This window comes from Aulonocara stuartgranti (genome assembly GCF_965226115.1).
Source record: "Aulonocara stuartgranti genome assembly, chromosome: 12".
Taxonomy (NCBI): Eukaryota; Metazoa; Chordata; class Actinopteri; order Cichliformes; family Cichlidae; genus Aulonocara; species Aulonocara stuartgranti.
The window spans coordinates 11,671,462-11,805,528 of NC_138948.1; the positions used below are offsets into that span (position 1 = coordinate 11,671,462).

At 39.7% G+C, this 134,067-nt stretch overlaps 8 protein-coding genes across 16 annotated transcripts in view; 2 read left to right on the forward strand and 6 right to left on the reverse strand.

Moving 5' to 3' along the window:
- Positions 1-2,724: 2,724 nt before the first annotated feature.
- Positions 2,725-32,479, reverse strand: pi4kab (phosphatidylinositol 4-kinase, catalytic, alpha b). 2 transcript variants are annotated; one of them, XM_082553423.1, is made up of 55 exons: positions 32,178-32,479; positions 30,498-30,614; positions 29,845-29,938; positions 29,448-29,536; positions 29,274-29,346; positions 28,927-29,189; positions 28,695-28,761; positions 27,828-27,976; positions 27,644-27,709; positions 27,432-27,528; positions 27,105-27,296; positions 26,899-26,999; positions 26,651-26,780; positions 25,852-25,981; positions 25,650-25,745; positions 25,342-25,525; positions 23,279-23,382; positions 22,895-23,063; positions 22,752-22,802; positions 19,055-19,163; positions 18,129-18,265; positions 17,903-18,036; positions 17,713-17,795; positions 17,555-17,625; positions 17,338-17,462; positions 17,168-17,249; positions 16,868-16,951; positions 16,102-16,191; positions 15,812-15,931; positions 14,923-14,937; positions 14,683-14,775; positions 14,434-14,590; positions 14,194-14,321; positions 13,948-14,106; positions 13,457-13,608; positions 12,924-13,031; positions 12,711-12,838; positions 12,369-12,527; positions 12,216-12,295; positions 11,417-11,616; positions 10,594-10,684; positions 9,783-9,950; positions 8,466-8,519; positions 8,253-8,373; positions 7,507-7,636; positions 6,560-6,703; positions 6,383-6,453; positions 5,478-5,584; positions 5,267-5,371; positions 5,048-5,173; positions 4,823-4,943; positions 4,256-4,415; positions 4,089-4,178; positions 3,903-3,986; positions 2,725-3,811 (listed from the first exon to the last, which is right to left on the reverse strand). In XM_082553423.1, the coding sequence occupies exons 1-55, from the start codon at positions 32,373-32,375 to the stop codon at positions 3,760-3,762; spliced, it is 6,408 nt and encodes a 2,135-aa protein (XP_082409549.1). In that variant the 5' UTR covers positions 32,376-32,479; the 3' UTR covers positions 2,725-3,759. The 2 variants fall into 2 exon arrangements, with proteins under 2 accessions (XP_082409549.1, XP_082409550.1); XM_082553424.1 differs by lacking the exon at positions 14,923-14,937.
- serpind1 (serpin peptidase inhibitor, clade D (heparin cofactor), member 1) lies at positions 19,548-22,262 on the forward strand. The gene is made up of 7 exons (XM_082553917.1): positions 19,548-19,603; positions 19,769-20,036; positions 20,292-20,935; positions 21,019-21,167; positions 21,254-21,378; positions 21,523-21,667; positions 21,794-22,262. The coding sequence occupies exons 2-7, from the start codon at positions 19,777-19,779 to the stop codon at positions 21,983-21,985; spliced, it is 1,515 nt and encodes a 504-aa protein (XP_082410043.1). The 5' UTR covers positions 19,548-19,603; positions 19,769-19,776; the 3' UTR covers positions 21,986-22,262.
- Positions 32,480-32,554: 75 nt separating the features above from the next.
- On the forward strand, positions 32,555-36,473 carry snap29 (synaptosome associated protein 29). The gene is made up of 6 exons (XM_082553428.1): positions 32,555-32,651; positions 34,113-34,349; positions 34,489-34,682; positions 35,012-35,097; positions 35,182-35,286; positions 35,382-36,473. Exons 2-6 carry the CDS (start codon positions 34,113-34,115, stop codon positions 35,537-35,539), a joined length of 780 nt encoding a protein of 259 aa, XP_082409554.1. The 5' UTR covers positions 32,555-32,651; the 3' UTR covers positions 35,540-36,473.
- Positions 36,474-38,738: 2,265 nt separating this feature from the next.
- On the reverse strand, positions 38,739-51,205 carry LOC309718570 (somatomedin-B and thrombospondin type-1 domain-containing protein). 2 transcript variants are annotated; one of them, XM_082553943.1, is made up of 5 exons: positions 50,673-51,205; positions 43,570-43,752; positions 43,036-43,126; positions 40,186-40,344; positions 38,739-40,072 (listed from the first exon to the last, which is right to left on the reverse strand). In XM_082553943.1, the coding sequence occupies exons 1-5, from the start codon at positions 50,920-50,922 to the stop codon at positions 39,967-39,969; spliced, it is 789 nt and encodes a 262-aa protein (XP_082410069.1). In that variant the 5' UTR covers positions 50,923-51,205; the 3' UTR covers positions 38,739-39,966. The 2 variants fall into 2 exon arrangements, with proteins under 2 accessions (XP_082410069.1, XP_082410068.1); XM_082553942.1 differs by having other exon boundaries at positions 43,570-43,755.
- A 2,969-nt stretch (positions 51,206-54,174) lies between these two features.
- Positions 54,175-78,717, reverse strand: LOC309718663 (tricarboxylate transport protein B, mitochondrial). 2 transcript variants are annotated; one of them, XR_014280052.1, is made up of 10 exons: positions 78,150-78,717; positions 65,890-65,997; positions 64,077-64,176; positions 59,428-59,566; positions 58,454-58,538; positions 57,994-58,098; positions 57,556-57,671; positions 57,370-57,443; positions 56,694-57,019; positions 54,175-55,576 (listed from the first exon to the last, which is right to left on the reverse strand). XR_014280052.1 is itself a non-coding variant. In XM_082554128.1 (9 exons), exons 1-9 carry the CDS (start codon positions 78,259-78,261, stop codon positions 56,905-56,907), a joined length of 954 nt encoding a protein of 317 aa, XP_082410254.1. In that variant the 5' UTR covers positions 78,262-78,717; the 3' UTR covers positions 54,175-56,904. The 2 variants fall into 2 exon arrangements, 1 of the variants encoding a protein (XP_082410254.1); XM_082554128.1 differs by having other exon boundaries at positions 54,175-57,019.
- Positions 78,718-79,485: 768 nt separating this feature from the next.
- Positions 79,486-106,856, reverse strand: cltcl1 (clathrin, heavy chain-like 1). 2 transcript variants are annotated; one of them, XM_082555089.1, is made up of 32 exons: positions 106,566-106,856; positions 99,046-99,253; positions 97,183-97,451; positions 95,599-95,760; positions 95,232-95,345; positions 94,969-95,142; positions 94,570-94,767; positions 94,042-94,242; positions 93,779-93,931; positions 93,530-93,652; positions 92,889-93,026; positions 92,632-92,796; positions 92,291-92,471; positions 92,030-92,193; positions 91,818-91,943; positions 91,566-91,708; positions 90,234-90,468; positions 90,028-90,150; positions 89,782-89,927; positions 89,515-89,698; positions 88,772-88,964; positions 88,527-88,684; positions 88,229-88,393; positions 87,251-87,526; positions 86,414-86,563; positions 86,190-86,321; positions 85,960-86,070; positions 85,269-85,439; positions 84,849-85,070; positions 84,172-84,198; positions 81,564-81,639; positions 79,486-81,164 (listed from the first exon to the last, which is right to left on the reverse strand). In XM_082555089.1, the coding sequence occupies exons 1-32, from the start codon at positions 106,605-106,607 to the stop codon at positions 81,037-81,039; spliced, it is 5,058 nt and encodes a 1,685-aa protein (XP_082411215.1). In that variant the 5' UTR covers positions 106,608-106,856; the 3' UTR covers positions 79,486-81,036. The 2 variants fall into 2 exon arrangements, with proteins under 2 accessions (XP_082411215.1, XP_082411216.1); XM_082555090.1 differs by lacking the exon at positions 84,172-84,198.
- A 3,291-nt stretch (positions 106,857-110,147) lies between these two features.
- Positions 110,148-121,678, reverse strand: LOC309718984 (SH2 domain-containing protein 6). Its single transcript, XM_082554689.1, has 19 exons — positions 121,512-121,678; positions 118,091-118,116; positions 117,954-117,979; positions 117,830-117,867; positions 117,397-117,487; positions 117,240-117,307; positions 117,126-117,141; positions 116,931-117,002; positions 115,665-115,693; positions 114,942-114,981; positions 114,758-114,833; positions 114,527-114,557; positions 114,305-114,341; positions 114,115-114,217; positions 113,056-113,093; positions 112,769-112,812; positions 111,989-112,057; positions 111,493-111,651; positions 110,148-111,385 (listed from the first exon to the last, which is right to left on the reverse strand). Exons 1-19 carry the CDS (start codon positions 121,512-121,514, stop codon positions 111,269-111,271), a joined length of 1,083 nt encoding a protein of 360 aa, XP_082410815.1. The 5' UTR covers positions 121,515-121,678; the 3' UTR covers positions 110,148-111,268.
- A 1,904-nt stretch (positions 121,679-123,582) lies between these two features.
- The window catches only part of plat (plasminogen activator, tissue), a 12,300-nt gene continuing 1,815 nt past the window's right edge, over positions 123,583-134,067 (reverse strand). The window contains exons 1-15 of one of the 5 annotated variants that reach the window (XM_082554552.1): positions 132,593-132,886; positions 130,870-130,957; positions 130,423-130,546; positions 130,082-130,216; positions 129,148-129,258; positions 127,472-127,646; positions 127,184-127,275; positions 126,917-127,091; positions 126,733-126,818; positions 126,573-126,635; positions 126,250-126,454; positions 126,010-126,146; positions 125,199-125,339; positions 124,902-125,050; positions 123,583-124,795 (exon numbers count right to left, since the gene is read on the reverse strand). In XM_082554552.1, coding sequence (XP_082410678.1) covers positions 124,628-124,795; positions 124,902-125,050; positions 125,199-125,339; positions 126,010-126,146; positions 126,250-126,454; positions 126,573-126,635; positions 126,733-126,818; positions 126,917-127,091; positions 127,184-127,275; positions 127,472-127,646; positions 129,148-129,258; positions 130,082-130,216; positions 130,423-130,546; positions 130,870-130,932 — 1,824 coding nt within the window. In that variant the 5' untranslated portion in view covers positions 130,933-130,957; positions 132,593-132,886 and the 3' untranslated portion in view covers positions 123,583-124,627. Of the gene's footprint in view, positions 124,796-124,901; positions 125,051-125,198; positions 125,340-126,009; positions 126,147-126,249; positions 126,455-126,572; positions 126,636-126,732; positions 126,819-126,916; positions 127,092-127,183; positions 127,276-127,471; positions 127,647-129,147; positions 129,259-130,081; positions 130,217-130,422; positions 130,547-130,869; positions 130,958-132,592; positions 132,887-134,067 lie in introns of those variants that run through there. The other 4 variants (XM_082554553.1, XM_082554551.1, XM_082554554.1 and 1 more) reach the window with 4 other exon arrangements.

The window sequence follows — 134,067 nt, forward strand, 5'->3', positions numbered from 1 at the left end:
TGGCAGGCATGCAGGGCTGCTGACGTTCAGGAGGCACGAATATGTCACAAGGAAGCCTTCAGAGCGATACAGAGCCACATCATCTGTCTGTTTAGAGACAGACAAAGGAAAACACATCACAGGGTTTTCACCAGTTAGAGGCTCATCCAGAAAACCACAATGTGTGGTCAATTTCTAACACGTGCTGACATTTTTATACCAATCACTCCATCACAAGTAGCAACCTAATGGCATTTAGCATCCACAGACTAAGACATTAACTCAACTGCACTTCATACTGTCAGCATCAAAATACATCCAGTGTGAAATCCGTATCTAATGCTCAAAGCATCGTTCTCTTTTTGTGATTTTCCCCATTTGCACACATAAAACAAACAAAACATTATTTGAATGAAAGACAGGTTGTGGGAAACAGATATGTGCCAGTCTGGTGTCATTTAGACACTTGCACTGAGTAATAGATGGACATTATGATGGCTCTTAGGTGCAAAATGCAACAATATAACACCAAATAAAACACAAAACAAAAAGCTAAAGACAACTTTTCACTAGCTTTTCTAAAGGGTCATTGAACATTTTGAAATCTTGTCTTTTCTGTTTTGCATTTTGCGTTTGTTGTTTTTTCTGTCTTATTGTGTTTTCTATAATAATGTGTTAGGGCCACAATAAATGTGAAAAAAATAAATGAAAATAAACGAATGAATATAGATAGATAGATAGATAGATAGATAGATAGATAGATAGATAGATATACATACATACATATACATATATACATATATATACGTACAAAGATCCTAACTTTGAATCTCTTGTATGGTCAAGGTGTGTTGCAGTGATGCAGCAACATCAAAATTACATCAGTGTGTTCCTCTCCTGTGAATCAGTACACAATAAAATTTTAAACAAACAGAGTGTGACGAGTACACCAACATGTAACCATCAGCATCTTTTTTCCCACATTGAAATATGTAGACGTTTGATGAAAATCACTGCAAAAAAGTAGAAGAAAAAACTAAGCAAGTGTGTTGTCATGGTATCTTTGCCACAATCACTCACTGCATCTGACTGGTTGGCTCCAGCGTGTGCTGACCCTGAGCTGGTTCGGCTCGATCACTCCCATCTGGTAATGCAACCAGCAGCCCACTCCAAATGTACTCTAAGCTGCAGTCTATAAAGGCTGCCCGTTTAAAAGTTACATAAATAAGTCACATAAGCAGACTTGGCTGAAACTTCATTTCTAAACAGAAAATTTAGATTATTTTTCCAACTTCATCTTTTATTAGCTGTCGGACTATTGTTTTTGACGCATGTGTCCGATTATTCACCTAGAGCTGCTGTATGAATCTGAAGTAAAACCTTGGTGTATTAGAGTATTTCATACGCTCCATACAGCAGAAACAGGAGTGTACAAGTTCACCTCCATTTAAAGTCAAGCTGCTGTCAGAGGGCACCATGTTCTCCAAAAGCAGAATCTGTCAGTGCATCTCTAAATGCTTGAAGCACACTTGAGGTCACTTTTATTAGAGGGAAAAGGTTTGGTAGCATTCTTGTTAGTGTGTTATGACAGAAATCAGCAGTATCTTTTTGAGCAGCTCGAGAACTTGGACACAGATTAAATGATGCCAGTATGTGCTGCCCTCTGGTGGATATACAACCAACTGTTAAATCAGGGCTTTTTAACAGAAACGAATCACAGATCGTCCCGTGATCACAGTACTATTTGTTGGCCACAAAAGTGATGGTTTCATGATAAAGTGATTATCCAATACTGGGTATATAGCACGCCTGTCATCTATGATACATTCACTACATGGTGGTTAGTGTGTATCTGTGATCAGTAATACAAGGTCGTGGTCTGGACTTTGGACATTGCAAAACCTTGATTATTTTCTTTTTCAGCCGTTGTGTTGCTGGATATTTGATATGAGGTGTTTGTGCTGATATGCTGTTTGGCTTTCACCAGTTGATGTGCTGTGCAAATGGCCAAATGTCTTAACTTTGTTCTCATCTGTCCTACAAGAGGAGAATTTCTCAGATGTAACTTTGCAAATCTACGCTGTTTGTTTTTAGAGATACAGCTTATTTGGTTCCCAGGAGAAAATGTATTTGCTCGATCTTTTCGTAATTGTACTTTAATGAACAAATAACAGCTGCAGCTCTTGGGGTTTATGCAGTTTCTTTACTGGCCTTGGGACAAATCTGCTGGGACATCCACTCCTGGGAAGACTGTGGCATTGTGTAAGTACACCTCAATGTTCCAGACCAGCAAAATGCCAAAACATCTGGTTTAATAGAGGTGCTCACACTTACTTGTGATCAGTTAATTAAGTGCATTTTACCAGGAGCACCTAGCTGCTACTTACTCTCTTAATTCCCATGGAAGCAGTCAGTTTTTAACAGGACTGAATAGAGTTGTTTTCACACGACTGTATCACTCTGACTCACTTCCCCTGCTGTTGGCTTTGTCTGAATTATTTCTTCAGTGCAAGTTAATTAACTTCTGTTCACTTGATCCTCTCTTGCTTGATAAGTTCTACCTAAAGAAGTCATACTGTAGCAAATCTGAGCAGTCAAATTGCATGATAAATCAATTTAAATATAAATATTGGCATTTTGCACCAATATAATCATATACTGCTTAATATTTTGTTTCAACTTTACAGTACCACCAAGTGTAACGCCTTCTGTTCTGGTCAGTTTGTTTCACAAGGCATCAAGAAATACTGTGATAATTCTTTATTTGATTTCATATCTTATGCATTCTCATTCAAAAGGCATGAAGATAGAAAAGGAGACAGAAAATGGGTCATGGCTATAAATATATAAAGAGGCAAAATCTTTACAACCAGTAACAATACATGAAGGCTTACGCTGACCGTACAGAAATGGGGCACGGCACTGTGGATTGCTAAAATATCTTTGAACAAAAGCCACATTGGACACAGGCTACATGGTAGTTAACATTTAACTTCATGCAACTGCCCAACAATGAAGCTGTGCCTTACCTTCACAGACAAACAATAGAAAAGACTGACTTATAACCATTTATTACCCCTCCCCATTTGGCAATGCTAAATATACAAATCTCAGCCCCAGTGTTTCCCAGAACATGTGAGCATCATTTCTTCTGTTGAAAGTGGAAATATGAAAAATACATACAGTGTAACTCACGTCTATACAGTCAAGTCTCACTGTAAATACAAGTACCATGCCACAGATCAAAGTACTCTGACTGGTCCATTAAAAAGAGAAGCACAGTAGTACAGTCAAGTACGAGATGACAGAATAGGCCACAATGGTCAGAACTGAAACTGGTCTACTTTAGCTACTTTAAGTATCCAATTACATTTCAAACCCCACCTTAAAATCAACAGAAAGCACATTCACGGACATTATAAATTATTTAAATTTGGCACAAATGCTAATAAAGTATTTTACTTAACGTGCAGATTAACAAGCATTTTTTTTTCTAAGTACACAGAGGTCAAGATGCCAGTGCAATAGAATAATAATTAATAATATAATTGATTTTCATATGACATAATAAATAAGAGAAAATGCAATGTAAATGTAAAGCAAAGACATTTTTATAATTAAACAAGACGCTGAAACAAACACAAGGGACAGCAGCCAACAATCAGCAAAAACAGTGAGCCACAATCTTCATTGGTGAACATCATCAAAGGCACACACGCAAACTCACGCACGCACACACTATGTACCAGCCAATATATGCACATGCTTAGGCACAAATGTTTAATATGGGATCTGGTTTTGGTAATACTGGAGCATGTCGTAGGTCCTACTCCTGTTTAACACAAAGGGAAAAAAAGAAGGATGCAATCAGAACTCTATATATACATATTTTTTTCTTAAACATAGAAATAAAATCTACCAACCTGTTGCTGAGGAAGCAATTCTGGATGACTTTGATGATGAAAGATGCTGCATCTTTTTCACTCAACCCTGGGTTGAATCGCTGCCTAGATGAGGAAACAAGATTTTTAACAACAACAGCAACTAGCATTGAAGGTTCTAATCAGCTTATTCATATCAGCACGAAATGCAAAAACATTCTCACTCACTTGAGCAATTTGATGGTCTGTCCTCTGAAGCAGGGAAGACCCGTGTCCAGCATGAGCGTGACCAAGGAGACGACTGCATCCATGTAGGGCCTGATTCACCACAGAAACTCGTCTTAATGTTACATGTTACTATTCAAAGATCAGTTATTATTTTCTACAGCACTCACCTGACCGCCAGGTATCCCCTAACGCACATCTCCATGAACCACTTGAAGGGTGTCGCCTCCATTTTTCCACCCATGATCATCACCATTTCATCGGTTATCTTGATATCTGGCTCCCAGCCGAGGTTTCCACCGGGAGAACTTTCAAACATGAACCCAAAGTCTGGAAACAAATAAGCACACAGATGTAATTTCAATAAATTAATAGTTTTTTAAAAAAAATAGGAGTTTGGTTGGGAAAAGATAATTTTATGTAAAATTTATACAACTATGAATATTCAGAAGAGTTTTCACAAACTGCAGTCAGAACTTTGGATGAAAGCCATCTTTTACATTTTTCTAAAGCATTTTTCTCTATGCCACACAGTAATTGCTTTTTATTGATGTATAAATGTTTGTAGAGCCTTAAAATTCTTTTAAGAATGATACTAAACAGCTGGACTTTCATCATAGATTAGTGAGACACAGTTCATGGGAAAAAACTGGCAATTTTACTTGAAAATCAAAAAAAGCAACCGAAATGACAGTTTCAATAAGAGAACCACACAGAGAAACACACTGAATACACACCAATGTGAATGAGGTGGCCCTGGCTGTCCAGCATGATGTTGCCATTGTGTCTGTCTTTTATTTGCAGCAGGAAGAGCAGCAAGCTGTAAGCTGCCATACTGCGAATGAAGTTGTACCGTGCCTGAAAGGACAAGAGTTGGAGGGAATATGAAAAAAATCTGTCAATAGGAAAATGGTCTTTTAACTGACAGATTACTAGAAAAAAAACTAAGATTCAGTATTTACCTTCTGGAAGGCTAGAGTGGATTCATCTCCGTACTGGTTCCTGAAATAGTCGTACATGCCAAAGTCTGTCTGTCGGCCCAGTTGGTCACGAGACTTGCAGTCAGGGATGCACTCAATCACTCCACACTGTGGCACAACATCGGAAAGAGGAGGAATAAGAGGAAGTATAGATTTGCACATTCAGTAGTTCATGTAAGGAAGGAGTTGGTGTGAACTTACTCCTGGAGCAGTGGCCACCACCCTGTACGGAAACACATAGAGGTCAAGGCCCACCATCTGGAAGATGTTCTTAAAGAGGCTGATGATCTGAAGGGCCAGCATGTCCTGTGAACACAAATCAGCAAATAGTAGAGAAAATTAAATCGGGCTAAAATAGAGATAGCAATGATAATTAGGGAGAGGTTAATTATCAGGAGTATGAAAGTGAGACCTGTCTGCAATCATCTCCAACTTTGAAGATGGCTGCCTGCCAACAGATCCTCTTTGCCTCCTCTTCACTCTTCCCCTCATCCACCGAATCGGAGCGACACAGTAGACCTGAGGGAGAAACGTTATGGCACACTTTTAATCTCAGCGCAACTTTAATAAATATTTGTACAGCAGTTTTAATGCACCTTAAAGATAAGCGTACATATCTAACAAACAAACACACAGTCAGACACATGATCGTACACTCATCCTTCAAACAGATTCACACACACACACAAGAGGCAAAAGAATAATGGGCGAAAGATTAAGGAAGAGCTAATTCTTAGAAATTAGTTTTCAGCAGTCATTTAAAACAAAGCACAAATGTATCTGAATCTATTAGATTTAACAAATATTACAATTATGTATAAAGAAAAGAGATATGAACCAAGGATTAAGCCCTGGGTGATTCCACATACGGGTGGTGCTGATGACGACATACAGTTGTTAATATGAATTCTGATGTGTCTGTCAGATAAGTGTGACGAGAACCACATGACCAGTTTCAGAAGCATTAAAACTACTCCCTATCCCCTGTTCACTCAGAAATTGTGTTTTGGTCCTTACTGCGCTCGAGCTTCATCATACAGAATAATGCCTGTTTAGAGTTTGAGTCTAAGATTTGCATCAATAACACAAATTATCTGAAAGCCAATCCCAGTCCAATAGATCTAACTAAAGGAAAATTAAAACCCTGCATTACACACTGAAGAGAGACTTTAAGTGATGCAGGACTAATCTTGTAACCAGTAAACACTTTATGATTGGAGGAACTTCAGTTAATTTGTAACAAGTTAACTGAAACACACATTGTTGTGCACAGCAGAGCAGCACATGTTTGAAAGAGCCCTTTAACATAACCAGTACCTTCTTTTTCCAGCTCAATGACTCCACACCTCTTAACTTTGAATTTGGCCAGGTAGGGAGCCTTGGCAGCACTAAACAAAAACACAAAGAGTAGAAGAGCATATTTTTACACTTTAACATTTCACTGTTTTATTTTAATTCTAAAAAAAAAATGTAAAAGTTGGTTAGTATGCCCACCTCTGCATAGGAGTACCAGATTTGTAATCTATATCCAAAACTATGGCCTCTGGGTTACTGGGCAGATAACAGCCAGGCTGGACTTTGATCTGTGACATGGCTTCCAGACAGGCCCTCTTCCTCTCCTCTCCTTTGGGAAAGGGTCTGACAAGGACAAACAAAACAATTTAAACTCACAGAGTTACAACACTTGTAGGTCTATTACCTCTGTTACTTAGAAAAGCATGCATGGGTATCTCCATGAATGACTCCAGATCATATGTGACAGCCAGGCTCTGCTGTTAACCACAGAGGGGAGCTGCCAGGATAGAGTTTTGAAGTCAGGGGACAGACCCTTCTCCCCTGGCTTGTTGCAATTAGTGCTGTAATAAGGGCAGAGGGGAATTTCCCAACCTCTAGTGGCCTGACAAAACACTCTCTGTATCAAGGTTGTCAGAAAACAGCTCATCAGCTGCAGAGTGTACACACTAGTGGACAGGCGGTCGGGGGCTGGGGAAACACAGCATAGCCTGTTTTCCAAAATTAAGTATGATGGGAGTGACAGCGAAGCAACAAATAGACAAATAAATGAACAACAAAGGGATTTAAAGAGCAGAACACTGGAGCCAGGGGAAGGAACAAAGCTTCTTGGCTCATGGGAATAAGTGTTATCACTTCATGAACACTTTGCAGATTACCAAGAGGGCTTGGATCTTTTTAAACAGAAAGGCTCAACTCCAGCAGTTACTTTGAAATCTCTGAAAAAAGTCAGAACATTAACTTGATATTTTTCATCTTTTGTCTCAGGTGTTCATGAGTTTTGAGATTGAGGAACATAGTTAAGGACAAAAGAAGAAAAAATAACTTAAGGAAGCAACACTGTAGCAAAAGTTCACTTTGGAAACTCCCTAAAACGTAAACAACTTAAAATTCATAAAAGCACAGTGAAATAAATAGTGTTTTCATACTTTATAATGGCTGACACATTGGTTATTTCATTGAAGAAGTCAAACTCCCTCTGGTAGAAGTCTTTGGCCGGGCCAGACAGTGAATTGATGATCTCCTCCACCATCTGTTCCAACAGTTCTCCTATGTCAGCTGCAGGACAGAAGATCTTGAGTTTTTGCAACTGTAACAACATATTGCAATATTTACACTGAACATTTCACATCTGGTAGTTGCAGCAACCAAATGGTCACCCAGAGGTTGAACATGCAATACTTTCAATGGCAGATTGCCTGGTGAAGGTTGCCCAACCTCCAGACAAACCGGTGAAGGTTTGCAAATAACTTCCATGCCAACTGGTTGTATTCTGGTTATAATCCTATATAAAAGAAAGGCTATGCATTTATGTCATTTTGCAGTTAAATCATAATCCTGCAGCAATCTGCGAGGTTCTGTAGTTAATACGATAGCAAAAGATTTGTGGTTTCTGAAGATGTAACATGGGTAACCACTGTATTCTCATAAAGAGATTGCATGTGATTTCCAAGTTGACCCAAACTGACAGAAGACCGTCTTTATTAATGTTTTATCGCCATCTTGAGGCACCAAGATGCTTTGGAGAAAACATCAGACTGTGAGTGGTCACAGATGTGGTCTGGTCCATTTCAAAAGGCAACAAGATTATTGGTCATTGCACATGTTCTAGACCCACTGCTTTTTTTAGTGTGAGTGTGGCATAGTGAAGAAATAATGAAGGTGAGCATCTCACGATCTTTTTGGTTTCCTTCCTCATCCAGGTATATGTTCGTCTTCATGTTCCAGATGAACTGGTGAGCCAGCAGCTGAGACTTCTGAGCAGCCCACAGGATGTACTCTCTCACATAACCCATCTGCACCAGGATGCAAACAGGGAAATTCGATCATTTATTCATGTTACGAGGGCTCTGAATGTATTTGCTGACTCAGAAAATATGATAATTACCTTGTCATAACGAAGAGCTTGTACAATTTGAGGAATGTAAAACAAAATGGCATCCTAAAAAGAGAATAAAAACAAAAAGTAATTAACACTACACCAACAATTTAGCTTATTACAGTAAACTTCACTCAAACGTCATTTCTAATCATGTTTAAAGGAAAGGAAATTTGTAAGGGGAAATGAAGGTACTTTCCCAACCCTTTTTCATCAGATAACCTAAAAACCGTCTATCATGCATATAAATCTTCTTTAATATCAACATTAGAAATAAAATAAAACTATAAATTTTCTGTAAACTGCATCTGGACAACCATTAGCCCACCACTACTCAATTGTAACTGTAGCTACTGTATTTAAACTGTTATTCTTGAGGTTTTTTTCAAACTGATAACATCATTTGTCGATCTATAGCAGCCATTACCAAAGTCGAGCCGTGGCCCACTTAAATCCAGAAAACCCCATGGGGCCCACCCAATCTTAATCTTCACTCTAATCAAAATACAACAGAAAGTGATGTGTTTCCTTAAAAAGGAACACAGGCGGTTGGCTATAAATTGCTAATGCAACCGAGTTATCTGCAAAGTGTTATGGCTAATGTGTGACCCACCTGCCACAGGGAGGTGGGTCACACATTTCACGAACCTCAATGAAAGAGCAGTAAATTTAGGTGAGAGTAATATCACAAACTACCTCCGATTACCCAAAAAACAATTTTTATTCACTTTTTATATAAATAAATGAATAAATGTTTATAAATCTACATACTTGTAATTTCTTCCTGAATTTCTCTTATTAATTTGTCCCACCAGGAGACCTCACCCCACGGTTTGGGAATCATTGATCCATACAATTAACTTACATGATCAACTAGCTATACATTTGTTCATCCTCCATTTAAATGTACTGTTTTCCACTGGAAGTTCAACTTCTACCACCATGTTTGCAGATGTGGAATTGTTATTTGAAGGCCCTGTCTCTCTCCTATAAATTCTATGGTTAACCTACACTGTTATCCCACACTTTAATAACTTATTTTAACTGTTTATCCGACCGTATTAACTGTTTTCAAGTTTAATTGTTTGCCGACAGTATCAGATGTTATTTTCAACTGTTAAACCAGTCCCATGAGATTTATGGCTAACTATCCACTCACTTTTTAACCATCTAGTTAACAGTTATGAATTTCCTGTCGCTGCTCATTTCAACACTTTATCCATTTCTGGTAGTCAAATCTTAACTTTTCTTGAATTAACTGTAACAGCTGGGTTCATCTTTACACCCATGTGAAAAAAATGAAAATAATTGTATATCTCTACACACGGGAGGAAAGGAGCGGAGCACTTTGACCCCATACTGGGCTGTGAGGGGATGAGGAGGGTACATGGACGAGAAGTAGGATAGTCCAGTTGGTGGATCTGCTGGAGCCCAGCACAGGATATGACTCAGCTCTGGAGAATCAGCATCAATTGTGTGCCATGTCACCAGAAACTGCAGAAAAACATCAAAAAGTATTAAAATTGAATCCACCCAAAGGTGGATTACTATGATAGGTCCCATATAATGTATCACAGAATCAGCCCTGATTGTGTGCTAACTAGCCACCAGAGGAAACTGTGTTTATTAGTTACTAAATTAACTGGAATAAACAAGTATGATCTGCCAAAGAGCATTATCTGCAAAATCACAGTGGTCATTGGGGAAAGCTGTGTTTTTCCTCCACTGCTCCTTCTTTAAACAGGTACAAGACTCATTAAGAGTTCAATCACGCAAAACTAAACACAAAGGACTGAAGAGGGCTGGAGGGAAAACGATTACTCAATAACACAATTTCTCATGTGACACTATAGCCACTTAAAAAAAAACACTAAGTGAGAAACAAAAACTTTTTAGTTTGTTCATAAAATGTGTTAGTTTCATGATGACAGTTACTGTGTCAGTGGTACTTTGTTCTGGAGGTTTAAGCCTTTACTGAAAACCAGCTGAGTTACAGTACTTTAAACCATTCACTCTAAGTTTGTTCTTGCACACATGATGTTTGCTCGACACTAAAATAAAAGCATCATGAATTAAACCAAACAGACAATTGTCACAATCCACCTGGTGGTTTGTGAAGACAGGTGGTAGATCTCACCTTGACTGCCTCAGGAACGTCACACACAGCAGCTGGATCCATTCGCACTAAACGAGTCACCTCAGAGACAATAGCCTCTGTGTTTTTGAACCTGAAACAAAATAAATAAATAAAAATCAATAAATGGCTTATGTCTATCCATAAATGACACATGACACTTACCTTATTTCAACAACAAAATTATTTAAGTTGCTAAACAAGCCAAAGTCAGCCATCTGTTGCTGTCTCATGTTATTTTAAAGCAGTTTCATGGCCAATGAGTTTTTTTCCCTTGATGTTTTATTCATATTTTGATATTTAATTACCAATAACTAGATTTTTAATTTAGCAATGGTGAAGATGAGTGTCAGAGGTGACTTGCGACAGCAAGAAGTGCAAGAATGAAAGGGAAGAATTTACAAAAAAAAAAAAAAAAAAACTGTTAGTGAAAACTGCCATCATGTACGGTTTGGAAACGATGGCACTGACAAAAATACAGAAAGCCAAGGTGAACATGTGATGTTAACATTTTCAGTGGGAGACCAAGATGGACAAGACTAAAAATGAGTCTCTCAGAGAGACGGCTCAGTTTAAGCATTTTAGAGACAAAGTCAGAAAGGCGATGCTGAGATGGTTTGGACATGTGCAGAGGAAGGATGGTGGATACACCAGACATTATTTTATTATTTCAGAATTTAAAACAAGATTTTTTTTTTTAATTTATGCTTTTTACTTTAACTGTTTTCTGTTGAACACAAGCATTCAAGTTTTTCAAATTTTCAAATTAGACAGAATGTATTACATTTATGAAACAGGATGCAAAGCACTTTGATGTTCTGTGTACCTGGCAGGCAGCTGGAGGGCAAGGTAGGGTGCTATGCTCCACGCTAGATTGACGTTGTCCTTCCACTGTTTCTCCGTCAGACTGATGTATCTGGATCTCCAGTTAGCAATACTTGTCTCCACTGACTGTTCTGTAGTAATGGCAAGCTCTTGAGTGGATAAGGGATTGTACCATATTGTCAGCCGCTCAATCTCACTGGCCTGGAAAGAAACATACAAGTTTAGATCAGTTGGATTTCATGTAATTTGCATTATGAAGATTGTGAAACATAAAGTAGCTAAAGTAGAAGCCCAAATTAAAAAGATGACCTATTATGCTTATTTACATTTGTTATTATTGAACTCCACTTGAATGATTTCCAGTTCAATTTAACCCTTATTTATGTCATTCAAGTTTATTGTCTCCCTGAAACAAGTTCCTCAATGTTCAAGCCACTCTCCCTGCAAGTCAACTACTTCTTACTGGCTGCCCAGTCAGAGAGTTTGAAGAGCAGACAAGTGGAACTGCTGTGCCTGAACTGACCATATTAAGGCTACCCGCTGTCAGTGACATCATGCAGAACCAAGAGTAGAAAAAAAAGTCTAAAACCTGAGCTTATGGCTCATAGAGAATACTTGTATATACTCTGACTTCAGGATTTTTACATTTTATTCATGTTTAATATAATCATGCAGCACTGTAACAGAAAAAGCATAATAGGTCAACTTGCAACTATCTATTCATAAAAAGAAAAATATACTAAAGCATGCGCTTCACTTTATTGCCACATATTTGTGAATAATAATACTTGTTGAAATACCAGTAAAGCCAGAAGAAGAGTCCTGCGTTTCATGTAATACTTGTGCAGCTGGGTGCCTCTATTGCTTTTTTTAGACAGTCCTGAAATGTATAAAGAAAGAGTGGTGAAAAAGAAGTCACTGCATATATAATTTTAACACACTGCGTGTTTTACCTGATTTCTTGGATATGGTGGACATCCCTGAGGACAGAGGGTATGTGTTGATCCATCCCTGAGCGACCTGCTGCCTCTGACCCACTGCTACGTCGAGACTGCTTCGGCTGTCTGTCACTGCCACTACAGACAGGCTGTTCACAGACATGTCTTGGGGATCTGTGTAACAATAAATACCATCAGGCCCAGATCTAAACATCAAAACATAAACTTTAAGAAAATAATACTGATGACTGAAATCCTGTGACTGTTTTTTTCTGTTCAAAGCATCAGTATAACATCACAGAGTGATGACAATGGCTGTACAAAATAGTTATTCATTAATAATTACTGAAGATATACCTGGAGGAACCAGCTGGTTGGCAGTCAGATATTTCTTGTCAGACTGCAGGCTGGCATAAAACTTGATCATTATACTGATGTCTTCTCTCAGCCTTTTATCTGTTTGAGTGGGAAATCTGGGAGCAACGCTACACAGAAACAAACATAAAAATAAGTCATTAAACAGCTTTAAAGACACTTTTTCTTTATCGCAAATAAAACTAGTTTAATTACCTGAAGTAATCAAAAGCTGTGGAATAGATTTTTTCTCGCAGTACGTTCCTGATGGTAGCATTTGTCACCACATCAGCATGCAGAAGATTAAGACCAAGAGTCAACAGTCTGAAATAAAGCAACAGTTTAGGATTATGCATTTGGCGATGCTGCTGATAGAATAGAATAGAATTCAACTTCATTGTTATTGCACATGTTACAAGTACAAGCCAACGAAATGCAGTTTGCATCCATCCAGAAAGTGCTTTAGCGATAATATAGATTTAATACAGAATATAGATCTATTATAGGTATGTTACAACGTACACGGTATGAAGGTGTGTTCTGAGTATACTATAACTATAAGTATGTACAGGCTATAGCTGTAGTGAGTGTACAAGCTATGTACAGGCTATGAATAGGTTATACATGTGGTTAAAAATATGAAAACTATACAGATTGTAGATATACAATTGCGAGTATAAATAGACAATTGTAAACAGTTGTATTTGTAAACAAATACTATGATTGCCACAGTATTTCAAAGTAAACACCTGAATCTTGGTCCAATGGCAGCAATATGTTTGTTTATGCTGCTTTTGGATCCTCCTACATTCAAAGACAGAGATCGCTGTAAAATGGCGGTGAAAATCTCCACTTGGTCAGCACTGGAGTACTTGGCTATCTCGAACCTCTGCACCAGAAACTTGAAGAAAGAAAGAAAAAGAAAATGTTTATGTCTCCAACCTTTACCAGTTTGTAGAAACAAATAAGCTTTGTAGGTGATGAGATCCAAAATTCTTGGGCTGATCGACTCTTCCAGATGTAGCATATTAAAATAGATTTAAAAACTGATCAGTATTAACCTACAATATGCTGGACTCACTCAGCACCGTCTTTAATTAGATATCTATCCATTAAAAGTCAGGACAAGTGATGAAAAACATTCAGCAAAGAAACAGTTCAAAAGCAGCTAGATGGCCACATTACTTTTAAAAATGAACATTAAACAGCAAACAACACAATATTATTCTGTATAACTGACCTCTATCCAGAGGAAGTGAGGCACGACATCAGGAGCACAGGGTGTAGGTTGACTCTCCTCTGAGACAGCCAGAGGGCCAGCCTCGACCTTAGCCTCCAAGAATAAACCCATTTTCAGCTCTACTGTCATCTGCCAAGCTCCTGCCATTTCACGCATGAACTAAGAAGAAACATTAAAGATAATCAACTTAAACTAAACATGCATTCATGTAATTATTTAAACAATTTTAAGAGAAGTGACACATACTGGCACTTCCACCCCATTGTGCGCAGCCAGTAGCCATTCCCAGCAGGCAATGGCAGTTTCCATGCCATGTTCTGTAAACATCTTCAGAGGAGACCAACAAAGATGGTGCAAGAGCAGTGGATCGCAGTCTGAAAGCCAGACATAAAAACAAGAAAATTACTAATGAAAAGTGAACTTTATATAATAATTAAATGAATAAATAAATAACAGGCGTGATTTAAGAGAAGCAGAGCTGCTCACTTTTGGTAGTTATAAGGAGGGCAGCCATCTTGAACATGGCCTGGGTGAAGGCCTCGGGGTCTTTTTTATCTAGAGCACTGGTCATCTGATGGATCATCAACTTGTTGAGATCCGACTGGCTGTGAGTCGCCTCTGAGAACTGGATCATACCAGCCACCTAGACAGTACATAAAAAAGACAGGAGATAGCATCAGAGAGCAGAAGAGAATAGGAGTAGCTGTGCTTTTAAATATTCCCAGTATAGTTTACCTCTCCTGTGTACCGGTTTCGCAGATTGAGTGACGCCATGAAGTTGGAGTAGTCTTTTTTCACACATGCTGGTCTCTCTGTCAGCTGGGTGGTCTGAAGGGGGGAAAAAAACACAATGTAACTGCCAAATACCTGCATGGAAACTATGGAAGCATGAGCGACAGCTTTAATGTCACACTTGGATATACTGAGGGTGTCATGCCTGAGGCCTTTTTCTCTGTATTTAGTGATCAGACCAACCTGAGGGAAAGCAGCCTATGGTTGGGCACATGGTGGAGGACAGTACCGGCATAACCAGTAAGCCAAATGGGCAACCAGCCAGCCAGCCAACCAACCCACCAGTCCATTGCAGGTAAGTAACCAGGTAACCAGCAAATCCGTACACAGGCCAAGCAACCAGGTAGGTAGTTCGGTGCAGTTTAATAAAGACAAAATACAACAAATGAAGCAAATGAAAAGACAGATATAGCAGAATGCAGGCCCAAAGAAAATATAAGAAATGCCTAGCAAGCAAAATAATGTCACACAGACTAGTAAGCATGCACACATGAACATAGACATCTACAAATTGTTTAAAAAGCAACTAAATAAAACACACAAGCTATATGTGCACAACAAAAAAAATCAACAAGGACCTTTTTCTGAATACAAACAAAAAGCCGACGTCTTTGGCAAAGCTGCTAAATTGCACATGGCATGTTAAAAAGCACTTTATGTTGGACAGCTGTTAATGAGCATTCAATCAACAAACCTGGGAGGCCATTTAGAATTAAACATTCTTAGTTTGCAGTTTGCTCCAAGTACAGTGTGTTACTAAAATGCTCTTTCTCCTGTCATCTACTGTGCTCTAAGAATTCTGACTACACATATCTTTGGTAGAACTGTGTCTTTGCACTAATTTGCATCTAAACTATATATTAAAAAAAATACCGTATTGGTTTAGTGAATGTTATCTTTCTGCAGAATTGCTAAAATGCAGTAGATTCTATCTCACCATCAGTTTGGTTCATTTTGTCTACATTTATCTTGACATTTAGTTGGGGGTTAAATCCAATATTTACAGTATGATAACTGCGGTGATCAGAAGGATTTGTGTGAAGCCGTGGCTGTAAGTGTATCTGTGACTCACGCCTAGTGTAGTACTCTGTCTGTTGTAGCCTGCAAAGTGAAGTATGCTCTCTGTGGCCATTGCAAGGCCAGTGTGCTGTGACAGTCCTGACACCCAGATCTGATGCTTGTTCAGATACTCCTGCAAGAAAAATCGAAATAGCAGATATGACAAGAATCATTTACAGTCACTTATGCCTTGTTTACTCAAAGTAAACACTCCTTTTCAAAATGCAGAGGTAAAAGTTAATTGCTTGCTTAAAATAAATTAATAGTGGCCATCTATTAAATAAAAACTTAAAAGAAACTAACCTGTAGGTGGGACTTTGTGACCGAAGGAGCCCATTTCATTGCTTCTTTCAGGATCTCACCACAGCGAGCAGCAAAGTCTTTTACTATGCTCTAAAAGGAGTTGGGAAATAAAGGCATAGTGCTACTTTATTAAGAACAAGAGTGGCAATAATATTCAATATTTAGTATTTACTGTTATATTCACATAGATCATTGCAATGATGTTGTTTATTATATTGCTCTCTTTTTCTTTGCTTGTTTTCTCTTTTTTCTTTCTCAACAGGTGATCCAGGTGATTGATATGTGTATTTTTTGTCTGTTTGTTTTGTTGGTTTTTGTTTTTTTGCCCTTCATCACCGTTCCTCTTCCCCGCTGTTTTTCTTTCCCTACCTCTCTTTCTTTCTCCCTTTTCTTTCCCCCAGTCTGTCTGTCCCGTGTGTAGCAAGTGAAAATAAAATAAAATAAACAAAAATAAACAAAAGGTGAATCAAATAGACCGATACGGCAAGGCCGGGATGGTTCATTTGGTAAAGTAAATTCATTGGGCATCTTTCTTCTGATGGCAAAAAGAGTGGCGGACATTCACTGAGTAAAATAAATTCTAGCACAAACCAAATGCCACTTGTTTATTTAACTTCTACATTTTTTTAAGAGCCCAAACCTCAGTCCACCATTAAAATACAGTTTACACTTGATATGATAAAAAAGAACTCTCTCCCTACTATTGTTGAAGCCCATACTGTGCTGTCCTCTAGTGGTCAGAAGTGTAATAACAGCCCAAACTCACCTCTCTGGCTTCGTATGTGTCAGGAACAGTGATCCTGTATGGGGTGTCGGGAATGTCATAGTATGGCTGGTCCTTATGAATGTCCTAAAGTAAAGGAGAATACATTTTGTTCACATGAAGTCTATATTTGCATCTATTTAAACACTTCCATGAGATCTAACTTAAAACCTCTTTTATTCGACCACAGCACACCGACTTGCTGACTCTGCATTATGTTATCGGTACAGGGACCGAGAACCAGGCACTCAAACAGAGAACCTGGCACTCTGTCTATCACATCAACCCTCTCCTCATACTCACAGCACTTAGTGACAGAGAGAGTGTCTGCAGAATGTCCAACATGGTCTTTAACACACGACCGCTCCAGAGTAGATGAGGGAATCTGGTTCAGAAAGAAGGATGTAAAAATACTTAGAAAAAATGATAAGCGAGAAAAAAGCAGACAAGGTAACTAAATGATTTCTACTCACGTCTCAGCCAAACCAGAGAGGTATTTGTCTGCTACTCTGCGGATCCTCTTGTGGGTATGATTAAAGTTCACCAACAAGAATTGGGCATGACGCTCTAATTCTTCTTCGTGTTCTTTGGTCTTTGCCTGAAAACATTAGAAACAAAATGATTTTTTAAAATCTGAACTTAATTAAATGTTGCAAGCTCCACATATTTTACTATTTAAATACCCCCTACCTTCTCAGCCATCATCTGAAGGAAAACATCAAATACCTTGTCGCCAACACAAATGATGCACTGCATCATGCCTGCAAAAAAGGAAAACTGAGAAAATGGGTTCCATATATTAAAAAGACAACAGGATGATTAAATTGATTCGGGCACAAAGCTCTCACCAGATTTGTCTTTCTGGATGGCTTTGTCTTCAAAGTATCGAAACATGACCTGGAACCTATCAGGATCATTGGATCGCAGCATCCTGAGAGAGATAACAGGAGGAAATTATATTTTTGCACATTTTGACCTCGCTTAAGCAATCAAAGTGAGAAAAGATAAGGAAATTAAGCTCATGCCAATAGAGCTGACCTCATGTATTCTAATCGGTAGACGGAGAGCAGGTATGTGGACATGGCAAAGTCTAGCTTGTTAATGAGGGCAGACCCTTCAGGAGGTGGGTCAAGGAGATTGCTGATGGTTGCCCGCAGTTCACTCAACTCCGCCTGGAGGAAAAAAAGATTTGAACACCTAAAGATTCATTCTGGTATTCCTTTAATTAAAAAAAAAATAATCAAAACTATTTTGAACACTGTACCGGGGTGACTGTGTCGTTTTTCAGAGCCGAGTTGTACTGTAGCTCAGACCGCAGAGGTTCTCCACTGGGGAAGGTGAGAAGAGGAGACTTGGTAGCAATCTCACACACACCTTCATACCACTCCTCTGGCCAAAGCCCTAAAAAGACAAAGTATATTTCAAGAAATACAGAAACATGTTGGTTTGCTGCTGTGAGCCTTTTTCATTCCACATATCAACACAGCTGTGGCAGATGTACCGGGACAAAAAAAAAAATAAGCTGAATCCATTTTGAACAGAATTTGGAACGTTTCTTTTATTTTTAGAATTTTACTTAATTTAACATCTATTACTGATCAGTTTCACTGATTTATCCTCAAAGTTTGTGCAACAACTTTGTTTTCAGAATCAGAATACTTTATTAATCTCTAAGGAAATTATACACAATCATGTTTAATAATTTTACTGTAAGCCAGCAATTTCATTCTAATTTATAACTGTTAATGTATTTCTTTTAATAACTTCTGACTACAATGTACTACTGACTATGCATCTATTACCTTTCCCTTCTAGATCTTGTTAAATTCTACTCAGTTCTTCACTCCACATACCCCTGGCTACTGCAGAAGCACCTCCTAGTACTTCTGGTTAGACACTGACACAGACCTATGAATCTTATGTTTATGGTGAATCTTAAAATTAAATTAAGTTTGTGACAATTGATCTATCTTTATATTTTTGGTATAAAATCTTCATGATTATTATATTTCTTGTAATTGTGCTTGTTTAAGTCTAAACCAACAACTACATGATCTATGTTTTATAAATGAAAGCTACAGATGCCTTGAGATTCCAAAACATCAGTGCTGAACAAGGCAAGGAGCCTCATCATGGGAGGAGCTTAACATATGAGCTTAGCATATGAAAATTACTTAATTCTTTGCTTACCTGATCCTTCCACAGCAAAACCCATGACCACTGAGTACAACCAGAAGTCCCTAAACAGCTTCTGGAGGCGGGGCTTAGCCTCTTTGATTGGTGGAAGCCTCCTGGTCAACTATGAGTCAAAAAAGCCAGACAAGACAGATAACAATGATTGATTTAGAGCAATTATCGCTTAAATCAATAATTTTATGCAAAAAGTGAATATAAAAAAAATCCCCCAAAATACTGGTACTTCCTTTGAGTACAAAAGGTTATTACACACTGGATATTATGCATACTAAAAAAGTGTAAGGCTTACAAATAAATTAACAGCTGCAAACAATGTGTTACTGAACTACAGGAGATTTAACTGTTAGTAAAATATATTCTTAACAAGTGAGCAGAATGGTGAAGAGTTAAAGGTTTGAGTCAGTCACAGGACGTTTTGGTCTGTTTGATCTGGTTTATTTGTTCAAGAGAAGCCCACATCAAAGTTCAGTGGTGTATTCAATTCTTTGCTCTTAGTCCTACAAACAGAAGCAACAGAAGACTTTACACAGCGACTCGGTAAAGGTAAGACATTACCGTTATTATAGACAAACTGCTGTTATCATTAAAAAACTAGGTTAAATTTTTCAACAGCAAGCAAATTATTTCACATCTACAGATTTTTCAGCATCTAATTGAATCAAATCTATTTAAAGTGGTCGTGCTAAATATGCATTTCCTCTGCCTCAGCCATTAGGATGTGGGTCATCACTCTCATCTCAGCAGTCTGTCTGCTGGCTAGTCCATCTCGGGCTGGAATCAAAGATCTCAGCTCTCACTTCAGTGACCCCAAACCCGACCCCAGAGGCTTCGAAGCAGATGGCACAGTGGACATAGAGTCCCTACCCTTGGAGTACCACAAGGAAAACACTGTCACTAATGACCTATTTGATGGCTTTGAGGATGAAGATTATATTGATTTCGATAAGATCCTAGCAGCAGGCAGTGATGACTACATGTAAGTATTAGTGATTTTTTTTTTTACTAGGGTGGATTGTTTAAATATGTTTTTGTAAAAATACTTAAAGTGTATATTAACTGAAGTTAGTTTACAACATAAACACTTGTACACTTGTGATATTTTTCTTGGTAGTGTTGATGATGTAACTGTGTATACACATCACCTATGGGACACATGAACAAACCACAATAAACAGTTACTTATTATTCTACTTTTAAATGTTTAGATGATGACTCTAAGCATGTCTTTCAGTGAAGGGGATGAGGTCGATGAGATCGCCACACCAGCCCCCGACATTGACATCTTTGCCGAACCCTCTGACCCAAAGATTCGGCGTGCCAGACTTCTGCGACTGTTCCACGGTCGTTCTCGCCTTCAGCGCCTCAACATGGTGAATGGCCGCTTTGGCTTTAACCTCTATCGAAGTCTTCGAAACAACGTCAACCAAACTGACAACATCCTGCTAGCACCCGCTGGGATCTCCATTGCCATGGGGATGATGTCTTTAGGAGCGAGATCTGAAACCCATGATCAGATCTACAAAGTTCTGGGATTCGCTGAGTTTGTCAACGCCAGTCATCACTATGACAACACAACGGTGCACAAGCTATTCAGGAAGCTGACACACAGGCTCTTCAGGAGGAACTTTGGCTACACAATGCGCTCTGTAAATGACGTCTACGTCAAGAACAGCATCTCTGTGAAAGATACTTTCCGTGCAGAGACAAAGAATTACTATTTTGCAGAGCCTCAGTCAGTGGACTTCAGAGACCCTGCATTTCTGGCTAAGGCAAACCAACGCATACAAAAGCTGACCAAAGGGCTGATTCGGGAACCACTGAAGAGTGTGGACCCAAATATGGTGCTGATGCTACTCAACTACCTGTACTTCAAAGGTGAGAAAAAAAATATGACATGCTTTCAAAAGACCCCTATGATTTCAACATGGCTATTTGACTTGATTTGTTTGACTAAACAGGAACTTGGGAGCAAAAATTCCCTCAAGAAATGACTCACTATCGCAACTTCAGAGTTAATGAAAAAACAAATGTACGTGTGCCAATGATGACAAACAAGGGGAACTATCTAGCTGCTGCCGATCACGATTTAGACTGTGATATCCTACAGGTGGGTGGCCAATCTTTAACAAAAATGTTCTCCCAAACAGGGACGCGTAAACAGCACCACAAAAAGATCAAATTTCCTTTTTTCAGCTCCCATACACAGGAAACATCAGCATGCTCATCGCCTTGCCAAGGAAGCTCACTGGCATGAGGTCTTTGGAGCAGGAAATCTCTCCCACGGTTGTCAATAAGTGGCTCAAAAACATGACAAACAGGTCAGCAGCTGAGACATTCAATAATGTTTTTCAGTAGAGGATCTTTTAAAGCTACTGGTTTATGTGGAAAAGTGGGAAAAAAAGTTCAGATATTGTTGCGATTTAAAACGATTCAACTATGACAAACTTCTATGTCCCCTTCAGGACACGTGAGATTGTGCTACCTCGGTTTAAACTGGAGCAAAACTATGACTTGATTGAAAACATGAAGAAGATGGGCCTCACTGGCATGTTTGAGGAGACTGCCGATTTCTCTGGCATGACCTCTGAAAGAGTTTCCATGAACTGGGTGAGCAACACTAAATCGCTGACAAATAATCTTGATCTGTGATCCATTCAGTCACTTGGACATCTTATTAACAGCACGCAATACTTCCTTTCAAAGTAATGTACAGATTCTGATTTCTCTCTGTAGCTGAAGCACCAAGGAATCATCACTGTGAACGAAGAGGGAACAGAAGCTGCTGCTCTGACTCAGGTGGGCTTCATGCCGCTCTCCTCTCAGATTCGCTTCGTCATCGATCACCCCTTCCTCTTCCTGATCTACGAGCACCGCACGAACTGCCTTGTGTTCATGGGCCGGGTGGCCAATCCCTCCCAGAGCTAAACAAAAAGTTGTGTTGCACAGCTAAACTATTCATGACAAGCCTGCTTAGAATGACCGACTAGATTTGGTTGATTCTAGAAGTTGACATCAAGTAAAGAATTTTTCATGCGAGTATAGCCTCTAGCTGAACATTTAAAGTTCTCCCTTATATAATTCAAAGCACAGAGTGTCTCTGAATAACTCAATAAATTCTTATCAGTCTGTTAATGTTTTATCTTCTGCAATGACACTAATGTAGAAGCGTGCTCAGAAAACAGAATTATGAAAATGTTCTTACTCTAAGGCTGAAGTGAAACAGTCAATTCTGTGAATAAAGCTTAATCTTGTAAAATTACTTTTTTTTTAACAAAAGGGGGGGTGCTCTAAAAAAGAAAATTTCAACTTTACTATTTAAATATTTAATATGTTAAGACCTAAAACTATTACTATTAATGGAAAGTACTAACTAGCACACAAGTGGAGGTCTATATATACACACTAAAAAAATACAAACTGAATAGATTGTATTATAATATTACAGTAGGCGCATAATGTTTGGGGGGGCTTAAAGCAGTAGCATTCAGCATTGAACTATAACACCGATGTCTGTACTGCAACTGACTTGGTAAATATTTGTTCATACAGTTAAAACCTAACTAACTAACACTTTGTATTCCCTTGCAAGAACTCAAACATTGATGTAGCTACCTCAGCTAACCTACGTACGGGTATTTTAACACTTACAAAAAGAGCCGTTAAAGGGAAACCCCCTATAACGGCTACTCACCACAGCAATGACTGGAATGAGGACTCCAAGATTTCCAGCACTACTTGATGCCTAGGGTGATAGAGAGAGCTATTAGCATGCCATCAATGTGGCTGTTACCAATTTCCTGTGGTGTTTGGATGTTTATGTCAGGAACCACGTACCTTTAGTGCGGGGCCCTTGTCAGAGGCCCTCTCGCTGGCTCTCTTTCCTTCAAGGCCCAGTTGAACAAACAGTTCTAAAAGGTTCACCAACAGTTCGTCCACAAGCTGCTCCCCCTGCAGGTTGGCTGCAATGTTGGCAAGTGCATTTATCACTGCCAGAGAGCAGTGCCTTGATGGGGAAACAACAGCACAGATGGAGGAAAAAGTTAAACACAGCTGCAGTACATATAGCCATAAATGTAACCAAGATAAACAAGCCTGTAATAACTAATCAGGCAGAAGTATAACATAGAAGTCTAGAACTGTAAGAACAAAGAAGAAGAATTTTTAAACACTGTTGCAGCCGCTGGTCACTCGTTGAAAAATGTGAGAGCAGATGCTGACCTGTAGCCATGATCTCTGTAGTCTTTGGTGGCTGAGTAGACCACTGAACTTGCTTTCACACTGATCTGCTGGAACAGATTCCACACCTCCTGGTAGATGTATTGCTACAAACAAAGAGACAAATAAAGACATGGTTAAAAGCTGGAATGTAAGAACCAGTTTTTAATAGTGGGAGAATGACAAGATAACACGGTGCTGCTTACAAAAGTTACAATTTCCTCAACAATAAACATTAGTGGTAATAAAATGCAAAAGATCTATATCAGTTGGGCATTTTTGGTGAGATCTATTTTCAGTACTTTTTTTTTAAAATGTTGTTTGTCAGAATGAGGGCGGGCTTTTTCCAGAGCACCTGGTTACACTCCAGTGGAGTGTCATTAGTAATCTTGGAATCCTTTCTTAAAGCTTAAGTGCACTGAAGAAATAAACACCAGCTGACAAGTTTACAATAATTACGATGTGTCAGCATCTTCAGCAAAAGGAGCTCGAATTAACGCCTCTGTATTCCTCTACCACCAAATCAAGCTGCAGTTTACATCAGGGTAACCTCAATCGCCACTTCATTAGGTATACTTGTTCAACTTCCTGATAACATAAATATCTAGTCAGCCAATCACATGCCAGGAATTCAGTTAACTTAAGCATGTAGACACTGTCAAGATGGCCTGTTGACTGAGCATCAGAAAGGTGATTTAAGTGATTCAAACATGAAAAGGTTGTTAGCGCCAGACAGACTGATCTTGTTTCAGAAACTTCTGATCTACTGGGATTTTCCCCACACAGCCACCTCTAGGGTTTATCGAGAATGGTTGGGGGGGGGGGGAGAATATATCCAGTGAGCAGCATTGCTCTGGGTGAAAATGTTTTATTCATGCCTGTGGTCAAAGGGGAATGGCCGGACTATTTTGAGCTGACAGGAAGGCAACAGTAATTCAAATAACCACTCTTCACCAACCAACGTATGCTGGAGACATTAAACCAGCACATTAAACCTTGAAGTAGGTGAGCTAAAACAGTAGAAGACCGCACAAGGTGCCATTTCTGTCAGTCACAAAGAGGACACTGAGGCTATAATTGGCACAGGCTAACTAAAGTTGGATACCAGAAGACTAGAAAAATGTTTCCTGATCTAAGGAGTCTCAGTTTCTGTTGTGATATTTGGATGATGTGATCAGAATATGGCACAAACAAAATGAAAGCTTCAGATCCTTCAGTCAGACTGGTGGTGGTGATGGCTTGTATCATAGATGTGCAGCCAACTAATCTTTTAATGGGTCAAAATCTCTGAGTAATGTTTTAAGCACCTTCTTGTATCTTTGCCACAAATAATTAAAGGCAGTTTTGAAGGTAAAAGGGGGACTAACCTGGTACTAGCATGGTGAACCTAATGAACGGGCTGATGAGTTTATATGTACTACACATTTTGTAGGCATTTAAGAGCGTGGGACCAAATATTATGTAAACAGCTCAGTAGCCCATCAAATAATAAGTATGGTCACAATCTCCTTTTCTGTCTGTGGTGTTGAATAAAGCCAAGTAAAGTGTCAAAAGTTGAATATTATAAAGCTGCAAAACAATCTTTGATCTTTTATGTAGAAATATTTACAGCTTAATCATTTTATCCTGACAGACATTGATTTGATATTTTGTGATAATTAGTATATGAATTCCTGAGTTGTCAGTCTTATGTTTAGTCCAAGTGTAAGGTTTGTGCCAATCTTAAAGGAATTCCCTCAAAGCGTTCCTGAGGTATAAATATGAAGGACAGGATGACATCAGGATAGACATACCAACCAAAAACATGTCCAACACCACCGCTGTCGTGGGTTGGCGTAGCAGCACAAAAAGGGTTACTTTTGTTAGTATTTATACTTTTGGTATATTTAAGCAATAGCAATTACCAGAAGCTAGCAGTATTGTTAGGGAACATAGATTTTGTTAGGGCAAGCAGTTCACCTATGGTTTAATTTGTTAGATAATTATTTACTCCTTTCCCTATATGCCCTGTCCACCATGAAGACATCTAAAAATTGGGAGCAAGTTTCTCTGCAATGTCTACATACATTTCCTGTAATGACCATACAGCCAAGCTGGTCTATGATGAGCACATCCAGCTGTGAAGGAGGCTGGCAGAACTTTTGCTGAAGGATCTGAAGAATGTGCTCCATGACTTTCGGAGTGTCTCTCAGAGCTACTGCAATGTGGCCAAGTGCTCGAATGGTGTGATCTGGAATTAGATGGGCATCCCTGGAAGAAATTAGATTATTTATTTTTAAAGCAGTTCATCAGGGTATCTGTGTCAAGGACTTGGATATCACTTGGGTGATTCTAAAGCCTAAAGTATTTTGTTTTTACTAGAAATGTTGCTCACTTGTCATTCTCCTGTGAAATGTATAGACGGTTTGAAAGACTAGCCAAGAAAGCCTCGACTATGACATTGTCCATTGTCAAACCAGCTTTCAGACATCTGAGAGAGAAAAGGACAAAAATGTAAAAACAGAAAGTTAAAAAAAAAACAGTTGAATTATTTTTTAAATCTCAGAGGAGCAGTGCTAGGTGTGTTTGTATCCAACCTGCAGATGTTGTCAATGGAAATATCTCTGAGCTGTTCGTACATGGAAGGCTGGTCTTTCCTGTTTGACAGTAAGTTGAAGGTGGACTGAGAGTGCTCATTGGTCACATTTATCCTAATTTCTCCTGTGCCTGAAAGAAGTGTATCAGCAGCACAAACACATAAATATTAGCGCAAACAGAATACAAGTTATAACACTATGCAAAACCAAGCCAAGTGTAAAATCTAAAGAGCGCATTTTGTAATTTATAAATTAAATGACTTGTCTATAAAAACACAGCACTCTGTGGTCAGGCAAAAATCTATACCCTGAATTACATTTACAACTGTTCTGAGTCTGTAGCCACTCATCAATGAACATGTCTAGGCACGACAGGCGCTGTTAACAATGACATTGTTATTGATGCATATTTGTCATTGTGCTCTTAGCAATATGACTCATTGATCTTTGCACCAACTGTGCTGTTCTTTGAATAAGATAGATGTGTGCTGGATGCTGTTTTCAAAGTGGCAATTGAAATATTAATTTCACTGTACTTTCACGCAGAAGTTGCAGGTTTACCGCAGCACAGTCATAGGAAACTTTGGTGCTATTAACCCGTGTTCAACTTAGAAAACGTCCTTTCTGTGTGAAGACTTGGAAGAGACTATGCTCTTTAAATTAAACTATATATATTTGCTGTGAAAAAAAATCCTAATTATGCTTCATGGTGTTTTTAGAGCAAAATTCTTATGAGGATAGGAGTTTTGAGTCTTAGCTCAGACGTGGATTTGAAGAAACCATTTTACACAGTAAGCACCTGTGTTGTACTGGCTGTGGTACTTGTAGAGTTTTATAAGAACAGGAGAAGGAACCACCAGGAAATCCTTGAGAGAGGTTGTGGCAGAGTGAGCAACTACTGGAAACCTTTCACACAGGCGACCCAGGCCCTGAAATGAAGTAGAAGACAGTCATAAAACCATTAAACCAATGCCCAGCACAGAAACAAAATGTCCAGAACCTTCTGTAACACTGTACTTTTCTACATTTGTATTAATATTATTATACCTGTAGGCAACAGATGAGCAGAGGCATATGAGCAATGATGACTTTACTGGAGGTTTTTGACTGCAGTTTCTCTGACAGTTTGGTACACAAATTCTCAGCTCCTGAAGAAAAAAAATATAACAGCATCAGCACCAGCAAACACATCCAGATCCCTCTGATTATGATGTCTGAATACACACTGTTCACTTTCTGCTGCAATCCATTACCTTGCTCATCTTTAACGGCCCACACCATAAGGTCCACGCATGCAGCGTTGGCTTGGCAACGAAGCTTGAGAGGGCTTTGTTCCCCTGGCAGCCCTCCAGTGTCATGAAGAACCCTCTGCAGCTCCGACTGACTGCTGCTAAACTGTTCCAGTACAAAATCGTGCACTTCCCGCACAAACGTTGGCTGCAGAGCTTTAAAAACATAAAGAGAGAATGAGTATTTGTAAAATAGTGTTCAGTACAAAATTGGCTGGCAAACAGAACAATAGCAACGGCAGGGCTGCCTGCTGTCAATGCATAATAAATACGCTCTCTTTGTTGTTTTACCTTTCATGTAATATAGTGTGTCCCGCAGCATTTTGAACACACACACATAGAGAGGGTCACTGAAGGTTTTGTAATAGAGGTTGATTCCAGGATTACACTTAACAACAAACAGAGGAGACATTGACAGAACAGATTACTTAACTGATAAGATCCTGTGTCTAACTTTGAATTTACCATTTACAATTCTGCACCGACAACGGTCATATGCTTACCTCTATGACTTCTGTCATTGTGGCATCCAGAGTTTTCAAAAAGGACTCGGACACAAACTTCTTCACCTGCAAGCCAACATTGCACACAACTACTGTAAAGGCTCAAGATACATATACTGGATAAGAAGCAAAAGTAAAAGATTTAAAGGGTTGTAAGCGGTGTACGGGTAGTAGGCTACTGCACCATGGCAAGGAGCTGTCGGAGCAGATCCACAGGCACCTCCACCTCATTTTCTCCTTCCCCCAGGAAGAGTGGAGATACCGAGAAACTGGAGCTGACTGTAGAGAAATAGTAGTCAGGGTCGACTGTGTTGCTGTCTGGAAAATAGGCACCTGAAATCAGTGGGAGCAGAAGAATTATTAACAAAAACAAGTAGGATGAAATATGACTGTTTCCATTAGATCTCAGTGGGTACTATTTCAATAATATAGAATTAGTTCACTTTGGAAAATAAGGGTTTTTTTGTTGCACATTATTCTACTGAATCTACATTCCATAGCAACAATTAAACCTTTCTGTGTAACAGATTATGGCTTGTAATACTGCAGATTATAAGTGTAGAATTACTGAAATAAAACACTTTTTGAGTCTGTCCCAGACAGTTTACAAAAAACACATTCCCTGAGTTTGGAATGCAACATAGTTAACAGGAAATCTGTGGAAATACAGCAAATGTTACAAAACTCTTAATCTGACCACAAACAACGAATGAATTGGCATTTCCAAAATTATAGAGTAATACAGGATTGGAAATACTACTTCAGGCATAAAGCAATTAAAGGCCAATCTGGCATAACGTAGCAGCTATAAAACTCGGCATGAACCCAAACAAAAAAAGGCTAACTACAGTTACAATGTTTTTATAGTCTGGCTTATTACAAAGTTACAATATGGGGGATATTGCAGTTCACCCTAACAAACCTAAAAAAAAGTGCCCAGTTGTTACATAATGTTGACAGCTGATAATAATAAGCTGAGCTGAATTGCCAGACTAAACTAAAAACTAAGACACAAATATTTTTAAAGTAACTTCTGTTTCTTCAGTTTTACCTTCCAAGTAATGTGGACTAGGAGTTGTAGGAGAGCAGGGTGAGTGGCCTCCTGGATCTGTACTGATCTGTTTGAAAGCACATTACACAACTTTAATGGGTAACGAAACATACCACCATTATCACTGAATAATATGAATTAACAAAGCAAATAAAACTATGATTGCTCTGGATTGTCCCCTAATTATCCTGAACAAGCAAAACACGTCTGGAATCCGGCAACATGTACCGACCTGTGCAGATGAATCTAGGTTGGTCCCGGTGCGTCTGCGCAGAGTATCACTCTGGCACACTGTAAGAAGTGAGGACGGCAGAATAGAACGAAAGTCATTGAAGGATCTGCGCCGTACACCCTCTGTTTCCTCTGTAACGCATCGTGCCTGCGGAGAATCTTTGGGGAACAACTTGGATAACAGAGCTTCATCTGTGTGGCTGTAGCGGCCAAATGCCCGAGTCATGCCAAGCAGGCTGGGAACAATATACTTGCACAGGAAGACTGCAGACAAAAAAGAGCAGCGTTAAGGTTCTTTTTTTGTTTTAAAAGCTAAAGTCAGAATGTTTGTTGCATTTCTATCTATACCTTTGTCATGATTATCCGGTGTTTGGCACATATCCTGTAACGCCTGCATGACCTCCATTATAGTGTTCAAGATCTATAGTGAAAACAGTGCAAAAACAGTGAGTTAGCACTTAAATGCAATGCACCCCAACCCTGTGAATAATATAACGATTTATCACCACTTTTTAAACAGACCTCTTGTCTTGAGTCTGGATCCTTCTGAGCCACATCTGACAGAAGAGTCACTAGACAGAAGCTGAAGTTGTCTGCTACGGGGAGAAATTCTGAGGAGCAGAAAGTTACACAGACACAGTTGAATTGAATGCCTCATAAGGTTGAACAAAAGAAAAGAAATAATGATAAGCAGATTTGCCAAAAATGTAAACATCAAAATTAGAGCAACAGAGCGTTATGCTGAACAGAAACAGCAGTTCACAATATGCAATTCAAGTATAAATTAACCCATCTGTCTAGTGTAATATATCTCAACACAGTACAATTAATTAATAAGAATTGCTAGAAATTCTACTGCCACAAGTAAAAGGAGTCTATTGTAAAACTAAAAGCTTCACTATAAGAGGATTCTTCTTACCCTTTCCTTTCTTTCCTGAGCTTTCCTCGATCCATTGGACCCGTGGCAGCCCTCTCAGTAGGCTCAGCAAGTAAGAAACAAGTATGTCTTTGTGCTGCAGGAGTAAAACAAATCATTACACACCACAAACAAGTGCACTCTGCAGCATAAAATCAGCACTTTTGCATGCCTGACAAGCACTGACGGATCAAAACAACGAGGTTATCTCACACAAGAAAATCTGGGTCAAAGAAAGTGTATCACAGCTTTAAAAATAAAAGTAAGGCATCCAGCACTATGCTGTCAAACAGAAGGGAAGCTTTCCCAACTGTGTCTAAGTGTGATGAGGTTAGAGGCTTACACGGCTAACTGCATGTCTAATCGCCAGATTAATCAGATTATGAGAATAAGCTTATCACAGGGATACATGTAGTCAGAGGAGAGCACAGGAGCAAACGTGGACTAATAGTTCTAATACAATATTACCATTGCTATACCTGTGAAACAGAGTTTGATAAGCAGTTAGGAAAATAGAAAATTAGTATTTTGTCAATATGCAATGCCAATACTTCACTATCTAATGAACTAAACTATGAAATCTTAAATCCACTGTATTACCAGAACAGCTTGAAGCGAAATGAAAACTGCTCAGCTTTTTACTGACATCCACCCACCTGTAAGCCAGATTCCACCAAAAACACAGCCAATGCAATAACAGCATCTCTGCGACGCACATCCAGAGTGAACACACCACGGACTTCCACTGGACACATACATTGCAGCTTCTGAACCTAAAAGGCCAAAAATAAATATTAAAGTAACAGTCCAGGCTGCTAATATTCACACATCAAGCTGATTTATCTCACTTGACAGCCCAGTGTGTTTGTGTCACACAGCATATGAAAACATAACACTACAGGATTAGACAATATGTCAAGTGTTAAAACCTGTTTGTATACTGAAAAACAAGCATGTGTTACCATCCATAAGTCAAAATTTTGGGGTTATTTTCTCAAGTATTAGCCTTAATGACTTGAAATTTCAAGTTATTTTCTAATACGTATAACTTACTAAGGAAAAGTTTTGAGATACCAAAAATTTAAAATTTTAGATAATTACCAAAGATTTGGACTTACAGATGGCAAAATACTTTTTTTCAGTGGCGGAAGCAAACTTCCAGATGTTTCAGAGTGAGTGTGTGGTTCAATGAGAGTAATATTTGTTAGTCTTACACTGTTCAATTAAGTTCTACTACACTAATAGAGAGAAATCCCCAACAATCAGACAACCCTCCTATGAGCAAGCAAAAGTAGCAAGGAAAAACTCCCTTTCAACAAAAATAAACCTCAAGAAGAACCAGACTCTGGGAAGGGCAGCCATCTGCCAAGACAGCTTGGGGTGGGGAGTGGGAAACAGGACAAAAGACACTGTGAAGGAGAGCCAGATATTAATAATAGCTAAGGGTTAAAAGTAAAGGGAGATATAAACACAGGGAAAGTGAAAAGAAGAAGAAGAAGAAGAAGAAACAGTGCATCACGAGAAGCCTCCATCACCTTACCCTATTGCAACTAAGGGATGGCTCAGGGTCACCTGATCATCTACCGGAAGACATCTGGAATCTGTACACTTCTATGCACACTGTATAACCCAGCAAGCAAGCAAGATACAAGCATTTATGATATCTGATAAAGTGCCAGGCAGTTTCCTCCCTACAGCTCAAACACACAGTGGAACTGGGCATTACATAACATAACCCATGATAAAGTTACAACTCTTGGTGACAGCTTTTTGATAATGGCTTCATTTGTTCCCTTCTAACCCTTTACTTTCATTTACAAAATTTACCCATTGTTTTTTTGTTTTTCAAAATTAAAAACCTTTCCTATATTGGTAAGACCCAACTATCAATCTGCAACAGGTTTCCAACTATATAACACATGTAGGCGGATTTTGGTAGCAGTAAAGACAAACAGAGCAGCCTGTGAATGAACTCCTGTCTCAAAGATTTCTCTGTAAACCTGTTTGACTGCAGTGCCGATCAAGCTTGACCGCTCTGTCCGTCCGATGCAGTAACAGGCACCACACAGCGACGCCACTTTCCTCTGCACTGCCCACTTTTCTGATTCAGTGTTTTGGAGACCACTGCTCGCGTTTTAGAGATTTCTAACCACGGAGACTCGCACACAAGCATACGAGCATAACTGTTAAATGTTAGCTTGGTTGTCATGTCGTTGATCAAAATAAGCCACCGCCTGTGCGGAAGCGCAGCTACACCCTGAACAACCCTGCCACTGCTTCTAATTACTAACATGGTTAATTATTGCGTGTTTTGGAGCTCACGCTTGTTTTCTCACCTTTTCGACCGGTGCGGGGCGGTGAGCGGCTAAAGAGCGGGCCAGCGACAGGACTGTGTTAAAATAAAACCCCCTCGTACCACCTCCCATTACGGACATGTTTACCCCTACATTAAACCAGCGCAATTCATCGCTGAGAGGAAACAAGCGAGCGGGGCTGCCTGGGAGAGCCGCAGTACGGCAACTCAGCAGGGACATTTCTAACAGGGGCTCTTCGTTACCGCAGCAACTCACTCACAAAGGGCTTGAAATAGATCAAATTAAGCAAATGTATGGATTGTAGTTTTATTATTTACATTACAACCTGCGTGGGTTTTTATCAGTGAGTAACCCCAATATCGCCCTGGTGTGCGTTTCCTTTACGCAAGATCAGCTGTCGCGAAAGTGTGTGTGCAACGTCATCAAACGTGATAGGAAGAGTTCAGTCAGCTGATAGAGCAACAACATCGTCTGCCGCGGCTCCTGTGGTCAAAGGTTTGTCTGTTAAGTTAATCGTTACTGTGTCTTTTTTTATTATTTTACACTTTTAGACAGCATTTGTTCAATAAGAGAAAACTGCCTGTGGTGACTCTTGCGGATGTGGTCGTTTAGTTGACTGGCAGTTAAGCTAACGGTTGACTAGCAGACCAACACCCCGGCGATACATCAAACATTTCTTGACTTGCAATACTGTTTTATTTTTCTCCTCTTAATATAACACAGCAGGTATTGTTGCAGATGATTAATGTGAAATACGTTGACAAACCTAACTCTTGCTCGAATTACTTGTTGGACAACGTTGAAGTTAGCCGAAGCTAACACGCTGGAGCTTTCGTAATCGCACGAGTTCAGACAAGTTTCGAAATGAACAATTAACCTTCTTTTATCAACAAAAACGTACTGTTTTAATAAAACTAATTATTATCTAAATAGCAGATGTATTATGTTACGCATCGTTTAATTATTCAGCTATCCGATCCCAAAATATAATAAATAACGTTTCTTCCCGACGAGGTGCGATCTATCTATCGATCTATCCATTTTCCTCCGCCTATTCAGTTCATGGAATTCAACATGTTGTGCCAAAGAGTCTCCTATGTGTTAGCTCTGCATTTCTCCCTATGACTCCTGAGATGGGTTCCAGTCCACCGTATGACCCTGAATTGGATAACCAGAAGAAAATAGATGGAATGGCTAGATGTGTGTGCAGCTGATCTGCAGATGCCTGTCCTTAACTGAGCCTGGTTCTGCCGGAGGTCTCTTCCAGTAAAAATTGAGGGCAGGGGAGGGGAGGGGATCTCCTTTGGGTTATCTCTCTACTATTATAGGCTTTACCTTGCAATCCAAAGCACCTTGAGACAACTGTTGCTTTTGCGAATTTAGTTGAAGTCAAGATAAATAACACTCAGACTGTTTGAAGGATTTAATCAGTGAATAAGTGAACTTAAAAGATTATCAAGTTTTGGGAGACAATGTTTAAGAGGTGTAGTTGAGATGGTTTTGATATATGTGCAGAGGAGGGATATTAGATTCATTGGACAAAGCATGTTAAAGATGAAGCTGCCAGGCAAGAGGAAAAACAAGAAGACCATAGAGAAGATTCATAGATACAGCGAAGGAGGACATGCAGAGGGTTGGTGTGGCAGAAGAGGATGCCAGGGAGAGGGTCAGATTGTGGCAGATAATCTGTTTAGGGAACCCCTAAAGGGAGCAGCTGAAAAAAGCCAAAGATCATCAAGACTGGAACCAAATATATTATCTTTTATTAACCTGTTTATAGTTTGATTGTGTTCCAAGAAGTTGTTCCAGTTTTAAGCAATGTAAAATCCATTATTTACAGGTAACAAAAACTCCTTGTTGTGAAGAAAAGCTCATTCTTAAACTGCATGTAACTTGATGCTTGATGCTTATAGTCCTTTAGCTAAAATTACCAAAACATTTGTTTCTGCTCCACAGATGGCCTACCCTAAATCCCACAACCCGTTTGCAGATGATGATGATGAGGAGGATTTCAAGCCTAAAAGTAGGGGGTTTGATGACGAGCCAAGTGACAGTGGGTTGAGTGAAGCAGAGAGGAGGCAGAGATGCCTCCAGCAGGAAGTGATGCGTACAGCGCAGTCTGCTGTGGATAGCAGTTACCGCTCACTTGGCCTCATCTATGAATCGGAGAAGATGGGTGTGGAAACTGCAGAGGTATCTTAAATGAATAAGGTTCACACTACTATACAAAGAATTGACACTGTCTGTGAAAAGGTCATAGTCAACAAAGAGTTATTTTTAAAGGCCCCGTCTTCCCATACCTCATCCTGAATTAGTCTCTTCTTGTCTGCAGGAGCTGATGCGACAGGGTGAGGCTATAAAGAGGGCAGACAAGATGCTGGATAACATGGATCAAGACCTGAAGACCAGTCAAAGGCACATTAACAGTATTAAGAGTGTGTGGGGCGGCCTTGTCAATTATTTTAAGGGAACGCCAGAGACAAAGCCACCACCTGAGCAGCCAAAGGCCTACAAGGCCAGTGAAGGGTAAGTTTGTTTTTATTCTCTGTGTCAGTGAGGTGTGGTAGCATCATCCAGTTTCATTTCTGCATGTTTGAACTCCTAAACAAATCAAGGAGTTCTGTGATTTAGAGGACTTTCAATATATTAAAGATTGATATGCTGTTATGTGTAGGGACAAGTTATCATATTTTACAACAAAGCATGAAAACAGTTACTCTGAATTTGTGTTAAAGTAATGTTCACTTCTTTTAGAAGTTCAGGTAATTCATTTTTATTTTTTACTTTCATGCGTACAACTTGTTATTGACCGTCTCTCCCAAAATGTTTGAACAATTCTTATCTGACTTTCTCAGATTACAGACTGCCTTGTCCAGCAGCAGAGAAAATGAAGATAAGTACCAAGCTAGCCACCCCAACCTAAGAAAACTGGATACAGGAGGTAAGTGCTGGAACAAGAACCTCAGCATTACGGTATCTTCCCACCACTTACTGGCTCTCACTATTTCTTACTTCATTGTTTTAGGATTTGGAGCTACTGCATCAATAGATGATGGCTCATCTCAACAGAATGGATACCCTAAGAACAGATACCTGAAGGAGGCTCACCACACTCTTGACAAAAATTTGGGTAGGGAAATTCTGCACTTATTTAGTTACATACCACGTTTTTTATATAAAGTTTGTCTGCTGTAATTGAACTGATGTCTTTTGTGAATGTCTTAGATGAGATGTGTGTAGGCTTGGGTAGACTGAAGAATCTTGGGCTTGGTCTGCAGTCTGAAATTGATGCTCAGGACGACTCCATTGATGCTCTGCTAAATAAAGTGGACAAAATGGATACAAAGATCCACAACACAAACCAACAGATGAAAAAACTGTAATAAACACTTGGATTCAACTCAAGGAAACCAAAACTGACTGCAGATCATCCTCTCACCTGGGCCTTCATCTTTTTTTCTCCACCTCCTTCTTTTAAAGGAAAGACTATTCACTGCTTGTTTTGGATGTCACTGTCTGTCTCTTTCTGCACTGGAGTTGTTTATTTTCTCTGTTAAGTTTCTCTCAAACTCTATCTGAATGTATGTAGTTGAACTTTCATTGATTCCATTCTGTTTTTATTGATCACCTTAGGTGTTTAATTGGCTGTTGGTTTGCTCATCATTCGTGCTGAACAAACAAATTCTGTTACAAATGAGGAAATTAATTTTAATGATTAAATATTCACTTAAAGGAGAGTAACTGGATCATTTTTTTGTGTGACATTCATATGTCAGTGTAACTGTGATTCCTAGGCCTGCCACGCCACAATTATATTAAAAAAAAAAAAAAAATACAAGCAAGCAGCTAGCCTAGCTCAAGTCACATTTGCCTTATGTGTAATTTGTATGTACAGTAGACTAGCTTTTGAAGCTGTGCCAAGTCCATGTCACCACTGGCACCGCTCACCATGTGAAGCTTCCCTCTGACATTTCTGAAATTTGTTTTTGAAGTTTATTCTTGTTTTTGAAGGATTTGATTAGCCTTATATAAATCCTGTGTATTTATGGTTATTCATTGAATGCTGCATTATTGGACAAATAATGTGAACAAGCTCATGTTAATATAAAAACTGTCACAGAAGGAATATAGCCCTTATACTACTTATTGTTGTATCTTCCATTTCTGACTAAAAGAACCACTTTTTTAAAGTAAAACACAACGCTATTCTACTAAGATGATTAAAAATATGGTTTTATGGTTATAATGTCTTATTTTTGCCATGTTTATCATTTGTTGTAATCAAGTCTGCATAGCCAATAAAGCGTATAGAACAAGTCTGAGATGTCCTGTACATTGTTTGTTACAAGTGAAGCAGGAAGCCCAAAGCACCACAGAGGGGCGCCACATTCCCAGGAATTAATTTCTCTAGATTTTTGGGTAGTATGTGTCTTACTTTTGCATGGGCTGATAGCAAGAGAGAGATTTGGTTTGTTTTTTTGTTTTTCAGATCAAAGAAAGGATTTTGTTAGGAATTTACATACAATTCACAAATATAGTTATTTGTTTCCATTTTCCTAATTTTGTCATTTGAGGATGTGTGAGAGTTTGTTGTATGGCTGTGTACCACTTGTGTCGTGCTCAGCCGTCTATTCATTATCATTCCTCTGTGTTAGACCAGCTGCTCCTACAGAGGCACCAAGCATTTATTAGGATAACTACTAATTACAGTACATGCATCCTGAAACCACATGCAGGCTATATACAAAGAAACAGAGGTACCAGCTACCCAAGGGCCCCAAGCTGACACTCTGCACACATGTAGTGCACACATACAAACCAGTAAACAAAGCAAATGGAAGTGCTGGGTAAATGTGGCATCATTAGCACAAGACATGGGGAAGAAATCAAGAAACAAGGCAAGGAAAACACTATGAAACTTTGCAATTAAATGGAATAAATATTTTTGCATGTGCAGGATGAAATGTTGAAACAAAGTTTTATTATCATCAGGGCAATGTCAAATGTGAAGTTAAGATGGTCGTGCAGTAGCAGAAGAAGGGGCCTCAGGCCAAGTCCAGCGATGCCACCAGTAAACGGAAGTCACCTTTGGGTTCTTTCCCTTTACGCCCTACGCTGGGGCCAGGAGGGCTTTGAACAGCTGTCTTGTCAAAAGTAAACAGTGGCCATGCTGTGACAAAAGCCACCAGTGCTGGAATGCCCCCCTTTTCAGTGGCTGTAATCCCAGAACACACTGCTGTCGGAGCCCATCAGGCACCGGGCCAGAGATGGGCCTTCCTGCCCTTTGCAAAGCAGGTTAGCAGCAGTGGCAGAGCAGCACAGGGGATGCACTGGTCAGGCAGACAGCACTGTTGTAGTACGAGAAAATAAAGAGTTGTGCTGACGAAGGGGAGTTTAGTAGTGAGCTAGGATGAGGAATCAGGGAGGAGAGCAGAGAAAGGGGGAGGAAGGCTGGAGAGATTGATGGAGGAGGTGAAGTTCAAGTACTTCTGACATGAAGTAGCCATGCACTAGTTTTTTTAAGGAATCGATGTGTTGGAGTCTGGTTGTTTCACATCATTGAGAGCCAAACCAGCCTGAGCTTTTGTACATAAAGATTTACCTGTACATATGATGGCACTCATAATATTGGTCATGTTATGAGCATTCACCCTTGTAACAGTGCTAATTCATGCTTAGGTGGAGGCTGGAGCCTATCTGAGCTTCTACAGCATAACAGGTCTATCACAGGACCTAACATGCATGTCTGGGGACTAGGAGGAAGTCAGAGTAACTGGACAAAATCCATGCAAGCAAAGGGAGACCAAGCAAACTCCACACAGAGGAAATGGTTACAAATAAAGTTAGAATTATGGGGAACAAAGAAGCCTCTGATAATGTGGTTTAATTGGTATTATTTATGTGACATATGGTTGGAAAAAAATTAAAAACTGCCAAGAGTGACAAAAAGCACAAGCTTTGTAAACATGAAGAGTTGCAGCCTTTCAGAGTGAATCTCAAGGTTCATCCATCCCAGCTGTCATAGGGCGAGTCTCAAGGTTCAAACATCCCTTTCTCCATATACACTTAACTAGTCTATATATCACCTAAATGAGGAGGCAAACTGGCTATCAGAATATGCAATCTGCAAAACCAAACCAAATACCAGTATGAAGATACTTTTACATATGACGTAAGCTGCCACATCTGTCATGTTTCGTCTACACATAATTACACATAGTATATATACATATACACAAAATTCCCAGAATTTACATGACAAGAACATACCCCAAATTTCAGTAGAGTGTAACAACAAAACATGATTATACACATTAGTTGTCATTTTGTTTGTCGTCATCCCGTTTACAGCCCACGCAAAAATGCCAAGAATGCCAGAAAATATGTTAATGGACATGTTTGCGTTGAAATGGTGTGAAATGCTGCTTGTAAACTCAGGAATATACTTATCAGCGTCATGCTGATGCTAGTAGTTACTGCACAGGGGAGAAGTCAGATATGTTGTAGGTGTGTAAAGGAAAACAGTGGCAAGGATTTGCAAACTGAATGCAATGATGCAGTGAAATCCACACATCAATAGAAATACAATAGAGGGAGATATGGCGGTATAGTTTTCTTTATTTCACTAATGGACAGTGTACAGAAAATGCTGTGCTGCACTTATAAAATTACCACATGGTTTATAATAAATAAACACACAAACACAGACATGGGGGATGTAAAGAGAAAGTAACAGGTTTCCATAACATGACTGCACCTGCCTTCTTCTTAACCCAACAGCAAAAGAGATGCAGGAATTTATGCTGTGTCGTTTAACTCAAGAAGGTAAAGCTGTAGTTAGTCTGTATTTTATTTGAGGGAAAACACAGAGTCAACAGAGACAACAAAAACAGAACTGAAAAAAGTAAAGGAACTGTAGGGAGCGCTGGGAGGAGATTCGGTTAATTAAAAATATAGGAGTTGGCTGTTCACGATATTTATCTTGGATCATACTCTTCTGATAAAACTCCCCCGTGAGCAGGGCGAGTAATCATGAAGCATTTTTTAAGTCTTGGACACAAGACAGACAGAACCACAGTGAATTCGCTTATATGGCTCTTTTTCCTCTCCAGCAATATTAAGTCTAAACAGATGTGATTGATCTCCGCTATGAGTCATGTTACTGAAAACATCTGTGACTGACCACCAGAAGAGGCAGACATGAAGGAGACTTGAAATCTAAGCACCTGAGAATCAGTACCTGATATTCAACTTTGCCCTTTGGGATAAAAAAAGATACAACATCAAAATACTGAGCGAAGGATCCTAGTTTGGATATGACTTTGATGATCAGTTTTAGTATCTCCAAAACCACTGATGACTTAGGACTGTTTGGGGATAAATGACAGATGTCTGATGTTTACACTGTTGGATACAAATTATTGAAGCTATATAGACACATATACATTACATAAACCAATCATAAGTAGAAAATGTATAAAGCAAAATAATATATTTCTATATTTATACATTATGCATTAGAAAATGCACTTGTATTGATGGAGGTAGATAGCAAAGACTCAGAGGTAAAAAGGCAAATAGATGCTGTGCTTTAGAGGAGAATTACGTGGCTGTAAAATCAGACGTTAAATGCAAGAATTTATGTGTGCTTTAAGAGTTTATACAGTACAGAATATGAGGTGAAAGAAAAAAAGTGGCAGGATGCTGCTAATATCCTTGAGTTACCCATCCAGTAATCTGGATTGGAGGGTCTGGCTTGGCTGGCAGGGCTGTCCTGCACTTGGCAGGATGCTGAGAGTAGCGTGCCGCCTCAAACAAAGAGGAAAGAGTTGTCAGAACACTGGCAGCGCTCAGAAGAAAACTGTTGAATCCAGGAACCGTGACAGCCCGCGACTGAAGCTGCTGACCAGAAGGTCCTAAAGAACAGAGGAGCCCATCAGGCATGTAACAAATTCCTTTTAACTTAAGCTTGAGTTAGGAATGTAATGGATGAACATATCTTCAGTTATCTTTCAGTTAGCTTGTTTACCTGGTGCCCCTTACACCATCGCCTCCACAGCGATCTGACTTTGCCATGGCATCACTTTGACACTCCACACAGACAGCAGTCTCTCTCATCAGTCGAGCGGTCCACAGTTTGAGTCTACATGCCGCGCTAGCCTGTTTCACTTGCAGATGCACACAGTAACTGCAAGCAAGGGTAAAGAAAGGGAAAGAAGGTGTCAAAGTAGAAGACTCTGTTTACCTGCATTCATTATCAAGTCAAAAATATAATGCTCAAAGGCAAATAATATATTTGAGACTCAGAAACACATCAATGATCCAGTCAATCACATCATTCATGCTCACATATGAAACCAGAGCATTTCAAACAGAAAACACAGATGGAAAATGTTCAGATGAAGAAACAGGGGCATGTGCCAGTTTTAAGCTTTCCAGTTTCTGAAAAATATCCTGCTTTGTTTAAAGTTACACTAATGGTACAAACAAAGTATCTCTTCTTTGAATTAAGAGGTTTTACATATCAAGGCATAATAATCATCTGGTCCTTAGCTGGTCTTAAAATTAATTAAATACAACCTCAGGTGAATAAAATGTGACATATTACACTCTGTCTTTGTTTATTTAACAAAAATAAAAGCCAACATGCAGACGCACTGTGTGATAAACTTATAGCTTAACCCTTCACCCCAAGATCAGACTGTGCAATGCTCAGAGAAACTGCATCTCAGACTTTAAAGTTCTCAGTGCTCTCAATGCTAAATGTTAAAACTCGTGACAATACAATCAGAAAAAGTCTGAAGAAATATGGATGGTTTGTAATGATTGACAGGGAAAAGCCTCTTCTCTCTAAAAGGAACGTGGCAGCATGGCTTAGTTTTGCAGAGTTGAGATGTTTTGCACATCTAAATGCAGCAAATCAGCACAAACGCCTCATACCAACTCTCAAGATATTGCTGCTAAATATGCTTTCACAAGCTATAAAATCGTTGGGTGTGCTTATTTTTCACATTTTGCTTCTTCTTCTTTGTCTTTTCACTTGGTGCTTTTTAAATAAATAATGACATGGAGTAATATCTCATGCATTGCTGTTTATCTGACACTGTTTTATTCCCTGATACTTAAAAAATTAAAATTCAAAAAGGTGTACTTTACTTTTATCGTGACTGTATCTGGTGACCCAAGTTTAATACTTTAATTACTTAACAAAGTAAAAATTTGCTGATAAGTAACACAAGTGATTCACTTGTGTCTTGATCGCCTGGATTATCCCATCGTAATCACAGCTCAGTCTGCACAGTAAAAGGGACAAATAAAGCCTTGTTTTTCTGATAAATGGGTTAATTCCGCTATTTATTTTGCAGCTGATTCAGACAGGTGTGACAAAATATTACCCAAATTTGGGTGACTTGTCAAAGAAAACATGAAGTTTCCCTTTATTTCTTCCTCAGATTATTTCAGAAATATTTCAGAAAGTTGTAAATATGTATGAAATCCTTACTCTGTTTGCCTGTAAGACATAAAGTATATGTCTGCATGTCTGTAGTGGGATGTCTCTGCTTTGTTTCCTTAACTTTTCCACAGTGAAACCTTCTGTTAAATACTTGTTTTTTTGACTAAAATTTCTGTCTTAAAAATTGCAGACAGATATTATTTTCTTTTGCTGAGCTTTTACAAGCTAAATCTGCATAACAGCCTTGTGTTATGGTCCATCCTCCCTTATTTTATAATGACCTTGTCTTAATGTCCAGTCTCTAATATCCACTAATATCCAGATTTAAATATACATCCAAAGACAACTGATCATCATTTCACTGTTATCGCTGTTAACCCTCACTTCTTCAATTAATTTCAAAGACACCACTATTAATATACCAGATGTCTGTGTGAAATTGCTCTTACTCTGTAAAATTCATGCTGAATCAATGCCATTTATGAGTAATGCACTCCCAGTCCCCTGATGTTTTGTTTCAGTCAAAACAAAAGTATCCAATGTCCATTTTAATTACTGAGAAAAGCTGTAAGCTGTCAGGAAGCCAGCTCAGATTTTTTCCCAGAGAACATAATGAGAAGATTTGTAATCAGCTTAGATCAAAGATCAAATTTATACAGCGAAGGCTTTTCTTTTTAAATTGATTACGTCTGACTTATCAGGAAAGGTCAGCTCCTGATGCAAATATTCAATGACAGAGTTCATGTTACACACCCAAAGTAATTTTGAGGACGTGCTTGCTATAGCAACCTCAGTCTTTGCCAGTATTCCCTAATCTTTTGGTGCTCAGAGTTGACCTTTAAATAAAGGAAAAACTGGGGGAAAATATGGTATGAACCTGTTGTGAAATCCACCAGCCTTGGAGTTAGCGGAAGCAAGGAAAATGTTGAATAAGTGCCTTTATTCTTGAGTGAGATGCATCTGAAAGTTTGCTGGCAAGAAAAGAAAGGCTACTGTTTGTATAATTACGGTGATGGTATGAACTCAAATATGCATATTAAATATTTAATCAAAGGTTCTACAGCAGTGCTGACTGACCTGCCAACTATTTTGCAATTCACAAAAAAAAATGTTTAAAGAAGTTCCAGCTATAATCAATGCTGAAAAAATATTTCAGACACAACCAAAGCACTTGCAACTAAAATGTAGTTCAAGCTACTGAAAGTACATAAAAGATTTTATTAAAATATAAAATCTTTTATGTTATTTCTATGTAATAATTTCGCCAGACAAAGCCGTTAACCATGACTCACAGGCTAAAATAACTCAAGTAAATTACCAAACATTTAAAAAAGGGCATCTGTAATCACCTGCCACTGCCCCGACAAATCCTACACTAGAGACATGAAACAAAGCTGGTATCTTGCGGTTTGATAAAGGACTTACCTGGCCTTCTCCTCCTTCATCAGCATGTGTGGTCTCCTCCAAGGGTCCTTGAAGTTCCTCTTGAAAGAATTAGGCAAGATTTTTGCGACTTCTGGAAGTCAGGTATAAGCACGGGCAGATGAGAATTAAAAAGAGGGCAAATAGGTCTAATAAGCTGTTGCATCCAGTAAAGATCATACTTATAAAGGCATCTACTGTTTAATCTGAGCAACTCAGCTCTAAGGTAAAGTGAGTTCAGCTTTCCTTGTAAGTTTTCAAAATGTTTTCCTGTCTTAAGGTTTTTTAATTACTTGGAAAAGTGCACAGCTGAAGACAGAATAGGAATATCCTTTATTATTCCTCAGTGGGGAAATTCAGTTGTTCCATCAGCAAAGTGACAGGCAGATGGAGCATGCAGACTCAAGATTTGTTTCTTACAGCAAAAGAAAGTTAACAGTTGTCCCAGATAATACCAAAGCGCTTGTTTAATTTGTAACAGTGCTAGTGAACTGAACTCTGTAACATACATAAATGCAGAAAAAGTCAGGCTGTCACCTTTCGCGGTGCTGCATATGGCGTTGTTTCCGAAGCATCCTCGACGTTGTTTGAGATCAGGACAGGGTGTACCTCCATTTCTAGGGGGAACAGATACTTGGCGACTCCTTTCCGTGCTACCAATTCCACATGAAGATGTGCATGATGACCAGGGACCCCATGATCCCACCACACAGTCAATGGCTGCTAGGGAATCAGAAAGCCATAGATTAGCTTAAGATTGCAGGAGTTAAATGGATTATAAAGTAATATTTCTTCATAGATTCTTCAGTGTTACTGGTTGTTTAATAAAGTTAGGGGATTCAAGGTGAGATTTACATTTATTTAAAAAGACTGAGGTGTTTAAGAAGAAAAATACCCTTCTTTCTGATATAGTAAAACAAGAGGTCTAATTATGAAAAAGAATTTATCTGTAGTCCAGAGGGAGCTGCAAACTTTCCCCTAATCTTTGCTGTCATGTACCATACAGCTTAAAGTGTAGCTGCAACAGATGCCCTGATATAGACTTTGATGCCAGTCCACTGAACATTTACTTGGGTAGGTAGGTGGCGAGTGACTGGGTCACTACCATGTACTTATTTCAGATCAGCCTAACCCCAGACTCAGGAAGTCTGCAACTGAGGTCAAATATGGGGGGACCATTTAAATAAGAGGCTAATTTTGCATCCTGTTCTCTCTGGTTTCCCTCTACCCCACACTTACACGCAAACACACACACGGACGCCCGTGAACTCAGCACGCCACATAAACACAGCAGTTTTAGTAATCATACTTCCTGTTCAGTAGGCTGATTTAGTTAATTACATCAAGCAAAGAGGAAGCTGTATCACTTAGATGACTGCCTTGATCAAAGCCCCAAAACTCCAGCAGTAATCAAGAGCTTTTCAGCACAGAGATTAAATAGGAGCAGACATTTTAATAGTCTTGTTTTTACAAGGAAGGGCATACTTCACAAACACATAAACAAATCAGGTAAGTTCAACACAACAGTGAACAGCTGTAAGCATGTATACACCATAATATTTTTAGAAAGCCTGACATTTGTGGTTTAGAGCTTTTTCTGTTTTCATCCTTTAAAATAAAAGTTTGCGACAATAAGAGCAGGTGCACCCAGCTTGAAGCTTGTAGACGTTGGTGGTGAAATTACAGGGAATGGGCGGATAAATATACCATAACTGAATCTAATCCTCCCTCTTCATTTAATCTCCCTTACACTGTCTTTATAATAGACACTCACCCCACTATACAATGTCGTGAGTGAATAATTATGTGTGTGAACATGAGACAGAGAGAGAGAGAGAGGGAGAGAGTGCTTTCAAGATGCCGCCTGTTTGGTTCATTCCCATGGTCCTGTTGGGGGTTCGGAGAGGAGGGGGGGGGGGGGGGGGGCAGCTGCCTCAGTGACACAGCCGATCCACAAAGCCACAGTGGAATCTCTGCATTCCTGCACATTAGTGCTGCCCACCTGACACTCGCCTTTCCCAGATCACCACACACAGCAAACAATTTCTGTCTGATAAATCATCCCACTTAAACCTCTTCTATCCTTTCCCTAAAATACACAGGCATGCTCATTTGCCTCTGTAAACGTGATGAGATACATGCACTTTCTTGAAAGATTACTCAGGGTGGGATGGCATTAGACACTACAACCCTATCAGCTTCCTACCCTTGCCTCCTCCACCTCTTCTTATCCTTGCTCCTGTCTTCTTGCCTTTCCTTCCCGCTGCTACATCCTCTGACGTTCACGGGCAGCTTTCATGCCGCTGTTTTCCTTTCTCATGGTGGGAAAAACACAAGCAAGGAGTCCAGTTGAGGTATTTGCTTCATAGCAGAGCGTGCAGTGAAATCAATAGGGTTGGCTAGTTCCCACACCCGGAGGAGAAACAGCTATTATCCCTGTGATCGACACCGACATACACATAAGCAGGACTAAGGCCCTGTCTGGGAGTCTCAGCCATTTGGGCTGATTTGCCAGAGGTCAGAAGGCAATTACCAAGCTGTGGTGGTCCCTCAGTCTGCTTCTGGCACAACCAGTGCAACAATTCCACCACCCACATGTCAACCCTGCTGACAGTCTGACAGCCTAACCCACATAGTCACTCTTGTCCCCTGTTTGCATTGTTAATGAGAAAGTCTTCAGTTCGAAAGCTTGCCACCACCTCTGACCTCTGACCCCAATACAGGAAACAAATGGCACTTGTTCCCAGCATGTTCAGCTTTTGTCTTTTGGAAAAGCTGATATTTTTAACAGAGTTTCTGAGATAGATTTTAGATGTGCGTTTTCTTATTTTTGGAGAGCAATTTAACTGCATTATTCTGTCCAGGTTAAATCTATTTTTGTAATTTAACTAATGATATTTCTCTATTTTCTGTTTTCATCAAGATTATTTTCACCAGTTTACCGTAAGTGTCATTAATATGGAAAACAGGGAAGTCGTCCGTTTCAGTGAACCAGCAGCACCACAGTACAAATCTGGTTGCTGTCAAAGTTTAAAGTGAAAGGACTTTGCTTGTCTATGACTAATTTTTCAGGCAGCAGGCAAAGCCTCAGACAGCATTAAACTAAACAGAACCAATGACCAATGATCCAACATAAGCACTTTTATCTCTCAACTTCTGCCAAACTCCAGTCACTCTTGTTTCAGTGGGATAATAGCCTTTTGGGATGGCATTCCTTTGCCTTTCCTTTTATTCTCCTTGAATTCTACCTCCATTTTAGGGTCTCAGACCTGCCTGCCCAATTTGCTTTATCTTCCACTCCTTTGATTACGTTGTCCCCCACTCTCCCTTGTTCTTCCCCCCCATCTGTCTCCTTTTTTTGGTTCTGAGCTTCACTCACTCACCCACCCCCTCCCTTTCCTTCCAGCCCCATCTCTTCTCTGATGAGACCCAGATGTCCAGCTGCTCTGGAGGACCACTGCACCTCAAAGCCTCCACGGTCACCCTCCCTTCCCTGTCTGGGCCTTGGTCCCATCAGACAAGCCTTATAATCTTCACCAAAACAGGAACCTCAAGCCTGTTAATAGGAGTTGAGAAGACTGGACTGAGCCCTAATAGCAGGTGAATGTTTCCTATATACAAGCAGGAAGGGCGGCCATCTGCTGCAAATGGCTGGGGTTGAGGGGAGAAAGACAGGACAAAGACATGCTGTGGAAAAGAGCCAGAGATTAATAATATCTAATGCTTAAATGCAGGAACTTGTATAAACACATAGTGTGTGAAAAAAAAGGTAAGTGAAGAAGAAAAACTATAACAAGAAAGAAAAAGAAGAATTACAGTTAGAGGCTTCACAGATAAGGCGATCTTTGTCTGTCTGTGAAACACGATTAAATTTTTCCTTTCAGGAATGGAAGCATTAACAAAGTTGAGTAGATTACTCGTGTAGTTGCTTCAACTGAGCTTCGGATTTGACATACACTAAAAAAAATGGAAGTGCTGACAAAAAATAAAGATTATCTTTGTATTTTTCGTCAAACAAAAAGGTTCTCTGTGTGAAAATGCTCACTATTTGCTCACCAACACCATTAGTCTGACAAAAACCTTGAAGCTGCAGAGGAAAGAAGTCTAGAAAAAGGGAATAATGTACTGAAATTACCTTGACCTTTACCTGATGATAGGTGGACAGAGTCAAACACAGCAATCAAACACTACAGACAGCCAAGGCAGGAGTTTCCCTTTGCAAGCCCCCTTCGATTTAGTGATATGCATATGCACCTTCATTTGTGCGTACAGTAAGTGAGTGAAAACTGTTAATGCCCTTCAAGCTCAGCAGTGTTTTCCTGTCAAGAAGAAACCAGATGCTGCACATCAGATTTGCAAAATGTAGCATGTGAGTGCCAAGAGGTGTTTAACATATTTGTCCCAAAAAAAAAAAAAATCCAACAGCTGGCCTGTTTAGTCTTCATTATGTAAAGACATTCCCTACTAGCAGAACAGAGAACATGTGGGATGCAAGGAAGAAAAAGAGGGAGTGAACTTAGGTGGAAAGAGGGAAACATTGTGGCATGACAACATACTGCACAGTGCCCTAGAGAAAATAAAGAGAAACAGAGAGGAGAGAGAGAGATGAATGATGAGCAAAAGTCTCATGTACCAAATGCAGAGGCTTTAATGTATTTTCCTGTTAGGGTGAGAACCACCAGAGGCTGCAGTAGAAGAGAGAAGCTGCCCCTTCTTGCTTCATACTGCCCCAAATGATCTCTAGAGTCAATGAAGAGGAATGGGAGCTTATCGTAATGGGAACCATAGAGTTAAGATTGAAACTGGTGTATGAAAATCACTTCTATAACAGGAGACAACATCAAAGTCCTTCTGGAAGCAAGTGTTACCACGCTTCAACCATCCTTTAATGCCTCTGAGACCTTATTTGGCAGTTGTTTGGGGGCATTATCCAGTTTAATTTCATACATGAATGGAATAAACAGAGAAATCTGACAAAACCAACTTAAAAGGTGTGCTGATTTTGACCAATACTTTATTTATTTATGTACTTTATTGTGCCCCGTGGGGAAATTGCTCTCTGCATTTAACCCATTCACTTAGTGAAGCAGTGGGCAGCCATTGGGCACCCGGGGAGCAGTGTGTGTAGGGACGGTACCTTGCTCAGGGGTACCTCAGGGTAGCTGTTAAGGGGAATCGAACCCCCGACCTTCCGATCATGGGGCAACCACTCTACCTACTGAGCTATCCCTGCCCCTACAAAGTATGTCTACATACAAAGTGTCTGCTCTGATGTCACCCACTCAAAGCACTGTGTTGAGCTCCAGCAAACAGGAGGTAATTACAGCCTCCAATAGTGTCACACACAAACTGCTTGATGTGTTGCAGAGCTTCAGGATCAACTCTGAGTGTTAAGTGGGTGAGGACATATCAGGGGGCTAGGATGGAGCAGAGCCAAGCCTGACGATAAATGCTGTGTTTTTACTGTAAAGATTTTCAGATTGCATACAAAATGTTTATTGATCCATGTGGGTTCGTTCTTATGTTCAGACTGTGAAATAAAAATTAAAAAAAACTGCACAGGGCAGCTGTGAGCTGTGATAAGAGCTGAGATAAGAGGCTGTTACAATGATGGCTCCACACTAACCTGAGCTCATTTCCTGTTAACATTCAGCTTGTCAGACACATGGATCTGGTTTGTGAATGGCAAAATGATGTTTCTGAATGGCAATCTAGCTGATTGTTAAATTAAAAAGAAATCTGGGTCTGTTCACAAAGTGTTGCTTCCTCCCTTGCTTTCAAAAAGTCACATCTCTGGTTTTACAAACACTGTAGAGTTTATTTATTTAGTTAAAAAAAATCCACTTTCTAATGTTTCCATAACAATAAAAACAGCTTGGCATTGAGAGCAAAGCCAAAAGAAAAACTCATGTGTATGTTAATCTTAACTCTTTCATGTGCAATTTAAAGTAATATACTGATGTTTATGAATACTTTAGCTTATCTACCCCCATTTCAATTTCAGTCCAACATTTCCACCACACTGCAGTAAAGGACCACATCACTACAACAGTACTGTAAACAAAATAAAAGCAGACATGGCACTTACTGAGATGAATTGCTTCACTTGAGCATATTTAAAGACAAACAAACTCAAGTCTAATTCAGCCTAAATTTACAGAAACTCAATTGTTTAATTTAAAGTAAAGAATCCTGAAAATGCAAAAATGGCTTAAACCTAATGATGCAAAAGGACTAAAGATGCAATAGGGTAAATCAAAAAAGGAGAATTTTTTTTAAAGTAGAAGAAAAAAACCTCCCAATGTTTGGAAATAAGCAGTCCTCTCTTTTCTAAGCCCCTCCCACGTAACTAGAACCAGCATACGCAGGTGGCTGAAAAGGGGAGTTAATACTGACCTTTGGTTTCGCAATGCATTCAAAATTCTTCTCTCTACTTGTTTACTAATATGTCTTCATTCCTGAATAATCCTCTTCATCCTTCATGCTACTTTATGCCACCAGCCTGATCTGTTTTAAAGACATTGAGTGAAGTCTCCTGTCATGGCCTAGCTCTTCTAAAGCCTGACAATACAGCAAAGATGAAATGCTGGATCCTTATTCCATTTTAGATCCCTTGTATTACCATATGCTCCTTAGCTGAGCTTTAACCTGTACAAAAACTAGTGTAGCTCTGATAACGGCAGTATTACAGCTAAAATTGATTAGCAGGTGTTTATGGGCTCTTTATAGTAAACAGTGAGGTCTAATGAAGTGTATTACAACTGTCCTTGTGTTAGTTGTGTACACAGTTTTAAGTTAGTGATTGAAGTCTGGATGGGGCAGCCTATTCACATCACAGAACAGATAAAATACTCAAACCAGCTTGTATATAATAGTGGGATTGCTCCACAGTTTAAAAGCTCTTTTCCCTTTAGGACTGACCCCTCAAGTGTGCTTAAGAGGGTCACATTCTCAGGGTATTTATGCCAGAGAAATCTCTTTGTGAACTTGAGTAGTGCCGAATACTTCACTATAAGAGTTGCTTTTGTTACAGGTCAGAGTGTTTCCTGTCTGTCACATCTAAGACATAGCTCCACTGTAATTCTGACCATCTTTGGCAGTCTGTTTCCATGGTGTCTGTTCCCTCATTTGTCCATATATAGCAAAAGCCTGGTTGATGATGGGGGGTTGCCCACAAATACGTTTTAAGGAATAAGCAAATGAGTGTTTCTAATTTAAGGTCATTTTTCTGGCTTTAAGACGAAACTAATGTTGTTATGGTCTCTCAGACCACTTAATGTCCAGGCTGTGCAATGTGAAGCTGTGATGTGAAGGTCATGAGTCGAAGCTACAAATGTAAAACCACACAAGGCAGACAGTAGTCACCTCTCGCTGGTCACTTAAAACAAAGAGCCATATTGGGCATATTAAAAACAGCTACGTGTAGTATGTCTCACTCCCTACGTGTCACCTCAGTGGCAGCCATCCCTCCCCAAAACTAAACAACAATGAACAGCAGCAGTCATTGGATAGGATTCAAAACATATATACACTACATACCTTATTTCTTCCTCGCTCTTTGAGCTTTCAAACTTCAAATAGACAAAACTGCTGTTATCTGATATCAAATGTCAGCGAGCTCAACAGAGCAAACAACTCACCAGATATTTGGCAAACGCTCTGATAGTCCTCGCAACAGTCTCTTGTTTTCTGACAGTAGGTATCGCAGTAACACACTGTTTTCCTCCTGGAGTACTCAAAACATTCGTTGTTCCGGCCGGTGCAGCAGTTTGGGCTCTCTCGCTCCCTGCAGCCTGCTTCAGCCTGTGGAACAAATTCTCCGCAGAAAAATGCCAAAAATCCCCAAACGACAAAGCCAAGACGCGCTGAGCTCCATCCATACGCTCCCATGACGGAAATCTTTCTGGGACCACTTGCTCCACACACGCTGTTGCTGCTCTGTGCTGTTGTTGCCTTTTAAAATAATAATAATAATAATCAAATAATGTTATTAAGGTGAAATTTGTATTTTCTATATAAAATCCAAGTGCAGCATGGTCCTGCTTGTGCAGAAAACGAGGTATCTTCTGTGTAAACGCCTGGACGAACAAGTGACGCGTAAAATTTAAGTGGAGTCGTGCGCGCTCACTAACTCCTCTTTTAGTGAGCAGGACACCGCCCCCAAGCTACTGTTCGGTACTTACAGACTTACAGCACCAACCTTGCGCTCTCTCTCTAGCTTGTGTGTGAGGTTTCAGATACATAAATAAATATATGAGTTTCAAAATATTTTGGCCCTCTGCTGCTGCCAAGATTACAGTGGAAAAGTAAAATAAGCCTCAACGAGGGCCTGTATAAGGTCTGGAATCAGACACATTTCAATAAAACAGCTGCATACACCTGAAATGAAAAATGCATGCTACGCGATTTCTGTTGCAGTGAGTGTAAATATTGTGTAACAGGTTTTTGTCCATATCAGCTCTTCCGATCACAAAATCGAATTCAGCACCACGGACAGCGGCCTGGTCATTTTAATGTTACGTTAAAACTAAACGAAAGAGAAATCAACATTCAGTCTGCAGCCACCGTGCAATTTGACGAGGTCCTTTTGAGCCGCAGCAACAAAATAATGTCCACTCATGCCGAAGAACTAAGTGCATCCATCCCGCTGAGAGAAAGACTGGAGAACAATGAAATTACTTTCTCTTCACTGGCTCTGGCTGGAGAAAAACAGCCATGGCGGATACTGTAAAAGCACAAATGCAAAGACAATAGCTTTCCTCCACTTTAGTTACGGTCACAAACGTATAGAAAATGCTGGATCTGCAACTCTTTGTCCTGCTTTTGAATCCAGCGGTATCTGATGTACAAATCTGTATGAAGTATTCTAAGGAGTTGCGAGTCCTTTTTGGAGCTTTGTTAATTATTCAAGCTCCATGTTCTAAAATTGCTTGTTTTAATGCATTGCTTTATAACCATGAAAAGATTCAAACATGTTTGCCCTCGAGAAATATTTAAGTAAAAAGTTGTGTGGGGGGCTGGGGTTAGGGGGGCAGTAGAGTGAGACATAAACTTGCGCTAATTCTTTGGAAATGTTTTTCATTAAACATACTCAGTTCGTTTAACCGCCTACAAGCTGCAAGTTGGCAACACAATCAAGCTACTCTCAAGAAACAATTTTTTTTTATTGTTTATTGCTCGTTGCCGAGCAGCAGAAAGGGAGAAGAAGAGGAAGACAGCGTTATGATGCCGCTCCTCATAAAGCCCTATTGTGCGCACTCGAAGGGGCTGGGAGGGGGGAGGAGGGGGCGTTCTCGTCGGTGAAGTGTGTACGCGTGTTTGATAAACAGCGCCCCCTAGTGCTTAAAGCAGATGAAATGTGTAGTATACAGTACTTCAGTTCATTTCCTTTGAACTATATTCATGTATAATCACCAACTTGAATAATCTGTTTTTGTGATAAAGGTGCAAAGTTTAGTTTCTGTCAGGAAAAACAGCATTTGGCTGTCAATGTTTGTTTTAGGTTTGTTTTTGTTTTTTGTTTGTTTCTTTGTTGCCCTGAGAAAGAAATCAAATATCCACTGTGATTGAAAATGAGTGTGAATCTGTGTGGAGGCCATAAATGCAGGATGTGTAAGATAAACGTATACAATGATGAGAATGAATTACAGTAGAAACAGGAGAAAAAGAATTAATAAAATCAGAGAAAAATGTTTTTAGATCCTGAAATTAGGATAGCATTTAAAAGAAAAAAGAAAAAGGAAAAAGAAGGGAAAAACCAAAAAAAACATGAGACAGAAAATATCACAAGACTGCACAAATGACACAGGCTGTGTGTGAGAGAGAGACACATGAAACAAAACTAATCTTCAAAGTAACACAGGGAATAAACCAAAGACAAATACTAAACAGGGAGATCAGAAGGATCACAGTAGACATGAAAGAAACAGAGGAACAGTCATTAACAAGACATGAGAGAGAGAAAACTATCAGTAGACTAGTCATAAGGTAAAACCAGGAATCACAGACTCAAAAGCACATAAACTAACACTCACTCACAAAATACTGGAATAATAAAATAATAGTAGGTTTAACCTTGTTTTCTCAAGGATAAAGAAACAACTTAAAATTCTAACATAATAACAGAACTGAAACAAAAACCTAAAGTGAAGTTATTCACAAAATTTTATAGTCCCAGAAACACAAAAACCCAGGACCATGACAACGAGCCCAGAATTGGATTGTACATCACATTTGTTTAAAGTCAGCATTTCACACGTGCTCCTCTATTACCGTAAAATTGTGAGTGTAAAGGAATATCCTCAAGATGTTTGCACACAGTATGCATTCCTTCCACCTACTGATACTGAACAACATCTCTGGAGATGCTTTTATCACACTCCAAGGAGACCTTCGGTGTTTGCGCACACCAGTTCCTAGGCCTTTCTAATGTCACCCACTAAAAGCTCTTTGTTGAGTTTCAGCTAAGATGAGTTAATTACAGAGTGAGACAGAACATTTACAAACACCTTGATGTGCTGAAGGACTGCAGGATCTGGATCAAGTGATGTCCGGGAGTAAAGCGTGTGAGAAAATGTCAGGGTGCTTCGATGGAACTGAGCCAAGCCACAAGAATCTTTATACTGTAAAGATGTTGAGGTTGCACAAGGGGGAAGTCAAGGAATTATATCACAAACATCACAAACGCAACATTATGACCCAATTAATGGATTTATTACAGTACTGCATTAGATAGCTTCAAGTTTAGCTGGACTCTCCCAAAGAAGAAGAATTCCCCACAGTGAGTACTTTTTTTTTTTACTTTGTTGCTTGAGTTTTACTTATGAGTCCTTCTACTTCCTCATTCAAACTAAAAATTTCAAGTCATCTTCTGCAGAGAGCTGTGCATTCCTGAACCAGTGTTTTGAATAATGCGTGAGAGAGAGAGTAACGAAATGAGTAAGAAAGAGAGAGAGAGAAAGCATGGATAGTTACAGTTCACTGTACAGGCACAAGAGCCAAAACTAGAAGAACGAGTTCCTTGTTCGATTCCTCCCCTACCTGCCTGCCCCCCCCTTTGTCCTGATGTTATCTGCAGTGAGGAAAAGGGCAGAATAACAGTTAACGAGTGAGGAGGGCAACAAAAACAACCAGACTGCATGCTTCAATGTTTCAGATGTTTATTTTAATTTGTTTTCAAATCCCCCTACAACAAACAACTTTACATTAAAGCACAGACATTAAGTAAGGGACATTTATTGCACAAGCTTCATCAACATGACCCACACACACACGCACACAAACACACAATTCCATATACACAGCATTGGAATACACTGATTTATTATCACAGTATAATGTTCTCTTGGTTGTCTGGCAGTGGTGAACATGAGTACTTTGTCTGGCTGCGCAGAAAATACAGAATAATAATAATAATATTTTCATGAATATTAAATAAAAGACAATTTTGAGAATTACAATACTCGAACAGTGGTAACAACTAGAACAAGCAGACCCCTTGTTGTTATTATAAAAACATGTCCGGACCACACAGTTTTCTTGTATGATGATTAAAGAGCAGGTTAATTAAACATGAAATAAGCTATTGTCACACCTAAAAGGATAGAACAGGGTGAATGCCAGTCAAAAAACAACATTCATGAGTGTTTACAGAAACGTTAAAAATGAGGGTTTCTGGATTTGATGGCATGATGTTGGTTATGTAAACGTTAACCGCTTTAACCACCACAGAAATTACTGTCACCCTGGTGAAGCTGGATAATGCATGAGGATACTGGTCAAGATGTTTTCGCCAACAAACACACCCGCAAAAGGCACATGGAGTTCAACTTTGAATGAAACATGGCACTGAAACAGAATGACGCTGGAAACTGAACAAACTGATTTCCAACAATCATCCAAAAATTTGTATAAGAAACAATTACTGCCCAGAAAAAAAAAAGTCACCACCTGGAATGAAGCAAATAGTTAGCATCCTTCCATTGGACAGATAGTGAAGTTTCAGATGGCAATAGATTGAACCCTAATTGATGCAGTGAGTAATTTCTCTTTCTTAAAGAATCGTGTGATATCCTGTGGTCGTGAACTTGATTTAATGCCACTTCAGGAGGATAACAATTTAACTCTGGAGCATTGTAAAAAATAAATAAATAAAAGGCATGTCGTCTGATGAGGTCCCTGTTCCAGAGTCATTGGTGCACTGGGGTAAGAAAAGAGGCGGATGAAGTGATGCATACATCATGGCGAATGCCTCGCACGGGGGCAGTGTTATGATCTGAGCAGTTTGAGTTTCAGCAGCATTACTTGCCCAAATAATGACGTCAGCACATGACCTGAACATCCTCCAGGTTTTTTCAGTAATGTTTGTTTCTTTCCTGATAGCACGGTCAGATTCCAAGATGACAATGCCAGGATTTGTCAGGCTCATATTGTGAAAGAGCAGGTCAGGGAACACAAATCATTGTTTTCACACATGACTTGGCCGCAGACTCATTGAGAATCTTTGTGATGTTCACAGTGGCCTGACACTGCTATCATCAAGATCCTGGCAAAAAAAAATTAAAAATTAAACCAACCCTGGATAGAAATAAATGCTGTGATATTCCATAAGCTTATCAAAACCATGCCCTGATGATTGCATGCTGTTATCAAAGCTAAAGCCGGTCCAATAAAATATTAGAATTTGTAATTTTTTTTATTTTTTTATTTTTTTTAATTTGGCCGAGCAGTGTATTTAGCAGGAAAAAATAAATAAATAAAATAAAAAGTAAAACTGTATCTAATGTAAACAGAACAAAAATCCACACTGGGTGGAGTCAGGTTGGTAAAATATGACCCAGTTAGAAGTGTTGTTTCCACTAAAAGCAAAATAGAAGCCCGATGTTACTTTGTCTAAACAACTCATTGTGTCTTGTAGACTCACAGTGATCTTAAAAAAAAAAAAAAAAAACCCAAACATTTATACACCCGATAAAGAAAAAAAACAAAAAACAAACAACAACAGTGTGGCACAGATTAACAGCAAATATTCTCTTAATTCTCTATTTAATAATTCACTTCCAAAAATTATGTATCTCACAGTACATAGTCATAATATTTACTATTCTCTTAAGATAATTAGGTTACTTTTGCTTTCTTCTGAACAGACTTTCATAACACAATAGGTTTGACATTTGGCACAGGATTTAAAATATATAATATTCTGTAAGTTATCAATAAATTAAATTGAATCTACACTGTATAAAAATACATGGCAGGTTATAAACCAATTTTATTTAAGGCCCAACTATGGAAGTTGCTGCAGCTTGTGTGACTGCAAACTGCAACCAGTTGCACTCTGGCTCCTCTGGACTTTTAGAAGAGACAGAAAGCAACGCAAACTCAAGAAAATCCAGCCGGATATCTGCATATTTGCAGTAAAACAGCTGTGAATGACTACATATAATGCTCTTCCCTGACAGAGGCTTACAGAGAAAGTAAACCAGATAACTTAAAATAAAGGTGCTGCTGCTGGCGATGCTATTGGCCAGTATTTTATCTATATATTTATAAACTGGTGATGCATCTTTAGAATAAAGGTTCTTTTTATTATTATTTAATTATCATTTATCTTTCTTTTTCTTCAATCTTGTCAGGGAATGTTGATGCTGAGCATCACTTACACCAGGTGTAGGTGACGCCAGGCCCCCTTTTCTTCTTTTGTCTCCGAGTATATTGACTTCCTGCTCTGCATACAACACTAATCTAAGTTCAGCTCTCTTTTTCACCCCTTCTGCTGTTGGTTTCATGACACAAAAGAGGCCTGCTGAAGTCAGATCTATGTCTGATGCTTGTGAAGGAGGAAGTTGCCACCTTCGTCGTATGTCCAACCACCTATTCTGTTTTCCAGACCATATTCAGAACCTTTACGACCTCCTCATAGATGATGAAAACTATGGCCACATCAAGACATACACGGCCAAGCCGGGGAACTGTTCCTTTATAGAACCTGTAGAGGGATAAAGAAAGAGGGAGGAGTATGTAAGACATTAATTGTTTAGGGTGGAGCCATATTTATCTGCGGTTAGGGTTATATTTTCCAGTATTTTGATTAGTTTTTGTTTTTTTTAATCATTTGGCACATTCTTATTCTTAAAGTGTTTAAGTTTAGATTTTTTCATTCAAGTTCTTTAGAGTAATAAACTAAAGCCAAAAAGCATTTCTTATACAGTGTTGACAGTAGAATCTGTGAAATAAAGAAAGACACATTGTTTTTTTAAAGCTGTGTTGTTTTAAATCAGCTGTGAAACCAACACTACAAGCCAAACCAAACGAAATAAAACATGGAGGTGTACTTACGCTGCCAACCCTTCATATCTCAAGATCTTCATGGCACAGTCCAGCGTGCTTTTATATTTATGTGCTTCTAGACCCTTTAGAAAAAGCAGAAGAGCATTAGTACATCTGTCCACGGGTTGCAAGTTCGTATTTAAAAACACAAGTAAGAAAAAGCGTGTGATTTGTAGCATCTGTTGCATTATGTACCTGCATCCTTGTCTTGATGACATCTAGTGGAGTGTTTCCAAATACACTGGCTGCTCCTGCTGTGGCTCCAAAGAGTCCAGTCACCAGTGGATTTATTGCTTTGTTGGGGTTATCACCTTATGAATGTGACAGAGCAGTATGAAGGGTGGGGTTAGCTCTAAATCAGAGTTAGTTCTAAACTCATTAACATGAAGGATACTAATGTGCTAATTAATTTCACATCATAAATATTAAAAGAAATACTCTCTCTATATATATATATATCAATCTCCACACACTGTATTATTACTATGCAAAACAGCCTTTGGAAACCCAACTGGGGTTCAAAGAACTGCACAATGACCTACAATAACCCTTCAGACCATTTGCAGAGTTGGTCTCTTTTTATTAAATATTGTTTATAGTAATAACAAACCAGCTGTACTCGTGTACACGCACCTTTGTACCAGTTCTTGAGAGAAGTCATCACGAAAAATCGAATAGCCTGGTTGGAGCCTTGCTTCAAGACTGTTGCAGTTAGACCCTGATATGTCCCTCTTAATCCTGTTCAACCCGGAAGCCAGAGGATAAGTTAATAAATCCTTCTTCAATTAAATTAGACAGCACATTGAATAGAAAAGAACCTGAATACCACAGTCCAATCCCAATTTCCAACTTAAGGGCTAAGAACTAAAAGCCTCACAATCTTAACTGACATCACATCTCAGGTGTTTCAGTATGAGAGGCTGTAAATGTTGTTGGAGGGGGAGGGCAGGGGGGCAGTCTGTCTGATGATTTACACAATGATATGAGAGTGAATATTGTTGTTGATGCTTGACCAGGGTCAGTGTTTCCCAGTGCATTACCCTAACCAACCAGCAGATGTCAGGTGAATGTCATGCATGAAGCCCACGTTTACCTTGAGCCCTGATCATCTCTCTGACTCCGTGGAAGAATCCCTTGTATTTGGGGTTGGCTGATGTCTGGTCATGAATGAATTTAACCTTGGGAGATTAAAGACACAAAAATACAGACGATACATTTTACAGATGTGGGAGTGAAAACTGAAGAGGTTTAGTGTAGTTCTCTTACAAAGAATATTTCTCTAAAAAGGTTGGTAACTTTAACCTTCAGTCAGTGGTTTTCAACTAGTTTTACTTCATAAGCCGAAGACACAATATGACAAAAATCATGATGAGAATAATTTATAAGTCATTCTTAACAATTCTTCATAGACTCTGATAAAATTGTTGCTATATCAAACTGTATACAAGCCACAGCCTGCACAGAATGTGGCACACATTATTTTATCTCAGTAATCTTTTAATAATCGCTGGAATCCAAAATTGCAGCCGAAATAGCCGCAGTCTCTCACAGGGCTAAAACAGTGAAGCAGAACACCGCACCCTCTCACATCCGCACAACCAAACCTGTCTTTGAGCTGTGGGAGGAAATCCTCACAGACACAGCGACACACATGCACACTCCCCACAGAAAGGCCCCAGCAGACAAAAATTACAACCAGAAACCTTATTGAGGTTTTTCAGGTGATGTGAGCTCTAACTGCTGCACCATCATGCTGCCCACTTTCTGAAAACGGTCACATTTAACAAACGGTCCATTTAGACAACAGATTATGAACATCCCAAGATGTCCATCTTTGCACTTAAGTCCCTCTAACATGAAGTGATTTTAAAATGCACAAATATCTCTTATCCCATTTAGTAAAATTTCATTATTTGCAGTTCATAATTTATAGATTATAATTCACAGTGGACCTACAAAGGCACCAAACTATTGCACTTTATCTAAGTTTTTATACATTTTCATACATTGACACTGTTGCTCTCTCTATATATTGAGGGTCAGCTCAGATGAGCTTCAGTAACACACCTTGACTGTTTCCATTGGGCAGACCACCAGAACAGCCTCCATGACCCCGGCTCCAAGCCCACACAGCAGGCCTTTGGTGCTGTCCAGTCGACCGGACTCATCCTTGGCGTGGTTACTGAGGAACTCAAACACCCCAAACCTAACAAGTAGGAAAAAAGCCAGCAAAGAATTATGGGAAATGTAGACATAGGAGTGTCTGAGAAAAACAGACTGAATAACAAAGTTAATCTCATTTAATAATTACATGTGGGCAATCTTTGTGATTACACTGTGAACTGTGAAATAATTTCTTCTACAAATACTCAGATTATTTCAGTCTTTCACATGGCAACACTGCAAGTTCAAAGTTGATTTAAGAAATTAAACTACCCACTGTAGTCACGTTTGTTTTTACTAAAATTGAGTAAACTAAATAAATTCAAATAGATAGTAATACTGCAGGCAAAGGTAAGGGTTTTCATGTCTCAGTGAGCACAGATGAAATTAGAAAGCTTCTTCCAACTCAGATTTTTGGAGAAAGCAAACTGCTGTAACAGCCTAATGTGTTCAGGCGTTTTATTTTATCGTCCTGCATCCTCATTAAAGATGAACCAATAAACTGCAGAGTCTCAGTAACCAATGTGTGACCAGCAACAGCTGCCATGGAAGCCAGCCCAGCTACAGAGAGGTGTGGTTTGTGTTTCTCTGCAAATGGTGTGCCAGCAAGTCCTTTGCAAGAAAGGTTATTTATAGATGGAATTGAATTGTGGCGGCGGGAGGACACTGCCTGGTACATTTAGCAAAGAGGAGGGGGAGCACAGACATTAGGTCTTGATGAATGCTTTGTTTTCCTCTCTTTTCTCAGTCTGCTTGAACCATTTACCTGCTGTTGTAACAGGTCTAAAAAATAAAAAAAACTAGACTCGCTTCATCGGATTTTAGTTTTCTTCTCCATCTGCCGTTCTAACCAAGACTTACTTCTACTCATTAACTCTCCACATCTGTTCCTGTCTCACTACTCGCACTGATTCAGATTGCTTTGAAAGACAGGCTCCCCACAATAAACTGAATCCTTAGCAGCACCTAACAGTACATAAACATAAATTCCTGTCTTTTCTCACACCATTTGCTGACTACAAACACTGTTTTAGCTTAGGGCAAATTAAAAAATAAAGCTCTTCCGCACAGCATGCTAGAATGATGGCAGAGCACTTAATGACTAACCTTGTGAAACAAATGCTATTCATTAAAGTCTGCCGAGGAGAAATATGCTACTGTCAGGCTCTCTCCTTTGCCAATTTACTCTATAGCCTCTCCCCAACTCATTTAACAAGTGGACTAAACTTTACAGTCAGAATGTGACACATCGTTTGGCTGACATCCACAGTCACAGATGAGTCATCCTAGATAGTGGACTGCTGCCCAGTCTTCGTTAGGGGGTCGTTTTTATAGGGTCACTTTTTTCTGTCGAGAAGACGAAGGAAAGGAAAGGGAAGGGAGAAGAAAGAATGCTGATGCTGATATGGATGAAGAGCTAAGGAGAGACAAAGGTCAAAAGCTCTCTTGCATGTCCCTCTCTTACCTCCCTGACAACCTTCCAGCATACTCCATGGCACATGAGGGTGCACAGGCAATCAGTTAATGGAATGAGCGGGCTGGAAGAAAAGGAGTGATGGAAAAGACGAAGGGGAAAGAAGATGGAGGAAGTAAGGAAAAAAAAGGCAGGGGTAGAAAAACTAAGCAGACCAAGCAGTGCTTAATAGAAAAGTGTCAAGGTATTCTCCATTAATCAAAACTAACTTTCCAAATCTCAGCAGTTTTTAATTTCTCATATTCATTTTTATTTTTATTTTTTTAAACTCAAGTATTTATTTTCTGCAGTATTTTGAAGTCACTGGTTTTCCCTCTGATCCTTTTAAATATACAGCTTTTGCAGATTTAATTATAACTATAATAATCATTATTATTAGACATTTAAAGGGGTAAGAATCTTAAATGAAAAAGACCAAAAGACATGTAGACAATGGAGACAAAGGCATTTCATACACATTTCTGTATAAAATGTGACCACTTGTATGCAGTTTTAATTTTCAAAGTAGGCTGATCTCAAGAGCAGAAATAGAAGATGACCTTACCCATCACAAAAAGTCAAAATATCCTTATCAGTTTGTTTAGTCTCTTCTATTTCAGTATCAAGTAGAAAAAGCATTTTTGCAGGATCATTTATATGTTTCAAATCTGCTTTTAATTTTGTCCTTTTTGTGATTTTATTAAGAATTTTTAATATTTTTTCTTTAGGGCTGACAAAGTATAAAAAAAGTTAAACAGCTGATTATAGTCAACAGCTAAATGGGTCACAAGCTTAAAAGATTCCTGGCCTAAATGTGTATACACCACAGAGAGCATGTTATACGAATGCTAATATGCAATGTGGCCATTTATAAAGATTTTTAAACTTCACTGCACAGTAGAAAGTGTCCAAAATCCATATATAAATGACATCATATTCCCTTATAACATTTCTATGGCAATAAACGGCTTTTCGCCACCCTGCCATATTCCCTCACAGAAAATTCTCCTTTGAGCTGAAACAAAACCATTCAGACTCACTCTTAAAATGATGCTAAAGGCTGATTGACACACACACAAACATATACACTGTGCATCAGCATAAACACACCCAAGTCTCCCTGTTTGTAACCCTATTGAGACCCTGTCGGAGTTTGAGTGGCATCTTTGCTCCGCCTGGCTGGGCCTGTCTCTCTATTGTACAGACACACGTTACCCTCCAGCATAACACACACACACACACACACACACACACACACACACACACACACACACACACACACACACACACACACACACACTTAGTTTTTTGTTCTTCATTTTAATCGTTTTGCCTCCTATCCCCTCTCTCTTTTCTTTATTTTGTGTGTGTATACATATGTATGTAGAACCATCTTTATGAGGATCAGTTTGAGTTTTAGAACAATGGAGTGAGGACACAGTGAGGAAGTGAAGATTTTTCATTTTCCCACACCCCTTCAAAGGGCTGTTTGAGAGTTAATACTTTCACTTTCAATCTCTGTCAGTCTGCCCCAGGGCAGCTGTGGCTACAACTGTAGCTTGCCTTCACCAGTGTGTGAATGTGAGAATGAATGAATAGTGGTATTGTAAAGCGCTTTGAGGGGTCCCGAAAAGCACTATGTAAAATGCAATCCATTATTATTATTATTATTATGATAAAAGGTAAGAGTTAGGTTTCTATTGGGTAAGGCACTAGGGAGTGTAATATGTCCATAAATGTTCTCACAAAAATAGCTACACAAATATATGTGTGTGTGTGTGTGTGTGTGTGTGTGTGTGTGTGTGTGTGTGTGTGTGTGTGTGTGTGTTCACACTTGTCTGAAGATAAATGTCACTGCTACAAAAGAATAACATAATTATACTGAATGCTAGTGTGGCATTTATGCCTTGCCTTGTGGGTAATGGACTAGAATAATTGGAGTGTGTGAGTTAATGGTTTCAGGTAGAAGGGTTCCTTTCATTCCACGTTCCTTCAGTGCATTTATATTTGTACATATGTACTCTCTACCAGTTTGTGATTATTAGAATATAAGCATGCGATCTAAGATTTTAATCAACAAAGTTAAAAGCAAAAACTTTTTTAGAAAGCTTTGAGTTCAAGTGTCATTTCTGTCTGATATCAAGAAAAATGTCAATGAGAAGAAAGACGGGAAAAAGCTTTAAAAAAATGACACATGGGTTAAATTAAAATGATTCTTATTTTATGTTCTTATTATTATTTATAGAATGATGCAAGCAATCTGAGGAAAGGGTGTATCCCATACATAGCATAAAAGCTGGGTGTAGCTTCTAGGTCTAAAAAAATGAAGCCACTGAGCAAGTAACTTAAACCTCCATTCTATCTAATAGACAGCAGGGGTGATTCCTCACGTTGCAGGTTACTGTTGTATAGAAGTCTATGGGAAAACAGCCCTCAGCTCAGTTGCTCTGTAACCTCAGTAAACACTTTCCTGATGAATTTATGAGCTCAGTCTTTTGTTTCAGAAATGAAGATAGTCTCACTATGCTGTCAATCCACCCTTTGCTCGTCAGGTACTTTCAAAACACCATGACGAAAATGCTCTACCCTAGACCTCAAAACAGGACTTTCATAACAAATGGTCACCATGGCTACCTCTGCCTTTAATGCTGTGTACATGCTCAGTTAATTAACAAAGTGAAGGTATCTAAAATGTGTCCTCTAAAACAATTCCTTCACACTAACTGCTGTGTCATGTGAAAATAGATCTGCTGACCACACATCCTCCTAAAGACAATCAAAAAAGTTTTTTTTAAAACAAACAAACAAAAAAACTGATTTTATACAATGATGATGAGGAAGAAAGGAGAACTAAGAGGGGCAGAAGGAGGAGGAGTATATACAGCATCACTGCGATTCCATTTTTGATTCCATTTTCTTACACCGTAACAAAGTAGAAGTGCAGTAAATCTGCAAGCAGCATTTACTGTGTTGTGACTGTGGACATTGCTCTTTACGTCAGCCATATTTTAACTTAATAAACTGAGAATATTACATCACAAATTATGCTCAAGCAAATGTATTTACCTTGCACATGACAGACCTCTGCTTTATAACATACCTGACAGCAGATTTGGGTATGGATCCATACAGCAGAGAGCTGAGACCTCTGTACAGCCCTTTGATACCGTGACTCTGTACTGTCTGTTTCACACAGTCACCTAAAGCAGGTACACAAGCAGCAAATATTATAGAATGAACATGATATGCATATTTGCATACAACACAGTTTGCTTTCTAATTTTCAAATATAAAAATTCTACAATTTGTCTGTTTTTCAGGCTGAGTGCATTAACCCTTTAGAGAATACACCAATACACTTGTCATTTACACCTCAATCATCAACATCACAAAAGAGCATGTAGCAACAGTAATTAAATATAACATATATATGCCGCAGATAGGCTGAACCTCAGCTGATATTTTCACAAAATCTGGTGTTTTCCTGGCTCTTGGCTGCATCAGTCCAGCAATCAAAGTTCTCCAATGAAGCCAACTGAACAAGAAAAGCAGCAGCTGTCTTGAGTGCTCATTAGCACGGTCTCCAATCCTCAAATCCTCAAATGATATCCACAGATCCTGGGTGTGTTTGTGTACACTCGTATGCATGGATGGCGAGTGTGCATTGGTCTGATCTAAGTCATATAAACAAGCACAGTGACAGCCTGCCAGAATCACTAATGTACCTGGGGATGATGGGTAATTAGATAATGAGCTCCCGAGAGTGTTGCTTTTATTGGATTATTGTATGTTTTTTTTATCATTGTTTATGCTCTCTTGCTGCAGAAATACTGTTTATTTTATTAGGTTTTGCTGAAAATTTGAATAAAAGTAATAAAGAATACCGTTTTTGAGCCTGTAGTAGATGTCTGCCACCAGATTAAATCCTGCACTCCCTGGTCACTTCATTAGGTACACCATGCTAGTGTTTTGACTTGCTCAAATGCCACGAATAGAGTTATGCTTCCAATTTTATAAATATTAACAAAAGCTTAACAGATTCAATAATAAACATAATGTCTGTAAGTACATATCATTGGTGTAAAGCAGTCCATTGATGGGTTGATGAAATGTGTTGCATGTAAAAAAACAAAAATTAAAATGATAACGCAACCAAAAAGAACCAGACAGGATGACATGGGCCGTGCATGCACTGTGGTCATAAAAGGACAGACATGGCCAGGCTGTTTTATGTAAAGCGTTCCATCATCTTTTGTCAACTACCCTAGATTAATCCCAGAAAGTTGATTTTGTGCATCTGGATGTTGAAACTGAAGAAGCCACTTGGATGACTGACGAAGAGTAACAGAATCAACTTTCTGGGATTTCCTTGCCTGGATGATTGAGCATGCATCGAGACATTTTTATCCCATATTAAATTCACATTGTAATTCGTGAGTCTGTTTTCCCCCAATTGAGTTATTGCTATCACTTCTTGTTTTATTCTGATCGTTACTCTTTTTCAGTGTGTAGTGTTTAGTTGTCTTTCTCCTCCTTATTTTCACCTGTCTCTCAATACCCTGCTGTGTCCACATATGCTAATTACCCTCATATTTCTGTTACTGCCCCTGTGTGTCTAACAGTTTTTGAAGTGCTATGAGTTTTGAGTTCCTCTAATCAGCCTAAATAAACGTTTGCCTTCTGTTTACATCTGCCTGCTGATGAGTCTGTCCTCTTCTCTCATAATTCATGTGACTCTTGGTTTGAACTTCAGGAGGTTGGCCATATTTACATGCTCAAATGCACTGAGCTGCTGCTATGTGATTAGCTAATTAGATGTTCACATTAATGTGTGACTGAACAAGCATATCCAATGAAGTGGCTGGTGAATGAATTCCACTCATTTTACACTATTCCACTCACTGCATACAAACCTATTCCTCTATATTTTGGTGGATTGGCCTTCTCATCCAGCTGTAACTGGGTCTTGACATACTCTGTGGGAAAGGTGATGCAGATCTCTATGCCACCTGCGATTCCACCTGGAAACACAAAAGAAATCAGACCCAATCATCATTCATTCAGAGAACATACAAGAACTGCCACAGACAAAAGTGGCACCAATTTAAAAGTGAACACTGAAGAAAGAAAACCAGCTGCTGTGTCTGTTTGGGTGCAGCCTTACTTAGACTGCTGCTCCCCTTAAGAATTACAAGGTACGCCATTACATCATGGATCATTACAGTGACTCCACAAATGGCTCTCCCTCCATAAACATTAAAAGCGCTGCTGTAGAGGGAGGAAGAGTAACGAGCTGGGCAAAAATGAATCAACTGTTCCTGTCTCAATGAAGAATGAATAAACTAGAAGGAGGTTGTGCAAGAAAATTCAGCTGCCACTTACACGTTTGACTATTTTCTTTACCTAAAGCATTAAATGAGTGTTTGGAGAAAGAAAAATAGGCAGAAAGAAAGCAAGAAAAGGGTGATTCTTAAGTGATTCTTGCAGGGTTTGGCCTGAAACCAGCCAAAGACAGTGAGTTACTGCAAGTAGATGAGGACAAGTGTTCAAAGCCAAAGAATAACACAGATGAGTCACAAGGAAAGGAGGAGGGATGGAGAGACGGTTGACATTAATTAAATTATCCACGGCCTACAGGGAGGGGTTCCATTACCGAGGCCAAGACCCTCCATTAACTCAATGACACAGATGAACACACATGAACAGCGTGCACGAGAGGCACAAGCAAGTCACGGGTTTACACAGACACTTACAGAAATTAGTGCTTGAAAAAAAAATCTAATCAGAAATGAGAAACCTCTTACAGTAACACATCTAAATTTGAGCAAAGACCAAAACAATTTCCCCAAAGACCACAGGAATCCAACACAGTGAAAATCAAATCATCTCACTCAAAGTGAAGTACTGACGTCATACAAAGTGCAGGAAATGGACATTTTAAAATCAATATTGGGTGTGACGACCATTTGCCTTTAAAACAGCATCAACTTTTAGCATTAGTTGACTCACTCGTGCTGGGACACCAGGAAAATGTGAACAAAAGAAAGCATGTATTTTCACCACTATTTTTGACAACAAAATACATTTTAAGAATGCAAAATCATGACGTTTTCACGTTGATATATTGACCATAACAATGAGTAACATGAGGGTCCCCGTAATCAGATTCTGTAAATATGGGAGAAATATTTAGTGGGGAAACCTTCCTGGTTTCCAGTCTAGTTTCTAGCCTTTAGTTCAAGTACTAGTCACCATTTATGTGCATGCTGTTGACCTTTGAGCTTCAAGTAGGTGCCTCTTAAAGAAAAACTTAGCAGCACATGTACTTTTTTCACAAACTTTGTGGTGTTTATGTTTCATTGAATCTACTCTTACATCCACATTTGCCTGGTACATGTCACTGAACCTTAAAAAAATAAAAGTAGACTGCAAGGTATCATCAACGTGTGCAGCAACATTGCACATGAGCCTAGGACTTCCAAGAAGCCCAGTCAGTCGTGGCTGATCTTGGCCCTTTTTCTGAGGAGCTCACGTTGCTTCTGTTTGACTTCAGACACAGTATACCAACACAAATGGCAAAGACTAAACCTTATCTGCCTCGGCTGCCACTGGCCTTTTAAATGACACACTAACTTTATAATAATCCTACTTTATTCTGGACTTCTACATTTTTAGTAAGTTTTCATGTTTCACTTGTTGTTTATTTAAGACTGCGTACTTGAAACCCTCTGTGCGACTTCTTCTGACTGTACAACAAATTGCCCATTAAGGTAGATAAAGGCACGTTTGGTCCTTGAATGTTTAATCCACCAACTATGAGTTAAACTTTTTATTAGCTTTAATATTTTATGTGCTTTTATAAACAATGACCCGGAAACAGGTGATTGTTAATTAACTTTTCAGCAACATATTTCATTATTAGCAATTTTCCATTTAGCTGCCCTTGATTCTCAGGAGTCTGCTAAGCCGAATGCCAATGTAGCTGCCCATGCTAAACCAAATTCTAACCTCATCTCTAAAATCAAGCATGACAAACTGTCCTCAGATCTGAAAGCCAAACACAAGATCACCACACACAGACAGACATACATTTTAATCAGGAGGCTCGTGAGCTGTAATGCTGCTAATCCTGCTGGAGTAGTAAGTAATCGTACGCCAGCTGAGGTGTAACAGAAATCACATGAGCTTTACAATACTCCATTCAGCGACATCCATCCTGATCCAGGATCAGTGGCCCAGTGTGTCTTGGATAGAAGACTAAACAATCAACATTATTCTTCTGCTTTGTGCCAAGACGTCTCTGCATGTAAAACCAACCAGCACTCACTCAGAACACAGCGACTCAGCAGCAGAGACAAACACAAGATCAATCCTCATCAGACACAGCGCCTGCGGAGGAGAAGCTGCCCGTTTGTCTCCTAGTCCATTTTGCAGCATATACCCAGTACTGAGGCACACACGTGCCTCTACACACATTTACAGATGACACCCTAAATGACTCCTGTGAGCTGCCAAAACTGGGTTACATGAGAAAAATGGCCATTAATCTTTATCTTCCCGGGCTCGCTCTCCCTCTCCTGCTCTTAATTTTTCTCTCGGCAGCACCTTCCTTCCTCTCTCCTCATCCCCCCACTACTCTTCTTCACTCTGTGTCATAAAATCGATGCATCGATATGGATTTCTGACACTTAATATTACAAGAAAGAAAATTGAAAAGAGTAAGCTGAACCCAGAAGAGGGTAAAAAAAAAAAAAAAAAAAATGGAGTCCCTGATACAAATATGCTTCTACATACTGTTAAAAACTTAGACTAAACAGCAGTTTATTAAATCAGACACAGATGTGCCATTTCAAGGTAACACTGTCACTCTCTGGGCAGAGAAGATAAATTTACAACTTAATCAACACCTCTCCGATTTCACAGATGGGCCCTGCACAGTTGAATGCCTGCATAGCCAAAAATGTGTGAGACATAAATCTCAGAATTATATGCATATGAGGCAAGAATACACTTTTGTAACACTTTCAGGATTTCCCTGAAACTTTTGATCCTGGTTGCAGGAATCTCCTTCCATTCAGCTACACCGGTGCTGTGACTAGGCTCAATCAGCCATCTGGTTTCAAATTCATTCCAAATTAATTAATTCACACCAAATTAGAACTAGACCACAAACCAGACCAGACAGCCACCTGGTGCTGAAACATTTGCACATTTATAATTATTACAGCAATCCGCCCAGACACTGTTAGCTATACAGTTACCTTTTGCTTTCTTGCATTTTAGTTTTCCTGGTGTTGAAAAAAATAAGGATACAGTGTGTTATGTTGTGTGTTTTGCTCATCCAAGGTTGCATTTAAATGAATTTAAAACCTGAGATGTACCAATTTTTTTTTTTTATTTCCTGATATTTACAATCTTAGAATTGAAAGGCAGTTTTCTTTTTTCACATGACTATGTATAAAAATCCTTACCAAAACACAGTTTGTTCACAATTATAGACGATAAAGAAAAGGGTTGCATCCATAGAAATGAAAAGATGGAATAGTTAAGGAAGGTTTCTTTTATATAAGAAATGTTGGCACACCCAAAGAGGTTTTGTGCTTTTTCCCCCCAGAGGGAAATCACCAAGATTGTAGTACAAATTTTTTCAGACATTTTGACAAGCGAACATCATTTCACTTGCAGAAATAATAAGATTTCTGTTAATTAATGTAGCACAGGCCTGCTATCTTTATTATATGTGGTACAATAGTGCTCAGTCACCTCCAAAGGTCCATTTAAGCCAGGAGAAACCCTTTAGGTGCTTATTGACTTATCGCTTAAATGACCCACCATTTCAACTCCACCTACTTTTGAACTCATTCTTTATGTACACATTGACCAACTGAGATTAACGAATGAAAAATCCACACATACACAAATTGACGTCCATTGTTTGTAGTACAGAGAGACACAGAGGAAGCCAGGTGAGAAGACAGCCAGGCAGCCAGCTGACAGGGAAGAGCAGCTTCTGAAATCCTGTCCTGTCTGCTATGGTGACTAATGAGCACCCAGCACATCTGGTGCACTAAAAAAAAAAAAAAAGAAGAAGGAAAAAAACAAACAAACAACTTCCTTTTTAGTTAGGAAGACCTGGCAATGTGGCATGTTTTACATATATGGGAAGTACCGTTTCTATCGGTATTTATATTTTTTTCACTAGCAGTATAGGGTTAGCTCTTCAGCCTGCTGCACTAAATCACTGATGCAGTAAAAGTTAAAGACAATAGAACACACCCAAAATAATCTGTGTCGGTCTGTGTGTTTTGCATCAAAATGTATTATTAATTCGGATGTTCTTCATCAGGATGGTTATCGGTTACTTCCAATTCTCTGGTGGGGAGAAAACACGGGAAAGAGTCTGAGGGAAAGATGTTCTTACGGTCAAATCTCCAGTCAACATGAAGAACGTAGCCAGAGGACTGATGCACTTCAAACAGGAGGTGTCATATTAGTAGTGCTGCGATATTTCTGTTTGACTTGCGCAAAAGATGAAAAGAATAATTCATCTGACGTCTGGCCTTTTAGGCTTCCTCTGTCCTGGATAACACTCTGTAATTCTCCACTGATGCTTAATTATATGAGGGGGATGTTGATTAATTTTACATAGGAGTCGATTCAACTGCCTAGAACCCTGCAGCATGAAGGCTGTACTCTTCTTTACATGAGCAGAGCAACTACGCACAGGTTGTTGTGACAAGCTGTACATCTGGAGACAAGGCTGAATTTGTATTAGTTATGTATTTATGTTGAATGACAACCAACTTTCAGCATCGGTTAAAGTAACGTTTGCAACAGTGTCAAAAAGGCATTAGGTTGTCTACGATGAAACAACTTCTCAACCAATCTTTGACCTCAGGAAACAGCTTCCTGATGAGTTTATGCTCTCACTTGTTTGATACAACACAATGCATGGCCCCAAATGGAGACAGAAAGGGGGATTGAAGGGGACGATCTTGGCTGTCTTTACATAGACTGCTAATTTCCTGCTGTATAAATGTTCTGTACTCTCTGATTTCTCAGTGATTCCCAGCCTTCATCTGTGATCCCTGGCCCCAATGTAGCTTTGATACTGAACTAATGGCTTTAAAATGGAAAGCAGTGTCAGAACAGCTTTGTCACTCTTTCATACAGAGTCTATGTTTACAACACATTTAGATCGTGTGTGTTCTGGCATCTTTACGCTCATTGTTTTATTTTATTGCTCTCTTTAGTGTGCCTTCCAGATGCAGGCAGCTATTTTTAAAAGCCCTGTACACAGCAAAGGACCAAGAGCAGACAAAAGTTATAGGTATCTCCACATACTGGAAAATTTTGCCACTAAGAGCCGGATATTTCCCTCAGGACCTGTCTGAGGAAATAGGATATGAAGGCCTTTAAATTATTGTTTTGAGCTAGCCATTTTTCATCAGGGTATTTTTGAACCCAACACATTAGTTGTAAATTAATTACCCTGCTATAATTAATATATCATATTTAACTTTGACACAAATTTATAGCAGCTTCATGTTGATGCTGAGTGATCTCTTTTTTTTTTTTTTTTTTTTTTTTTTAAACAATGTGGTACTAAATCAGATCTGCAAAAAAAATCAGAAACACAATGGCAAAAACAAAACGTGTAATATTAAGCTGACATTAAACTGGCGCTCTGTATTTTAAATTATTGCAATCTTTTTTCTGTGATGTTTATTCGCGTGAGCGGGAGTGCAAGCTGTTACAGTGGGGTGGCTGGGGGTTGAACAGACGAGTGCACTGTGAATTATTGTCTCGCCTCCTGGTACTCAGGGTCTGCAAGCAGCAACCACAATGGATGGGAGGGGACACTGTGTGTCGCCTGTGACGCGAGGAAACGGGGAGTAAGCCACAGTTTGATGAGCCCTCTGAGCCTGAGAGCAGACAGCCACTCAGAAACCTTAACTGGCTGCCCCGAGGCTGGAGCGAGAGTGATGGAGGAGAGGAGAAGAAAGGGGGAAAGGAGGAAATGTGATATTAAAACTATCAGAGAAATACCCAATCTATCTAGGAAAGCAAGAAAAAAAAACCTTCCTCATTCTTACTGCGGCTCTGAGTCCGCTTCGCCAGTACAAAAAGGTTATTAATAAAAGCTACAACAGCACATGAAATCACAACAGCCTGTAAACCAGGACCAGAGAGGCATTTAGATCGCGCTCTCCCTGAGGCTTCACACAGATAAAATTCTCCCTCCTGTCGTGTCTCAACTTCAGTCATCACCAGTGGCTGTGGAGAGAGGAGCTGAACAAACCAATGGGAGCAGAAAAGAGCTCAAAGAAAAGAAAAGAAAAAAAAATAAATAAATACCCCGCTTCTCTCAACCAGACTATGCGGGCTCGCTAAGCCATTAAGCTTTGACCTTCTGCTTCTTGCTTTGTCTTCTTTTGAGCCTTTGGCCATTTATGTGAGTGACTTTCTCTGTGTACACAGACATACTGTTAACCAAGAAGGATACAAAGTAGCATTAGCATGGCAGAAAACCAAAAAGAAAACCTAGTTAGGACTGTTTAAACTATTATCTTTCCTTTTGGTATCTCACGTCAGAATCACACATTTTATATCTACTGCTGAGTCATCCTGTGACGCTCTGATGCACCTTCATTTCTAAACTGTAGACAGAGAATGATAAGTCGCTGGTTTCTACACAGGATGCACAAAGTTGAGACAGAATGCAACTGTGCGGCTGTTGCAAAACTAGACAGACAGGCCTGACTTGAGCTAAACAGCTAAGGGAGCAGGGTACAACACTGGGCCATATCCAGTCAATCAGGCTGCACAGGAGTGATGGGGGAAGGCAAAGATCTCACCACGACCTCTTTTCCATTTCTATGCAGCTGACAGGACATGAGATTTTTTTCCTCCTCCTCTTACTCCACCTCCCACCCTAACACAAAATCTTACACTATTTGGCTGTTTTTGAATTGACAGCTTCATTAGTCAGACTAGTGACACGATTCAAACTGATATAAATTAGCTTTAATGTGCACAGGAAAAAAATACCTAAATAGCCTTAAATGTGAATCAGAGGTTCCCAGTTCCCAGTTCCAAAATAGTTGGGAAGCTGTGTAATATCTATTTATTTATTTATTTATTTATTTATAAGTGACTTATGTATGTATGTATGTATATATATGTATATATTGTACTATTCTTAGTTAGCGTATTGTCTGTCTTGTCTTAATGTTGGTTTAAAATGGAGCACTGTAACAAAAAATAATTTCCCCCAGGGATCAATAAAGTATTCTGATTCTGATTCTGATATACAAAAAATACACAAAATGCAATGGTTTGCAAATCTCATTACCATATTAAACCCATAGTTTATTCACGGTAGAACATGAAAAAAGGTTTAAACTTACCATTTTAAGAAGAAACTAAGGTCATTTTGAATTTGATGGCAGCAACACATCCCCAAAAAAGTTGAGACAGTGCCAAATGCTCCAAAAGTTCTAAACTGATAAAAGGTCTGGACTGCAGGACTGCCCGCAGTTCAGCACCCAGGCTCTTCTAATATGAAGCCATGCTACTGTAATAGATCCAGTACAAGATTTAGCATCGTCTTGATGAAATTTGTATGTATGACCCCACGAAAGGGTATGTGGATGTGTCAATACCATTGCTAATACCTCTCAATGGTATTGATTCCTCTAATCAGAGAACAGTTTTCCACTTGTCCCCAGAGAAGACATAGCGTTTGTGGACCATGATCACATATAGCTTCTTCTTCTGCACGAAAGACCTTTAGGCGCCATTTGTGTTCACAGATAATGATTTCTGGAAGTGCTCCTGAGCTCATGAAGATCACAGGCACCCTCAGATTTTCGGCCTCGTCCCTTTCACACAGATTTCCCCAGATTCCCAGGATCTTCTAATAAGCACTGTAGATGACGAGATAATCAAATTCTTCACAGTTTTATATTACTCTGAAATTGTTACACAATTTCTAAGATACTCTTTTTTTTTAATCCAGTCTTTTACTGGCCTGTTGTTAATTACTGCAAAATGTTTCTCCAGCTATTTCTTTGTATTGTCACTTAATTTACCAGCCTTTTGTGTAGCCAGTCACAACTTTTTGGAGGTGTGTTGCTTACATAAAGTTCAAAACGAGCTAATATTTTTCACAACATTCTAAGATATCTCATATTAAAGCTTTAACGTGTTTTCTATGTTCTACATTAACATTGCATTCTGTTCTTATTTACAATTTACACAATATCCCAACATTTTTGGAACTGAGGTTGTAACTTATCACATTTATATTTATTTAAAGTATTTAAAAAAAAAAACAGAAGGTTTTGGCGCGTAGGCTGGAAAATATCTTGCCCTCAGTTATATCCGAAGATCAAACAGGCTTCATTAAGAATCGTTACTCTTATTCCAATATCCGCCGACTATTGGATGTATTATACACCCCTTCCAATCAGGGTCCTGAGTGCATTCTCTCCCTAGATGCGGAGAAGGCATTTGATCGGGTAGAGTGGAAATATTTATTCACGATCCTAGATAAATTCAATTTTGGATCGAAATTTATTTCATGGATAAGGTTATTATATATGTGCCCTAACGCTTCAGTTTTTACTAATTCCATACAGTCGCGGCCTTTCAACCTCCAACGAGGAACCCGTCAGGGATGCCCCTTAAGTCCTCTTCTTTTCAATCTGGCTATAGAACCACTCGCCATTGCACTCCGCAGCTGTGGGGAGATCAATGGGATCCGGAGGAAAGGTGCTGACCATAAAGTATCCTTGTATGCCGATGATCTTTTAATTTTTATTTCAAACCCCAAAATATCTGTACCTGCAATGTTATCCATACTTCGCCAATTTGGCCAGTTTTCAGGATACAAGCTCAACCTATGTAAAAGTGAGTTGTTTCCTGTGGATGGAGGGGCACCAGTGTTTGACTATACTACCCTCCCCTTTAGAATAGCAGGGAATCAATTTACATATCTAGGTGTAATTATTACAAGGACACATAAATGTCTCTTCAAAGCGAACTTCCTTCCTCTGTTAAATAATGCAAAAAAACATCTGGCACAGTGGTCCCCTCTCTCCACCTCTTTGGTGGGAAGAATCAACTCAATCAAAATGAATATACTTCCTAAATTTTTGTATCTCTTCCAATTGTTACCAGTATTTATCCCCAAATCCTTCTTTGATTCCTTGGACTCAATTATCTCATCTTATATATGGAGGGGTAAACGCCCTCGATTGAACAAGGCTCAACTCCAAAAACCCAAGAGTCGTGGAGGCCTGGCACTGCCTAACCTTCGATATTACTATTGGTCAGCAAACATGCGCTACATTATATCTTGGCTTTACTTCCACAACAAGGGTAATTGCCCATCCTGGGTGCTCATGGAGTTGAACTCGCCCACAGGCTCTTCTGTCCTGGCCCTGATTGGATCTTCACTCCCCCTTCCCCCAAACAAGACAATCGATAACCCAGTTGTCTGGCACACGGTGAGGGTGTGGGCTCAGATGAGGAAGCATTTTGGATTAACAGGTTTCTCCCTTCTAAGTCCAATTCTTTCTAACCCCCTTTTTCAGCCATCACTATCTGATCCTATATTTCGAGATTGGCATGATAAGGGCATTACATGTTTCAATGATCTATTTTTTGACAATACTTTTGCATCTTTTGCCCAGCTTTCTGAAAAATTTAATCTCCCACGTACACATTTTTTCAGATATTTGCAGACCAGACATTTCCTCCAATCTCAGATTCCAAACTTTCCGGTAGCACCAGCTGCAAGCCCAGGGGATATGCTCCTCACCCTAATCCCAACACGTAAAGGGTTTATCTCTCTTATTTATGACAGGCTGGTGAGCATGAACGGTTCTTCGATAGATCGGATTAAAACGGCCTGGGAACAAGATTTAAATCAGTCCCTGTCTATGGATACATGGGACTTAATACTCAAATTAGTTAATTCCACGTCCCTATGTGCCCGCCACTGTCTTTTACAATTTAAGGTTGTGCATAGGTTCCATCTCTCCAAAGTCAAACTATCCCGTATGTATCCGAACGTTGACCCTACCTGTGATAAGTGTGGGAGTGCGGAGGCTTCCCTTATTCATATGTTCTGGAAGTGCCCTAGCCTCGAAGGATTCTGGAGAGATATATTTCAGACCTTATCCCTACTTGTTGGACACCATATGGATCCTGACCCTTTAGTTGCGCTTTTTGGCACCACTGGAGAGGCTGATGCACGGTTGACCTCGTCACAGCGTTGCATGCTCTCCTTCGCCTCCCTTGTAGCTAGACGTACAATCCTCCTAAGATGGAGGGGTGCCCCTTTGCCCACCCAGGCTCAGTGGCTGAGGGACCTTATGTACTATCTGAGCCTTGAAAAGATCCGGTATGCGATTAGCAACAACAGCGGTAAGTTTTACAAGGTGTGGGGGCAATTCCTGAAATACTTTTCCAGCCTCCAGGCTACAAACCCGACTTCCAGCATTGCTCAGTAAATCCTCCCCCCTTCTTCTTCTTTTTATTTATTTACTTATTTATTTATTTATTTATTGTTAGTCGTTTGTGTGTTTTTCTTATTTTGTTTTTGATTTATCTGTGATGTTGTTTTTATTTGTTTGCTTCTTTTTTCTTGCTTTGTTTGTTTGGTTTTTTCCTTCCTGGTCTGAGGGATAGGGGTTCTAAGTGTTGTGGGTAGGGGATAAACTGCTGGAAGCAATTATAAGACATGTGAGTGTGTCATTAATCTGTATTCTGATATTTCAGTTTTAACAGTCGCTGTGAAACTTGCTTGTTTGGTGTTTGTCAATTCTGCGTGTATTTGCTTTTCTTTGTTGCTTCAACTCAATAAAAATATCTTTGAGAAGAAAAAAAAAAAAACAGCAGCTGGTGTTTTTAAATCTACAATCAAAAAGAATTCCTTCAGAACTATAAAACATTCAGTATGCGACAACTGCAGCAGCTCAGGGTTGAAAAATCAGTGTGAGTGCTGCCAAATATCAGCATGTAGCCTTAATACAGGAGCACCTCAGAGAGGCTTTTCATCAGCCGGAGCTGCTGCAGCCTGATCATCATCACACAGGGAGGTCGAGGGGTTTTGGAGGGGAGGGGGCAAAAGGAGACAACTCGGTACAACTCAAGTCTTGTTGAATAGTAAGTTCACCAGTTGATCTAGATATCAGTTGTTTGGAGATAATCAACCATTAATGGCCTTTTTTAAATTAGATGTTAAACCATAACTCCCAAAAAACTCAACATTGATTGATAAACCATTCAAATAATTGTCAGTTGCAAGTATTGAGTTAAAAAAAAAAGACAGAATACATACAAAAGTAAAAAATATGTGTAAATTTCTGAGTGCAAAACCTCAGGTGATGAGATCTGCTTAAAACGCCCCCCAAAAAGAGCAAAATGTAAATATGTACAGTTTCAAGAAGACTAGTGGTGTACTTTAATGAAGAACATACAGCCTGAAGCCATCTCTTGTGCTCTGATGGCCCACTGCACAAACCCGAGACTCTAAATGGCTCAAGTGTGCGTGGACGACTGCCCACTGCGCATTATGTTAAGTGCAGTGAAGGTGATCTTTAGATAAGTAGGATAAAAATCAAGTCAGTGCAGTGGGTCAAACTGACCTAACCATGACAGCACAGATGGATTTGATAGCACCGAAACACCGAAGAATAAAATCCTCCTTTTGTAGAAGATTCAAGCAGCACCAGATTAGAGTGGCTTAAGACATACAGGCTATAACTTTGTTTAAAGATCGTTTCCTTCAATCTTACGCTCTACTGCCTAAACTGAAGCTGGGACACATTAGTGCAACTCCACTTACTCACGTCCATGCAAGAAAACGTGTGACGTGTCATTTAAAAGGAAAGCTTTTATCGGAAATACAAACCAGTGTGGTACTCCTTTGGCTCATAATAACTTCTTCTAATCCCAACATAGTGACATTTCTGCAAACTGTAGCGCGTCTTTGCTCGCTGACTTTTTTTAAACCTCCCTGGCTTCTGACTCGACAAAGTTTTGCTTCATAGCACAGCCAAGTAGAAAGAAAGAGGCGTGGATGCTTTCTTGAACTGTGACTAACACTAGAGTGGCATTGTGTCCATGTGAGACTTTTCCGTGTGGATTGTGATGCGCTTACCTGCCAGAATCGCTTTTCCCGGATGAGTTAATTTCGCTTTCCCAGCCGGTGCCGCTGCCGCCAGACACCGCGGTCTGTGAAAGGGGCTGATAAAAGTGCCTTTACCCTGCATAGTTACCAGATTAAACGCAGTAAAATTCTAAAAACAAAGCTTCCAGTCTAGTGTGGCTCGCAGTTTTTTCTTTTAGTTTTTGTTTTTTTTTTTCTTTTCCAAATAGAGTATAGTAGCGCAACACCTGGGCGCCTTCAGTCTGAAGAGCTTTCCTGGATTCAGGTGGAGACTCCGGCGGATCTCTGTGTTGACAGTGGGCGGATACTGGAACTGTCAAGGAAGTTGGGATCTTCTATATCCAATAAATGTTATCTGTAACCATGGAAACCCCGTGTCACGACGATAGTACGTAAGAGAGCAAAGCAAGCCGGAAGCACAGAAAGGGGCGGATAAAGACTTGTGTCCGTGTATCCTGCTGAACTTTATAATGTCCAATTAAAGCGAATGAACTTCAACATCCGCCGAGCGGTCAGTGAACGTTACACCGGTTGTGTAGCTGTAGCTGTAAGAGCGCAAAGTGAGAGACCGGCCACTTTTCCCCCACACACAACAGCGAAAAAGGGCGGGGCACAGCCTCGCCTCACTGTTTTCCTCCAAACAGATGATTACAGCTGAGCGAGGAAAACAGAAATAGGCTAAATGAGTCCTTTGTTATTGTCTGCTGTGAAAATGGTGAGCATTTTTGACTTCGCCGGCTAGTTACAGGTCCAGATAGTCCAACCACACCCTCTCCAAACAAAGAGGCTCGGAGGCACAGACAGAAACCATCAGTCAGATAAATGACAGCTCGGTTACCAAAATGTCAGAGTCCAGCGGAGGATGGAAATTACAGTGTAGCAAAAAATGGATGTAAACCATGTTTAAAGGTGAAACTCCATACCCTCTTTTGCAAAACAACAAAACAGGGAGGGGAAGAGCCCTCCAGAGCAGTTAGGTTTTCCTGTTTTCCTCCATTTTTAAATCGGTTTAGTGTAAGTTACCTTTCAGAGTAGGTTCGTCCATTTTTGTATTTTTTAAAGCTTATGTTTTGTGTTAGTTTCTCCTTTTTGGATGTGACTTAAGCAGTTCAGAATAAACACTTTGAAGGTATTTACAGTGAACAAGCACGCGCACCAGTGCCTCTGCGAGCGTGCTGTGTTGATGAGAAGTAAACACATTTCCACTCATGCATTTTAATTCTATCCGTCCACTTTTTTCGTAGTCTAACTCTTAATTTTTGTTTGATTCAACTGAAATGTTTCACACCCAGTGTCTCCTGATGTAAAATAACAATGCACGAACACACACAGTGTGTAAACTTTATTCCTCTTTCTGTATGCAAGAATTGTGCAGATAAAATAAGCAACTGGTGTGCAGCTCAGATTATTTGCATTTTATCTTTGACAAATCCAGTGCCGGGACCACGACGGGCCAGAGCTCTGCTTATCACATGGGGACGTTGACATGAAATAAAGTCAATAACTCATCTTTTGTTACCTTGAGCAGCCTTACCTCAAGATTTTGGCATTTATTCATCTGCTGTTTTTGCATTTTGTCATTTTCTTACAAAAATCATTATGCTTTTTAAGACTACAACAACACACTATAGACAATACATATTCCATAATACTTTGATTAGTTAGGTATTTCAATATATTTAAATTATACACTGTTTTCAGTACAATAATGACACTTGAACCAGCCGGCACCAGGACGTGAGCTAACATTCCCCTGTTTTCATCTCGAGTGTGTTGGAGCTTCGCCACACTTTTGTTTGTTTTTTTTCATTAGTTGGATCAGAAAGTTTCATCATACATAACTGGTTTTTTTTACTCAACATTAGTAATACTTCATATACTTGAGTGTAACATGAAAATTGTGCTCCTGGTTGCAGCATTATAGTTTGGCAGCACATGCACAGTCTACAATTCGCCTTTCCGTTTTCACCTGCTTTCTTTCAGCCTTTTTGCCACAACCGTTACCGAAACTCCAAAAAGTCGACTGATGAGATCAACCGCTCTGACCCAGCAAAAGGTTTGCAGCTGCAAAGGAGTGGAGATATCATTGAGTGTGTCTTGATTTTGGTGACGAAACCCCCAAAGGCTTTAGAGGCTACACGCATACTCCCACACACACATACGCACACAGAGACTGTAACCTCATAAAACAAGTGTTCTTAGTCCATAATACAGCAAACAATTTGTACCTGTTGTGAAAGGACAAATAAAACTATTGCACAGTAACTGTCTTTCTAATCAGAACATGAGACAGTTGCAAAATTAAACATGAACAAATGAGCCCGTTTTGCCGCCTCATCAGAATGTGTAAGGCTGTGACAGTGCTTTAGGAGTAAGGTACCCCTAAACTCTGCAGTAAAGTCTCTTCTTCAGTGCTAAAATTAAAAAGAAAGAAAAAAAAAAACAGAAAAAAAAGCTGCTCTATGGTTAATAAAGTCTACATGGAACAGCAACATGACAGAGTGGTTTGGCGCAACTAATGTTATCTTCAGTATGCTAATACCTCTAAGGAGCTGAGAGGTGACTTCATGCCGTGTAGATCAGTGATGCAGTTATAATGTCTGAGTGGAAAATACAACAGGGGGGGGGGGGGGGGGGGGGGGGGTCCGACAGACTTGATGCCACCCTTCTAAAGTGGGTGTGGAAAAACTAGAGACAAAGTTTCTATTGCAGTTTCTGTGAATTCACATGGAGCCTCACTGGGAAATGAAGGCCCAGCGAAATTTCAGGAGGCTGTACGCCACCAGTCAGCCAGTTGAAACCCAGAGCAGCAGTGTGGTTCAGGGTGGGTGGATGTGTGTAGGGAAGAGGGGTGGAGGAGAAGGACGAGTTGGCGGATCTACATGCTGAAGCCGTAAGCGGGCTGAGCGGGGTAGCCTGCGGCAGCAGCGGGAGGGTAACCGTAGCCAGGATACGCTGGCTGGGTAGCCACTGGAGAAGGAGAGGCAGTCAACATCAGCTGCTGACCTGATCACATAAACAAAAACAAACACAGACAAAATAAAAATTTCCCCCGTCTTTATAAGAAAGTACACATGACTGGACTGTTTTGTTGAACTGCTAAATTTGTTTGTTCTATATCAAACAAAATTATGGGGCTTTTTTTTTTCCACTTAGGTTTTCTTTATGTGTTGCTCAATGAGCCTGTAATTCTTTTGGCGGTGTAAAGCTAATTACACAGCAACAGCTGCTGCTGGTTTCAGATAATAACAGAAAATGCAAGCGTGTCCACTTATTATGGGTAAACTAATCAGCTAGATTATATCATTGTAAAGTATAGCCCAAGCTTCATTTGGGGAAATCATTTACTTTATCCAGGAACAACAATGTTCATCCCTCAGTGAGCTGTTCTGCCTGTAAACCTACCGAACACCATCGGCTGAGGTTCTGTCACTTCCTCTTCAGTTTTTCTTTGGCTTTCGGCCTCCTCCAGTTTGTCCACCTGAGGGCAACAAAGAAGAGAGGACGGATTAGACATCACTCACATGCTTACTGTTGAAAGAAAGTCTGAGTTTATGGATTCTAGGTATCGTGCAGAAAGTATATAAGCTCAAGTTGGCTCAATCTGTTTTTCATATTTCATAGATTTTTGGCAAAAACTTTGCAAATTACAACATACACTCTAATACCTGAGCTTTAAAAATACACTAAGGCTTATCCCACATCAAATTAATAAACACTGACAAACACAAGCAGTTACAGAAGATATATGATCTTCATCTGTGAAAGACAAAACTACAATCACCACTTCACAGTGCAGCTAAAGGTGAGAAGATGCCATGCAGGTTTGGTGAGAATTTCTAATAAAGCTTGCAGTAAAAATGTTAAATGAAAATTTAAGGGTCAGTTTACCCAAATCACATTAAATAAAACCATTTAACCTTTTATCACATCTAGTAGCATCAAATGACTTGTGACACTCCTGCTATCACCCCAATCCAACAGGTTCTGCTCTGAGCTTTAATATACCATCTTTCATTCAAATACCATCTGTGACTCAAAGCTGTTGTTTATTTTTTATATTCACCAGTAAATAATTTGCCTTAAAAAAAAAAAAAAGTCTTTACATGGTCTGCATCTTATGAATTCCAGATAACAATGAACAATGACAAATTTGGAAAGGTGCTAATTTTCTAAAAGCTAAGTGCTTTATGCACCAGGAAGAAAAGCAGATTAACATCAATCCAACAGAGCAGCAACAAATCCAAAATTGCATCACAACTCGACACCAGCAGGTTGATTTTATTTAATTTTGATATTTTATTTTAGTGATTTGTGTAAAATTGACCCTTTAAAAAGAAGAATTAAGGTAAGGTTTAAGGTTAAAGAAATATTTGAATACAAGGAGAGCAAAAGCTAAACAGTACGTTTCTAAATTCCAATTTTGTGCCATTAAAAAAGTGCTACAAGATTAAGTGGCAGTCACAACTTCAACGTGCACCTGATCACAGCTGCAAGCAGACCCTCCTGACTGAGTGTTTATCACTGCTGGCCTAAAAATCAAGCTAAGGGCTCGCAGGTCAAGCTCATCCTTGCCAGGCGTACAGTAATTGTGAATTGTTTGTAGCACTAATCCTAATCCCTAAGTGCAAAGGAGTAATCAGGCACTGTGCTTTAACTGTGGAGAAGGCTGAATACTGAAGGTTTATAATTGAAGCTCGGTCAGCGCAGAGTCATGTTGAGTCAGAATTAAAGAAATAAACATTTCTTAAAAAGTTGGGACAAAGGTGTAGAGAAAAGAACATGATATTTGCATATACAATGGTATCACTGGGGTAAGCTGCCTGTTTAACATGTATGTACTGAACTACTTCATGTGAGGCGGGGTTGGGATTTCTCTACCTGATTAGCTGCTCAAACTGGCTGTTAGATTCCACCCCAACCTGTTTGACCAGTACCAAAGGTTTACCTACAACAAACCTAAACTGAAAAATTAAAACTAACTGAAAAGACTTCCACAAACTGAGGAAAGGGCACTACATAACCTTTGAGGTTATTGTTTGCAGCCCTGCACTAATTTCAACAATAAAAACTAAAACAAAGTGACCTTTAGTTAGAAACATGGGGGTGCATCGAGCAAGTCTAAAGCCAAAGCAGCTTTTTCTCTGTGATTGTCTTCTTTTCTGGGCTTTCAAAAAGCCTCTGTCAGATGGAAAGATCACAGCGTTTCAAGGCTTTAAAAATGCCACTTGACACAAGATGCAGCCCCAAGAGAGAGAAAAGTTAGAGGTATCCGTTAGGCCAGGACAGGCTAATCCTGGTGCTGAAGAAGAAAAAAATAAATAAATAAAAAAAATAGTGTACAGGCCTTGGCTCCAGAGTTTTTGTTTTAGACTACATTTACCTTCTTGCACTTGACAGCTAGAAAACACTTTATAATCTACCAAACGTCCCTTTACTGCTGCATATTTACCCAAAATTAAGATGCAGACTATATACTCAATTATAATAGTCACTCTTAACTTTAACCAGTAAACATTATCCATTAAAAATTGTTATGTTTCATCTCTGTTGCATCAGATTTGCGTCAATGTCACTAAGTCATTATTATTTAGGCTCTAAAATACAATTTGGAATAAGAGGAGGTTAAAAATGTTCATTTCACCTGGTCTAACTCATATACTACTGCCACATTTAGCCAGATGTTTTATTAATGTTTTCACTGAAAAGTAGTTATGTGTCTATTTATTTTTATTTCTCATGAACTTGTGTCAAATGGCTAAAAACCAAGAGAAATAAATAACTAAGATTAGGGCTCACTGGAGGGAAACCTGCTTAATCTGAACATGTACTGGCACAAGTGGAACAAAAGCCTGCACACTACTACAGTTCTCCAGGACCAGACCTAGTTAGGCCAAATTCAATCTACAGTCCATGCTAGGTTCCTACATCAGAAACCTAAGAGATAAGTTACAGGAAAAACAGACAGACAGAACACAGAAGAGAATTTTTTTAAATAAAAAGGGCCAGAGACCGTCACCTTCGCTGCAAACTCATCAACCTGGAAAAGAACCCAAAGACATGACCTCACATATCTGCAGGTAGCACTGGCAAATATACTTAAAGGTCATTATGAAGATTTACATGTTTCACTCTGGCTTGTAGTGATTTTTTTTTTAAAAATCCATCTAGATCGTTTTGATGGTATTTGCATGGTTGTGGAAATACAAGCTGTGGTGACATCGTCGCTTGAAGGCTTGAATGTAACAGAACTAAATGACACTTTTAGTGTCTTGTGGTTCTTAAAGTGCCAAAAAAAATTTCATACGACAAACTCGACATTAACGCCTTTTCCCAGAAGTATTGACCTAGTTGCACAAAATAATTGCACAAATCTTGTTGTGAGCACTTTCATATAGGAAATTACCTTCTGCTGAGCAAACTACACCGGCTAATATAGATGGACAAACAGCACTGCAGGCCAGAGGGAAAAAAAATGGGCTGAACTGTCCCTTTAAATATTATTACTTAAGAAGGCCTTAGTCTCTGCCTTCTTGTCTCACCATATATGTTTGACCTGTTTCTCAGAAATCACAGACATATTACATCACCAACACCACATATTCTTCTTAAAATTACACAATAGTGAAATCTATTTTAGTGGTAAAGCTGACATCAAATAAACTCCTGGTGTTGATTGTCAGCACCAACCTTCGTGAGGTACTCTCTCATGACCTGGATAAAGTACGGCATGGCAAAGTCCATTATGTTGTGCCTCCAGGCCAGCTCCAGCACCACGTCAGGGTGCAGGAGATCATAGGAGGCAAACAGGCAGGCAGCAAAGCACTCCTTCCTGCCCTCCTCTAGGAACCACTGGAGTAAAGTCTCTGCCAGCTCAGCATCCTTAGACTCCGCTGCATACAGCATGGCATCCTAGAAGAGACAAAAATGTATCTCATTCACATGGCTGAGTGAAAGATAAAATCCTTTATCTTCAAGTGTGAGAAATTAGCCAAAAGAATCATTCCTGTGAAGTAAACAAACACTGCCATCTATAGGTACATTGAGGAAATGGAACCTTTTAAAAGTCGTCTGTATTTTTAAGAGCTTTTCTATTATTTTTTTCATTACCTTGTATAGCTTGTCCTTCTTGCAAAGCTCCACGCTCTGTCTCCAGCGGTTGTTGCCCTTATACAAATAAGCAGCAATACGCCTGAACTCAATCAGTTCATGCTTTTCTAACCTCTGAGCCAACCCGATGGTGTCAAAGTTGTCATAAGCATCAATGGAGGCTCTCAATCCCTGTGGATGATACACGGATAGAAATGCATTGCATTTGAGATCCAGAGGTAACAGCGTCCTGGGCACTGCTTCCTGTACCCATTTACACCAGTATGATGTCTATCCTCAATCCATAACTGGCTCTGTGGATTTCAACATAAAGAGACTGGTGCTGGTGTGAAAAAGCAGGCGTCATCACAGCAAAACAAAATTGCTACGTCTAAAATTGGAACCGCTGCTATCAGTGGCTACGAGAGGGGCTAGAAAATCACCTGCGATTTACAGCCAGGCCATAGGTTATATCCTTATGACTTTCTTTACACAGATATTACTCTTTTTTTTTTTTTTTAGCTTTGTAGCATTTGATTGCCATACTTGTTTGAATGTCTAAAAAAAAAAAAAAAATTGTAAATAATGCTTACAACACAGTAAATAATACAAAAGCGACAAAAAATGGCAACAAATAGGTCACATATTTGAGCTCTTTGTGTTTTACATCACGTGTTGTGATCAATATAAGTCACAGAGCAGGCTGGCAAACCTGGTAGTCTTCCTCCTCTGTAAGCAGGTTGTTAAGAGCTTCATTGACAGACTTGTTATTGTGATTCTGCACAGACCTCAAGTAAGGCTTGACCAACTTCAGCTGGTTCATCTAAGAGAGAAAAAGCAACCCATGTCACACCATATCAGCAATGGGTCTAGTTTATTTAGAAAAACACATTTTATTTAATATATGTTTTAAAAAGTGAAGCTGGCCATGCTGGTTGTTACCTTGCTAAAAAAGATGACAGCCCGGCTGTGGTCCAACCGAGGAGACAAAATGGTCAGCAGATCATTCAGTAGGAGGGGTTTGTAATCCAGATAGAAGGATAGAGACTTATAGTAGAGCTCTACGTTGGCAACCTAAAGGATAAAAGAAAAAACACAAGAAGTGATCAATTGATCATGTAAGCAGTTTGTGAAAATAATAAACATTTGAAAATAGCCGTGTTTACCTTTGCAATAATATCTTTAAAAAGCCCTTCTTTCCATGCGTCAGTCAGATGAGTCATCATAGTGATGACAGCGTTGTCATACTCCTCATATTTATCGTAAAGGAAAACCAACTCTGCCCATAAATGAGACTGCTCTGCAGCACGAAGAACCTGGTAGACAGAAAACATTCATTACTGTCAGAGATTTGTTTGGCTGGTCTAATAGATTTGATATATTTGAAGTAAAATGTCTTGAAGCTTTGAAAGGCTGACGTCAAATAGATGATTTATTTTTTATGTAACCTACTCTTTTTGAGAGGGAGGGGGGAAACACACACACACACACACACACACACACACACACACACACACACACACACACACACACACACACACACACACTGAGCCAAAAAAAAATAAAAATTCATATCAAAGCATAATTATTTTTTAACCATTTACCGGTATATAGATGTATTAATACACATCTTTTGAAATTAGCAAAATATTAAAATAAAATAGTATTTCATGCTTTTAACCATTTTTAAAAAAAGATATTTAAAGTTTTTAAAAGGTTATTTGAGTGCAAGATGACAAACAGTTGCATAAAGCTGGTAAATGAAAGTTTAATTGCTGCAAGTCACCAGAAATGTGTCAGTAAAGAACTAGCTGTAAAAGACAGAAAAACAAGTCAATTAATTTTCTGTCTGCCTCCTTTTTCATGGCGCTGATGAGAAGCAGAATGTTCACGGAGTAATGAATCAAAAGATTTCATGGCACACAAGCAACCTCTTTGATCCGACAAAAGAAAGAACAGTTTTGAAACGGGCAAACGCGCACACATAGTAACAGAAACACTACCTTTGGGATGTTGACTCTGGACCAGAAGAGCTCCAGGTGCTCCCTCATCTTCTGAGGTTTGAACTTTGAGTACAGGATGGCGAGCTCGGTGAACATACCCATATGGGCCCGCTCCAGACCCAAAGCAGCCTCGAGCAGAGCAATGAGTTCCTCAAAGTACCCGCGGTCCTGGTAGTAGCTGATAAGGTCCTCCAGCTCGTCAGCATGGATCACAATGTGAAGGCCGCAGATTTGTGCCAGACGAAACTCCTCGCCGTCCACGCATGCAAAACATACCTGAAAAGAAATTAATGCATGAAACTGGAGATAGCCAACGATAAACAGAGGACCACTTCTATCATTCATATCATCATATCCTGTGTTTTGCTACCTTTTCGTGTAATCCTCTAATCATCAAGAATCTGTCATTTTTTACATGAAGTGACTACATTAGAAACACTGAGGTGACCTGAATTAAAAGCTGTAACAATAACATAAAAACTGCAGCAAGAAAATCACTCAATTTCAATCTTATATCCACAGAAATAAAACAAAACTAATAATAAAATAAAAATTTAAAAAAAGCTGTTAAATCAGCCCCTTAAGTAGTTTTATAAATCTTGTTTATGACAGGCTCAGACTGCTGGGTAGCCATAGTGCGTTTCTCTCCCTCACTTTCCTTTCTGTTTTTTTCCCCATGCATTTATAAGCACTATTTATATTTATATCCACTATTGCATGTCACTGACATTTTGTTTTGTCCTGTTTTTGTTTACCATCCATCTCTTTTGCTTGTAAGGAACCGTGTGATCATTGGGGCTTCTGTCTGTAATGTCACAAAAATAAAGCGCCTTGAAATGACTACTCTTGTAATTCGCCACTATATTGATTCAGTTATGCTCAGTATAGAATTACGGCATTGTTTCCCCATGTCTTTTAAATTAATCAGACAAAGCGGAGACCTGTAATTATACTAGAAAATGTTTTTGCGCCTGTTACCTCCTTCCATGTCCGTGTGCTGTTGGCTTTCCTGGCGCTGTCCACAGCTGCCTGGTACTCTCCCAGGTGGACTAATGTGGATGCAAGTCGAGCAAAGTTGGACACATTGTTATACAAAAGTTTGGCTGCTTCGTACATACCCTCCTCATAACATCTATCGCCCACCTGGAGAGGTAGAGATCAGATGATGAATATATAGATAGCAATCATTTTCTGGCAAAGAGCAAAAAGCACATTCTGCAACAGCTACACATCTCTTTAACACTACAGCTGGAACTTTTGTTGTTGTTTTTTTTACCTGCTGTATGTGAGCATTGTTGGGCCCGCTGACAAATTCTTCCAGCTCAGCCAGACGGTTAGTTTTAGCTAAAGCAAAGATCAGCTCCGTTTCCACGTAAGACTCTCTGGCTTTCTTCCGAGCCATCTGTAGAAACTTCACCAAATCCTCCCAGTTATCTAGAAACAGCAACACACTACAGATCAGCTCAGACCCAAGACTGATAAACACCATTAGCATGTTTTACCTGTAAATCAAAAACGTACTGTTCTTGCTGGCTGCGTTGACCACCTCCATGTACGCTGACGGGTCAACGGCTTTTATGTATGAATCAATGGCTTCCTTGACCAGGTCTCTGTGCAGCTGGGCTCTTGCTAACTGACTCCACACTGCAGGCTCATTACAGCGCTCCGCAAACTCATAGGCACGGTCTAAGTTCCCTATGTGCTCTATCAGTACCTAGAGGGATACAAAATAAAAAATAAATAAACAAGAGATGGCTATATTCTATGAGCCAACATGAGATAAAACAATAGGACTAGCATTTTTAAGGCTCGTTCGTTTTCACTATTGTGCTAAATTCACAGTGATTAAGAGAAACTGATGAAACCTGCTATCATTGGCAAATGACTTTGTTAGTTTAGTTAAAGGGCTTACCCACAAGTACTTTTAATGGCCCGGATTTAGGAAAGGTAAATATCAATTTATTCATTAATCCATTGATTTTCTTAAATGTTTTTCTAACTTTGGTAGGAGGGCCCGGGAGATTATGCCAGTTCTTACAGGTCGAGAGATGAGGTATACCCTGACACATGAAATATAAACATCAAATGTCGCAACAAATTCTTTTACAAAAAGAAATGGAAATTTGTACTTAATTGAGTAAAATAAATGCACATATTAATGTACATTTTTACAGAGAAAAGGTTCTGTGATTAGTAACTTTAGCTTACTGTAACTTCGACCTCCAGCATCAGTGCAGTTTTAGCAGGATTAGGTTTGTTTTTACCTGTATGGCTGAGGTGTTCACATCAAACTTCTTGAAAATAGCAAACGCCTCTTCAAAGAGCTCGTTGCTGATAGCGATGTTTGCAATATCCGGAGCATCGTAGTTGTCTAGCCTGTTAATGTACTCCATCACACGAGTGCGATCTGCCTTGATGGCCGTCAAAATAAGCAAGTTCTGTAGGTTTCTGCAAAAAAAAAAAAAAAAAAAATGTTAGAAAAATGGTTGCACGTAAATGATCACCATGAATAAGCTGTGAGCCTGAAGTACCTGTGTTCACTGAAGACTGAATTATCAAGTACGATTTTCTCCAGAAGTTCAATCAGCTCATTGGGCAGGTCTGCAGTCATGAAGGCTTTCACTGTGACCGACACCTCCTCTGGGTCTTGGGTTTCTGACAGAGCTGTCTGCACCACCTGAGAGGAGGAAAATCGAAAATAAATGTTGAAAGAAAAAAAATATATATACAATTCATGTTTGCGTGCTTTACTTTAAAAGAGGTGGAGGATCCCATACCTGGTCGATGAGCTGTCTTCTAAAAGGATTGTTTTCTTCTAACACAGTCGCCCAAAGCTCTGGATCTTTCCGCCGTACCAGATATCGAGCCTCACTCTTAAATAATGAATTCTCATTGCACACCTGACATGAACAAATAGTTTAAAATGCATTCATCATAATTATTTAAACTATGACACTAAAGCCATACAATGTGATCTACATACTTTGATGAGGTCTAGATCACACTGCCCTCTCTCATAAGCCACACAGGCCAGGTGGGGGTCTCTCTTCTCACAGTAGCGTCCAACCACGGCGCTGTCATAGAACGGGTTCTCCTTCAGGAAGCGCTCGGGTGTGTTGTTGCTGTCAATGTAGATCTTGGCCAGGGCGTTATGGGTAGCTGGCTCTTCACATCCTTCATGGATACGAGACTCCAGCCATGGCAACAGAAGTTTCAACCTGATAGCAGAAACTGTACGTTAATATAAAGCTTCATTACATAATACCTAGGAGAAGCTTTTAAAATTCATTTCATGGCAAGGACTGGTAAAAGCACACATTACATTTCTAAGATGATGCTACAATGTAGCTTTTTCCTGTGATGTAATGCACAGCCAGAAGACTAGATGGCAGCATTGTCCACTCAGCATTGAGTCATGTTTTAGGGTTTCTCACTTCCACCTTTGTTGATACAGACTAAATAGCTTCATTATATGAGACAAAGTTATTCTGCTGGTTGATGCTGAGGTATCGATGAAACACAATGACAACCTCAGAGAATCCACTCTAGAAATCACCTTTGGTGTTAAAATTAAAACATTAATTTCAACTTCATGTATGCATTAAACTAACAAGAATGCACTGAGCAAACACAAAGATAAATGTCTGTATATTTACATTCATGTATTCCACTCCTGTTTGTGAATGCTTAAGGATTTATAGGCATCAGCTAAGGAGATCATGATTCTTTACTATTGATCGCCTCAAGGTTTATTGGAAAAGAAACAATTTTCAAGTTAGTATTTGTTCTTTTCCTTCAATGACTTGAGGGGAAAACACACATAACTAAGTGGTTCAGCAGAACCGCAAACATGGCTTGCACTCTGATCTATCATTTAAACTCATTCCTACAGAAGTTAGATTTAACAGCTTTTATGTACCAGCATGATAGAATAGAATAGAATAGAATTCAACTTTATTGTCATTGCACATGCACAGGTACAGGGCAACGAAATGCAGTTTGCATCCATCCAGAAGTGCTTTAGTGATATAGATATATTACAATATATATTAGCAATAATATAGATATGTGAGTATATTACAGAAATGGGTCTATTATGGTATGTTATAATGTACACGGTATGAAGTATGTTGTGAATATTCTATAACTATAAGTATGTACAGGCTGTAGTGAGTACAAGCTATGTAAAGGATATGAACAGGATATAAATATGAAAAACTATACAGAATATGAAGCTACCTGCGCATTAAAGGCCAGGTCATTTCAGAAGCTGCTATAAGAGATGACAGGAAATCGTTTTACCCTTTAGTCTTACCTGTTCCTTTTCTCTACCTCGTCCACCAGCTCATCAGTGGAAAACTGCCCTCTGACCACCATGATCAGGTTCTTAATAACATCCTCAGAACAATCCACATCCAATAAACCTCCAATCACCACTGGTAAACGACTGGGGTTGACCTGAAAGTAAGTGGGTAGGATTCAAAATAGAGAAGCATCATGCAGCTCGATAACGATAACTAGATAATAATCAGATTATGTATAAAGTCACCCGAACTGTAGATCTTACCTTCTGTACATAGATTTCAATGTATTTCTGCAGACTGTTGCGGTAAAGGTAGAGAACTAGGTCGTGGACAAAGTCAAAGCGATCACAAACAATGATAAGAGGAAGCTGGTCCGTTAGCTTTGCTTCCTAGAAGCAGAAGAAACATGAGGTTTATTATGAATTAACTCTGGAAGATGCTAATATCAGAAAAATATGCTAGGGGATCTTTATACCTTGAGAAAGTTTTTAACCCTGTCTGGGTCGTAACAGTTGCTTTCTCTACAGATTCTCTCCACTTCTTTGATCTGGCCAGTCTTACAGGCAGCCTGGATGTATTTAAAGTGAACATCGGGCTCTTGGCTGAAATTCACAATCGACCCAAGGAAGTAAAACAAGCCTTGTAGAGATATGAGAGGGGAGAAACAACACGGTGGTTAAGTTAATCTAGTGTGAATTCAAACCTGCAGAAAATGAGGAAAAACCACTCCACCTACCTTCATAGCTCTTGAAGGATTCAAAAAGCTCCACTAACGCTTGAGTTCCCAGCTGTTCGTGATATTTAGATGCTACCTGGACACACAGCTGCAGGTTCTGCCTGATATTAGCCGACAGCATGGCCCTTAAACACTCTAAAGAGTCTTCAACTGACAAGGAGCCAAAAAAGTTCACCAGCCACTAAAAAGAAAAAAGAAAAAACGGGGAGAAAGTAAAGCAACATGTTGAGCACGGAGGAAAAAGGAGTCATTTCAGGAAGCATTTTCACACATTAAAGAGTAAAATGAAGCCGCTCCCAAGAGAGCAGTATACAGGCATCATTGCCCTTCTACAGGCATACCTCAGGGTTGAGCAGATGTGTGTGAACCACGGCTCGTTTGATATCGTACAGGTCAGTGTAGTGTTCAAGAGCTCTCTGTAGTAGTCCTGCCTTCTCACACAGCTGAGCAACATGGGCACGGTCATAGTGCGTGAACATCTGGTTCCCAAGGATTGCATCTGCTACCTAAAACAGCGCATACGCACACATGAGCAAACACATTGTATTTAACATTAGTAAAGAAAAGGTTGCAGGAGAGTCTGAACATTAACATTCACCTGGGGGGCGTGTATTAGGTTCATCTCAAGCAGACGTGTCTGCAAGTGACCTTCTGCTGGGCGGTTGTTCTTTAAAGCATCCAATAGGAAAGAGGTGCACTGCTGGATCAGACTACCCTCCATAAACACATCAACAATCTACCAAAGAGCATGAGAGAAAAGAGCAGTCAAAACACAAATAGCTAGACAAAGTTCTCTTTTTTTTTTTAAATTTTATTTCAGACCATCTGTGAACAATGATTTGAGTTAGCATGCAAAGGCTTGAGTTGCACACTATTAAACACCACAGGCCCGGCAGCCAGATGTTTCTGTTTTGCAGATGTCCTTAAACATGAAACGCTCACATCCGAAAAGCAAAGGTCGCCTTAACACCATCACTTTTCATAAAGTCATCATCTTCCCTGTTTGAGATTAGGACAGAGCGGAGTGATGATGTGGCTTTAAAGGGAGGAGAGGGTGACTGACTCAGTGAATTCCTGGCATTGCTGCCACATCTGGAATAACACATATGTAGGCTCCCACACTGGGCACTTTGTGCGTTAGCGTGCATGTATAAGGCTAATCAGGCACATGCATTTTAAAGGGAGCACACGAGCAGGATGTCTCCAGTGAGAGAGGCGTTCACGTTTGTGCGGGTTTACCTGGTTGATGTTGGCCAGCGGTTCCTCATCCTGGACCAGCATCTGAGCAAACTGCAGACCCTGGTCTGGATTCACACGCATCACATTCCGCAGCAGAAACACCCAGTCTGGGGTATATCCCACCTACGCAAACGCAGAAGGATAAAAATGCACTTTCAAGCATCAATGCAATACTATAAACATACTGCATGCCTGCCATTTGTGCAATGCTCAAAATTTAAATGGAAACACAATAAGCCTTCCGATTACCTTTTTAGCATACAACACTATCTTCTGGAATTGGCCAGTCTCTGCAAAGCACTGAATGACCTTGTTGGGGACATTTGCTCTGAGGTACACACTAAGAGCGAGAGTGGGGTCAGAGGCCTTCACCAGGTCTCCCAGCTCCTCTGAGCACTCCAGCTACAACACAAGAGGAGGAAAGCTACTTCACTTACACTGGTCACTGTAAAATAAATAAAATAAATGTATATCTACAAATCTGCCTCATTTCTTTAATCCTCCAGTTATACCTTGTCCTCTTTCAGCCATTTCTCCAGTAGTTGCTTGCGGCCCTGTTGCAAGACAGGCCTGCACAGCTCCAGAGACTCAAACTTGTTGAGCTGGCCCTGGTCCAGAAGAATACCAAAGTACTGCAGCAGTGGAGAGGCTTGACCCGGCTGGGCCGGGACGCTCTGAAACTTGCGGATGGTTTCTGCTGTTCGCAGGATACCCTGAGGCGAGGAAAGACATCAAAGAATGAAGGAATTATTAGTCGTAGAGTAAAAAACAAAACAAAAGCAGATTCCATGAAATGTTTTGAAGGAGAACTTCATGTTTATTGCAGTGTTTTCACATTAACATACACGGGATTCTTTTTGGGTTTCGTTTTTCAGTGCTGAATCACAGTGTGTGTAACTGTCATAGTTTTAAGCACCAACAGAAAAATATTTGACAATTTGATTCTGTGCAAATGCAAGACTCCTTGTGCAGTTCTCACCCACACCTGGTTCATATTAGCATAGGCAAGAATGACAAAATGGCAGCAGAGACAGGCGTACCTTGGGTGCTGATGCAGCAACCTTCGCAGCCTCTGAGTAACTTCCCTGGGCAAACAGAGTGTTGAACTTCCTAGCAAAAAGCTCCTCTGCCCCAGCAAGGTTTGACCTGACAGCTATCCTCAGGGCGAGATCAGGGTTCTGCAGCACGTTGGTGGCATAGTTTACAATATTCTCCTCTTCCACACATACTGACAAAACCTATAATAAAAAAGGAACAGATAATAATTAAGAACTGCACAGTAAAAATAACTAAACTTAAGAAATGTGTCCAGTTAACAGTCCAGTTTCTTAAGAATGTCTGCCAGGCATAGCTTGCCAAAACATTACAGTCATTACAGTCAATAAACATTTCACTTGGGAATTTGTTCTGCACACACTCACTGCCCGTTTGCTTCTCACCTGTCCCTTCTTATTGACACCAATGATTCCCGAAGTGGCTTCGTGAGGAGCGGTTACAAAGATGGTCTCAGCACTGATTCGGTTCATGTAAATACACACTCCAGACTCCAGGTCGTACAGGTGAATGTAACCATACTTTGTGATCAAGTATATTACGCCATGCTTACTACCAATCTGAGGAGAATAATTAGAAAGAGAAACATTCAGGAGTGACCCATAATGTGGTGAGCAGAGTACAGTAGAAGCAGCCTCATTTTCTTTACCTGCATAGCAACAGGAAAGTCTGTCTGGGCCTCTGGTGGGAAAAACACATCCACAGCTTTCTTAGCAAATGGCTGGTTTCCTGCAGCTGGCTGACCAACTTCGATGATGTGTAACTGGTAGAAGTAAACCAAGACAACAGTACAGCAAATGAGACCAAAAAGAACATCACAGTTGAGGATTTGTACATTAAATAAACTTTCCTGATGCTACCATATAGGAACTTCAATTTTAACCAAAAGGCATGACGCATAAAAGTTATTTCATAGGATTCTAACATAAACATTACTCTTTCAAGGCACTTCAAAGCAGTTTGCTCAGCAGCTAAAAACACAGATAGCATCATGGGTACATTCGAATGGCCTTCACCTTTCCCCCAGCCTGTGAGCGCACAGCAAAACAGAAGAGAGTGGAAGGTTTGGCATTTCCCTCCACTTTGAACTCCCCGAAGGCAGCAGCGTGGCCCTCGATGGGCTGGGACACTTTCCTGTCAACGGAGTACAGCTGCATTGCTCCGACCACACGGTTTTGCTGGAGGACAAGGAAAAAGGAAAAAAAAAGGGTGGGGGAAAAAAATTGATATGTTCAAGTCATTAAGGATCAAAGATACAGGTTTAAAATTCAGGCAGTGTGTTTGTATGTGTATGAACAAATGGTAGGTATTATCTGTGCATTTGGTTAGATGTGGGTAAACAAACTGTTTGCTTATTTGATTTACATATACATATAAAACAAGTTCACTTTGAAATATGTATGCATGTTGTCATACTTTGACATAGTCCTCTAGATCCAGACTCCTTTAGAAAAACAGAAAAAGAGTGGTGTATTGATTTTCTTATTGAGATTCAGCAAGTCAGCAAAAAAAGACATCTGTCCATCCATTTTTCTTTCACCTACTGAGGGTCAGGTCACAGGGTGCAGCAACCTAAGCAGAGAAGCCCAGACCTCCCTCTCCCCAACCGCCTCCTCCATCTCATTGAGGCGAGCAAAGAGATGTCATCTTTGCAGCGTGTCCTACTCTTTGATCTCCTCCCACTATGACATGTCCAGAACACCTTGCCCAACAGAGGACAGAAAATATCCTAGTCTGATACCAGAACCACCTCAGCTTGATCCTTCAGACAAAACGTATTTCTTGTATTCTTCAGTTATTACCAAAAGCTTGTGACCATAGCTGAGGGTAGGGATGATCAACTGGTAAATGCTTCACTTTTACATTCAGCTCTGTTTACCACAACAGACCGGAATAGCATCCTCATCACCAATCCATCTGTCAGTCTCCTGCTCCCCTCACTTGTGAATAAGACTCAGAGATACATAGACTCCTTCACTTGGGACAGCAACTCTGACCTGGAATAGGCACTCTACCCTTTTCCAGCTGCAAACCATGACCGACTCTTTGTGTAAGAGAAGGATAAAATGCTGCGAGGCTGGTTACAGCAGAAATTTCTGGGAAGCTTAATTGTTAGAATTTCATGCCACTGTTCTCAGAATCTGTCTTTTATGTGTTCCTGGACGAAATTGTTTTTTCTTTTTAATGACATTATACACCCTTATTGGCATAATACAATGGCATAACCGCTTGATCTCTTTATCCTCCCCTTCAGTGAGCAAACAAATATGGGAAGTGATGAAGTTCCAAGTTTATTGGTTCCTGTAGAAAGTAGATGATCCAGTCATTGGTTAGGAATGCAGATTTTTTTTTTTTTAAAGCTAATTCACTGTCGCACAATAGCTAAAGGTTTCAAAACTTAGTGTGGTAAAAACAATTCTTTTGCTTTCCAGTGTGTACCTGCTCACAGCCAAAACCTTCCAGCCCAGTGAAGAGAACAAAAGTTGACCTCAGATAAAGTGTTCTTTGTGTGATCTTTTGTCCAATAAGGCTATAAACAGGGATCGGAGAGATAAATATTCCTTTCACAGAAAATGTTTATATCATCTGTGCTTTCATACCTGTGCAGAAATCCCTATCAGCAGTAACCACTTCTGTTGTTCGTCAGTTCTGTAGTTAATGATCTGACATCCGGCCAGACTGGCGTGCCGATCGAATACTTTAGTCGGTTGGGAATCCCCCTCCATGCTCCAGTGATAGACGGCAGTATCTGTCACCAAAGCCACGGTGTTTACAGAGATCCACTTCCAGAACATGACCTCCTCTGACATGGTGTGAGCCTTCATCTTACTCTTCATCTCAATGTTGAAGATCTGCAGCGTCTTGGCAGCTGAGGGTCGGTAAAGAAACAGAGACGTGAGACGAAACAGGCAAGAAAGAAGTCGTCAAATAACTCCAAACAACAAATTAAATAGCTGTTCTGAGTAACACACAGACCGGCAGATGAACATGTCTGCCTCGAAATAGTTAGAAAATAAATAGAGCTACTTTTAATTGGAACTATTTATTCATTGAGGAAACGTTTTAATAGCTTGTTCTTTTGATTATTTCGAGTGGCGAAGACCTAGTTTCAGCCAAGACTTGATGATTTTCTTTAATGTAACTACTGTTCCGTGCTGTGAGCACCAGTGTAATGGGGAACCGAGGGAGATTTCTGACACGAGTGTTCAAAACTCGTGTCAGAAATAAAGAGCAAATAAAAATTATATCTGAACTGCTCGATATTGTTCGTAAGCCAGGGAAGCACCACTCTTTACTGAGTGACCTGACCCGCAGCTACAGAAAGCAGACGGCAGCTTTTGAAAATGTCACAATTGACTAAACACAGATACAACCTCCATTTACCCAAAATACTTAATGAAAAACAAACAGGTGATGTAATGCATGACTCATGTAAATACTAGAGCTGCTGTACAAACTTGCAAACACAGAGCCTTTACGATACATAAATGGCATCCCTTATGTGCAGGAAGGAAAGATCTGAACATTGATTACGGCTGCTGGCACACGCTCACAGAGGCGAGCAAAGGTGCACAAAGAGTGCCCCGACTCCTCTCACTGTATAACATCTGATGATGCATACCACACATACACATCTACCAGCATACAAGTCATGCTAACACATGTGCAATTCTCATAAAAGTAGGGCATTTGCCAGAAGATTAGGCTGGAGTGTGGGTGTGCGTGTGATATTGAGGTGCCTTTCTTGTAGCCATCTGTGTTTTGATTGATCAGTGGTCGAAATAGATGTGCATAGTTAAAAGGGATACAGGGGATAGCTTTTATGAGAGAGACATGGCCAGTGTATCATCACAACAGCGTGCCAGACGGGTAGACAGACAGAAAGCAACTCACCGTCTGAGAAATGACAGAAAGCAAAGGAGAAAAAGCAAAGTGTCAATCAGGTAAGAATGAGAAGACAAAGATAGACCATAAGGAAAGGGGCAAACAGGGAATACTGTGCTTAGAAGGAGGAGGGAGGGAGGAAGGGGGAGGAGGGAGAGAGAGAAGCATTATAAGCAAATCATCCTGATCAGCGCTTGTGTTTGTGCTCTAAGGGTTAGTTTCAGTGACAGGCGATCAATTTTCACAACCAATTTACTACACTGGGTAATAGATGTGAGTGCACTCGGCATATTTACAACATTGACAGGCATTAATCTTTGCTGCGACTTTCCCACAGCATTTCTAGTAAACGGCTAAATCTGTTAAAACTAGAAGCAAATAAACAGTGCAGAGGCCATGCAGACTTCATTCTGGGACTTTAAACAATAATAAAATACTTTGCGCTTAATATAGGGCCACCAGTAATAAAAGCCAACAGACTTTTTCTTTTGCCTCAGAACAATACAGTATTTCTCATCTATTGGCCACTGCTGCCTAAATGTGTTGTGTCATTTCTATATGCGTCGTCATCATCATACCTTTGAGGGCGATGACTTTGCTGGCGGGGTTCATGATGGCACTGTCGGCAGAAATCGGTCTCCTGATTGGGTTGGTGGGATCCGACATGTCCACAATCACCACCTGGTTCTGCTCGCCCACCTTCTCACGGATGCAGATGAACTTGTCCGACTCCATCGTCAGATAGCTGAACCCAATGTTGGCTGGGTTTACGCCCAGGTTCTGCAGCTAAAAAACAGTTTTGAGGAAATAAAAGTGAGAACCTTTAGCTTAATTATGTTACCCCATTTTACAGTGGTGGAGTATCATATAACGGTCAGTAAGCTAGTCAGTAGCTGGAAACAGATACAAGTACATTTCCAAGAAATGGCTAAACAGTTTATAAAAATGACAACACAGATGCAATCACATTTAAAGAAAGAGTATGACCACAGACATGTCTTCACATATACACAAAAACAAAAAGGGTAGGAGCTAATGATATATCAGAAGTATACCAGATGACAGAGCTGTAGCTAGTAGTATATATGTGTTTGTTTGCTACCCATTTCATCTAGATGAGCAGGAACCTGTACCCTGAAAACCCCCCAACACTTTTTAGTAAGCACTGTTAGTTAACTGGAAATTGTAGTTTAAAGTACTTTGAGTGGTCAGTACGACTAGAAAAGGCCTACATAAATGCAAATACACTGTAGTACATTAATTATTATAGACTGTATCATAGATAAGAGAAAATTGCATTCAGCTGGCAGACACATTTTGTATGTATATTTAGTATACACAGTATAGTACATTTTGTAATAAAAGTACTTAAAAATTAATTATTGGTCAGTGAGCCCATCCTCATTCACAGGCGAACAGCTGCAGCCAGTTTGTGAGAGATATGCATAAGGTGACACATAAAGCTATAAAACAGAACTGCATTTCATTCTCTTTATTTTAATTTTTACACAGCATCCCGACTTTTACAGAATTGGGGCTGTGAAAGCAAAACTCAGCCACAAGCACAATATTCCTGCTTTAATACTATGCTTTTGTTGCAACAACTTAAAATGTGGTGAGAAAATATATGTGGGAGCAGCTGCCATTTGCTTTTTAGGGGAAGAGAAAGTAGTGAGCGATGGATCATAACATGGACTTGATTAAAATAGCAGCAGGTCTGCTCAAGTTTTCCAGGGATACTCTTAAAGGTCGTTTTCCCATACAGGAGGTCTGGTCGGTGGTACATGGAGCCAGGGGACAAGCGTGGGCACACAGCTGGATGTTAACTAAACAGAGCTTTATTTTACACAAGCTGACAATAATTTCCAGAATTTCCTATGATATAAATAGTAATGCTGTCATTGTACTTATCATTACATCTCTAATACTTAATTTTATTAAAGCTCGACTGGACCTTGACAGTGTATTTAATCATCATTTTAAGCAGCTAGCTGTAAATAAAGTTTAATTACCACTAAAAAAAAAAAAAAAACTAAAAAAAATAACAACAACAAGAGATTCACTAAAACCAAGAACACATTAGAAAATTTTAATAAAGCAAACCTAATGAGAACAAGTCAACACAACATCACACATTTGCCTCAAAACTAACAAACATGAAAAAGTCCAGTTTGGTTGAATAGAGGAATTACTGCACACATTGTCAAACTAACTGAACTGAGAGGACAGACAGAAACATGCACTCTCCCTCTGATGACTGAACTGACTGCATTATGCAGTCTGAGGCAAGCGGAAAGGAATCCTTCTGCTCATCACAAGGACTGTACTATCTCGCAGTTGGCTGATAGAGCAGGAAAACAAATCATGACCGCTGAGCCATTTAAATCATGTCATCTCCAAAACAGGAAGGATGCAGCAGTGTTCAGCCTGGGGTGATCAGAGGGGCTGCTTCCAAAGAAAAATAGAATTATCCTTAATTAATTATATCCAAAATATTTTTAGATTTTCACTTATACCAGGTGCTAGCTTTAGCATAGGCTACGCTTATCAGTATTTTCATGTGTACAGTGGTTAGTCACTTTTTTGGGGGGGGGACATGTAGTTATTACCAAACACAGTTGTTAGTTTTTTGCAGTTTTTTGGCTTCTTTTTAGATTTTGTTGTTGTTTTCGAGACCTACAGTCCTGTGACCAATCAAAAGACAGAACTGATGCAGACCACGAAATTCAGTTTCTTCCCTTAAAATGCTCTGCCAGGCCTTTACAGCAGCCACCTTCAGTTGCTTCTTCTTTGAGGATCTTTCTACCTTCAGTTTTGTATTTAACAACTGAAAATCTGCTCTGCTGGGTTGAGATCGAGTGACTCACTTGGTCACTGAAGAAGAATTTCATATTTCTTTGCCTTGAGGAACTCTTGGGTTGCTTTTGCAATATGCTTCAGGTCATTATCCATCTGCACCATGAAGTATCATCCAATCTGTTTTGCTGCATTTGAATGAATGTGAGCAGAGAGTATATCCCTATACAATTCACAATTCCTCCTGCTGTTTCTATCAGCAGTCACATCATCTAGTAACCCAGTTCCACTGCTAACCATACATGCCCATGCCATAACAATGCCTCCATCCTCGTGTTTGATAGAAACTGAGGTATGACTCCTCATTCTCCACACTTTTCTCTTCCCACTATTCTGGTACAAGTTCACCTTGGTTTCATTTTCATGTTCTCAAGCGTAACCAGTGTTTTGCACCTTTTTGTAAACCCTGTATTTCCATTCATGAAGACATGTTTTGATTGTAAATCTTAACAATGGTACCTCCATCAGCTTGAGAGTGCTCATGACTTGGTTAGATGTTGTGAAATTCTTGAGCTGGTCAGTGCGTTCATTCTTTTTAAGAATGTACCAGATTGTAAAACTTCAGGACAAATCAACAATGTCCAATCGTAAAATTTTGTGCAGCAAATCGTGTTGCCACACTCGAATTTGCATAAAGCAGGCAGCCTCACTTCATCCAAGGCCAGGGGCCGTAACAGTTTCTGATAGGCTTATTTTGGTTTTAGCAACATCTCTTTGGACTTCATATTAAGAGTTCCAGTGAAAAGCAACTACATGAAAGTTCAACATTTGTCTGCCTAATTTGTCATCTAATAATGAGGAAACTGACCTCACTTAATCAGGCACAAATTGAGCCTCTGAAAACTAGCACCATGTATGAAAATGGCTGTAATTCTTAAACAGTTAATGCAACGCAAACCACAGCCAGATACATTCTGTTTGGGACAGCCAATCATAAGAAAGCTGCTTTAAAAGTAGAGAAACAGAGTTAAAGCAGCTTGTTTCATGCAAAGGATCACCTTTGGGGTTGTGCCAATGTCCAAGGAAAGTCCAAGAATAAAAATATGGAGCTGCAAATTAACATAATTCCCCTTTCACAACATTACAGAATCAACTTTAACTGAAGCATGTTTGCAGTTTATAATAAAGAGACAAATATTTCATTAAAGATCAATATTCAAGTGCTGCTTAACCGTGGAACAAGTTCTTTAAGCCAGAGAATTAATTAATTAATTATGCAGTTGGCATTTTTTAATGTTTATTGTCCCAATGATTAAATAATAAAGGATGAGAATAATAATATTTTCATTGTTTAAGGCATCTTGTAAAGGCCACAGAAAAGCCCTGGGGGAGGAATGGAGCCATATGCTGCATCTCTTCAAGACTGCCAAAACTATCTCTGGAAGCAGAGGGAAGGGAAGTTACAATAAAGATAATGGAGGAAAAGATAAGGTTGGGAGTGAAAGGAGGAGCTCAAGACACTGACCAATATCCTGTTGGCAACGAAGAGAGGGAGCAAACCATTGTAAATAAGAGAAGTCAGAGTGATGTATGTGCCTCCTGCGAGAAATGAAGAACAATGGCCAAGAGGTAGCAAGGTATGTTGATTCTAGTTCCAGTAACACAGGCCTCTGGCATTTTACAGTACGATTCAGGGTGGAGAGACCGGCTCGCTGTAAGAACACTCCCCCCCAGCTGATTCTTAGTCGAATATGCCAGACTAAAAACCCACTTCAGCTTCATCTTACTGTCTCCAGTGATCCATTTAAATACTAACCAGTGATACACTGCAGACTCCTCTAAGCAATCTTCGCTGCACACATGAGACAATAAAAACAACGTATTAATACGTTAATACCGCAGTAACAAAAGGCAGGAGATCTTAACTGATGAAGCAGCATTGACGGTATTTGGTGAGTCATAGGATGGGTGGACATCTTGCTGAGGCACTGACACGTTGAATCAGCAGCTGATGGTTTTGGGCTCATGACGAGATTACACAAGCACTTTTTTTTTAATAAATCGAAGAATGTGGGGGGGGGGGGGGGGGGGGGGGGGGAGTGGAACTTGCTCGCAAAGCGCGTAGCCTTTATTTTAGGAAATCAGAGTTTGTTTTTTGTCTTGGTCTCTCCATCTTTCTCTCCTCTTGTCCCCTCCCCCAAAACCAGTCGCACCCTTCTTAACCCATGGTCTACCAGAGGGTTTCTTCCCGTTATCAGGGAGGTCTTCCTTCCTGCAGTCGCAAAGTGCTTGCTCATGTGGGATCATCAGATTGTTGGGATTTTCTCTCAATTTAGTTGGATCTTTACCTTGAAGTATAAAGTGCCTTGAGTAAAGTGTTAGTGTGAATAGTGCCTATATAAATAAACCTAAAGTATATAGCTATGGCGATCATGAACACCTTAAAGTAGCAATGGATTCTATTAATATTCGAACTTCCAAGTCAGAATAAACACACAGATATTTATCTCTGATTCTAGTGTGGATTGTAGAACAATCCGCACTTGTAGTTAATCCAAATTTCAAAGTTCATGACCCATTTGAAATTACAGAAAGACACAATGTGAGTGTTGTATGTGTTGGATGACTGCTCTTTCAATGCATTCATGATCGAATTCCGGTGACTGAACACAGACGCTCAGCCTTGTCCCTGCCAGCCACTGCTGCGGTCACAGATGTGTCCTGTTAGACTCGCTTAGACTGTTCTGTCATCCTGCTTCCTATCCTGATGCAATTTGCCAGGCTTAAACGGGGGCCTGCTTACCTCAGTTATCTATCAAACACATCCAGTGGTTTGACGTGGTGGCGTCATTTCATTAGTACAAATACAGCAGGTTCACTTCTCCCGACTCAGCTAGACAGGACAATTTTCAGGCACTTCAGAGCTGCGGGAAATCTTTGCACTTACACAAGCTGCTACAGTACGTAGGCTGCTGCACCGACAGCCAGCACAAGAGCCACAAAAGCTGTAAATGACTCTCGCCTTCATAATTCACCAGACCATTCTCAGTCCCTCATCTTTGTCTCCATCATAATCCACAGAACCCAACTCTGATCCACCAATTACTGCATTGATTTAAGGACAGATTCTGCCATGCTCATGCACAGTATGGTTCTAGAATCATAAAGCAAAGTAAAGAGAATTTACCCCACAGCTTAGTGACAGTGTGAGGTTAGGCAGGTAATCCATAGCTGGCTTTAACACTACAGAAACCCCAGTCCTTCATCTTATATGTCTGCACTAAACAGAGGAACATTAAAGCGATTTTTTTAATGCTCATTTATCTCAACATTAATCTGGTTGAAGGTTTGAACAGTAGGTGGGTGGAGCTGCACATTCACAGACCTCTTCTGAAACTTGTGCCATGTTATCAGCATTTAAATAGTATATGCATGACAGAAGATGAGAAAAAGCATAATCAGGCCCATTTAAACAACAGTTTTAATAGTCAGGATATTATGGCATTTGCTGTACTCTGTATATTATGCAAGTGCTAGCTCAACAAGCTGGTACCTCATCACAAATCTAAATCCATGTTACACTTGTGAACCTCGGCCCAGACTGCAGACACTGAGCTGTAAATACCAGGCCAAGGAAAGGAAAAAAAAAGCTAAACAACTTGAGGCCCAAAGTCCTGGGTTTGCAAATTCCAAGCATTTTTCACTCTGCTGGAGCCACCTAGACTCACAGGAAGATACGACTGTAGCAGAGCTGGGATTTCACGGTAGAGGTGAAACATAAAGCTGCGGGCTGCTTATCGCCGTCTCAAGGCCTGATTTTCTTAAGACATGTATAAAGGGAAAGGTCTGTGCTGTTGTGAGCAATCTGGACTAATAACCAGACATTGCCAGGTACTGCACTGTGCTCCATCAGTGAGCAGCAGTGTACCGCTCCTGTCAGTGAGGAGAGGAGCCTGCTAGGCTGCAGGCTCTTTTGGCTGGCAGTTTTTTAGTGGATAAAGGATCTTTGGCTGAGAAAGTGGGGCTACTGGCCAGAGGAAGGGAGCAGAGGGAGAGAGAAGGGGGGTTGGGACTCTGAGCTTTTATTTTTTTCTAGTGAAAGGCCATTTCACTGCCTGCTGTTACCATAACAACAGGCTACAGACCAGGGGAGGTGGAGGGGTGCATCACAAAGTTTCTCTTCTGTCTGCAAGACACCAAGCACTGGGGCTGCTACGGGACAGCGATTAAAAATCCATAGCAGTGGAAAAAAAGGGGGCCATAGTGCAAATTGTTCCCCCACAGACGACTAAATCACTGGCTGCTTGTTTTCTTTTCTTGTCACAGATTGTAAAAGGGCATTTGTGTTGTGTGTGTGCACCCGCGTGCGTTTTCTCCACCAAGAGTCTGAGGGGCTTGAGTTCCTCTGATATATTGATGCAAATTGCTTTGAAGCTGTGCAGATGCTCCCTAAGACAAAACCAATACAATAAAATAAATAATCACCATGAGTTTGGAGACACATTAAATCAATATGATATTGACGCTGCATTATGGAACTAGATGTCATATTGCGTTTTGGTCATGGCAAGATATCAATCGAATGATGCGTTTCTGGTCTTACGGGCTTCATTACAACTGATTGAGCAGCCAGTTTCCAGAACTTATTCAACTGCCGAGTGAATCCAAACATAACCGCTTTTTACATCCCCCTGTACACCTACATCCAACGACCAAGATCTAAATAAAGCGCACAGTTTCATGTTGTTACTTGAAACACATTACGGTGATTTTTATCAGTTACGCCCAGCTGTGTGCAAAAGCTGGGCATTTTGAGAGACACTGGTTGGGATTTTTGCTCCTGAAACTGGGAGTATTTGGCTGCAGGACATGACAACAGCGTGGCAGCAACAAAGATTGAGAACAAGTGCCATTCATTTCTCAGATACAACGTAGCGCGAACAGCTGAGCTCAGTTGTCACAAAGTGTCAAAACACCGCAGTGAAAATGACAGCGTCGTTTATAACTTAAACGGGAAAAACTGCGGCGTATCCCCCAATACACACACACACACACACACACACGTACGTACCGGTCCGCATTGGGGCTGTGTATGATCTGACTGTTCAATTTTTACAAGTCATCATCTGCCCGGCAGGAGAGAACTAGGCCTGTAGCTATATTGAGCACCACCCCGCAGCCCTTTTTCAGATTCCATTTAAATGCGACATGTGCTGTGTGTGTGCGGACCCACAAGGGCGAGGAGTGGCGCAAAAAGAAAGGAGCTGGGATTAAATTTAGGGATTTCTGTATGTCTGCTTACCTGCAGATGCTCCTGAAATCGTATCGGCAGTATCTGAGCCATTTCTGGAGGGTTTCTCTGCCTGAAGAGTCCGCGAGGAAGGAAAGGGGAAGGGGACAACAAGAGGATAAAGGTGGTGTTCTTCTTTGTGTGCCCTAAATGCCCAAAAAGTCAAACTGATGGGCAGTAGTAGGTAGTCTGGGTGGCTTGCGTTGGTATCACACGAATCCACTGACTGCTCCCATTCAGTAGCCTCCCTTACACCAGTCCTGAATCAAAAACTCCGCACCTCCGCTAAGAAAACTAGTCCACTTCAACTACTACTGAGCCAAACCATCTCCTCCCTGAGCCTTGTAAGGATATGGGCAGTCTTAAAAGCCCGTGCTTACTTATTGAAACGGATAACTTCACATGTGACGCCCTACCCTTGGATTTTTTTTATTATTATTATTGTTTTCTCTGAGCTGTCAATGAATTCAGTTGAACGCGCATTTTGTACCCCTCCGCCGCAGCCCCTTCCCCCTTCCTTTCCACCAACTTCGAAATCAGGGCTCGTGACATGCGCCCCACCTTTGCATAATTACCACACAATCACACATATGCAGTCATCTTTCTATAAAGTGTGCTTCTGAATGGGTGATTAGAGGACTTCAAATCCTGCTTTTTTCCAAGCAGCTTTTTACGTCAGTGACCCTCTCCCATCATCACCGTGGTGCATGGAGTGCAGCAAGACATGCACAACTAAAAAGTACATTTCAGTATTATGTCAACATCAACAACCTTTCTGGCGTGTCATCAATGAGAATGAGTCTATGAGGGTGAGGAATAGAAAATGTGGTTTCTGCTTTATTTCAAAGTCAAACCATTTACACCATAATTTCTGGGTTTGTGGTTTCTTTGAAACATAGTTCCTTTGAAAAACAGCAAAGCCTCATTTACATTTCAGACCAGACATGAATCAGTATAATGTGCAGTAATATGAACATCATTTAAAATGCCTGTTCCAGAAGGGTAGTCTTGCTCCATGTAGTATTTACTAGTGACATATTAAAACTTAAAATGAGTAGCTTTGAAAAATATGAAAATAGTAATAATAATAATAATAATAATAATAATAATAATAATAATAATACATCTTTTAAATGCAGATACCACATGTAAAAATTATGTGATTTTAGTCCAGTCCATGTATCAAAGTCTATGACATCCTAAAACTAAATGCAAAAATGACTGGGGGAAATTTTAATAGAAGTTATTGTTAGCTACTTTTCATTGACTGAAATGAATATTAGACCATGAACACAAGTTTGTCATACCAGCAGTCACCCTGTAGCAGAGCTTAAAGATTCAAATTACACTCACTGGGTCCAGGAAGTTATTTAGCAGACTTTACTTATTTATGCAAATATTTCTATTTGCAGTCCCACAAACATCTGTGTTTTTAGCCACTGCTGCAAGCTTTTGTGTGACATTACTAGACAACAAAGCATTTTAATTCCCTTAAAAACATTAGTCAGTCGGTCAAAATTAAAGAGCGCAGAAACATGATGATGCCTTGACTGATAAGCAAGGATATGAGTGTCATATGTAACTGCACCACGTATAGGTGCATTACATACATAGGCTAAAACATTGCATTGCATCTAATCCATGCAATGCAGGTAACTTCAGTGATTCATCTACAGGGAGTGCAGAATTATTAGGCAAATGAGTATTTTGTCCACATCATCCTCTTCATGCATGTTGTCTTACTCCAAGCTGTATAGGCTCGACAGCCTACTACCAATTAAGCATATTAGGTGATGTGCATCTCTGTAATGAGAAGGGGTGTGGTCTAATGACATCAACACCCTATATCAGGTGTGCATAATTATTAGGCAACGTCCTTTCCTTTGGCAAAATGGGTCAAAAGAAGGACTTGACAGGCTCAGAAAAGTCAAAAATAGTGAGATATCTTGCAGAGGGATGCAGCAGTCTCAAAATTGCAAAGCTTCTGAAGCGTGATCATCGAACAATCAAGTGTTTCATTCAAAATAGTCAACAGGGTCGCAAGAAGCGTGTGGAAAAACCAAGGCACAAAATAACTGCCCATGAACTGAGAAAAGTCAAGCGTGCAGCTGCCAAGATGCCACTTGCCACCAGTTTGGCCATATTTCAGAGCTGCAACATCACTGGAATGCCCAAAAGCACAAGGTGTGCAATACTCAGAGACATGGCCAAGGTAAGAAAGGCTGAAAGACGACCACCACTGAACAAGACACACAAGCTGAAACGTCAAGACTGGGCCAAGAAATATCTCAAGACTGGTTTTTCTAAGGTTTTATGGACTGATGAAATGAGAGTGAGTCTTGATGGGCCAGATGGATGGGCCCGTGGCTGGATTGGTAAAGGGCAGAGAGCTCCAGTCCGACTCAGACGCCAGCAAGGTGGAGGTGGAGTACTGGTTTGGGCTGGTATCATCAAAGATGAGCTTGTGGGGTCTTTTCGGGTTGAGGATGGAGTCAAGCTCAACTCCCAGTCCTACTGCCAGTTTCTGGAAGACACCTTCTTCAAGCAGTGGTACAGGAAGAAGTCTGCATCCTTCAAGAAAAACATGATTTTCATGCAGGACAATGCTCCATCACACGCGTCCAAGTACTCCACAGCGTGGCTGGCAAGAAAGGGTATAAAAGAAGAAAAACTAATGACATAGCCACCTTGTTCACCTGATCTGAACCCCATTGAGAACCTGTGGTCCATCATCAAATGTGAGATTTACAAGGAGGGAAAACAGTACACCTCTCTGAACAGTGTCTGGGAGGCTGTGGTTGCTGCTGCACGCAATGTTGATGGTGAACAGATCAAAACACTGACAGAATCCATGGATGGCAGGCTTTTGAGTGTCCTTGCAAAGAAAGGTGGCTATATTGGTCACTGATTTGTTTTTGTTTTGATTTTGAATGTCAGAAATGTATATTTGTGAATGTGGCGATGTTATATTGGTTTCACATGATAAAAATAAATTGAAATGGGTATATATTTGTTTTTTGTTAAGTTGCCTAATAATTATGCACCGTAATAGTCACCTGCACACACAGATATCCCCCTAAAATAGCTAAAACTAAAAACAAACTAAAAACTACTTCCAAAAACATTCAGCTTTGATATTAATGAGTTTTTTGGGTTCATTGAGAACATTGTTGTTGTTCAATAATAAAATTATTCCTCAAAAATACAACTTGCCTAATATTTCTGTACTCCCTGTATAATGCAAATTGACACTTTTGTTGATAAATCACATACTAATTCTTCTTCTTTGTCTTCTTCTTTTGGCTGCTCTCTTTAGGGGTCGCCCCAGCGAATCATCTGCCTCTTTTCTTCCTCCCTGGTGCTCCATATTCCGCATCCTTTATCCAACATATCCACTATACCTCCTCTGCACACATCCAAACCATCTCAGTCTAGTCTCTCTAACCTTATCTCCAAACTACTGTCACGCTGATGTATTCATACCTAGTCTTATCCATTCTGTTCACACCCTTCTCCAAGGGTCTGCCACGTCCAGCTTGGCCTTCTGTGTTTTTATCAGTCCCACCATCTCCAAACAATACATAACACATCATATGAGGTCTCACCACCATATTTTATTCTTTCATCTACAATATTAGAAAGAAACACAAATTAGACAAAGATGTGTGAGCAAGCACCTGGTGAGTGTAGGAAGGAAAAACACTGTAAAAGCAGGAAGAACCTCCAGTCCAAAACCAGACTCAGGGAGGTTCTGCACACAGTTGGAGACAGAGTTTAATCATTGATAATGGTTAAATGCAATAGTGGTGTATAAGCACATTGAAAAAGAAAAGCTGCAAGTGAAGAAGAAAGTCTCAGTGCAACATGAAAAGACCCTCACCTCCACAAACACACACACACACACACACACACACACACACACACACACACACACACACACACACACACACACACACACACACACACACACACACACACACACACACACAGCAGGCCAAGTCTATTGCAGCATAACTAAGACATGGTTCAGGATCACCTGATCCAGCCCTAAATAAAACCTTTATTAAAAAAGAAAGTTTATTTTAGCTTTAAAAGTAGAGAGCAGCTGTCTCACGTATGCAAACTGGGAGAGTACACATAATATAATAGGTCAAAGTCATTAAAATAACCAAATGGAAAGACACAATTAAATTCAAACTTGTAGTGTATACAGATAGATAGATAGATAGATAGATAGATAGATAGATAGATAGATAGATAGATAGATAGATAGATAGATAGATAGATAGATAGATAGATATTAGCTGCATTCTGTGAAGCTCTTGAGACATTTTAATGCTTCATAACAGCAGAACTTTAGCTTTTGTATTTTTAAAAGTGATGACAGTAAGGCTAAACATCCTCACAGCTAGAGCCTACCATCAACAGTTACCTATTCATTACTATGACAATATGGTGCAAACAGGCACCAAAGTTGACGAGCTCTGAACTTCATGCTATCTTGAGGCAGTGTGTCACTGAGGATTTTTCGACCACTCGGTGCACTGAAAGTTACCCTGTCTCCTTTCCCTTATTTAAAATGAAAAAAAGTACTATGTGTTATAGATTCCATAAAGATGAAACTACATTTCTGGGATTGACACCCAGTAGCCCTGCAGTAAGTGATTGTGCCATTATCCTCATGATTCGTCTGAACAGGTTGTTTCAGTGTAGTTTTAAGTGCATACAGGGTGGGTTAAATGTGCTGTGTGCTTGGCCTGGCTCCTGCTGTCAATCAGCAGCAGTTGGTTATTCTTGTGGTAAGAAATCATTTCATCCAGGCTGTTGAAAGTCTAAGAGAAAGCAGAAGATAAAGAGAGAAGTGTGATTAAATTATGCCCGGAATTCTTCATAGGCTTCAGTAACTCCTGAATTTTTATATCCTGCTTTGTCTTTTCACCTCTTCGTTCTTTTTTCCTTCCTTTCCAAGGGCATAGGCTTTAGTTTCCACCAGGAAGCGAATGGGAACATTGTACACCTTCTGCTGGTAAAGCACGGCAAGGGTGTAGGGTTGGTGAGTGCTCTGGGCAGAGCTGTATCGGATGAGAAAGGCACCGTCCTGCAATAAGGAGAAAGGGAGGAGAAGAGGAAAATCTAATAAATAAAACTAGATGTAAAAGAACATCTTAGGAAACCTTGACAGATATGAAAGCATAGTCAAGCAGGCTACAACTAAAACTGATAAATGGATGAATCGTGGAATGAATAGGGGGAATGTAAAAAAACTCCACATGCATCAGGGAGAGTAAGTGGAGGAAATGGAAAATAAATCACTGCCATGGAGCCCTGAAGCTGTCTGACTTAGGTTTAGCTTTCGTTTGAGTTTTATGTTTGAGTGTCAGCGAGACATACCATCATTATTTTTTTTTATATCACTTTAAAACTACCAGGTTTACCTTGTTGATTCTCTGTAAGAGATCCTCTGCTGTCTTTCTGTTGCAGTCACCAGCAAACCATTCTCTATCCTGAAACATAAACATACAGCAGATATATCAATAAGAGAATCAAACCCACTTTAATGCAGGATTGTTTATGTAGTATAATCACAACAACAGTCTCATGAAGTCACTTCAATACTGTAAGGTAAAAAACTGAAAGTATTCAAGGAGGGGCAGCCAATCAGCTGGGAGGTGAGGGGAAAGACACAAAAAGAAAGCGAGCATAGGGAGACAGAACAATGTGAAGTATAAGTGCATTTACTAACCTTCTCTACATGAGGACGAATTTGAACTATACTATTTACTAAATCATTACATTTCGTAGTAAATATTCTACTACATGAATGTGAAGTTTACCAGTCATTTCTCAAATTAAGATTTTCTGTCTAAAAATGTTTCTCATGCATCTCAAACATCTCAAACTTGGTTAAATGTTTGGTTCTTATATAACACTTCTCTACCTGCGCACCTATAAAACATGTCTCATATATCTATTGAAATTTGCTATGCGTAGATATTTGGGATTGTGTCTCCTTCGATAAGTGAATGTGTAAACCACTACACTAAGAATGATATACACATATAGAGAGGTTTTCTTTTCCTTAATAAGAGAAATTGTTTTGTTTTGTTTTTGGGGTTTTTTTTGGGGGGGGGGGGGGGGGTCCTTTTGAATTCAGGATTTTTGATTTTCACATCATTGTATAAGTACTTTTAGCTAAGTTACAGTTCACCTCTTACCTCCAGGCTGTTATGTCTGGTTACCCTCATACCACCATAGGAGGCTTAAAACACATAAAGATAAGTTGTTTGTCAAGCACAAGTTCATGGGAAATCTGTATTTGGCAACAGTCAAATGTTTTGTTGGTTGTTTTTTGTTTGTTTGTTTTGTTTTGTTTTTTCTTTTTTTTAAGTATGATGAAAACTGTGTTTCGATTACATCAAAGTGCAAATATAAATATACTCAAAATGATCATCAGTCATCCCTTTGGATTTAATAGAGACTTAAAAAAGAAAACTGAGCTTACCCACAGGCTTAGTGTCTGGTATTGGGGGATTTGGAGGGCTGAAAAATAGAAAAGAAGGCTAACATTAGACACTAACTTTAATTCTGACATGCACACACTTGCAGGTCTTGTGGATGGGGGTCAGCTCTAGTGATAAGGTGTCAGGGTCAGGTGCTGTGCCAGAAAGTGATAATCCACCCAAAAAAAGGCATTGCCTGTATTTAAGGTGTAAATTATTTGTTGGCTTACAATCTGTGAAATACACATCAAGTATATCTATCATTAACGAGATAAAGCCATTCTGAGCCTATCACAGGTTAGAAGTCTATAAAGAAGTTCTAGAAGTTCTATAAAGATGTGTTTTTGTGTAGAAGGGAGTGGTTTGATTGTAATGTAGGTACAATAACCCAGTGTCATAACAATACCTGTAAAATGTGTCATTTCTTTACGTTATATATAATCCCTTCATATACTACAGTCTACACTAACATAAGCAATGACATTACACTTAAAAAACACATCTGAAATTACTTTTTGGCACAACACTAAAGAAATGTCAAAAATTGCAGTTCCTTTAATGGCCACTTGAGGCTAGCACTAAAAGTGAGTGAATCCCTACAAATTCACAATGTAACAGCAGAAGCAAGCAGCGATTTCCTCATACAGAACAACTGTAAGAAAAGAATAATACTTTCTGCGAGTCCATTAGGGTCTCAGTGAAGTAAATTTCATCATCATACAATTATGGTGTTCCTGAATAACTTTGAAATTTGAGTTCCCAGTTGCAACTGAAAGTAAACAGTAGTAAAACCATAAAACGTTTGTGTATTTGTGACTCACTAAATAAGCCATATGCATGCTATGCTGTAATGCTAGTGACACATGAACAGCTCTACCTATCTTAAGAACCAAAGCAGACATAAAAGAAGTAAAACAAAATCACCAGACATGCATGTGAAGCTGACTTTGAAGGAAAAAACCACCCAATTAAGGTGTTCCCAGAATGTTTTAGTCGCAAGTTGTACAATATATACACAGTATATATAGATGCACAAATTCTTTGTATTTGTCAGCTCTTACCTGGCTTTAGGTTCCTTCAGGATTGCTGGCAGATGCGGCTTAGCACCAGGAATTGGTGGAGGGGGCTTTGCAAAAGTGGGACGTTTCTCTTCTGCCGAAGGACCTATAGAAGCAATGTATGTACTCCTTATATCTTTTGACTGTGAGCTGTCTGGATCTATTTAATTAGCAAGGAAGATGTGGTTCTGACCTCTTTTTCTGTCCTCTAATGGAGGCAAAACAAAATTCTGGAAAAAGGGAATAAATGTTACTGCTGTGTCATACCTGTAAGTTTAATTTCAGACACTGGAAATGGGAATATGGGGTAAGAATTTAAAACTCATCTTGTATCCTGACAGCTTACTTTAAATCAGGACCCAGCTTAGCATAAGAAAATTAAAGATGAAGCACAGAGATTAATAGACACACTCACAGACTTATCTCTGGGGATTGAAGGCTTCTTCCTGCAGACAGTGAGAGGGCTAATGTTTATTGCATATTTACTACCAGGACTTTAACACATAATTTCCCTATTATAAATACCATATTTGCATAAAAAAATGCACATGATTGTCTAGAATGCACAGCTATAAAGACATATTGTATCATAGCTTGCCTGCAAATAGGATGAAAGCTGCTTTGAAACAGAGTGAGATGAACTTACAAGGGTATTTGAGGAGGTGCCGGTGTCCTGGGAGACAGAGGCATCTTCATGGGCCCACGCGGGGGAGGAGAGCAAGCTGGAGAGAGGGGGGAAAGTAAAAGTAACTTCCGGTTTTCAAACACTTTCATATAAACTTGTAATCAATGCCTCAGAACTACTGCCTATGTAGTGTGTTTGAACTTACCTGCTTCTGGTTCTAAATAAAGGTCATCATCATCATCGTCCTGTAACGCAAACCAACAAATATGATATGCAAAGGGGCATTAACCTTCTCCATACAGAAGAAAACATCAAATTACATTCATGCAGCTGTGCAGGTATTATTGGCTTTTGGTATTAGTGACTTATCTAAGATTTAATGTTCATGTAAATGTTTATCTAGGCATGGTTAGCTCTGTTGCTTCACACTAAGACAGTCCGGAGTTTGACCCCACCATCTGACCGGGACCTTTCTGTGTGGACTTTGCATGTTCTCCCCATGTTTGTGTGCATTCTTTCTGGCTACTACAGAGAAACATGCAGTTAGTGGGTTTAGGTTATTTGGTGATTCTAAATTGCCTATGGGTGTGAATGTGCGTGCGAATGGCCGTGTCCTGTGACACACTGGCGACCTGTTCAGGGTGTACCCCGCCTCTTCCCCTATGGTAGCTGGGATAGGCTCCAGCCCCAGAATACCCATCCATCCAGAAGAAGATGCATGGGTATTGGTACATTTATGTAGTTGTTGGTGTAGCAAAAGACAACCGACTGCTTATAAAAGGCCCTTAAGAAACAACAGCCCCCTCTGAGTGCAGACATGTCGTGGGTGACTCCTTGCACCTCCCACACACACACTCAAACTGACACTCTTTTGTGTGTATATTATTACACATAAAAGAAAAAGAAAACATAATAATGTTTAAGTCACCGGTTCTTCAGTTGGATCCAGGTACACATCTGAAATGCAGAAAAAAAGACTAGTGATCTATGTTGCCATATCACAAATATACAGTGGTGATGCTTACCAGCATGTGCACACAGAATGAAGCACCTATTCAGTAAGTAATTAGAATAATCCTTAATCCTAAGACCCGAACTCTTCCACGGCATGCATTTTTAATTTCTCTTTGATATTTGGGCATATTGGGGCCCGATGAATGTAAAAACAAAGAATTATCAGATTTTTTTTTTTTACCTTATTTTTGTTTTTAAGAAAAATAAGAGCCACATCTGAGGATTCTTATTTAAAATTTTGATAGAACAGTAGCAGTATAATGTCCTTGTAAGTGCATATCAGGCCCTTGCAGAGCAAAAGTGAGTATTTTGGTCTAAATAAGCCAAAATGTGATGTCCACTTATGTGGACGCCAGGTAGGAGCTTAAGTTAGTCGTCTGTTTACGACACAGCACCAGCAATGAAAGTGACTACCACAAATCTATTTACCTATGTAACATACTTAAAATACGCAATATTCAAATGAAAAATAGGCCTGTTTACATTTTCAGATTTTTTTTTCTACTTCACTAAATATTAGCATCAACATCCTGGTCGTTTTCCCATTTTACACAGCAATCAGTGTCAGCTGAAGCTCTTCGTTTCCATAAGAGATGCATCAATACAAACTGGGGTGAGAAATGGAAAAACCCATTCTGCTTAAAAGCATTTTCCCAACCCAAAATTATTGAAAGAAAACACTGTATGTAATATGATTTATATAATACTGAGAAATATCTTTATATTTGAGTGAATGTATTTGAGTGTAGATTGAAAGGAAAAAAACTGAGATATTCATCATTTTGAAATGCAGAAGATTGTTCTGAGGCCTGCAGTTTTTGGGTTCTTGCATCTTATTTTGTAATGTTTAATATGCAGCTCAGTGGCACTACAGCAGGTGGCACTCTCCTCTTTGTTTTGCTCACAGCTCCAAATTATGTTGCTGCTGGAAACATCAAGCAGAGGCTACAAGTGTTTGGCAACCTGAGTTTATCAAGCAGCTTTTGGAAATACCACATGGCTAATAAACTCATAAACATAGTATAGTCTTCATTAATATTATTATTATTATTATTATAAGAAGTAGTAGTAGAAGCACCCATATCACCCCTTAAAGAATCTTCCTCACAGTCAGTTTTCACTCAGTTACACTCTGGTGCGCTCTTCCTTTAAAATAATATTTTGTGTTGGTGCTGATTACCTTCCTCTACAGGGACTGTCTGAAGCGGCATCTTCTTCCTCCCTGGCTTATCACTTCTAATGACCTCAGGTGCTGGAGAGAGATAAATGTATTTATGTGATTCATTAAAGTACACAAATGAAAGCGTAAAAATGTAGGGGGGAAAAAAGGACTGATGAGATTTTAAAAATCATCAAACAGAGCTGAGTTACTTACGTTTGCTGATGGCATCCTGCCGTTGCGAAGGTTTCCGAATGAAAAAAACAGTTACAACATGGTAAAACATCTATGTTGACAGGCACAAAGAAATAGACCCTGAGCTTTTATTACCGAGGATTTGCTTGGTCTGGGTGGAGGTGCAACCTGCCTCGGTGTTACACCGGGTTTGGAAGTCCTCTCTGCAAAAAGCAGAAAGAATTTCAGGGGAAAAGACCGTGTTTCACTGTCTGCGGTATCTGTGCTGAAGTTTGCCAGACTCAGATGTTACCCAGATAAACGTTCTCCTCCACTGCTCTCGGTGGCACTTTGACAGCCGGTCGCTCACAGGGAGGAGCTTCATACATGTCGTTGTCATCATCCTGCCGTGAGAAAAGGTTGGTAATCTTAACAATATTAACAATTATTTCCAAACAAACTATAAAACTTTAATATTTTAGCAGTATGGCTGCCATGAGATAGACTGCTGTTCTGTTCAGTGTGTACCCTGCTCTAATATTGTAAAGCTATTTAGCTTTATCATGATAAAGCATTGCTGCGTATTGTTAATATTAAGACCGAGATGTCTGCTTGATTGTTCGTCAGCTCCCTTCACAATACGTATTGTTTTTGGCCTATTCAGTACTTAAATCCTGCCCCTAAAAATGCCCAAAACTTGAATGAAAAAGTACAAAAATTTAAGAACTTGTTCTCTTCCTACTTACAAATTCATCCTCCGGCCACCCAAATGCTGCATTGTTATCTGTAGGACACAAACATATATGAATGAACATAAGAGATGTACAAAAGGCATCAAAGCAGCTTTAATAAAGTGAAAACAAATCCCACCCGTCCTCCTAGGAGGAGCTGGAGGTCTGAAAGGAAGAAGGGAGAAAAGACATGGACAGAGAATACTTTAATACAATAAGCATTTAGCAGGAAAGAATGAGAATGAATGAGGTTTCTGTCTTGGTCATGATACTCACAGGTTCTTCAGTCTTCCAAAGAAACTCTGAAAAACACCAGAAACCACAGAAATTAGTGAACAAATACCCAGATTTCATGAGACGAGTAGATGCAGAGCGACAGAAACACAGATATTTAGCTGTCTCTATGTGACACAGCCCATTATTCTTAAACTGCATGCCTAATGATTTACTTTCAGTTACTTATCAGCTTCATCTGTCTGTCTGAATCAGTTTCCCTCTTTGGATAAGGTCACATAACAATGGAGCTTTATTTGGTGCAGAAAAGGAGACAAAAACACAGTACAAAATAGCACCTGAGGTATCACTGTATCATTTTACACAGGATGTAAATACTTCAAAATGTTTGTAGGGTATGTTTTTGTGGTGTAATTTACTCTCAGAGATATATTAATCTTTTATCTGCCAATATAATATATGAAAATACAGTAGGATAGGACACAGTTCTGTAAACAATCATATAAGAATATCTATCTTTTAAAACTTCCCAACATTAAATAAAAGACATAAAATTGTCTTTTTGTAATTACCTATAAGCGCTTTCACTGGCCAAGCATACACTGTTTTTTCTGTAGACATTAGATAATTATTATATGACATAATTTGCTTGATAATCTAAAGCTGTTTTTTCTTCTCTCCTGAAACGTGCCTCCTTTATTGTCCATAAAGCCCATGATTACAGAACACCTGCTGTATTCACTGTTTCCACCACCCTAAACATAAAGTCCCATAAAAAAGAAAGTTTTCACAGGGCAAGTATGAGCAGCTCTGTAAAAGCAGAAGTTTTGGCAACTTGTTTCTTTACAGTTTTCACGATTGTGTTAACACAATGTGACAATCTTCCCAGACATGGATGTCCCAGCAAATTCACTCCAAGGTCTGACTGTGCAAAGCTCAGAGAAATGGCCAAATCCCAGGAGCTACATCTGTGACTCAGCAGGTGTCAGTTTTCATGATAAATGCCAAAGTTTATAACAGTACTATCCTGTATCGCATCCTATGATGCACAGTGCCACATTTGGGAAACCAAACACAGCACATCAGCTCAAACAACTAACTGCTGCAAGTGTGATGATTTGGGTTTGAAGTGAGTTTCAAATTGCCGTGAACAGAGAGGGTGCTGACAAAAAAAGAAAAACAAACCTGCTGCAAAATCAACAACTTCAAATTCAACTGACATTTACATGGACAAGCAAAATAAGTTTTTTTTGGTCACATTAGACAAAGATTTAGCAATTTGGCCACAATATTAGGAAGGACATAAAGGTGAGGCTTTCAAAACTAAGGACACTGTACCACCTGTCACACAATTTGTTGGAATAATAGAGAATGAATTCTTCAACTTCACTCCAAATCAAACAGCAGACAGTTAAAACTTGGTTAAGTTGGATGTTCCAGCAGGGCAATGATCCTCAAAACACAACAAAACTGGTTTTGGACTTGATAAAGCGGGCTAACATTGACCTTCTGATGGCAACCCATCTGAAAATTTGTGAGCAACACTTAAAAGCCAGGTCTGTGCCAGGAAGCCAGCTAGTGTAGATAGACTCTACCAATTCTGCCGTGAGGAGTGGTCAGCCTTCCAGACAGACTATGCTTGGTGATGGTTAACAAAAGTGTCTGGTTGGCGTCCAGCTTGATTTGGAACATTTAACCAAATACCAGCAGGGTCTATCAATATTTTTATACTTTTGACCCTGTGTGCATTAGAATAAATTGGACTTTTTGCATCCAATTCTTCTTTTTTTAACTGTGTATGTTATACAATCATTCCCACCTGAAAAAAGGAGCAGTTTTTAAAAAGCCAAAACTGCCATGACATTCATGTCCATGATGAGGGTATGTCAACTTTTCCCAACTGTATCCTCATGAATGATCTGTCTGGCTTTTGATTGCTGCTACATCTTAATCAAAATAAGCTTTGAAACAAAAGTGTACTAACAATATTTGTGAAATTCAAGTTTATGTGTAGCTGTTTACAACTGAGGTTACAGAAGACGGTGGAATTCACTACAAAAGTAATATCAGGAAGTTGAGTTCGTCCCAGTGCATGAGGCAGCTGTAGAGGAAGTGCTGATGTAATGTAAATGATGATAAACAGGCAGGGAGAGATCACTTTCGGTCTGTACACACAACACGTCAGGAACCAGGTGTTTCAGTCCTGATAAATGAGGAGCAGGGGAAAGGTAATAAAAAAGGAGAAGTAAATCACTAGTCAGCTATTCACGACATTCTCTCTAATCCCAAGCATGTCTACATGTTAAGGCTGAGTTAGGTTACAGTGACAATGCTAAAGTTTGTCTTAAAATAAGAGCTGTGTTAAAACGCTACCTGTAGATGAGAAATTTTATAAAAAGCGGAGCATTTGAAAAAAGTGGTGTCAGAGTCTGTGGGAGTAAACAGGAGGAAAGAGGAAAAAGTCACGCAGCTGTGGAGCGAAATCTGATGCAAACAAGGACTAGACACGCATTATTCAAATAATACACTATTCATCTGTTATCACGAGCAATTATATTTGATAGGAATTAAAAAATACTTTTCATCTCAGAAACTATCTGCACAAACAGCTGCCATGAAATTTAACATTTGTTTAAGGTGGAAAGATTATGTTCTGCCTTTTCTGTACTAGTTATATTGCAGTCAAACATCAAAAGCTGGAGCTCGCCTTTGTGTTTAATGTTTGTTAATGTACAGGAGAATGTACCTGCAAGAACTGTTTGCTAAAAGCAAGAGGAACTTGAACCCTGTTGAATCACATGTGCAAAGAGACTTTTTGTGTTGCCAAAGTACTTCTGTAGCTCTATGTCATTTATACAGTATGAGCAGATTTTATGTTTAGACATAAAAGAGTTAAACGTGCAAAGATTTCAGTTCGAACGTCAGTCGGTGTCTCTACAAGAACCTCAGAGAGAGTTGGGAACGTCTCCACTAAACTGTACAAAAAGATCACAACAACAGTCGTTTAATTTCTCTCAAACCAGGAAGTGAAACTGAAGCGCAAATTAAAAATAGCACCAAACCCAAACTGTGATTCAGTGTTTGATCCAACAAAATCTAATAACTTCAGGAAACCATCAAGCAACACACAAACTTGTTTGATTTGCCAGAGGACATTTATTTGGTCGTTACAGATGCCTGCAGGTAAAAGTTTACCTTCAACTTGTCTCTAAACGCTAGTTTTCTGGGATATTTTCATTGTTTACCCTTTAAACTCTCATACAATCACATCTTTAAAATGATCTCTGCCGTCGTATCTTTCCCACAGTCCGAACTCCAAAGAAGAAATAAAGGTGAGCTAAAAATAACTACATGGAAGTTTTACAGTGGGCCTCGACAACACCTGCTCGCTTCCTTCTCACTCCACCCAAAGTTATCAGACCATAAACCAAAATATAACAAACTTAATTAAACAGTACTTTACCATTTTCACGACTTGGGGACCCGTCTCACAGCTCAAGTCATGAGGATATGTCTTTGTTTCGGTCCTTGGATGCAAATGCTTTATAGATTAAAAGCGTGTGAGCCAGAGACCGTGTGAATCAGCTCTAGCTGGACTCATTTGCATTTCCTACCTGTAACAGTAAGAGAGACAGCCTCACCTGCTGCTCAAATGTCTGCCTTTAACTGACCTCCTGCACAGCTTGAACATGGCTCCAAATTTCCCTACCTAACAGTCATATAACCAACTGAAATTGCTGATTTGTTGCAGGCAGCAAAGGACATTCTCTTTGTATGCTGTAAAAATAAAATATTAACACAGTATATATGTATTTAATGAAGCTATTACTCCTAACTAAATGATAGGACCTCGTTTAGCATGTGATGTTGAAGATACTTTTATTTACTTTATTGAACCTCCAGGAGACAAAATGCTGGCATCATAACTTTAGTGATGCCATTTCTTCTAGCACTATTATAAAAGAAAACTGTTGTGTTTTTTTAAACTAGGAAAGTGAAGGTTTAAATAATGCTTCGGTATGTTTTGATGAATCATCACTCACATTTGGTGTGTAGTAATACACTGGACTATTAAAATACAAATGCCTTTACATTGGTAAAAGTAACCTATACCTTGTAAGAGTAAAACATTACATTTGCTGCTCTAACATAATAAAATTGTTCCCAGTTTTGACAGTTTAAATGGATCTTTCAACCAGTTTTGTTACTTTTTCCATCACTTTATAATTTTATTATTGTCAAAGATCATTATTTCATTAGGAATACTTGAATTTCCATCTTCCAATATATGTTTGAATTTTGACTATGAACCTTTCTGACTGATAAATAATTGATTGGTAGGGTTTAAAAAAAAGCCTTGTAAATCATTTTAAAGAGGATGTGATTTAGAAACAGGCAATGTTAGAGACATAAATTATCTCAACTCTTTATTAGGTGCACTTTGCTACTACTAAGACCCTCTTTTGCCTTCTGAAATGATTCAATTCTTGTGTCATAGATTCAACAAGGTGCTGGAAATGTTCCTTAGAGATTTTGGTCCATGTTTATGAGAATGAAACACACAGTTGCTGCAGATTTGTCGGTTGCACATGCATGATGTGAAGCTTCCATTTGACAGCATCCCAAAAGTTTTCTAATGGATTGAGATCTGGTTACTGTGGAGGGCATTCGAGTACAGTGAGCTCATGGTCATGCTCAAGAAACCAGTTTGAGAGTCTGAGCTTCATGACATGGTGTGTATCCTGATAAATGCAGCAACCAGCTGGGATTGGTAAACTATGGTCATAAGGAAATGGGCATGGTCAGCAACAATACTCAGGTGGGCTGTTGTGTTTAAAAAATTCTCAATTGGTACTAAAGAACACAAAGTGTGCCAAAGAAACAGCAGCAGCCTGAAACATTGATACAACGCAGGATGGATCCATGCTTTCATGTCGGTTGTGCCAAATTCTGACCCAGCTATCTGAATGTAGTTGAAACTCAGCAGACCAGCCACATTTTTCCAGGCTTCTACTGTCCCAGTTTAATGAGCCTGTTTCTACTTCCTAGTTGACAGGAGAGGTATCCAGTCCTGCTGTAACATTCCTGCGTTAAGGCTCCACGTTATACTTTCAGACATGCTCTTCTGCATACTTTGGTTGTAACAACTGTTTTTTAGGTTATTTCTGCACTCTAGCCTTTGATCTCTGTTAACAAGGCATTTATATTGGGAGGACTGCCACTCACTGAGTTTCTCCTTTGTGGACCATTCTCTCAGCAGTTTATGAAATACTCAGACCAGCTGGTCAGTCACCAACAACTATGTCAAGTTCAAAGTCTCTTAAATCACCCATCCTAATGCTTGTTTTGAAGTTCAGCTAATAGTTTTGATCAGGTCTGCATGCTTAAATGCACTGAGCTGCTGTCCTGTGATTGGCCAGATCGATGTTTGTAGCCGTTGAACAGGTGTACCTGTTAGGGTGGCTGTCGTTATCTATAAATGAGACTGAACATACTTAATTTCCTCCAACAGAAAGAAAAAGATGAGCTTAAAATGATCTGATAAAATGATTTCAAATGTTATTTATTGACAATGGTATTACTGAATATGGTAGAAAGGCAATAACAATTATCAAGCAACAATAAATTATCAAGTGGCAATACAGGGATAAGTAACATATTTAGATTTCTACAAAATAATATAAAACAAACATGAACATTAACTTAATACAAAACTTCTAAAATCCAGATTCTCACAAAAGACATGAGTTTCTTACAGATTTGAGTTTTGCAGTCAATAAGCAGTATACAATATATAATATACATGTTACATACAAGTATGGGCTCAGCCCAGGTGCAGCTGAACTCTTCCTAAGACACAGTTTTCCTTCTCCCACAAGTTCAAATCTACAGCGCAACACAGCAGAGTGCCAAACTATTAAAATCTGCAAAAACAAGCAGAATCTGAACCAGCAGATTGTGGTTTGGATGAAGGCCCTTTTGTGAGCAAATGCAGAACATTTTGCATTAAACTAATTAAGTAAATGTATCTCTCAGCTATAAGACAAGTCCTCCTGACAAAGGACTTTAAAATGCCCTGTGGAGAAACATCCCCATGTGTTTCACTGTACTCTGCAAAGTAAAGGCCTGCTTTGAGTGAGGATTAAAAGTGCTTTTGATCTTAAGCGTGCCACTGTGTCATTTTTGTATAAACCAGCATAAAGTCAACCACAAAAAGCAGAGGGATATCCATATTTTTTCCTATTTATCTAGATAGGTTAACTGCCAGTGCTCAGGGGGGGAAACAGCTTTAAAACCTCCCAGAAAGAAGGTAAAAAATGTGTTTTCAGTTCATCTTTTCACTTTCACACTGAAGACTGTAACGAACATAAAACCCAGGAGCACAAAAACTCCCGATTGAGGTCTTTCGTGTGTGTCTCTGTAGAAATGGCCATTATCACATAAGCTTTCTGTCTGGTGGGATCTAGAGCCAGCCCTCAACAGTCCAGTGGGTGTCTCAGTCTATCAACTTAATGATAAACATATTTGTTCCACCCTCTGCGTTTAGTCTCCAGCATCTCATTTGCATCTTCTTTTGATTTAAACCGGGTTTGCTTTAACTATGTTGTTAATCCAGTCAATGTAATTGGTGACACGGGTGTAGACTCCAGGTTTATCTTTCTGCCCACACCCATCGCCCCAGCTGATCACACCCATCAGAGTCATCCTGTCATTGTATCTGCAGACAAGCGGGCCACCAGAGTCTCCCTGTAATTGAATCCAAGAAGCAAATTTAAGGGAAAGTGTAAAGAAAATAAAAGTTATAATGTTATGAGCATGATTTAACTGTGAGGATAAGTGTGGGTGTTCTCACCTTGCAGGCGTCGTCCAGGCCTCGAGTGTCACCAGCACACAGCATGTTTGAGGTAACTGTGCGTCCAGACAGCACCCCTGGGACACAGCGCTCTTTGGGCCACAGGCGAACATAACCTCTCTTAACACGGTCAGAATACTCTGGAGAAACTGTGAAGAGAGCGTTGCATTAGTTTAGATTGCCTATACTGTCCCCTGCTGCTCAGATACTTAAAATGACACCAACTTGTCTGTGCGATAAGTACAGTAGTAGCCATAAAAAATGAAAAAAAAAAAGGCTATGATTTAGTTTTCTTACATTCTGCGTCTTTTCCGTAGCCTGAGATCTCACACTCAGTCCAGTCGGGCAGCACCAGCCCACGTTCGGGCAGACACGCCGGAAGAACTTCTGGAGACTTTACAGCACAGATGCCAACGTCCGTCTTAAGTTTCAAAATGGCTGCAAGTGGAAAGAGTGACCAAAGGAAAGTCAAGGCAATGCACTGGGAAAATGTGGGATGAAGACTGAGAGTTGAGTTAAAGTTTTAACAAGCCTCTGCTGCCCACTTAAGCTTCCATATCATTACTGCTGGAGGAAAACAAGTTCACTAAAGCGTCTCATTCTGTTTTCATTATTAACATTGAAGTATGACTAAAGTAGCCTCAATTCTCCACACAAACAGTTTGACTAAGAGCTCTTTTTTTTAGTCTGGCAATGATTGTGTGCTTATAAAGAGGACCTTGGTGCAGCTTTTCAGGTCATGTTCTTAAAATTAGACATTTTTGGCCCCTTTCACCCTACCTTCTTGCAGAAAGTTTGAAATACAGTCGGGAGGGGCTGCTGTGGCTCAGACTAAATCATACAAAGCCAAAAGCTCAAAGACATGACCAAAAGTTCAATTGTGTATTTGTGTCTCTGGATTAAGGTACAAGCGATACCTTTCTTTGTACCGACTATGAAATTAATCTTAAGTTTACGCACTGTATTGAAAACCTAATTTGGGCTATAGGTTTACACTGCTGTGTTTAAAAGTTTATTTTTAAACTTTTATATTAATAAATGAAAAGTTCGAAACAAAGATAAAAAAATATTGGATTATTGTTTCTGTTACAATGAAATGTTCACTCACCGATGTCATTGTCGTATGTTTCCTTGTCATATTTCTCGTGGATCCAGAGTTTCTCGACGCTGAAAATCTGCTCGCTGCTGGAGTTCTGTTTCCGAAACGTTCTCCCCAAAATTACTTGCAGTTTATTTACATCGTTTCTGAAAAGACAGAGCGCACTCGTTTGTTTGCTATATGGCAAACACGTTCGACTAGTGTTTAGTGTATGTGCGTGCATGTGTGAAAGCTGGAAGTCAGTGCTACCTTTCTTCAAAGCAGTGTGCAGCAGACAGGAGCCAGCAGGAATCAATGAGGATTCCTCCGCATAGATGAAAGTGCTTTTTGTGACGGGGTTGGTAAAAATTAATGGCCGCCTGCCACGGCTGCTCCGTGATTTCACTCGCTCTGCCTCCAAACATGCGGAACGATGGTTGGGATAAAGTGTTGTCTAAACGCTTGCCACATGTTCCTACAGAAGAGACAGGTTGGAGAATGATGGTTGAACGACAGTAGGATTAATCGACACCCAGAAGGAGGGACTTTTGGTTATGTCTGAGGTGTTTTCACTGGCTGTGAAGATATCCTACCTCTGTTATTGTTATTAGTGGTGGGAGCACGCGGGTCAAGAGTGGGCATAGGCGGACGTCTCGCTAAAGAAAGGAAAACTATGGTTATCCTCAGTCTCAATATTTAACTTCTGTCTTTGCTATCGCTGCCAAATGAACTCATTGATGTAAAGGAACTCACAGCATTTTGGTACGTCGCACAGCTCCCAGGTCAGAATCATATTTTTGTAGGTGTGACACCATGGACCTGCGTCATTGTCTGGATTTCTGTTGAATAAAAAAAGAGATTTTTTTTCTCATTTAAAAGTAGAACATCAAATGTACTGCAATTATAAGGAAGTTAAAATAGGTGCTGGCCTATGTACCTGCAAAAACTGTGGCTGCCCAGTCCCAGCTCCAATGCGTCCGTTCTCCAAGCATTGTACATCTTGCGCTTGACAGCGGGAGAGTCCCACGGGAGGCAGCGAGAGCCGCTCTTGGTGACAGATGCTGTGCCTCGGTATTGCTGGCCAGAGCCGAGCGCACATTCTCTGTGCTTATCTGCTCCAAAGAGCACATATGGACAGATGTATGTAAGCCCACATTTAATGGTATTTGATCTTTCTACATGTTAGGATTTTGTATATCTATACCTTCTGAACATCTGGGCAAAGAACAGAAGTCCCATTCAATCTGTGTGCCTTTATAGATGTAACACCAGGGAGAGCTGTCACCGTCAGGGTTCCTGACATAAGGAGAAACACAAAGACAATAAGGGAACATCTTCATAGCTTCCGTAAAAGGCTCGGATATTATGTTTTCCAGTCTACTCCAGAATTTGTTAACACCAGGCCACCAGCTTTCAAGACGAACAATCCTAGTCTTGTTATTTTTTATAGATAGCAAATGAAATATTCACGCAGACGCTCCAGCACAGGTACCTGCAGAAGTTGTGATTGCCCAGTCCAAGGCTGATGGCGTCTGTTTTTCGAGCCGTGAACCTCCTTCCTCTCAGAGATGTTGAGTTCCAGTTGATGCACTCTGCTCCTGATTGGCTGACACTCGCGGTGCCACGGTACCCATCACCCTGCCCCACAACACACTTCTCATTGGTGTCTGTTGGAGAGAGAAACAGACAGTGGTAGTCGCTAATTTATATATGAGACTGATATTAACGTAATAACTGGTCTGAGTAAGTTGTTCCGACATAATATGTCTTGTTCTTGTTTTTTTCAGGGGTTTTTTAGATTTGAAAAAGCTGTAGACTATTAAAAAGCTTTTGGATAAATTCTGAAAACATTGCTATTTCTTACATAAGGCTTTAAATTTGTGCCCTAATAGCATTTATATCGCTGTTTTCCAATTAGTGGTTTTAAAACAGTGACCAAACATAACCTATGATGATTGTAAATGCATCAGATTTATAGCCTGGCCATATTAACTCGTAGTTTTTTTCACTAAAATCATTTGCCTGTGACCGCTGAAGTTCAGATAATTATTCCACTGAGAGGGTGGAGTGTCCTTCAAGTGATTAAAAGTGGGCCACAGAAACAAAAACATTCATATCCCAGAATGTCTTTCCATCCTTTATGATCCTTATGTCTTCCCTCCAAACCACAGGCCCATGACACCAGTAGTATGAGTCACACAGTCAGACTGTGATCTTATCAAAAGTTACTAACAAGCTTTAATCAGACCACCAGTTTATGGACACACCCGAAGTCACTGCTGCTTTAAAAGCACAGTACAAATCAATCGCATGTGTTTTGCTCCAGCCTGTAGTGCTATTTGTCTATTTTAGGTTGTTTAGGTGTGACCTGTCCAGTATTGGAGACTCTGGTTATTGAAATGTTGCTTTGTCCTAAATATAAGTGACACTCGCCTTATGGGCCTCATAGCTGTAAACAAAAAAATCATCTGAAAAAGTCAGTGTCTCTTTCCAGAAATCGTGACTTTGTTGCTCATGAACATCTACAAATTTCATGTAAGACCTACACATTACACCTACAGGAGCTGCTGGGCCATGGAAACCCATGCCATGAAGCTCCTGGTGCACAGTTTTTATACTGATGTTAATACTGGAGGAGGTAGAAAACACCTGAATTTAAAGCCAACCTATAAACACTGATCATATAAACCATCGGTAGTGTCCATCTACCCATGATAAAAGGTGTATTCTTGTGACAGAAAGGAAGGAAATACTGAGTGCAACCACCCTTGGTTGAGCTGTGTTGCAGCTTCTTTGGTTTGGCAACCAAAATTAGTTATTACTATAAAGTTTTCACAACAAAGTTTGTGGATTTCTTTCCTTTTTTTATTTACCATCATTTGAGTCACCTAGGTCACCAAAAAACGATTACTGGCGAGTTTTATGTTGAAAACTTGGAGTGAACTCTTCTTTAACAGCTTTTTCATTGTTGCTTTTTTTTCTGTTCTGTAACTGTAAACTGAATATTTGTGGTTTGGGATTGTTAATTAGAAAGAATAAGATTTTTGGCACTTTTGAAATTGAAATGAAAACATAATGAAATTATATTAATTGTTATTTTTATATCTCTGGTCGTTCGCTAGCTGAAAACCCACGATTTAGGTGTTTAGGTGTTTCTTGAATACTCACTGATCTCACACTGAGCCCCAGTGAAGCCTCGGGGACACTGGCAGATGTAGTCTGAAGTGTACACAGCTTCCTTGCAGGTTCCTCCATTATAACACTGAGACACGTAGCAGTCTGGAAGAGGCAGACAGAGCGCCGTTTAGTCAGCCACACGTCATCCACTAACAGTTTAAATAGTTAGTATATGATGGATGTGCCATGACCACTGCACAGATTGGGTTTGAGGCTTGTGTGTCATATACTACAGTGAAACATTGAGGATTATGCAAAAGTCTTTGTGCATGGTTCACCCGGACTTTCTTGTTACTTGTAGTAAATATCATCATAGTTTCTTTTTGAAACTTTTTATGTCAGGTCAAGGATTTCTCTGTAGAGCAGAAGTGGTTTCATGCCATCTGCAGTCCTCGTTTTCATTTATTATTTCAACATTTCCTAAAGGCCGACGCTTAGAATAACAGCTCTGCTGTCACTCCCAGTGGTATGAGCTCACAGATGTTGCAGTTTGGCAGACTGAAAATGTGGTTGTAATTTGACTGAGGGAGGGGTAATCAGCCTTCACAGAATTCGTCAGTGGGGGTGAAAGTACGCACGAGGGCATGTCTGGAGAATCTAGTTCAAATAATCTCAGACTAAACGACGCCCACTCAAAAACACAGAAAACCCAGCAGCTCTTCGTTTGGATGCACTGAAATAACAGGGATTTGGACACATAACCGAGGCAAGCCAACAAAAAATAATCATTTGAGGTTATAACAGCCCGTTAGAGGTGAACTGAAGTTATAATAGAAGGCAGAGGGCAGTGAGGGCAGGAAAGAAGACTGACAGACAGATAAACAAATAGTACATTTAAATTCTGCTCAATGGAAACAAAACACTGATTAGAAAAGTCAGTCAGTCTCCTTGTGTTTGTGTGTATGTGCATCCATGTCACACTCACTGATTACGGGCACAATATGACAATGCGCTCGTCCTCCTAAATCACAACGGCAATACTCCACACGCTGCCCCTTCCATTGTAGCCAAGTGTCCCCAAAACTACGCACAGCAGACGTCTCACTATCCATGCAAAGTACTGAAAACACCACACAAACATAAGTATACAACCAATAAAATGATAGAAAACACAGAAAAACATAACTGTCATACTGTTAGAAACATAAAAACACAGGAGGGAGGAACACAAACACGTGGCTGACAGCAAAAAATGAAAAGACTGATGATTATGAAGAAGAAGTTGGTGTTATTAGAGGAGATGAACAAAAGTACAATGAGGCTCACAGGAGGTGTCAGTGGAAGGTGAAGACTTCTGGACATGAATAATCAAAAGCGTCCCTCTGGCTGGCTGCCTGTAAGGCTCACCTCTGTAAAAACGAGTCCCTCTCTTAGTGCGGAGAAGCTCCACCTGCAATAGAAAGGACCAGTAAAACATGGAGCAGACATGCATGGGAACTGGATGAACGGCTTCAGCCTCCAGCTCAAGCAACAGTCAGCGTATGAACTTTAAATTAGACAATTTAAAATAAAATGCTGATGAATGCTATCGCTAGTCAGTGGCACACTGTCATACAGCAAAAACACAAATTCAAACACATTAAACGGGCTAAATGTTTGCTCAAGTGGATAATAAACCACAGGAATTGGACTGTATTGAGATAAGCCCTTGTAAAATATGCAGGATTTTCAGTAGGTTGAAGACAGCTTAAGGTACTGTTCTGTAGTACTTACATTGTCCGCTAGGCAGCAGCAGAGAGCACAGAGGAGCACTATTAGTTGCAGTGACCTGGTCATGGTTTTTCCAGAGGTCTTCTGTTTGCTGGAGTGAGAAAACACATGCACATATTAGAAGCAGTTTTATATGGACATATGGATGGATCAGGGAATAAAACACAGACAAAGAATAGCATACATTGGCAGCTACGTGACTGTGTTTACAATGGTTTATGAGAAATATAAAAATTATGAATAGTCATTTCCTAAAGCTGTGAAATAGGTCATAAATAAAGACAAAACCGACTCCTTCTTTTTCCACTTTCTCTCAAAGTTAATATGTTCTTTGCATATCGAGACATTAACCATCGCTGTCATTGTCACTACGTACACACAGTGAAAACACTTGCAGCTGTGCAAAAACCGGAACAATTCAGATCACTTCAAATATTCGACATTCAGTCAGGTGACTGACTTGAAAGTGAGGTCATGTTCATGTTAATCTAAGCTTTTCTCCTTAATCTGTCACCAATACTAAGCCAACAATCACAGGAAAATGATGAACACTGGTCACCTCCTCCCAGCTGTACTGTAGGTCCTTCCTCCATCCCTAAGCTTGTTTCTGAGAGGAAAGGGTGGGGGGAGGTGGGGTAGCTGTGGGAACCTGGGGGTCATTCCTTGTTTCTTGAAGCCGAGCTGACTTCTTGACTCAGAGAGGAAGTTTTAGCAGCATTTGCAGAGCTGTCTCATAGGAAAGTGAATAAACTCAATGCTGACCTATATTCAGTTCACTTATTTTTACGTTCCTATGAGGCCATATCATCCTATTTATTTAAAAATTTACATACCAAAAAAGACTCTATTATCACTGTCTGTCATTTAATCTACTTCTTTCCCATTGGGAATAAACAGGACACAGATAAAGTCTTTAAAAAAACTAAAAAAAATGAAAGCGTGATCGCCACATCAAACAACACAGTCCAGACAGCCCTCGAGCGATGAAACGCAGCACACTAGAAAAACAGTTTCTGAACCATCCTGTGAGCTTTCCTGCTCTACCAGAGCAAAGCAGCAGCTGTGTGAGGACAAAGTGACTCAGAACTTCAAAGGGAAGTTCAAGGAAAAAACAAAAGACCAAGAAAAAGTAACTAAATTTATATTTCCTTTTTTTTGTTTGATATCCCACTTGCTCCATTTCTGTTATAGAAGAGTCTAATTATGCAGAAAAGTGGTAGAGAGGAGCATCTGTAGCTCCTCAATCAAGTGTGAGTAAACATGAGTCACAGAAGAAGGAGGGGTGAGTAGAAGCAGGAGTCGAAAGAAAGAAAAAAGGACAACACTGGACACAATTGACCTGAAAAGTTAAAAAATATCCATATAAAGAATTTCCAAGTGATTTTAAAATAGTCCAAAAAATCTCTGACATGAACAAGCATGCAAAGACCTAGACACATCTGCATACATTTTGCCCTCTCTTCTCTTTTGGCTTGTTCTTCACTGAATCACCTTCTGCGGTTGACTGAGCTAATAGAAAACTGCATTGTGCTTTCATATATCAGCATATATGAAACACCCACACACACACACACACACATACACGCACATACACGCACAAAGTGCTCAGGAACGTGGAGCTAATCAACACTCCCACACACAAAGATTTAGTGTTCATTCTCCTCATTGTTTGAACAAAGACTCCCTCTCAGAGTTTGACTATGAAAACACAAATTCACACACTCACCATTAAGAACGCAGGTCTCTTGGAGGCTGTTCTTGACTCTGACAAATAAAAACCCTGTTGTCCTGTGCTGTAACCCCCCAGTGGAACCTAACTGGCAGGGCGACAACAAAACACTACTTTCTTTTTTGTTTCCTTTGTGCAGCTGTTCAGCTCAGTGCAGTCGCCCCTCTTTCTCTCTCTGGCCCTGTCAGCTTAAAACATGTGTTTCCTGCTATAACACAACCAGCACAGGCCCCATGTATCTAGGAAACGGGCGTACATATCAACACACGCAAGCACGAAAACACTTGCCGACAAACACTCATCGGATGTTAACATATGTGCATCCACCCTTTCTAGTATATCTTTCATGCGGAGGCCCAATTGGGGGCCATAAAAAAACAACATTCCTTTGGTAATCTTACAGTACAACTATATGTTTTATATGGTCGGTTTTACAACTTTTAATGCATCTATGTGGATAATAATGCAGAAGCATGGACAAAAAGTCAGACATTTATCTGTCTGGCCTATTTTAATCTGTTTTTAACTAAAAAAGTGGCTATTTCAAAAGGAAAATATCTGATATGACTTAAATTTAATGTTGTAATAATAATAAAAGTGTAAAATATGGAATCTTATTACAGTATTCCAACTAATTACAGATATCTATGTAGTCTTTGGTCCACTTTGCAGTAGCAATGATCTTATAACAGTTTATAACCCTAGCTGATCTAAAACAGTATCCTAAGCAATAAATAGCAGTAAACTCTAAATGAGACACAATACAGCTTTCTGGCACTGAGAGGCTTAACACACTGGTCTGTTACACCCAGACTTTTAGTAGCTGAAACATGTACAACCAAGTATGCACTCTGTGGAGAGTGTGGTTCCCCCAGTTAGTGGGTCAGTTATGAATGGAAGAAATGAAAGCATTTTCAGAGTAGCAACAGTCAGACTGTGAGTCATAACAGCTGCTATGAGTTGCAGCACGTGAAAACAGCAAACATATGCAGCAGATGATAAGATGCACACAGACACAAACACACACATAGAGCAGTTATGTTCATGCTACTTTGGTGTTTTTAAGGAATCGGTCTTAAGTGCTGTCCACGGTCTCTGACATCAGATTTTTCAGCAAAAATTAGTAGCAACTGAGTTTAAAAAGGGTCAGGCATGCTTCTCTACTAGAGACAAAGCTGAAATGTTAAAGTTAGAGACTGTGAAGGAACAAAGTTTACACCTCTGTGTGAAATTCAAATTTCTAGTACTTTGAGCATGTTTGTGGTCACTCTTCCCGTCTCTCATCTACACAAATATCACACTTGATACTTAATAAAGTAGTGAAGAGTGGGAGGACTGTTCACACTGGTGCACATGGGGGAATTAGCAGAGGAAACACCTTTACAGCGTAAAAATTTACAGTTGGTTTCTTACTGGTATTTCTCAGAAGAGGTTCTGAACTTTAAAGCGTTGAACAGGTCTGACCTGATGGT

What these genes read in the sequence shown, in the direction of transcription:
- serpind1 (XM_082553917.1), top strand. Translation starts at nt 19,777, where the DNA reads ATGTGGGTCATCACTCTCATCTCAGCAGTCTGTCTGCTGGCTAGTCCA. An exon ending in TAGACTGTGATATCCTACAG is followed by an intron (nt 21,168 to 21,253) that starts GTGGGTGGCCAA and finishes TCCTTTTTTCAG; the next exon opens with CTCCCATACACAGGAAACAT. An exon ending in CTCAAAAACATGACAAACAG is followed by an intron (nt 21,379 to 21,522) that starts GTCAGCAGCTGA and finishes TGTCCCCTTCAG; the next exon opens with GACACGTGAGATTGTGCTAC.
- pi4kab (XM_082553423.1), bottom strand. Translation starts at nt 32,375, where the DNA reads ATGTCCCTGCTGAGTTGCCGTACTGCGGCTCTCCCAGGCAGCCCCGCT. An exon ending in ACGTTCCTGAGGCAGTCAAG is followed by an intron (nt 9,951 to 10,593) that starts GTGAGATCTACC and finishes GTTTTTCTGCAG; the next exon opens with TTTCTGGTGACATGGCACAC. An exon ending in GGGCCACCTCATTCACATTG is followed by an intron (nt 4,416 to 4,822) that starts GTGTGTATTCAG and finishes ATTTGTTTCCAG; the next exon opens with ACTTTGGGTTCATGTTTGAA.
- snap29 (XM_082553428.1), top strand. Translation starts at nt 34,113, where the DNA reads ATGGCCTACCCTAAATCCCACAACCCGTTTGCAGATGATGATGATGAG. An exon ending in TGGGTGTGGAAACTGCAGAG is followed by an intron (nt 34,350 to 34,488) that starts GTATCTTAAATG and finishes TCTTGTCTGCAG; the next exon opens with GAGCTGATGCGACAGGGTGA. An exon ending in CACTCTTGACAAAAATTTGG is followed by an intron (nt 35,287 to 35,381) that starts GTAGGGAAATTC and finishes TGAATGTCTTAG; the next exon opens with ATGAGATGTGTGTAGGCTTG.
- LOC309718570 (XM_082553942.1), bottom strand. Translation starts at nt 50,922, where the DNA reads ATGGGAGCGTATGGATGGAGCTCAGCGCGTCTTGGCTTTGTCGTTTGG. An exon ending in CATATGCAGCACCGCGAAAG is followed by an intron (nt 43,127 to 43,569) that starts GTGACAGCCTGA and finishes CCTGACTTCCAG; the next exon opens with AAGTCGCAAAAATCTTGCCT. An exon ending in GATGGTGTAAGGGGCACCAG is followed by an intron (nt 40,073 to 40,185) that starts GTAAACAAGCTA and finishes TCTGTTCTTTAG; the next exon opens with GACCTTCTGGTCAGCAGCTT.
- LOC309718663 (XM_082554128.1), bottom strand. Translation starts at nt 78,261, where the DNA reads ATGCAGGGTAAAGGCACTTTTATCAGCCCCTTTCACAGACCGCGGTGT. An exon ending in GCCCAATGGAAACAGTCAAG is followed by an intron (nt 58,539 to 59,427) that starts GTGTGTTACTGA and finishes TAATCTCCCAAG; the next exon opens with GTTAAATTCATTCATGACCA. An exon ending in TCATCAAGACAAGGATGCAG is followed by an intron (nt 57,444 to 57,555) that starts GTACATAATGCA and finishes CTTTTTCTAAAG; the next exon opens with GGTCTAGAAGCACATAAATA.
- cltcl1 (XM_082555089.1), bottom strand. Translation starts at nt 106,607, where the DNA reads ATGGCTCAGATACTGCCGATACGATTTCAGGAGCATCTGCAG. An exon ending in GGGTTAAAAACTTTCTCAAG is followed by an intron (nt 91,944 to 92,029) that starts GTATAAAGATCC and finishes TTCTGCTTCTAG; the next exon opens with GAAGCAAAGCTAACGGACCA. An exon ending in AGTTTGCAGCGAAGGTGACG is followed by an intron (nt 81,640 to 84,171) that starts GTCTCTGGCCCT and finishes TGTTGCCCTCAG; the next exon opens with GTGGACAAACTGGAGGAGGC.
- LOC309718984 (XM_082554689.1), bottom strand. An exon ending in GGTGGCCGGAGGATGAATTT is followed by an intron (nt 117,488 to 117,829) that starts GTAAGTAGGAAG and finishes TTCTCACGGCAG; the next exon opens with GATGATGACAACGACATGTA. An exon ending in ATTAGAGGACAGAAAAAGAG is followed by an intron (nt 114,218 to 114,304) that starts GTCAGAACCACA and finishes TTGCTTCTATAG; the next exon opens with GTCCTTCGGCAGAAGAGAAA.